The sequence below is a fragment of the Oncorhynchus mykiss genome, chromosome 13, assembly GCF_057628025.1.
Source record: "Oncorhynchus mykiss isolate SJ-2025 chromosome 13, ASM5762802v1, whole genome shotgun sequence".
Classification (NCBI taxonomy): Eukaryota; Metazoa; Chordata; class Actinopteri; order Salmoniformes; family Salmonidae; genus Oncorhynchus; species Oncorhynchus mykiss.
The window spans coordinates 51,246,861-51,355,286 of NC_143034.1; the positions used below are offsets into that span (position 1 = coordinate 51,246,861).

A 108,426-nucleotide genomic window follows, 5' to 3' on the forward strand; every position below is an offset into this window, starting at 1 on the left:
GGTATAGAGCAGACCTAACCCACTCCATTAAATTAATCAAAACATAATTTTACATCTGGTTAGCAATACTAATTAAGGAAATTATCTCTAAAGAGAAAAACATCCTCATGTGTGCTACCTACATTTCCCAATAGAATCCACATACTATTTATTTTCCCTTTCTTACTTCAACTATTTGCCCATTGCTACAACACTATACATAGCCAGTAATATAAATTGAAATGGCTCTATTCTTTTAAAGCTTTTACTGTTAATTTCTGTTTATTTCACTTTTGTTTATGATCTATTCCACATGCTTTGGCAATGTAAACATGTTTCCCATGCTCTAGTCTAGCATACTCTGTAACTTTCTGTTCTGAGTTACTGTATATCTAATAGTGGCGCCCAAGATTCACATTGATAGCCTTCCCAAAAAGATGCGCTGCACATTCTGCGCAACCAATATTTTGGTAGGAAACTTGCAGTCCTTTCCTACTCACTCCGACCGTGGTAGGAGTGTCTACCACTGCGACTGTGTTGGGTATCTGTCCTGCTGTACTGAGTTACTCATTGGGTGTATAATCTATTTTTAGCGCCAACAGATGGGGTCACGTGACAGGGGACAAACGTCATTAATGTTGTTGGTGGAGGAGCTCAAAATATGGAGGAAAGAGAGTTGTAACAGGGAAAATTAGACATTTCATCCCCCAAAAATATTATTAAACCGATCAAGAAGTGTAACGGTCGAAGAGGCAATCTCCGAGCAGCGAAAAGGAGAACGACAATCAGGTACGTTATGTTTGCTGGGAGATAATGTATATTTCGTCTACTGCTGGTAAGAAATGTTTTTATACAGCGATATTTTCATCTGATGCGTTTGGTTAGTCCTGGCTAGCTAACAAGCTGAGAGAACGCTATGAAGTTTTGATAGCTAGTTAACGTTAGCTAGCAATGAAGTTGCTTTAGCTAATGTACATGAATGGATTGTTCTAATTTGGAAAATGCCAAGTTAACAAACTGACACACAGTATTGGCATCTGATTTAAAGCGTCAGTTAGCCAGGTTGTAATGTTCCCAGACGTCTAGTTAGCTTGCTAGCTAACGTTAGCTTATCAGCAGCCTACTTCCAGATAGCCTGCATTAGCTAGTAACGTTAGCTAACTTCGCTATCACATTTGATTTTTTTTTTTAGGGTGGGTGCTAAAAGCAGTACCGCAGCCGTCGGTGCCCTCCATGGCAATTTGTGTCCTCCATGTTTAGCAAATTTTGTTCGAGTTGAAATGACTAGTTAGTTTGCCACTTCTGCAATCTCCACTTCTTCTGGTAACCCCCATTGCAGTCGTCAGCAAGTTTGCGACGCCGCATTTTTTTTAAGGTGATGGTGCCACTTGAGTTGGGGTCCCACTCCCTGCTAGTTGTTTCTATTGGTGAATACAGTTAATATGCCAAACGTGTGTATGAGAGAGCGAGGACCCCGCACAGTCAGAAGCCTGTGTTTTTGCATATTCAATATATATGCTAATTAAAATGATGAGCTGCAACAAACACTCAAACTGGACAGTCTCTTCATTCACTTCACTCAATTATTGACACTTACTGACAGTTGTGGCTGCTTTGCGTGATGTATTGTTCTCTCTACCTTCTTGCCCTTTTGTGATGTTGTTTGTACCATGTTGTTGCTACCATGCTGTGTAGTCATGTTTCTGCCGTGCTATGTTGTCTTAGGTCTCTCTTTATGTCGTGATGTGTGTTTTGTCCTATATTTTATTTTTCATCCCAGCCCCAGTCCCCCCAGGAAGCCTTTTGGTAGGCTGTCATTGTAAATAAGAATTTGTTCTTAACTGTCTTGCCTAGTTAAATGACATTGATGCCACTAGTTTTACTGCGTAAAAGGAAAAATGTAATGGCTTAGGCCAATTAATGCAATATCAGTGCCGTCCTTGCCCCCCAAAATACTAATTTGCATTACTGGAAGCACCTTTTTAGGCATAGATGGTGAAGTACAGACCGGTAGGTTTCCTCCTCATGTAGAGATGTCTGAATAGTTTCTCCATTTATGGTCAATGTCAGTTATCACAATGGATTGTCTGCTAGCAAAGTGGTGTTTTTACAGTTACTTTCATGATAGTCATAACGGTTATGAAAGGAACATGACATTTATCAAAGGTAGGCCTAGATACTCGGTGTACAAAACATTACAACACCTCCCTAATATTGTGTTGCACACCCCTTTTGCCCTCAATTTGTTTGGGCATGGCCTACAAGGTGTCAAGTGTTCCACAGGGATGCTGGCCCATGTTGACTCCAATGCTTCCCACAGTTGTGTCAAGTTGGCTGCATGTCCCTTGGGTGGTGGACCATTCTCGATACACACAGGAAACCGTTGAGTGTGAAAAACACAGCAGCGATGCAGTTGACACGCAAACCAGTCCCCCCCGCACCTACTACCATACCCTGTTCAAAGGCACTTAAATATTTTATCTTGTCCATCCACCCTCTGAATGACACATGCACATTCCATGCCTCAATGCTTAAAAATCCTTCTTGAACCTGCAAGTGTCCTTTTTCATTGAAAATGGTTAATTCCTTGTGCATGGAGTTGTACGGGTTGTTTAACTTTAATCATTGGATTTTGTTTTGCATACATTTTTAAATGAAAAATCTCAGCATCACTGTTGCTGTGGAATTGCCCTCCTTTTAAGTCACTCCAAGTAAATGAAGAACCACTGGCTAAACCATCTCTAGCATCAGCTTTTTTTGCTCAAGGGTTGTCTTGTCACACACTCCTGATTTCTGCCCTCTTGGCTATCAGATAACCCTAACCAGATCTTATCTGCAAACATCTGGATACTTTTTGGAACACATCTGCATGTGCCCAGTTGAATTACATTTAACCAAGAAGGCTAGTTGAGAACAAGTTCTCATTTACAACTGCGACCTGGCCAAGATAAAGCACAGCAGTTCGACACATACAACAACACAGTTACACATGGTATAAACAAACATAATAGAGTAGAGGGAAATATATATATATATATATATATATATATATTACACACACACAATGAGTGCAAATGAGGTAAGGCAATAAATAGGCCATGGTGGTGAAGTAATTACAATAAAGCAATTAGACACTGGAATGGTAAATGTGCAAGTAGATACTGGGGTGCAAAGGAGCTAAATAAATACAGTGTTGGGATGAGATAGTTGGATGGGCTATGTACAGGTGCAGTGAGCTGCTCTGACAGCTGGTGTCCCACTTCGACAACAGCCAGTGAAATTGCAGGGCGCCAAATTCAAAACAACAGAAATTGCATAATTAAAATTCCTCAAACATACAAGCATTATCCACCATTTTAAAGAAACTTATTTTAAATCCAACCACAGTGTCCAATTTCAAAAAGGCTTTACTGCGAAAGCACACCATGCGATTGTTAGGTCAGCACCTAGTCACAGAAAACCATACAGCCATTTTTCCAGCCAAAGAGAGGAGTCACAAAAAGCAGAAATAGAGAAAATTAGGCACTAACCTTTGATCTTCATCAGATGGCACTCATAGGACGTGTTTTGTTCGATAAAGTTCATATTTATATCCAAAAATCTCAGTTTACATTGGTGCGTTATGGTCAGAAATGCATTGTCTCAAACAAACATCCGGTGAAAGTGCAGAGAGCCACATCAAATTACAGAAATACTCATCATAAACATTGATAAACGATACAAGTGTTATGCATGGAAATATAGATAAACCTCTCCTTAATGCAACCGCTATGTCAGATTTCAAAAAGGCTTTACGGAGAAAGCACACTTTGCGATTATGTTAGGTCTGCACCTAGCCACAGAAACCCATACAGTCATTTTCCAGCCAATGAGAGTGTCACAAAAGTCAGAAATAGCATTAAAATTAATCACTTACCTTTGATCTTCATCTGGTGGCACTCCCAAGTCTCCATGTTAGACAATAAATGTTTGTTTTGTTCGATAATGTCCCTCTTTATGACCAAATACCTCCTTTTTGTTTGCATTTTGTCCAGTAATCTGAATGCTTAACTTCTTGAGTGTAGGGGCAGGATTTTCGTTTTTGGCTAAAAAACGTACTCATTTGAAACCGCCTATTTCTCAGGCCCAGAAACTAGAATATGCATATAATTGTCAGATTAGGATAGAAAACACTAAAGTTTCCAAAACTGTCAAAACATTGTCTGAGTATAACAGAACTGATATTGCAGGTGAAAACCTGAGGAAAATCAAACCAGGAAGTGGCTTCTATTTTTAAAGCTCCATGTTCCATAGCCTGCCTTCGCTCCATTTAAAGGGATATCAACCAGATTCCTTTTCCTATCGCTTCCTCATGGTGTCAAGTCTATAGACATAGTTTCAGGCTTTTATTTTGAAGAGTGAGCAAGATAACATCGCATAAGTGGATAGCTGGGTGTTCGCATGAGTTTTGCTTGCGCAACAGAGTGGGGCAGCCATTGTCTCTCCCTCTCCTATTGAAAAAGCGACAGTCCCGGTTGATATATTATCGATTTATATATTTTAAAAACAACCTGAGGATTGATTATAAAAAAAACTTATGTTTCTGTGGACATTACGGATACTATTTGGAATTTTTGTCTGCGATGTCGTGACCGCTCGAGCCTGTGGATTTCTGAACATAACGCGCCAAACAAATGGAGGTATTTTGGATATAAAAATAATCCTTATGGAACAAAAGGAACAATTATTGTGTAACTGGGAGTCTCGTGAGTGAAAATATCCGAAGATCATCAAAGGTAAGCGATTTAATCTATTGCTTTTCTGACTTTCGTGACAGTCTACTTGGCTGCTAGGTGTTTGTAATATTTTGTCTACTGAGAGAGATGTTCTTACATAAACGCTTGTTATGCTTTTGCCAAAAAGCTGTATTGAAATCTGAAACGCCAGGTGGATTAACAACAAGCTAAGCTGTGTTTTGCTATATTGCACTTATGATTTCATGAAAATTAAATATGTTTAGTAATTAGAATTTGGTGCACTGCAATTCAGCTGGTGTTGATGAAAATGATCCCGCTAACGGGATGGGTGCTTTAAGAAGTTAAGGCGCGGGCACTAAGTCCAGACGAAAAGTAAAAAGAAAGTACAATAAAAGTTAGTAAACATGCCAAACAATGTTTAAAATCAATCCTCCGGTTGTTTTTGTCATAAATAATCAATAATATTTCAACCGGACCAAAGCTTCATCCATAGGAAAGGAGAAACAAGAAAGGCGCGTTCCCGATCAGGAGAGACTAGCAAAGTCTTCATCCCTCTAAACGGAAACTCTCAGCCAGTTTGGGCTAGTCTGTGCCATCCCACAGGCTGTCGACAGATGCTGCTGCTGCTACTACCATTTGTATGTTACGTGCATCTGTCCATGAGAGATTAGGCCTACTCCTTCACAAAGTAGGTTCAGCACATAGAGGTTGTAAGATTGCAACTCTTATTTACATTTTTTTTACGACAGTTCATCAATGATTTGAAGCAGTCATTTGTCCAAATGAATCACACAAGGTGTTAAATGCTATTGAACAGCCCTGCCCATGCGCTGCCCTGAAGATACAGGGCCTTGATGTTCGCCTATTCTGTTTGCAATGCAAAAATGAATGGACACTTGGATTCGTACACTGTAGAAAACTTTAGGCTATAGTGTGAAGCAAAAATAACCTCTGCTGAAATATATATTAAAAAAATAATATCCTGGAAATCTGGTTACCGGTGTTGATCGGATAAAACCCACAGTTGACAGCCTCCATCCCAATATTCCATGCACGTTTACAATACTAGCCCCCAGAAAAGCCTATTCTTGGAGAAATGGGCATGTGACTTAGGCTGTGTTGCTCATTCAAATTCCAGAAGGAATAGGTGCCATCCTCCTACCCTTGAGCAATGTGCTGACCTGAAATGGTTTTGATTGTATCATTTCTGAGGCACTTCAGTGTTGGGGAAAATCATTTGACTGAAGTGAGTAGTTTGGTGTCTGGATCCTAATGAAACATCCTTGGACCAGTTATAAGGCCATTGCCTAGACATGCTTCATTGGACTACATTTTTAATCAACTAACTAGGCCTATCTCTCTCTGCTATTTAAGTGAACAATTTAGCTTCAAGGTAAGTTAAAGGTGCCACACTGCCATTGAGAGCCTGCATGTTCTCTGTTTTGTATGTAAGGTATGGCGTCAAGGGGAGATGGGGCCATTTCGTCCCTGCTAGTGGGAAAGGCGCTGTTGAGTGCAGTGTCCCGTCTTTCTCCTTGAGAATCTGCTGGTCGCTCTCTCGCCTTGACTTTGAGGGCTGGCTGAGGGGGATGTGCAGCAGCAGCACACATTTTTGCTGGGTTAGTGAGTGTCAGACGCCATCTTTGGTTCTGTTTATAAGAGCACAAAGGATCCTCCTTATGTGGTTCTGATTTTGGACCAGACCTGACTCAGTGCCACAGGCCTTTCTGTTGCATTGCCGGAAGGCCATTGCATTCAGAAATGCTATGCAATAAAGTTGACCGCAGCCAATTTAAACATGAAGCACATTTGCTTGTTGAAAATTGATTTGCTCTTGCTTAAAGCTCCCCCTGCAATTCTAAGAATTTCTTGGTGTACAATTTCTGTGCTTCATATTTTGAACCATTTTAAGTCATGGCTTCAAGCATAAGCTGATGCCAAGGTCTGAGGACATGCTCTGGCATGTCACTTAGCAGCACTTCCTGGCTGTTGGAGGGACAGGTGTTTTCAGTGATAATGCGAGGAGGCGGAGACTCCCACTTCGGATATTCTCCAGATGAGTCTCCTTGCACCATCACGCAGTCGTACTGCAAAGGGTAAAAAAAAGATGAGCTGATATTTTTATCCCTAGTCGCACGTCCTTAGGATAATGCAGCCTGTGAAAGTGGCTAGACCAGCAGTCAGAGGTGGTTAAAGGTTCTAAAAAAACCCTGCGACAAGGCATCCCATTATCCCTGTGACACGGTTTCTATAACCAAGCTTCCTGTGTATGCCGTGATGAAGCCAGGCCCTTGCCGGAGCATGTCATCTGACCGAGTGCCTTGGGATCCTGCAGGGAGAGAGTTGCTTACCAACTTCTGGAATATCACAGAGAGCTATTTGCTTAGCCCCATAACACACTCCAGACACGTTTTCAGATTTAGCTGACATATTGTATGCAATTAGAGGAAATGTCATCCTCCGTGGGTGTACAGGAGAAAGGTTAATGGCACTTTGTCCCTAACTTTAGAAAGGCTGCATAAAATGAACAATGTCAAAGTATAATTTCAATTTGAGATGTTTCTTGCAATTGGTGCAACAATGCCATCCTGTCACAAATTGGCCTTGGTGATTTTGGTATCTAAATGTGTGAGTGACTAAATTGACATGTTCTTGTCATTAGTCTAATCCTCATGACTGTTCCCAGATAACCTTGCAAAACAAAACCCTAGAGAAAGATGAATATATTTAGCCGATGGGCTGACAAGAGGCCAGTGTTAAACCGGAGGGGACAGCTGAGGAGAGTAGTTTTAAGCGCATTAAACGATCAGCGACGTGTTTGGGCACGACGCCTGAGAGCCTTGCTTCAGTGCGGAAGGCACAGGGACGGCGGTACTGCATGGGCTTTCAGCGCTAACTCCATTCCATTAAATCATACGGCTTAGAGGCGAGACTTCCGCGACTGATGAGTGGGACTTAGATCCGCTTTCCAGGAATTACACTGCAGTAGTAAATAGGGCTGGGTGATATGGCCTAAAAATAATCTTGATTTGATCACGTTTATGGCTGACTAACTTTTATTTCAAGCCCCATGAGCTATGGCAGTGGCTAACCCCATGGACATTGATCATTGATTATGTTTTAAATATGTACAGTACCAGTCAAAGGTTTGGAAACACCTACTCATTCAAAGGTTTTTCTTTATTTTGACAATTTTCTACATTGTAGAATAATAGTGAAGACATCAAAACTTTGAAATAACACATGGAATCATGTAGTAACCAAAAAAGTGTTAAACAAATCAAAATATAGTTTATTTGAGATTATTCAAATAGACACCCTTTGCAATGATGACAGCTTGGCACACTTGGCATTTTCTCAACCAGCTTCACCTGGAATGCTTTTCCAACAGTCTTGAAGGAGTTCCCACACATGCTGAGCACTTGTTGGCTACTTTTTCTTTTACTCTGTGGTCCGACTCATCCACACCATCTCAATTTGGTTGAGGTCGGGTGATTGTGGAGGCCAGGTTATCTGATGCAGCCCTCCATCCCTCTCCTTGGTCAAATAGCCCTTACACAGCCTGGAGGTGTGTTGGGTCATTGCGCTGTTGAAAAAAAAAATGATAGTCCCAAAAAGCGCAAACCAGCTGGGATGGAGTATCGCTGCAAAATTTTGTGGTAGCCATGCTGGGTAAGTATGCCTTAAATTCTAAATGAATCACAGATGGTGTCACCAGCAAAGCACCATCCCACCTCCATTCTTCACGGTGGGAACTATACATGCGGAGCTCATCTGTTCACCTACCCTGCGTCTCACAAAGACACAGCGGTTGGAACCAACAATCTCATGTGGACTCATCAGACCAAAGGACAGATTTACACCAGTCTGTCCTTTTCTTCGTGTTTCTTGGCCCAAGCAAGTCTCTCCTTGTTATTGGTGTGGTTTAGTAGTGGTTCCTTTGCAGCAATTTGACCGTGAAGGTCTGCTTTCTCAGTCTCCTCTGAACAGTTGATGTTGCGATGTCTGTTACTCTGTAGCATTTATTTTGGCTGCAATCTGAGGTGCAGTTAACCATAATGAACGTATCCTCTGCAGCAGAGGTAAAACAAAGGAGATGGTCGAAGACTACTGTTCCACTACGGGGTTGTAGTGGAGAAGGTTTAGAGCTTCAATTTCCTTGATGTCCATCCCCAACAAACTATCATGGTCCAAACACAACAAGACAGTGGTTAAGAGGGCATGACGATGCCTATTCCCCCTCAACCGACTGAAATTATTTGGCATGGGTCCCCACATCCTCAAAGTTCTACAGCTGCACCATCGAGAGCATCACCGCCTGGTATGACAACTGCTCGACCTCAGACTGCTAGGCACTACAGAGGGTCGTGCGTATGGCCTAGTACATCACTGGCCACTCTTCCTGTCATCCGGGACCTCTATACAAGGCGGTGTCAGAGGAAGGCCCTAAAAATGGCTTAAGAATCCAGCCACCCTAGTCATACTGCCCCCCCCCACCATTAGCTCGACTAACCTGGCGCCCCGCACATTGACATTGTACCGGTACCTCCTGTATATAGCCTTGCTACTGTGATTTTATTGTTGCCCTTTAACTATGTTTCTTATTACATTTTATTTTACTTCAGTTTATTTTAGAAAATCAGATCTTAACACTTTATTGTTGGTTAAGGGCTTATTAGTAAGCATTTCACTAAGGTCTACACCTGTTGTATTCGGTGCATGTGACAAATACAGTTTGATTTGAACTGATTTGAGTCTTCCTTTTCTGTGGCGATCCTCATGAGCCAGTTTCATCATAGCGCCTGATGGTTTTTGTGACTGCACTTGAAGAAACGTATCAAAGTTCTTGACATTTTCCGCATTGACTGACCTTCATGTCTTAAAGTAATGGTGGACTGTTTCTCTTTGCTTATTTGAGCTGTTCTTGCCATAATATGGACTTGGTCTTTTAGCAAATATATTGGCTCAAATGCATTACGAAGGAAAGAAATTCCACAAATGAGCTTTTTGAGAAGGCACACCTGTTAATTGAAATGCATTCCAGGACTACCTCATGAAGCTGGTTGAGAGAATGCCAAGAGTGTGCAAAGCTGTCATCCAGGCAAAGGGTGACTACTTAGAAGAATCTCATATATTTATAACACTTCTTTGGTTACTACATGATTCCATATGTGTTATTTCAAAGTTTTGATGTCTTTACTACTATTCTACAATGTAGAAAATAGTAAAAATAAAGGAACCCTTGAATGAGTAGGTGTCAACTTTTGACTGGTACTGTAAGTGCTGAAAACAATGTCTCCCTATTTAAAGAAAAAAAGATGGGAGAACAAGATATGAATGAAAATTATTGGAGTTTTGGTACAGACAACTAGCGCACCCTTGGTTTTCCTGTATAGGTTACTGTTTGCCATCTGTGTGCATTTTAAAAAAAAACAGTAAACAGATGTACAATTTCAGTATGGAATTATCATTTAAAGGCACGCTCTGATATAGACTTCCAACATTAAACTAATATTTGCAGAATATCTTTACATCATTATCAGGCCACGTCTGTGTCTGGCCACGTCCTGCCCATGCAGTTGCTCCCTCTGCCCAGTAGGTGAGGCCGCAGGTCCAGGGAGGGACACTGTCCAAAATGCAGGGTGCCCCAGTGGGCTGTTGAACTGCCAGGACTCCTGTAGGATGTAGACCCAACAGCAGCTGCAGAGCAAACTGAGATGAATGGGGATTAAGCATAAAGCAGGCACTTTGTTGGACCTTTTACAGTGTGGCGTAATGGAGACATTGCATGTTCAGGATTTAACCAGGAGGTTGCATGTTCAAATACCCAAAATTCATCGCTGTCAATGAATGGGAAAAGACATTGGCACTGCGCCAGTGTTCACCCAGCTGTGTGAATACAAAATATGTAAATTTGTATAATGTAATTTGCTCAGGATAAGGTCTGCAAAGTGCATGAATAACCTCTTTTGTAAAATCAACTCTAACATAATGCACATAGCAATTTGCGCCCATTTTATTGCTTGTGATTAGGCTACCTTGACAGGAGTTTATTGAAATGATTTAGAATATTTGCTGCTTTGTGTTAAGGTGAAACGGAGCCACTGCTCGCCCCAGAGCATTTATCGTTTTTGATTTGTTGATGAAACTGAGAGGAGCATCTGGCAACAAAAATGTGCAGTTCCTCTGCTGTTATATCGTGCATGCAATGTCTGAGGGAAATGAACTGTCAGTAGTTTGAAGTAACTTCTGTTGTAATATTGCAAACGGACGTGGCATATTCACCAAGTATGGAATCCAGCATTTTTTTAAAGGCTAATTGGAATAAAGAGAATAAGATTTTCATTTATGTTGGGCAGAACCCTAGATGGATGAAATCAGACCTCCCATGGTGAAATCCCCTTGTAAAAATGTATGTAATGGATATAATAGCTATACTAGAGATCAAGGAAGCAACGACTAAGGTTTTATTTATTTTGCGACCTAAGAAATAGACCATCATACATAAGCAGGGAGAAATTTACACAAGTAATTTAGAATGTGTTTTCACATTCACACGGTGATGAAATGACTAAGTAACCTATTGATTTAGAAAGACGGCACATATTGACACTGTCCATTTGTCCACTCACCAGCTCAATGACCCCAGGTGAGACTGGGGGCCAGAATGGCTATTGCAGCGCTATGCCTCTCCTCCGCCATCCCCAGGGGAGTGTGGGTATTGTAGTGTGTCTCTCGTCTCTGCAGACCCCAGGCTGCATGACTCATTCCATTAACAGCTCTGCGAGTGCTTTTCGGTGGAGGCAAACTGACTCCCTCACCTTCCCCCCTCAAAGCAAAACAATTTTCCACATTTCAGACACTGTCTTTAGCAACTCGATTTTTTTTTGCGATTAAAAAGAGTTTTAATGGTAGTCAGGAGTGGAATAATGTAGAATCATTGGTCATCTCTGTTTATCATGGTGGTAGTCGGGGAGGGAGAGTTGCAAATGGAGGTAGCCCAAATGCTTATTTGGCCTGTGCGTAACAACTAATCTTGACTGGCAGATCACCTACTCTGTCATTGCCTGACTAAGCAAAATTGGAGTCAAACTAACATTACTGAATTACTTATGACTGAATGAATGCTGGCCATGCTATCGGCAGTGGCCAGGAGTGTGAGGAGTTATGGATACCAGGATCCTTGAACTGCAGCTGACTAACTCCTGTTAATTTGTGACTATTGCAGTGGGATTGATTTGGAGAAGGGGAGGAGCCTACCGATCCACCATACCTCTGGACTAAAGTCATGGCCGACTCCGAAGACCCACTTTAGAACCTTCAGCCCATTCCCAAACACAAGCAAATACACCCTCGCCTAAGGCTTTATCATCCTAATTCTTATTACCTTCAACTTGACTGAGTTTTGGAACAACAAAGATCACTAACACAATCATCTCTGGCTTCTCCGTTCATCATTTCTGCTAACACCACAGGTAAGTCTGGTTCTTTCCTCCAGCTTTTTTTCCCTTCATAAAATGCCAAAGAAGCCCACCCCCCGTGACCTCTTACCCCTCTGATCCTGTCCATGAACTCCCCTCAGGGCATTACTCATGTGTTGTGATTTCCTTGAGTAATTTACAAGTTTGTTTGACGACAGGAAACCAGCATCTCAAAGTCCGGTGCTTCGTGGTGGCTGTATGGTTCACCATTAAACTTTTATTACTTTTATCTTAAAGAAGTCGGCAAACTGGAGTGATAATTCTGAATTATCTCCAGTAGTAGGATGTGTTTATGGGTCTCTTAAACAATATACTTTTTTTTAAGGCTTGCTCTCATGATTCCAGTTGAAGTTCCTCTACACATGGGCTATCCTATATCAGAATAAATCCTAACAACAACAACATCAACTACCTGTGGATTCTCTTACTGGCTGCTCTCTTCTCCAATCTCTTTCTGTCTATATTTAGAACCGCTGACGACTGACCAGACCTTTATTAACCTCCCATCCCCCTAATGACGTCTTTGAATGTCACTGGGTGCCGTGGCAACCCTGACTGCTCTGTGAAAGGCCTGGAGGGTTGTCTGCTCATTGGACAGTGTACTAGAGCGAACATGACTTTTTTTTTTTTTTTTTTGTGCAATGAGTATGAGTCGTAAGTAGCTTGTGTGTAGCTCGTATCTTTGGAGATATATAATGTGTGTTGTCTTTCTTTTTAATAGCATTTGAAGCAGTAGGGCAGGAAAGTCTTCCGATCTGTATTTTTGTCGTTCATTACAAAAAATATGAAGTTTGAAATGAAATACCTTTTTCCAATGCAGTGCCTTCAAAGTATTCATATCCCTTGACTTATTCCACATTTTGTTGTTGGACTGAAATCAAAATATATATTTCATCCATTTATTTTTTGTCATCCATCTACACACAATACCCCATAAGTGTTCGCATTTGAACCATTTCATTTCGGTCTACCCGGTGGACCTGGAGATCTGTTGCTAAATTGAGCTGGCCAATCTGATAGCTCAAATCAGTGCCTACAAGTTTGATACGAGTCTACATGATATTTCATAACTTCTAAACATGACCAGAGAGAGACGGTCAAATAATACAGCAAAGAGCTGCTGTTTTTATAAGGGACTTCATGTTGAATTCTTTTTTTTATTCAGTACTGTCACATTTTTATTCCAAACTCCTACTCGCGCTGCAATGAGTGAGTAGCCGAGTGTATCGATAGCCTTGAGTTTTTGTTATTAGCAGTTTGTCGTGTCTATTTGAATATTTCACTTTCTCTGGTCATAGGAACAGCATTAATTTGTGCTTGAGGCAGATGGGGAAACTCCAGACGCACCACATCAGGTGGAAGACTGTCCCATCTCCTCTGGTGAGACTGACCAGAGAAAGGAAGGAGAGAGCAGGGACCACGAGAGGCTGACCCTCTGCTGCTCTTTCCCTCCCTCTGCTGAGACTAATGCTGTGTTCAAAACTGCTAGGAACTTGGGCATCTACGACTTCAATGCACTCAAGCCCACTGGGAACTCGGAATAAAACGAGATCTGACTGAAAAATATTATGGGGAATAAAATTGGTCATCCAAGGTGGAAACTCGGGCATCTTTCTTGAGCCCTGACTTTCCCACCTGAACATCACTGATGTTGTGATTTTACGTTCACAGTTGTCTTAATCACCATCAGATGCAGGTAGCTTACCATCTGTCCAGTAAAATAAATATTCTAATTCAATTTATTCTCCGCTGTGGCTCGCAAGTGCTACACCAAATTATTTATTTTGTTATCAAAGCTCGAGTTTTTAAATATGTGGTCTGAGAAGAACAATATTGGCAGGCATATGCTGTGATAATGTATTAGGCCTGCCTAACTGCACAAACCTGATTCCTACAGAACAGTTTTTATTAGGTTAATGTTTTAAAAAATATATAAGTAGATCTCAGCATACTTTATTTTTTAATGCAAACGTGATCTTTACTCAAGGTTGGTGACCATGGCCTCAACTACAACAATTTGATACCACGAAATTGGGGAGAAAAAGGGGTAAAAAAAAAAAAAATATTGCACAATCCAGGTGTGAAAAGTTCTTAGAGATTTGTGGAAGCACTTTTGGCAGACGCACAGCTGTGGCTGTGGTAATCTTTTTTTTTTTACCCCTTTTTCTCCCCAATTTTTGGTGTCCTTTAGTAGCTACTATCTTGTCTCTTCGCTACAACTCCCGTACGGGCTCGGGAGAGACGAAGGTTGAATGTCATGCGTCCTCCGATACACAACCCAACCAAGCCGCACTGCTTCTTAACACAGCGCGCATCCAACCCGGAAGCCAGCCGCACCAATGCGTCGGAGGAAACACCGTGCACCTGGCAACCTTGGTTAGCGCGCACTGCGCCCGGCCCGCCACAGGAGTAGCTGGTGCGCGATGAGACAAGGATATCCCTACCGGCCAAACCCTCCCTAACCCGGACGACGCTAGGCCTATTGTGCGTCGCCCCACGGACCTCCCGGTCGCAGCCGGTTACGACAGAGCCTGGGCGTGAACCCAGAGTCTCTGCTGGCGCTGCAGTACAGCACCCTTAACCACTGCGCCACCCGGGAGGCCCGAATTGTGCAATATTTGCCCATCATTCATTCATTTTCAAAATTTTCAAGCTCTGTCAAATTGGTTGTTGATCATTGCTAGACGACCATTTTCAGGTCTTCCCGTAGATTTAAGTCAAAACTGTAACTCGGCACCTCTGGAACATTCATTGTGTTCTTGGTAAGCAACACCAGTGTAGATTTAGCCTTGTTTATTGTCCTGCTGAAAGGTGAATTCATCTCCCAGTGTCTGGTGGAAAGCAGACTAAACCAGGTTTACCTTTTTTGTCTGTTCTTGGCTCCATTCTGTTTGTTTTTAAATCCTGAAACTTCCTAGTCCTTAATGATTGCAAGCATACCCATGACATGATGCAGCCGCCACTATGCTTGATAATATGGAGACTGGTACTCTGTGTATATAGCCTTGTTATTGTGCTTTTTTAAAATTTAATTTAATAAATATTTTCTTAACCAACAATGCAGTTCAAGAAAGAGTTAATGGTTTGTAAGTAAGCATTTTACGGTAATTGTATTTGGCGCACGTGACAGTTTATTTTATTTATTGTATAGGATTTGGCCCAAACATAACACTTTGTATTCAGGACAAAACTTTTTGCCACATTTTTTACAGTATTACTTTAGTGCCTTTTTGCAAACAGCATTCATGTTATGAGATTTGAAATTCTGTACAGCCTTCTCTTCACTCTGTCATTTAGGTTAGTAACTACAATGTTGATCCAATCTCCATTTTCTCCTATTACATCCGTTAAACTCTAACTGTTTTAAAGTCACCATTGACCTCATGGTGGAAATCCCTGAGCAGTTTCTTTCGTCTCTGGCAACTGAGTTAGGAAGGACACCTGTATCTTTGTAGTGACTGGGTGTATTGACACTATCCAAAGTGTAATTAATAACTTCACCATGCTCAAAGGGATATTCATTGTCTGCTTTTAAAAAAATAATAATAATTTACACATCTACTAATATGTGCCCTTAGCGAGGCATTTGAAACCTCTCTGGTTGAATCTGTGTTTTGAAATTCACTGCTTGACTGAGGGACCTTTTACAATTATCTGTATGTGTGGGATACAAAGATGAGGTAGTGATTCAAAATGATGTTAAAGATGCACTATGCAGAGATCACTCCACCTTTTCCTGGTTGCTAAAATGTGATTAGTTTGCATAATTTCTGTTTGTGACTGAACAAGTTTAGTGTAGAGAATCATTGTACCATTTTTTTTTTAAATCACTGAAATATATTTTCCATAACAGTATTGTATTTTTCTGCTGTTTGAAGATAGTTTTTGCATATTAACTTAAAAACAGGAAACATTGAACTAACATGAATTTGTTCAGTTCTCCCAAAAAGTTACATATTGCAGCTTTAAACACGTATTGCACACAGAGCGAGTCCATGCAACTTATGTGACTTGTTAAGCACATTTTTACCCTAGAACTTAGGCTTTCCATAACAAAGGGGTTGAATAATTAGACTTAAGACATAAAAAAATAAAATAATTGAAGTTGGAAAAACACCTCCATTTCAAAAAGGCTTTACGGCAAAAGCATACCATGCGATTTATCTGAGGACAGGTCCCAGCTTACAAAAGCATACAAACATTTTTCAACCATGTAAAGGAATTACAAAAGTCAGATTTAGCGATTTAAAATTTATCACTTACCTTTTTGAAGATCTTCATATGGTTGCGGTCACGAGTCCCAATAAATGTTTGTTTTGTTCAATAAAGTCCCTCTTTATATCCCAAAAACTCACTTTTGAGTTTTGTCTTTTTGTTCAGTAATCCACTGGCTCAAAGGCGGTCAAAACATGCAGACGAATACGTCCTAATATTCCGGGGAAAGTTTGTTGAAACATGTCAAACGATGTTTAATTAATCCTCAGATTGTCAATTGTCTAAATAATCGATAATATTTCAACCGGACAATAGCGTATTCAATAGAAAGGAAATAAATGAAGGGCGCGCAATCGGTCACGTGCGAAAACCAGCCACGTGCGAAAACAAGCTCTGCATTCTTCCTCAGTCCACTGAGAGAAAGGTCAAATTTTTCTTCATTTTTCAGAAAACAAGCCTGAAACAATGTCTAAAGACTGACATCTAGTGAAAGCCATAGGAACTGCAACCTGGGTCCTAACCCAATAGATACTCTATAGGCATTCAATTGAAAATGCCCACAGCAAAAAAATCCCACTTCCTGGAGGGATTTTCCTCAGACATTATTTTAACAGTTTTGGAAACTTTTTAGTGTTTTCTATCCAAATCTACCAATTATATGCATAATTGGAAATACTGCCCCCAAGCCATAAAAAGTTAATTGAGTCTGTAAAACAACAAAGTGGAGAAAGTCAAGAGGTGTTTAATATGAATACCCTCTGAAGGTACTGTATGTGGGATTTGTTAATGGGACAATTGATGGCTACAACCATCAAACAAGTAGTAGTTTTAAAGGATAACAGGTACACATTAGCTAAACTTAGCATTCTATTTATCATTATTCAGGTAATTTATCGCAATATGGATTTTTGTCCATATCCCCCAGCTTTAGTGCGTTGTATGTCTATGACAACCAATCTTTAATAGATGAGCCCTCCGTCACTGGGCAAAGACACAATCACAGCCATATTTACAATCTTAGTTTCTCTGTATAATGAGCTAAAACTAAGGGCCTCTTTATGTTCCTTTTCAACATGCTTGTTTCCAGAAAGGTTTTGACTCTGTTCCAATGTGAGTGGCAAGTTCCTATCTTGACTGCAGGAACATATTGATTTGCATCAATCAACACAAGCTAAACCAGCCGCTTACAGACATTCTCTTTTCTTTCATTCGTTGTCCTTCTTTCTCACATTGTTTTCCCCCCCAATTTTTATAGGCTAGCCTATCAAGGTATTCTTAATTCCCATTTGTTATGATCAGTAGACCTTCCCACTTGCACAGTCCCTGTCATCCTGTATACGGGTGGAAAATGGCAGTTTGTCGTTGATAAGCGGATTGGAACGCAGTGGCTGTCGAGTAACATGCTATACGTGACGTCAGAGCTCAGATTCTACGCTTCACAGCACCGTATCGGTTTTGACTGACGGCTATTCTAAACCTGAGCACAGTGCGTGACAAGTTTCCCTCATCCCGCCCGCTAAATGGGCTACATTTTGAAATTGTCTGGGAGAGGAGTTGATGTGTTCTGAAAGATGAGACATTGAGTGTTTTTATAATGCCGCTTTGTCATACAAGCAAACCAAACACCTGTGAGTCCAAATGTGCACTTCACATTTCCATATTTGAAAACATGTCATTTACAGTATAAACATTTATGATCGCTATGTTTGATCCAAAGGATTACATGCGTTACATGCTTACTGAACCAGCCGTGTTGCGAGCGCTGCAGAGTAACTTGAGTAGAGAACACGCAACTTTTGTATGAGTTCAAACCCTTCTTGCACCTACTGCAATGAATATTCTTATTATGTAACTGAATGTATACAGAGTATTTTCAGATTTCGTTATTGACAAATGCTGTGAAAAGTACAGTAAATGGACATAAAATCAACAGCGTAATGTTTGGATTCAGACTTGTACAAGGTGAACTGTTTCCCGTCATTTTCAGCTTTCTACCATGGTCATGAATATTTCAATGACTGGATTTTTTTGAATGACTTCTGTATCAATTAATATTCCAAATCATCACTTATTTGTAACTCCTCCACATTTCTCTGGGAATGTTTACAACATGACTCACATCTTAATTGGAATCTCATTCAAGGAAGTAAATAGGGATGTCAATAATGCAGTGTGAAATATTGACAGTTCCGCCTCTTAGAACTCCAAGTGCGGTAAATAATTTTTGTTTTTAGGATAAAGCTATTCTCTGAACATTTTATTTTAATACACACACACACAGTGCCTTGCGAAAGTATTCGGCCCCCTTGAACTTTGACCTTTTGCCACATTTCAGGCTTCAAACATAAAGATATAAAACTATTTTTTTTGTGAATCAACAAGTGGGACACAATCATGAAGTGGAACGACATTTATTGGATATTTCAAACTTTCTTAACAAATCAAAAACTGAAAAATTGGGCGTGCAAAATGATTCAGCCCCTTTACTTTCAGTGCAGCAAACTCTCTCCAGAAGTTCAGTGAGGATCTCTGAATGATCCAATGTTGACCTAAATGACTAATGATGATAAATACAATCCACCTGTGTGTAATCAAGTCTCCGTATAAATGCACCTGCACTGTGATAGTCTCAGAGGTCCGTTAAAAGCGCAGAGAGCATCATGAAGAACAAGGAACACACCAGGCAGGTCCGAGATACTGTTGTGAAGAAGTTTAAAGCCGGATTTGGATACAAAAAGATTTCCCAAGCTTTAAACATCCCAAGGAGCACTGTGCAAGCGATAATATTGAAATGGAAGGAGTATCAGACCACTGCAAATCTACCAAGACCTGGCCGTCCCTCTAAACTTTCAGCTCATACAAGGAGAAGACTGATCAGAGATGCAGCCAAGAGGCCCATGATCACTCTGGATGAACTGCAGAGATCTACAGCTGAGGTGGGAGACTCTGTCCATAGGACAACAATCAGTCGTATATTGCACAAATCTGGCCTTTATGGAAGAGTGGCAAGAAGAAAGCCATTTCTTAAAGATATCCATAAAAAGTGTTGTTTAAAGTTTGCCACAAGCCACCTGGGAGACACACCAAACATGTGGAAGAAGGTGCTCTGGTCAGATGAAACCAAAATTGAACTTTTTGGCAACAATGCAAAACGTTATGTTTGGCGTAAAAGCAACACAGCTGAACACACCATCCCCACTGTCAAACATGGTGGTGGCAGCATCATGGTTTGGGCCTGCTTTTCTTCAGCAGGGACAGGGAAGATGGTTAAAATTGATGGGAAGATGGATGGAGCCAAATACAGGACCATTCTGGAAGAGAACCTGATGGAGTCTGCAAAAGACCTGAGACTGGGACGGAGATTTGTCTTCCAACAAGACAATGATCCAAAACATAAAGCAAAATCTACAATGGAATGGTTCAAAAATAAACATATCCAGGTGTTAGAATGGCCAAGTCAAAGTCCAGACCTGAATCCAATTGAGAATCTGTGGAAAGAACTGAAAACTGCTGTTCACAAATGCTCTCCATCCAACCTCACTGAGCTCGAGCTGTTTTGCAAGGAGGAATGGGAAAAAGTTTCAGTCTCTCGATGTGCAAAACTGATAGACATACCCCAAGCGACTTACAGCTGTAATCGCAGCAAAAGGTGGTGCCACAAAGTATTAACTTAAGTGGGCTGAATAATTTTGCACGCCCAATTTTTCAGTTTTTGATTTGTTAAAAAAGTTTGAAATATCCAATAAATGTCGTTCCACTTCATGATTGTGTCCCACTTGTTGTTGAGTCTTCACAAAACAATACAGTTTTATATCTTTGTTTGAAGCCTGAAATGTGGCAAAAGGTCGCAAAGTTCAAGGGGGCAAAATACTTTCGCAAGGCACTGTGTGTGTGTCAAAATTAGTTAAGATCTATAATTTATTATCTACAGTGCATTTTGAAATTATTCAGACCCCTTGACTTTTTCCACATTTTGTTACGTTACAGCCTTATTCTAAAATTGATTGAGGGGGGGAAACTATCTACACACAATACCTGATAATGACAAAGCAAATAAAGGTTTAGAATTTTATATATATTACACACACACACACACACACACACACACACACACACACACACACACACACACACACACACACACACACACACACGGGGGTAAAAACTTATTTAGTCAGTCACCAATTGTGCAAGTTCTCCCACTTAAAAAGATGAGAGGCCTGTAATTTTCATCATAGGTACACTTCAACTATAACAGACAAAATGAGAAAAAAAATCCCAGAAAACCACATTGTAGGATTTTTTTTTAATGCATTTCTTTGCAAATTTATGGTGGAAAATAAGTATTTGGTCACCTACAAACAAGCAAGATTTCTGGCTCTCACTCGTTACCTGTATTAATGGCACCTGTTTGAACTTGTTATCTGACAGACACAGGAAACATTCTTGCCACAGCTCGCATTGATGTGCCATCCTGGATGAGCTGCACTACCTGAGCCACTTGTATGAGTTGTAGACTCCGTCTCATGCTACCACTAGAGTGAAAGCACCGCCAGCATTCAAAAGTGACCAAAACATCAGCCAGGAAGCATAGGAACTGAGAAGTGGTCTGTGGTCCCCACCTGCAGAGCCACTCCTTTATTGGGGGTGTCTTGCTAATTGCCTATAATTTCCACCTGTTGTCTATTCCATTTGCACAACAGCATGTGGAATTTATTGTCAATCAGTGTTGCTTCCTAAGTGGACAGTCTGATTTCACAGAAGTGTGATTGACTTGGAGTTACATTGTGGTGTTTAAGTGTTCCCTATATTTTTTTGAGCAGTGTATATATTTACATAAGTATTCAGACCCTTTACTCAGTACTTTGTTGAAGCACCTTTAGGAGTGATTCCTGCCTCGAGTCTTCTTGGGTATGACGCTACAAGCTTGGCACTCCTGTATTTGGGGAGTTTCTCCTATTCTTCTCTGCAGATCCTTAAGCGCTTTCAGGTGGGATGGGGAGCGTCGCTGCATAACTATTTTCAGGTTTCTCCAGAGATGTTTAAGTCCGGGCTCTGGCTGGGCTATTCAAGGACTTTCAGAGACTTGTCCCGAAGCCACTCCTGCGTTGTCATGGCTGTGTGTATAGGGTCATCGTCCTTTTGGAAGGTGTTCTTTCGCCCCAGTCTGAGGTCCTGAGCTCTCTGCAGGTTTTAATCAAGGATATCTCTGTACTTTGCACTGTTCATCTTTCCCTTGATCCTGGCTTGTCTCCTAGTCCCTGCTGCTGAAAAACATCCCCACAGCATGATGCTGCCACCACCATGTTTCACCATAGGGATGGTGCCAATTTTCCTTCAGACGTGACGCTTGATATTCAGGCCAAAGAGTTCAATCTTGGTTTCATCAGACCAGAGAACCTTGTTTTTCATGGTCAGAGTCTTTAGGTGCCTTTTGGGAAACTCCAAACGGGCTGTCATGTGCCTTTTTACTGAGGAGTGGCTTCCGTTTGGCCACTCTACCATAAAGGCCTGATTGGTGGAGTGCTGCAGAGATGGTTGTCCTTCTGGAAGGTTCTCCCATAGCCATAGAGGAACTCTGGAACTCTGTCAGAGTGACCATCGGGTTCTTGGTCACCTCCCTGACCAAGGCCCTTCTCCACTGATTACTCAGGTTGGCCAGCTCTAGGAAGAGTCTCGGTGGTTCCAAACTTCTTCCATTTAAGAATGATGGATGCCACTATGTTCTTGGGGATCTTCAATGCTGACACTTTATTTTGTGTGTGTACCCTTCCCCAGGTCTGTGAATCAACACAATCTTGTCTTGGTGCTCTACGGACAATTCCTTCGACCTCATGGCTTGGTTTTTGCTCAGCCATGTGGGACATTTTTTTTGTGCGTGTGTGTGCCTTTCTAAATCATGTTCAATCAATTTAATTTGCCACAGGTGGACTCCAATCAAGTTGTAGAAACATCTCAAGGATGAACAATGGAAACAGGATGCACCTGAACTGGATTTTGTGTCACATAGCAAAAGATCTGACTGTATGTAAATACGTTTTTTTATTTTTTTTATTGTCTTTGCTTTTTCATTTTTTGGGGGGGTTGGTGTAGTTATAAAATACAATTTAATTGGTTACATGCTTTGTAGACAGTCGGTGTAGACTAACAGTGAACTGCTTACTTACGGGTCCTTTTCCAACAATGCGGAGTTAAAGAAAAATGTGTGTGAAATGGTGACGTGGATAAAAAGAACAAGTACAAATAACATAAAATGGCTATATATTAGAGGTCGACCGATTTTATGATTATTGGAGGACCAAAAAAGCCGATACTGATTAATCAGCCTTTTTTTATATTTTTATTTTATTTATTTGTTATAATGACTATTACAACAATACTGAATGAACACTTTTATTTGAACTTAATATAATAAATCAATAAAATCAATTTAGCCTCAAATAAATAATGAAACATGTTCAATTTGGTTTAAATAACGCAAAAACAAAGTGTTGGAGAAGAAAGTAAAAGTGCAATATGTGCCGTGTAAGAAAGCTAACGTTTAAGTTCCTTGCTCAGAACATGAGAACATATGAAAGCTGGTGGTTCCTTTTAACATGAGTCTTCAATATTCCAAGGTAAGAAGTTTTAGGTTGTAGTTATTATAGGAATATTTCCCTCTATACCATTTGTATTTCATTAACCTTTGACTATTGGATGTACTTATAGGCACTTTAGTATTGCCAGTCTAACAGTAAAGCTTCCGCTCCTCCCTGGGCTCGAACCAGGAACACAACGACAACAGCCACCCTCGAAGCAGCGTTACCCATGCAGAGCAAGGGAAACAACCACTCCAAGGCTCAGAGCGAGTGACGTTAGCGCGCGTTAATAGCGTTTCAAACTAGCTAGCCATTTCACATCGGTTACACCAGCCTCATCTCGGGAGTTGATAGGCTTGAAGTCATAAACGGCGCAATGCTTGACGCACAACGAAGAGCTGCTGGGAGAACGCACGAAAGTGCTATTTGAATGAATGTCTACGCACCTGCTTCTGCCTACCACCGCTCAGTCAGATACTTAGATGCTTGTATGCTCAGTCAGATTATATACAACGCAGGACACGCTAGATAATATCTAGTAATATCATCAACCATGTGTAGTTAACTAGTGATTATGATTGTTTTTATAAGATAAGTTTAATGCTAGCTAGCAACTTACCTTGGCTTACTGCATTCGCGTAACAGCAGTGTCCTTGTGGAGTGCAACGAGAGAGGCAGGTCGTTATTGCGTTGGACTAGTTAACTGTAAGGTTGCAAGATTGGATCCCTCGAGCTGACAAGGTGAACATCTGTCGTTCTGCCCCTGAACGAGGCAGTTAACCCACCATTCTTAGGCCGTCATTGAAAATAAGAATGTGTTCTTAACTGACTTGCCAAGTTAAATAAAGGTGTTAAACAAAAAAACTAAAAAAACAATTGGGCCAAATCGGTGTACAAAAATACCGATTGTTATGAATAATTAATCGGCCATTCCGATTAATCGGTCGACCTCTGCTGTATATAGAATAACATGGCTAAATACAGGGGGTAACAGAACCGAGTTGATATGTAGAGGTATGAGGTAATTGAGGTAGCGATGTACTGTACGTATAGGTAGGGGTCAATTGACTAGCAGCGGCTTTTGTGGCCTAAAGTTTTAGTAATGGGGGGATCAATCATTACAAATTACAATATTTTTGGTATTATTAATTTTTTAGCTAGTCGTCTGTACCTGCGCCAAAACTCCTGTATTTTCATCCTATAGCTTGATCTCAAGATTATTTTTAAATACTGAGCCAATGTTTTTAGCACGTTTATTTCCCTGACAAACTATTTTTTTCCCATTCTCTCTCCTCTCTCTGTAGCATACATATAGTGAGCAATATGTTTGGAACATCAAATCGCAATACATATAGAATCATGAGAATTTCAATACATTGTCACGCCCTGGTCTTAGTATTTTGTGTTTTCTTATTTTGGTCAGGCCAGGGTGTGACATGGGTTATTTATGTGGTGTGTTTTGTCTTGGGGTTTTTGTAGGTTATGTGATTGTGGTATAGTAGTCTAGGAAAGTCTATGGTTGCCTGGAGTGGTTCTCAGAGGCAGGTGTTTATCGTTGTCTCTGATTGGGAACCATATTTAGGCAGCCATATTCTTTGAGTGTTTTGTGGGTGATTGTTCCTGTCTCTGTTTGTTTGCACCAGATAAGGCTGTTTAGGTTTTTCACGTTACGTTTAGTGTTTTTGTATTGTCATTATCTTTATTAACCTTTCTGATCTCCCCATCCCGGATCCGGGTTCGTGAATACAGACTCAAGCTCATTACCATAACGCAACGTTAACTATTCATGAAAATCGCAAATGAAATGAAATAAATATGCTAGCTCTCAAGCTTAGCCTTTTGTTAACAACACTGTCATCTCAGATTTTCAAAATATGCTTCTCAACCATTGCAAAACAAGCATTTGTGTAACAGTATTGATGGCTAACGTAGCATTTAGCATTAGCATTCAGCTGGCAACATTTACACAAAAAAACAGAAAAGCATTCAAAAAAATAATTTACCTTTGAAGAACTTCAGATGTTTTCAATGAGGAGACTCTCAGATAGCAAATGTTCAGTTTTTCCTGAAAGATTATTTGTTTAGGACAAATCGCTCCGTTTTCTGCGTCACGTTTAGCTATGAAAAAAACCCTGTATCCAGGATTGTGTAAATCTATCAGCAAGCTCATTAGCATAACACAACGTTAACTATTTATGAAAATCGCAAATGAAATGAAATAAATATGCCATCTCTCAAGCTTAGCCTTTTGTAAACAACACTGTCATCTCAGATTTTCAAAATATGCTTCTCAACCATAGGAAAACAATAATTTGTGTAAAAGTAGCTAGCTAGAGTTAGCATTTCGCGTTAGCATTTAGCGTTAGCATTAGCGTTAGCATCCAGCACGCAACATTAACAAAAACATAAAAGCCTTCAAATAAAATAATTTACCTTTGAAGAACTTCTGATGTTTTCAATGAGGATACTCTCAGTTAGATAGCAGATGCTCAGTTTTTCCAAAAAGATTCCTTGTGTATTAGAAATAGCTCCGTTTTATACATCACATTTGGCTACCAAAAAAAACCATAAATTCAGTCCTCAAAACGCAAACTTTTTTTCCAAATTAACTCCATAATATCGACTGAAAACATGGCAAACGTTGCTTAGAATCAATCATCAAGGTGTTTTTCACATATCTCTTCATTGATACATCGTTCTTGGACACATGCTTTCTCCCCTGAATCAAATGGTAAAGTAGAAGCAGCTGGCAATTGCGCACCGAATTCGACGCAGGACACCAGGCGGACACTTGGAAAATGTAGTCTCTTATGGTCAATCTTCCAATGATATGCCTACAAATACGTCACAATGCTGCTAAGACCTTGGGCGAACGACAGAAAGTGTAGGCTCATTCGTTGCGCAATCACAGCCATATAAGGAGAGAATGGAAAACAGAGCTTCAGAAATTCTGCTAATTCCTGGGTGATGCATCATCTTGGTTTCGCCTGTAGAATGAGTTCTGGGGCACTTACAGACAAAATCTTTGCAGATTCTGAAACTTCAGAGTGTTTTCTTTCCAAAACTGTCAAGAATATGCATAGTCGAGCATCTTTTCGTGACAAAATATCGCGCTTAAAACGGGAACGTTTTTTATCCAAAAATGAAATAGCGCCAGATAGCTCTAACAGGTTAAAGATGTATGAAGATAACCACGCTGCATTTTGGTCCGATCCCTGCTACACCTACTCTTCAGAGGAAGAAAACCTTAACATACATATGCTACTGGCATCTAAGTATCGTGATAATATCTTATCGAAAGCTCCCTGGCAATTCCGAGCCCTATTGGTTATGTGGGCAAAGAAGCATTTTTGATCAAATTGGGAAATTACAAAATCATCCTCTGTTTCTTGCAATTATCTGTTAAACGAAATATATTCTCTAACCGTTAGTTTCATAATTACCATTATATTGTTAGGGGAGTTCCGCTCAGTCATATATAGATCACATTTGACGTTAACCTCAGTTCTCTGACACTGTTGGTGTCAGTTCTGCATTTGCGTGCCCTGACGTCAGGGCCGGTCCTCAGCGGGGCAGTTATCTGCACCTCTCTCACAGTAAACTCACCCACTGAGGAAGTGTGAATGGGAACGTCTCAAAAGGATTTTCATGGCGCTGACTCATGGGAAGCCTTTCCTGCAATTGCTTGCAGTCCATCTTGGGTGTTATTATTTTTTAGCTTCTCTTTTTCTTGTTTTTGTTACGGCTTGCATTACTACATTTCAGTGTCTGACTATCTCTGCTGCTGTGCTTTAATTTTGGTATTGACGTTCAGGAGGTTTTCACTGGTCTTAAGCTTTGGGATTCCTTCCTCAAGTGTGTGTGTGTGTGTGTGAGAGAGATAGATATATCAATCTGAATTCAAGACCAGACGTTGTTCTTCACAGTCTTGAGAAATCCCTAGAACCTTCCCAGATTCAGGTTTAATAAGCTCCAGAATATGACCATTTGTCTTTCACACTGTTGAGGAGTTGTTGATACAGCCTAGCCCAGGGCTATTTAACTATATTCTTACAGATGTGTGTTTTTAAAAAAAAAGTGAATTGCAGGCAGGCCAGACATTTTCCACATGCAGTTATTCTTCGAAGAAATGTATTAAAAAAGAAGTGCGTGCCCACACACCAATAAAGCACTTTTCTCAAAATTAAAGTGGAGGGCGCTCAAACAACGTAAGTTGCGGTGCATCCAAAACATTTTTCTCATTGTAAAGAACAAGGCGCAGTGCTCGCTTACTATTTTAGCTATTAAAAGATAAGGATCCGCCCCTTTTTTTTACTTCCAATTCTCCTCTAAAATGACACCCAAATCTAACTGCCTGTAACTTGGGCCTTGTTGCAAGGATATGCATTTTCTTGGTACCATTTGAAAGGAAACATATATTTTTTTTTAGATTGTGAAAGCAATGTAGGAGAATATAACACAATAGATCTGGTAAAATCTTACAGAAAGAAAAAAACAATCTTTATACAAAAAAATACAAGTCTTTGAAATGCAAGAGAAAGGCCATAATGTATTATTCCAGCCCAGCTGCAATTTAGAATTTGGCCACTAGATGGCAGCAGTGTGTGCATAGTTTGACTGATCAAATGAGCCATTGCATTTGTTCAAAATGGTGTCAAGACTGCCCAAATATGCCTAATTTGTTAATTAATAACTTCATGTTCAAAACTGTGCACTCTCCTCAAACAATAGCATGATATTATTTCACTAGTAGCTACTGTAAATTGGACTGCAGTTAGATTAACAAGAATTTAAGCTTTCTGCCAATATTGGATATGTTAATGTCCTGGGAAATTTTCTTGTTACTTACAGCCTCAGGCTAATGTTATGTCAGCTCAAACGTCCTGTGGGAGGGACACCGATCCCGAAGAAGTTTAAAGATAATTTTAAAATGACCATCTGAAAACCTAAGCATCTCAATAAATAACACAAACATATGTCAAATCAGGAAGTATTCTTTGAATTAATTTCCCTCAGTCATTAGGTGTGTCTTACATATTTTCTTTCTCACACTCCCTTCTAACGAGTATTTGTGAGTCTGAGGGAAACAGAAGGCAAATATGTGTTCCTGAGTCAGAGTTCAGGAATGGGGTCATAATATTTTATAGTTTAAACTGTTCAAATGTTAGCGACAAATTCATATGAACAAAAATAGACGGTAGAAACTACACTATAGACGACCACCAAAGTACTTGTCATTTTGGCACTGAATGTCCGTATTTTGGCAGGGATGTCTTTTTTATTCATTTTCAAAATTGATCACAGGGCTAAATTAATAAATGGGCTGTATCTGGGCTGCCAGTAGAATAGCCTTGGCCTTAAGACTGCAGAGGAATGCAGTCTTGAGACGAATCTCCTCAGTTAGAGCCCAGCTTGATCCACAGCCCAAGATTTACAAAACCTCAGTTTGTTCAGCGTGTTTTGCCTCCAGTTTCTTGCAGGTGAGGGTTGTCTATTTGGATTGGTTAGCTCTTAATTGGGTCAAGCCCAGCTTACGCCAAACAGAGGTCCTCTGTCAAACAAAGTTAGCCACCAAAGTCCTTGACATTAACTGCGCAAGTTCATCCTATGCCCAAAAAAGGTACAGAAAAAACAACTTTGCGGCCTCTCCCCACTCCTCCTACATTTGCCTCAAGCTAATATAAGCCCAATGTACGTCAGGAAGCCAGAAAGATACATTCACCTATAAATAATGGGTGTGAGTGGAGAGTAATGGCAGGGGTTGGATTAGATTTTTGGCAATGCACAGACTGCTGCTCTACTCTTTTCTCAAACTGAGATACCTAGCTGATTCCCACTCTCCTTTTGTCAGGTTGGAATTCTCACAAACTGCCTTTTAGCCAATTGTAGTCATGTTTGTTTTGGAGTGGCAGGTGGTGCATCCAGTCTATTCGCAGCTTAGAGAGCCACAGCTGGTCGGAGCTGGTCCGAGCTGGTTGCCCAATGGGGCAGCCCAGTGGCAGAAGTTCAAAAAAGCACTTGGCTCTTGTCAATATGCCAAGCAGCAACTGTCCTTTAAATTGGACTGTGGATTCTCTGTCTTTAAGAGAAAGTTAACTTCTAATTAAGGCTGTCTTTTTCATTTTGAATCTGTGTTTGCTATGTATTTCAACGAGGCTAGAGCTACTGGTTAAGGAGAAGGAGGATGCTTCTTAATATGCATATATCACTATAGTGAAGGAGATTTACCACACACACAGAGTTTGGCTACACATTTAATAGGGCGCATTTTAGTTGGCACGGATGGAAGGTCCTATCACATCTGCTGTGGTCCAATGGGGACTGGAGAAAGCCCCCTCTTTGATTGGTCCCAGGGGCCAAGTCCCTCATAACCGTTTGAGTTTAAAATGGCGCTGTGACCATCTGAGAATAAAGTGGCTAACATAGCCAGGAATGGCTGATTTTTGGGATTCCTGGTGCAATGTCATCCATTGTTTCACTCTCCAATCTGAACACATCAGGCCATTAACAGTTGTTTATTAGCCCAGCTGCTGCCCTTGGTGGAGTCACAGACAATATTATGATCGAAGTGTTTATCATTTGCGGCATTTTATTCTGAATAATTTAGCATTATTGTGTGTGTATATATAGATGTGTGTAGGTTGCTTTGATTCTATACAGTGATGGTACAATATGAAAATGTTGCGTTGCAAATGTATTTTCATGCGCATTTTGTCCTGCTGGTTAGTACTTAGCCTGTAAATGCTTAATGGCTACTCATCCAGAAGCAGCTAACTCATGAAATAACTTTTTAACATATCTGGTGCAACAAATTGTGCTACACTTGACATCTGTGGAGTCTAACCCACTTTGTGTTGGTGGAATGGTGACCCGAGTGAGCTGCTGATGCAGTTAGCCTCGATAATAATTACTTACCCCTAATGTGCAGAAGCGTTTGGTGCTAGCAAAGCTTTTCTGATCATTTGCAGGATGTGAGTGTTTAACTGACTTTGTGTCTGCCTGCATTAGCCATTGTTGCTTGTCTGTCCTCGCACTTCAAGGTTCCAATGGGGTCGCTGTACCCCCCCCCCCCCCCCCCTTTCCATCAGCAATCCTCCACCCCCCTCGGCACTGGGAACAGCACTCGATTGGCTCAGTGCTATTTGAATGAACAAGGCCCCCTCCATTCCCTCTCCTCTCCCTCCCTGCCTTCTCAAACACCCTCAGCTCTCGTCTCTATTTATAGCCCTAGCCCCGCCCCTCCCCTGCCACTCGGCAGCTATTTCCAGCCACCCTGAGCAGCCCAGTCTGTTTGTAAACTCAGTACCGCTCCTCTTCTACCTCTGTGATCTGCAACACAGCGGGGGGGGGGGGGGAATAAATGAACAAATTAAAAAAAACAAAAGGAGATCTAGGCTAGGGGACAACCCCTTTTTTGGAAAGACGCTGCAGGTTTTCATTCGTCTACCACTGGTTGAGGTGATGGGTGGTTCTGGCACGTTCTGACTGCTTTCTCCTCTGTGGCAGATGCAGAGTGCAGCAGCGCTGCCTTTGCGACGAGAACGAGGAGGACACGCTGCAGTAGGAGGAGAGACTAGGAGGTTAACATTCAATGCTGTCAACAAAAGTCTACCTCCCGAACACCGTCTACACAACCTCCTAGTGATCTATTTTCAGCTTCACTCTCTCTCCCCCTCTTCTCTATCTCGCTCCTCCTTCTCACTCTCCTCTCGCCATTCGCTGATCTCTCCCGTGGCGCTCTCAGATCTTCGCCGACACAGTGACAGCCAGACTATTGAGCTGACTGTGTCCACGTCTACTCTGCTTGCGACACAGACGACTGGTGCTTTTTGGACGAGATTCGCAGATAAAAAAATTTTGTGTGCTGCCTGCTATTTATTTTCCCCAGCTTGACAGTTTTTCATGCGTGGTGTTTTGAGAAGCCTACGTAACTCTAAGAGGGCGGTGTGTATTTTAACTTTGCTCCTCTGAGTGGTTCAGTGCTGGTCTTCTCGCCTCTGGCCAAACTACTTGTTTTGTTTCTTCTGTAGCCTTTGCTGTGAACAACTCTCACTGTTCACCTGAAGACACTACAGTTCTGTTTTGAGCCATGGAACTTCAAGGATCTCTCTCCATCAGTAGTTTCATCTCTAGAAGAGGAATTCTGGAGTTTTCTTTAAAGATCTAAGAGGGATTTTGCAGTGTTCACCTTCTCATCTAGTCCAATGTTTTCTCTCATTTTCTGCAACTGAAACTTGCCTGGATAGTGTTTTTTTTGTTTTCCCATATGTGTTGGAAGGACACCCTTGCACTGGCATGCTTTTAAGGCCCACCGTGCCGGGGCTGTGCGCAATGTTGCAGACCATCTATGAGACCGAGTCCTGCTTCTCCTCAGACGCCGTGTCCAGCAGGGAGCAACCTCTGGAACTGCTGCCCCAGTCCCAGGTGTCTGCCATGCCCAGTGCTGGTGAGTCATGCAGGGGGTTGAGGGCAGAGGGTGGGTGGGTGCATGTCTGAGCACCTGAGAGGATGCCATTTTTTTGTAGTGTTTTGTAGGTGTAGTGTTTTTGTCTGTTACCCCATGTTATTGTTGAGGCTGCTTTTGAGGGAAGGACTTTTAAAAGGAATGCATAGAAACTGACTACGGCCACTCAAGTTTTGGACTCTTGTCATCTACAGCTTCTACGTCCTAGTGTGCGCTGAGAGGATGGGGGGGATGGATTTACTGCTCACCCGTGCTTAAATCAACAGAGCAGAACGGCTATAGAGCAGCATGTGGGTGGTTCTCTTGCATATGCTTGTTTACCCGACACCTGTTCAAATAAGTGGATGTGCGCATTTTCTTTGGTTTTCTAACCTTCATGAATTGTCCCGCTGGCACTGACCTTGGTACGGTTAATTTGTGAAAAACATGACTGGATCGTGCTGACATTTGGTAATGGTGATTTAGTCATGTTTTAAAGAGCTTTTAGAATCTGGGGCAGGACCTTTTTGGGGACTTTACCTGGTTTGTGTGTTCCTGTAAAATAGGTCCTAGATGGATGGGTAGATAATAGGCTAGGCAAAGGCTGTTTCTTTAAATAAGGTGTTTCCTATTACAATGAGCATACGTGTTCTATCGTGTCAAGGACTATGCTCAAGATAAAGTTGGCGCTAGTAAAGGGGGGAAAAAGTAGTGAGTTTACAAAATGCACCAAAGTTTTTCTGCTCTGACTGTCTTGACACCTTGTACTTTAATCCTGTGAAAAGTTTTTGTAACTTTAGTAGAATTTCCCTCGAAGTGTGAGGTGCTACTGAAGGTGTTTTTGCTCAGGTTTGTAAATGCCAGCCTGTTACAAAAACTGGACCCTGTGAAGGGAGGTCTTTGTTGTCCACAGACGCAGTAGACAAGTCCTTAACACTTAACATGTTTATTAAAAAGCTCCACCATCAAGACCACAGGAAATAAAGGAATGCCAGGTCCTTTTGATCGGCTCAACCAGGATCATAAAGTGACGGGGACCTGACCTGCGGCAACAATGGTTACCCTCCACCGGAAGCTTCCTGGCTGCACCTGTTTTAGCAGTGTTACCGTTGCTCAGTCCAGACATATAGGTTTTATGATGATCCAACCTCACACGATATCAGTGGTTTCCTCATATGATAAATCTGATTTGTTACTGTTTCTCCAGACATACACTACCGTTCAAAAGTTTGGTGTCGCTTAGAAATGTCCTTGTTTTTGAAGAAAAGCAAAGAAAATTGTCTATTAAAATAACATGAAATAGATCAGAAATACAGTGTAGACATTGTTAATGTTGTACATTTCTATTGTAGCTGGAAACGGTGGAATTAATTTTCATGGAATATCTACATAGGCGTACAGAGGCCCATTATCAGCAATCACTCCTGTTTTCCAATGACACGTAAACTAATCCTAGTTTATAATTTTAAAAGGCTAATTGATCATTAGAAAACTATTTTTGCAATTATGTTATGACAGCTGAAAACTGTTCTGATTAAAGAAGCAATAAAACTGTCCTTCTTTAGACTAGTTGAGTATCTGCAGCATCAGCATTTGTGGGTTCGATTTACAGGCTCAAAATGGCCTGAAACAAATAACTTTCTTCTGAAACTCGTCAGTCTATTCTTGTTCTGAGAAATGAAGGCTCTTCCATGTGAGAAATTGCCAAGAAACTGAAGATCTCGTACACCGCTGTGTACTACTCCCTTCACAGAACAGAGCAAACGGGCTCTAAGTACATTAGTGTCTAGTTTGACAAACCGATGCCTCAAGTCCTCAACTGGCAGCTTCATGAAATAGTACCCGCAAAACACCAGTCTCAACGTCAACAGCGAAGAGGCAACTCTGGGATGCTGGCCTTCTAGGCAGAGTTGCAAAGAAAAAGCCATATCTGACTGGCCAATGAAAAGATTAAGATGGGCAAAATAATCAAAGTTTTGAGGTGCTCGGATCACAAAGAACATTCGTGAGATGTAGAAAAAAATGAAAAGATGCTGAGGAGTACTTGACGCCATCTATCAAGCATGGTGGAGGCAATGTGATGGTCTGGGGGTGCGTTGGTGGTAGTAAAGTGGGAGATTTGTACAGGGTGAAAGGGATCTTGAAGTAAGGCTATCACTCCATTTTGCAACACCATGGTATACCCTGAGGACGGTGCTTAATTGGAGCTAATTTCCTCCTACGACATGACAATGACCCAAAGCACAGCTCCAAACTATGCAATAACTATTTAGGGAAGAAGTCGTCAGCTGGTATTCTAGCTGTGCTGGCCATTCCATTATAGTCAACGGATCTCAACCCTATTTGAGCTGTTGTGGGAGCAGCTTGACCGTATGGTACATAAGTGCCCATCAAGTCAATCCAACTTGTGGGAGGTGCTTCAGGAAGCATGGGGTGAAATCTCTTCAGATTACTTCAACAAATTGACAACCTGAATGCCAAAGGTCTGCAAGGCTGTAATTGCTGCAACTGGAGGATTCTTTGACGAAAGCAAAGTTTGAACACAATTATTATTAATTGTTATTTCAATTTAAAATCCTTATTTATAACCCTGTCAACTTCTTGACTATTTCCTATTAATTTTACAACTCATTTCATGTATGTTTTCATGGAAAACAAAGGACATTTCTAAGTGACCAAAAACTTGGAACGGTTGTGTATGATAATCCAACCTCCATGACATCAGTGACTTGAAGGGCTCCATAACTGGTGCTGACCATTCTAATCGGCTAGAGGTGAATCTATGCCCTTGCTCCTTCCATATGCCCTGATGTATTGAGACTCATCTGCCATTTACTCCATGATGTGAACTGTGGTTAAATAAGTAGCAGGCATACGACTGTCTACCCTATACCTTTTAATGGTTTGCCTTTGTTTCTGTGCCTGGTGTATTTGTTTGTGTGTAAGCTGCATGCTGCTGTTTTGTCACTGGAGAAAAAGTGTCATCAGGTGGCGTGTGTGTTGGTTTGACTATCACTGTGGACAACAGATGGCTCTGTCTGATTTTTAAGCGGGCATTCTAGTTTACAGGGAAAGGCTTTGTGTGCGACTGACACAACCAGTGCAGTAGACTCTTGCTGCATATGGTAATTGATTTGTTTTTTTGTGTCATTTTTACCCCTTTTTTCTACCCAATCTCGTGATCACCATCTTCTCCCTGCAACTCCCCAATGGGCTCGGGAGAGGCGAAGGTCGGGTCATGCGTCCTCCAAAACATGACCCGCCAAGCCGTGCTTCTTAACACCTGCTCGCTTAACCCGGAAGCCAGCTTGCAAGCGCCCGGCCCGCTACAAGGAGTCGCTTGAGCGAGAGGAGTCAAGTTAAGCCACCCCCCCCCCGGCCAAACTGTCCCCTAACCCGGATGATGCTTGGCCAATTGTGCGCCGCCCTACGGGACTCTCGGTCATGGCCGGTTGTGACACAGCCTGAGAACGAACCCCAGGCCTTAATGACGCCGCAACACTGCGATGCAGTGCCGAAGACCGCTGCGACACTTTAGAGGCTTGGCAATATTTTGTATTAATCAAACCTTGATTTAGATCATGGAAAAGCAGCACTTACTGCTGCAGATCAGAGGGAATAATTTGGGATTAGATGGATTACAGATTTGCAACTGAATGGGTGACTGAATGAATTTGCAGCAACCAGATACCTGACCCTGTCAAACCTGCCATTCTGTTTCAGACAAATCACACTGACATTCTTCAAAGAAAAAAATCAATGATGAGTGAACTCCTTAGTCGGGTGGCAATTACAGCTAGGTGATAGGTGAGCTAAATAAACTAGATTGACTTGTCACTGGCTTGGTCTCCTGAAAATCCTCCTGTATTTATATAACTTACTGAGTTGTCGACATGTTTATGCACACAAACTTGGCTACATGTCCTGTATTTTAAGAATCAGCATCAGAAATTTCATTGCGTGTTAAAGTACATTTAAGAGATGTTCAGACTTATTCAATGTTTACTGTATTTCAAGTGATTTAACAGTAAACGGCACATTCTTCAGCACAACAATAACTCTTCAAATGTTTGTCACAAGCTCTTAACCAACAATGCCGTTAAAATAAATAGTTAAAATATTTACTAAATAAAAAAATCTAAAAGTAACACGAACATTACATAACAATAACGAGGCTATATACAGTATCTTGTACTGTGTAGAGGGGTACAGGTTAGTCGAGGTAATTTGTACATGTAGATAGGGGTAAAGTGACTATGCATAGATAATAAGCAGCGAGTAGCAGCAGTGTAAAAACAAAGGGAGGTCAATGTAAATAGTCCGGGTGGCCATTTTGATTAGATGTTCATCAGTCTTATGGCTTTGGGGTAGAAGCTGTTAATGTGGGCCTGTTCGGCCCTCCTTTTCCTGTAGTCCATGATCAGCTCCTTCATCTTGCTAGACTTAGTGGCTAGACTTGGGAGCAGCATACACTTGGAGATCTGATATAGCTGATATTGGCTTGGAGGTCTATATCATCATTAGGCTATATCATTGTAACACACCATGTGAAATCACTGGCATGCAAACATGGATCTGTATCTCCCTCCTGGTCATTTCACTTCAACATGATGACTTTCAGTGATCAGCCTGTGACTTCATTATGTTATCGCCCTCTTCCTGCAGCTGGCTGTCACCACCCTCCACTTTGCTTTGTACATCTGTACAGTGGTCAGAGGTCTATTCTCACTGGATGAGGTAGAACATTGATTTGTTCCAGTTTCTTTGAAAGATGCTGTGGTGATGTCAACAAGGGATTGTTGGGGCTTATATGGGGCCAAGAACAAGGTCACTAGGCCACAAAACACTTTCACAGTCATGCATTTTAACCAATTGGTTTAGTGGCACAAGGTGCTTTGTCACAGTTATGCCTCAGTCACTAGTCACTACCTTGTAATTGTTCACTGCCTTGGTCCTCCTTTTGGCCCATTGGTCACAAAGGGATCACAGTAATCACATGATGCAAATTGTACAAATTTGAAAAACGTTCTTCTCAAAAAGACTCATAAGGGCTCGTATTGAAACTCGAGTTCAGTTATTGCCAACTCTGTCATGACTGTTGCAATCCAGCTATACAGTTGGAGCCCTTTTTTAAAGCCCTGCATGTTCTGAGCCTCTTGGCCGGTTGCTACGTCAAAACGGTTTTGGAGTTTGCAGATGTTTTTTTTAGAGCAGGTAATATGCTAGCACGAGGCTACGCACTACAGCCAGCTGCTGGAGGCTGCCCACAACCCTCACTGCAACAGGGACCTGTAATTATGAGCAGGCAAGTGCAGACGTATGCGTCGGAACTGTGAGCCAACCAGGAATCACTAGGGCCTTTCATGTGGTCCAGATCCTTATTGAGATGGAATGTTTGATAGTCCCGTTTACACCGACAACCCCTTTCTGAAACAACCCATGATTCCACCATTAGCCCTCATTCTACCACTCTATGCAGGGAAGGTACTAGGCTTGGCTGGTTCCTTGCATATGCATTTGGTAGTTTGAATTGTAGCTAATTTAGTAGTCCTAATCTTTTTTAGAAATCCCTGATTTTAGTTTCAATATGCCATGCTCAAATTAGATGTGCCTTGTGATAGGCCTAATTAAAGGGTTGTCTTAAAAGCTTCTTGTCGTTTAGTCATACTCTGCTTGATTTGTTGTGGTCCTTTTTCTGACGGATCCAAAATGCCTTATTTAGTCCATTCAAACCGCATTATGAATCATATGGGGCCTTGGGTAACAGTTTTATGAATTTTGAATGTTCTGTGTATGTTTTCAGTTTCAAGATGGATGCAAGAGTTATGTGAGGGGTGAAAATGTATGGAGGGACTGACTGCAGAGCAGGCCTGCTGTGTTCTCGCTGTCCTGTACATGAGTCTGTTATAGTCTGCTCTCCACGAGTAGAGGACCTCCACAAGTAGAGGACATTTGCTACCCACCAACAGTGATGTGTGGGGGAATATTCAGAGTATTATTTGAGTACTAAGCTTGTTTTCTTCCTAGAGGTTGCTAAATTAAGACAAATTTAAATATAGCAATGCCCCCCCCCCCCCCCCCGTCACCACCAGGGCTTGTCAACCCGCAGCACTCTCCCCCCTCTTATGTTCCAGTGCTATAATGGGCGCCCAGGCATGTCACGCCTGTTTACCAGCCCTGTGCTGTGCTCTCTTCCATGTCTGGGATGGTGGAGTTGGGTGGGTGTGTGTGTCTGTACATGCGTGGTGTATTCCCAGACAATCATCTCTTACCTTACCTACATTGCTACCTGCCCTGCACTCCACGATCAATGGGATGTGTCAGAGGCACTGTCCTGGAACTGTCTTCACCTCAGCTGGCTGTCATGAAGCATTACCTACTGACCAACAGTCTCTGACAACCTTCACTCTAGATATGCTATGTTGTTGAACTGACTAGATTATAATTAGGTTTATTGTGTAATTTGTGTAATCTGTCTTGGTCAAATAGAAGTCATATCTGCTGAATCCTTTCTCTTAATCAACTCTTATCTAAAATAATTTCTGACTTTTAGATTGTGATAGGCTCATTACTGATCAGAAATTCTTAAACATCAATAATAATGAATGTACAAACATTTTATCCCATACTAATGCTAAAAATATCGTAATGGGAGTCGACTCTTACCTGATATTGTTAGTGGTAGTAATTAGAGTAGTCCTATTATGGTTGGGGGGGGGGTATATTTAGAGGCAGGATATTATTGCAGAAAAGCAGTTATGTGAGTGCGCCCACTCAAAGTTTGGGGTCACTTAGATATGTCCTTTTGTTTTCCATGAAAACAGACATGAAATTAGTTGTAAAACGAATGGGAAATATTGTCAAGACGTTGACAAGGTTATAAATAATGATTACATTTTTTGTTTTAAGTCTCCTTCAAACTTTGCTTTTGTCAAAGAATCCTCCAGTTGCAGCAATTGTAGCCTTGCAGACCTTTTGGCATTCTAGTTGTCAATTTGTTGAGGTAATCTGAAAAGACTTCACCCCATGCTTCTTGAAGCACCTCCCACAAGTTGGATTGGCTTGATGGGCACTTATGTACCATACGGTCAAGCTGCTCCCACAACAGCTCAATAGGGTTGAGATCCGGTGACTGTGCTGGCCACTCCATTATAGACCGAATAACAGCTGACTGCTTCTTCCCCAAATAGTTATTGCATAGTTTGGAGCTGTGCTTTGGGTCATTGTCCTGTTGTAGGAGGAAATTGGCTCCAATTAAGCGCCGTCCACAAGGTACAGCATGGCGTTGCAAAAGGAGTGATAGCCTTCGTCAAGATCCCTTTTACCCTGTACAAATCTCCCACTTTACCACCACTAAAGCACCCCCAGACCATCACATTGCCTCAACCATGCTTGACAGATGGTGTCAAGTACTCCTCAGCATCTTTTCATTTTTTCTGCGTCTCACGGATATTCTTTGTGATCCGATTTGGTTCTTTTGCCGATCTTAATATTTTCATTGGCCAGTCTGTGATATGTCTTTTTCTTTGGGATGCTGGCCTTCTAGGCAGAGTTGCAGTCTCGCCTCTTCGCTGTTGACTTGTGGGTACTATTTCATGAAGCTGCCAGTTGAGGACTTGTGAGGCGTCGGTTTGTCAAACTAGACACTAATGTACTTGTCCTCTTGCTCAGTTGTGCACCGGGTTCTCCCGCTGCTCTTTCTATTCTGGTTAGAGCCCGTTTTGCTCTGTTCTGTGAAGGGAGTAGTACACAGCGTTGTACGAGATCTTCAGTTTCTTGGCAATTTCTCACATAGAATAGCCTTCATTTCTCAGAACAAGAATAGACTGACGAGTTTCAGAAGAAAGTTATTTCCATTTTGAGCCTGTAAATCGAACCCACAAATGATAAAATTTTTAATTGTACCTTTTTATTTAAACAGGTAGGCTAGTTGAGAACAAGTTCTCATTTACAACTGCGACCTGGCCAAGATAAAAGCAAAGCAGTTCGACACACAATAATACAGCTGCACATGGAATAAACAAAACACAGTCAATATTACAGTAGAAAGTCTATATACAGTGTGCAAATAAGCGAGTTAAGGCAATAAATAGGCCATAGTGGTGAAATAATTACAATATAGCAATTAAACATGTGTGCAAGTAGAGATGTGCAAGTAGAGATACTGTACAAGTAGAGATACTGGGGTGCAAAGGAGCTAGATAAATACAGTATGGGGATGAGGTAGTTTGATGGGCTATTTACAGAAGGGCCATGTACAGGTGCAGTGATTTGTGAGCTGCTCTGATAGCTGGTCTTTAAAGTTAGTGAGGGAGATATGTCTCCAGCTTCAGTGATTATTATAAAAAAAAATTGGCAGTTTGTCCCAGTCATTGGCAGAAGAGAACTGGAAGGAAAGGCAGCCAATGGAGGAATTGGCTTTGGGGGTGACCAGTGAAATATACCTGCTGGAGTGATACGTGCTACAGGTGGGTGCTGCTATGGTAACCAGTGAGTTGAGACAAGGCGGGGCTTTACCTAGCAAAGTCTTGTAGATGACCTGGAGCCAGTAGGTTTGGCGACGAATATGAAGCGAGGGCCAGCCAACAAGCGCATACAGGTCACAGTGGGGGGTAGTATATGGGACTTTGACAAAACAAATGGCACTGTGATAGACTGCATCAAATGTGTTGAGTAGAGTGGCGTAGGCTATTTTGTAAATGACATTGCTGAAGTCGAGGATCGGTAGGATGGTCAGTTTTATGAGGGTATGTTTGGCAGCATGAGTGAAGGATGCTTTGTTGCGAAATAGGAAGCCAATTCTAGATTTACAATATGTGGACAGCTACAAATACCGTCCAGGTAAGTCAGAACAAATAAGTCCAGAATAGTGATGCTGGGTGGGCGGGCAGGTGCAGGCAGGGATCGGTTGAAGAGCATGCATTTAGTTTACTTGCATTTAAGAGCAGTTGGAGGCTGGTGGTTTGTTAAGTGTCCAAAGAAGGGCCAGAAGTACACAGAATGGTGTCGTCTGCGTAGAGGTGGATCAAAGAATCACCAGCAGCAAGAGCGGCGACAATGACGTATACAGAGAAGAGAGTCGGCCTGAGAATTGAACCCTGTGGCACCCCCATAGAGACTGCCAGACGTCCGGACAACAGGCTCTCCGATTTGACACACTGAACTCTGTCTGAGAAGTAGTTGGTGAACCAGGCGAGGTAGTCATTTGAGAAACCAAGGCTGTTGAGCCTGGCAATAATAATGTGGTGATTGACAGAGTCGAAAGCTTTGGCCTGGTCGATGAAGACGGCTGCACAGTAATGTCTCTTATCGATGGCGGTTATGATATCGTTTGGGACCTTGAGCGTGGCGGAGGACCTTATAACGGCAGGGTAGGATAGATATAGGTCTGTAGCAGTTTGGGTCTAGTGTCGCCCCCTTTGAAGAGGGGGATGAATGTGGCAGCTTTCCAATCTTTGGAGATTTCAGACGATACAAAAGAGTTTGAGGCCAATTGTGCGTCGCCCCACGGACCTCCCGGTCGCGGCCGGCTGCGATAGAGCCTGGGTGCGAACCCAGAGTCTCTGCTAGCGCTGTGATGCAGTGCCCTAGACCACTGCGCCACCCGGGAGGCCCCGAATTAACACTTATTTTAACTTAATATAATACATCAATAAAATCAATTTAGCCGCAAATAAATAATGAAACATGTTCAATTTGGTTTAAATAATGCACAAACAAAGTGTTGGAGAAGAAAGTAAAAGTGCAATATGTGCCATGTATGAAAGCTAACGTTTAAGTTCCTTGCTCAGAACATGAGAACATATGAAAGCTGGTGGTTTCTTTTAACATGAGTCTTCAATATTCCCAGGTAAGAAGTTTTAGGTTGTCGTTATTATAGGACTATTTCTCGCTACCATTTGTATTTCATTAACCTTTGACTATTGGATGTTCTTATAGGCACTTTATTGCCAGTGTAACACTATAGCTTCCGTCCCTCTCCTCGCTCGAACCAGGAACACAACGACAACAGCCACCCTCGAAGCAGCGTTACCCATGCAGAGCAAGGGGAATAACTACTCCAAGTCTCAGTGACGTCACCATTTGAAACGCTATTAGCGCGCACCCTGCTAACTAGCTAGCCATTTCACATCGGTTACACCAGCCTAATCTCGGGAGTTGATAGGCTTGAAGTCATAAACAGCAGAGCTGCTGGCAAAACGCACGTAAGTGCTGTTTGAATGAATGCTTATGAGCCTGCTGCTGCCTACCACTGCTCAGTCAGACTACTCTATCAAATCATAGACTTAGTTCTAACATAACACAGAAATATGAGCCTTAGTTTCCAGATTCGAGCATATTAATGACCTATCATCTCGAAAACAAGACGTTTATTCTTTCAGTGAAATACGGAACCGTTCCTTATTTTATCTAACGGGTGGCATGCATAAGTCTAAATATTCCTGTTACATTGCACAACCTTCAATGTTATGTCATAATTACGTAAAATTCTGGCAAGGAGGCCCAAACTGCATTTTCCCTGACTCTGCGAGCAATGAACGCAAGAGAAGTGACAATTTCACCTGGTTAATATTGCCTGCTAACCTGGATTTAAAAAAAAAAACGCTAAATATGCAGGTTTAAAAAGATATACTTCTGTGTATTGATTTTAAGGCGTTGATGTTTATGGTTAGGTACACATTGGAGCAACGATACGCACCGCATCGATTATATGCAATGCAGGACACGCTAGATAAACTAGTAATATCATCAACCATGTGTAGTGATTGTGATTGGTTTTTTTACAATAAGTTTTTTTTATTTTTTATTTCACCTCTTTTTCTCCCCAATTTCGTGGTATCCAATTGTTGTAGTAGCTACTATCTTGTCTCATTGCTACAACTCCCGTACGGGCTCGGGAGAGATGAAGGCTGAATGTCATGCGTCCTCCGATACCCAACCAGCCGTACTGCTTCTTAACACAGCGCGCATCCAACCCGGAAGCCAGCCGCACCAATGTGTCGGAGGCTACACCGTGCACCTCCTAACCTTGGCTAGCGCGCACTGCGCCCGGCCCGCCACAGGAGTCGCTGGTGCGCGTTGAGACAAGGAGATCCCTACCGACCAATCCCTCCCTAACCCGGACGACGCTAGGCCAATTGTGCGTCGCCCCACGGACCTCCCGGTCGCGGCCGGTTACGACAGAGCCTGGGCGAACCCAGGGACTCTGATGGCACAGCTGGCGCTGCAGTACAGCGCCCTTAACCACTGCGCCACCCGGGAGGCCTACAATAAGTTTAATGCTAGCTAGCAACTTACCTTGGCTTACTGCATTCGCGTAACAGGCAGGCTCCTCAGAGTGCAATGTAAGGCAGGTGGTTAGAGCGTTGGACTAGTTAACTGCAAGATTGACAGATTTTTACCTTGTCAGCTCAGGGATTCATTCTTCCCCTGAACGAGGCAGTTAACCCACCGTTCCTAGGCTGTCATTGAAAATAAGAATGTGTTCTTAATTGACTCGACTAGTTAAATAAAGGTGAAAAGACCTGGATACAACTATTGATGCTCCCCTCCTAGCATTCAAAAGCCCTAGACAGGTCGGATACAAGTATGTGCAATTTTGCCCGACACACCCGGGACGGGGATGCAGGACTACCTCAATAGGAAGTGTCCCATTGGTGGCGTGGCGAGGTTGTGGGTGGGTGGCTGGTGCACTGATGCATTCATCCTGGCTGACACCAGAGACGCCCTGGCGGACCAGCTGTCCCCAGACTCTCGTTACCCACACAGAGTCCTCCGCTGCGGGCCAGGGAACTCCAGTTGGGACTCGATCTGCTCTCCAAATATTGATTCATGCATTTGTGCTGAAACTGTCACTGAGCGGAGCTCCCTCTGGGAGGGACCAGGGTCCTCTCAGCGCCTTTTTGCCTCCTGCATGTGATCCCAAGGGCTGTCTTTTAATATCTGTTTTGAAGGGCAACTGTTATAAAATGTGCAGCAATTGACTACATTACAAATCACTGTGGTGACAAACGCAAATGGATTGGCATTTATATGGGTACGTTCCATGGACACCCCAGATGCCAAGGAGGGCAAAATGCTTTGCTGTTGAATCCAGCAGGAGGTGGCACACACTTCAACCTCTCTTGGTTCTTGTCTCCAGTACACTGGTATCACGTGTTTCTGTGTGTGAACATGTAACTTGATCCTGCTGCAGACTCCACTGTTGTGGCTGAGAAGCAGCGAGGCCACAGGGGTTCTATTTTAGCTCCGAGAAAGTCAGACTTCATTAAAGGCTGGCGCTATTTATATCGCTGACAAATAAAGTTGTGTGAATCCTGAAGGGGTCCATGATCACTGCTTTTAGCCCAGGGGGATGGTACCCTCTTTTGAGCAGATGGGCAGCTGAAGGACTTTCTCTGGACTAGGCCACAATACACACCCATTAATATCAAGAGGCCTTTACTGGCGATCTTGGCTATGCCCAAGATCATTTGTTTTTAAAGTTGCGGTCTATGATTTATGAATAGAATGTTTCTATACAAAGGTTTTCCTTGGAAGCTTCCAAGGTTCCCTTAAGAGTGTGACACTATATTTTTAAAGAAAAGGATGCGCTTCAAAACAAAAACTCACTTATGTTTCAGGGATTTTCTTTGTAAAATAAGCCACTGCCAATATGCAGCTGCAGCTTCTGAGGGATCATATTATTACAAAATAATTACGTGCGTCACTATAAAATGCTGGTCTGTTTTTTTATCTTTTATTTGGATATGAGGAGCTCTATTTCAACTGGGATATATTCAAACCGAGCCAAACCCTCCCCTACCGCTAAAAAGCGGTATGAAATGAATTCCGCACCACACATAGAAGTTTACCAAGAAAACAACATTCCTCCCATGCAAGCGTTTGACGTCAATGCCGGAACATTTATAGAACATGTAAACAGTGGCAGACTCTCAGGTCAGTGCTTAGCGATGACATTTCATCGTCTCAATGTTTATGCTTTCCATAATTTCCCCCCCTCTTTTCAAAAGGAAGGCTATCCCATGTGTCTAACAAATCAACCCTTCAGGGATTGTGTGCACCAGAGTGTGTTTGTGTAGGCTACTTCATTTGAATGGGACAGTGTTTGGAGTGTGCTGGAGTAGAGTGCCTTATGTTCAAGGCTCAACATTCTTTATGGTTCAGGTAAAACGGAGACGACAACAGGGAGCTGTTTGCTGTAGGAAAACTCAGAATGCTCCCAGAATTTTCCTTTCAAATTCTTTAGTCTGGGTGAAGGCCTGAATTTCAGCTAGCCATGTCCCCATCGCGTGACTCTATCCGGGCAGCAGCAATCTGTAATCCGCTCCAGGCCCATTATGTTCTAACATCCATGCATTGCTACATGGCGATCAACAGTTGCATACCAAAGGGAGAATCAAAGGAACAGGCAAGCTACTGGGTAAATGTTAGCTTACAAGCAAGCCATAGCAATAAGTGTCTTTTTTGGGCTTCCTCAGAAGAAACTACTAGTTTCTTGTTTTCCCAGAGCAAGGAGCTACCCCTGCAGAAGGCCTGCCAAGGCTTTGGGGGTTCCTGAGGCACATAAATCACACAGGCTATTTACAACCTCCTCTCCTATTAGCATCAGGATGAGGCTCCGACCGCTATAAGACTGTTCCAAAGGACGTAAATATAGGCTATCACCCTGCCTGTGCTCTCTCTCTCCCTCGTCTTTCCCATTTTTAATCTGGGCACCATTTTTGTCAAAACTGAACAGATCAGGCCAGCTTCTGTTTCGAGCCTCCTTCTCTTTCTCCGCTCTTTCTCTTTGCTGTGTGTGGCTAACAAGGAGAGGGTGCAGAGCAGATTTGACAGGGCAACCTACCTCATGTTGCTTTGTGCTATTTCTGGAAAGCAATATTCATGCTGTTTTGCTTACTCTCTTGTCTTTCCAAAGTGTAGTTGGTGTAGCGTTGCTAAAGAAAAGAACCATGACGTAAGCTGCACCCTCTGTTTTGCAGACCTAAAAAAAGAGACTGTAAAGAAAGCTTGTAACAACTTGAATAATATATGGCTGCACTTCAGACTGTACGTTCCTAGCTGAGTGGAATGATCGATCAGTCGTCACGAGGAGGTGGCACATGCTTGACTATTGAGACAGCCATGTGTTTGACTCATGGACAGAGGACGCAACAGTGATAAATATCGTGCTTAGCTATACTTATGCTAATAAAACTCTTAACAAGACCTGTACTTTTTGCAGAATTTTGGATTGTGCAGAGGTTGACCATTTTTGTCAAAAAAGCAGACTGTACTTCTATTCCAGCACACTGTGGGCCTAGCCATTGTCACCCCCGTTTTTATGGTGCGATAAGATTCACAAATGTTTCCGTGCTGTCTGAGAGCCTAATGAATGCACAGTTCGCAGTCCGCAGGGTAAGCATGGTGTTTAAAATGTTTTACCTTCAGGTCCCTCCCAGGGTCTCCCACCTTGCTAGGGCCACTGCTGGCCACTGAGTCCTGTCTGATAGAATAAAAACCAGTGTACCGGCATGCACTGAGCTCTGGTTGGTGACTTTGGTGGCGATGGTTCTGCACCTCAGTTTCTGGATTAAAGAGTGAGTCTCTTGAGACAGCCACTGACTAGAATGAGGGCAGCCAAGGAGAGTTCCTCAGTCCTCTCCCCGACATGCTCTCCGTTCACCCATGATTCTCAATGTAGTGTACCATCTGGACCTCCTTTACCTTGGAAGCATGGGAAGATTAAGGGACGGGCTAATCATAGTTGAAGGGGTGATGTTTAGTATCTTGGGCAGCTGGTCATTGCAGTACTAGCTTAATGAGTCCACAAAGGCAAGATCCCTCACAAGCTTATTACTCTGGTCCTGGCTGGCCTGTTAAATCCATTCTGTGATTAGACAGGGGACTAAGTTTCTGATGTTTATGTTTAGTCACCATATAATCCCCAGTCCACACACCTTGGAAACCAACAAACTGTTCTAATATCTGTTGGGATGTAACGATTGGTCCCAATTCAAATGTTTTAAGATACGACTGGATCGGTTTGCGGACCTGAAATCAAACCAAATGTAGCATGCATCGGTCAGAAAATGTCTTCCAACGTTACAAATAGCTGATTAAATCTGCTTGACAATCTATGGCAAGACTTGAAATGGTTGTTTCGCATTGATCAACAACTAATTTGACAGCGCTTAAAGAATAGTAATGGACAGACTTACCCAGAAAGACTCACAGCTGTAATCGCTGCTAAAGGGGATTCTAACGTGAATTGACTTAGGGGTGTGAATAGTTATTTAAATTTGCAAACATTTCTAAAAACATGTTTTCCCTTTGTCATTATGGGGTATTGTGTGTAGATGGAATACTTTTTTCCTCACCCATTTTGAATTCAGGCTGTAACAATTTATTTTTGGGGAATATGTCGAGGGGTATGAATACTTTCTAAAACCACTATCCAGTATCTCTGGTTATACTCACGACCACCGGTCGTTGCACATCAACCTAGCGTTACTGGTGCAGACTTGGGGACTGAAGCCCTCCACACACTAGCTAGGTCTATTCCACATACTAGCTAGGTTCCTTCGGCAGGGCATGCAAACCATAGATCTTTGGCTGTGGAGGCTTGATCTAGTCGTATAGGGCACGTGATCATTGGAACGTGTTTGGGGTGATTAAATATTGGAGCCACGTTCAATGAAGGGAAGAGGGCGGGCGTTTTGCACGTGGAGCTTGGCAAAAGTGGGCATGATCTGTTGACAATTGTAATCCAAACCCAACCTTAATTTACTCGTTGTGACGCACTGAGGATCCATACTCCGTTTTAGATGACTGCCTTTTATGTCAAATTATCCTATTTACACGTTGTAGTCAATTTTCACACTATAAATGTTTCTGACTCTGTTTTCAAAGGGATTAGTTGATTTTTAGGGGCAGTTGCTCTTTGTGTTTTCCACATAAACAGATATAGCTAGATCAAAGCCTGTACTCTGCAAGGGAATGCCATATTCCCTTTTGTAGCTGCCTCTGCAGCATCCGCATCCAAGACGGAGATAGCAGGGATGAGCTGGAAGCTACTGAGCGAGCAGCAATCAAAAATTTGGAAAAACCCAAAATAGAAGCGTGCGCTTTTAAAAGCGCAGTGTGCTACCCCTTCTCCCCCCCCCCCGTGCATTATTAATCCAGGGTTATTTATAACAGACATTTTTCGCAGGCAGACTTTGTTCTGTCGCTGCTTGTGTCTAATCTCTGCTGGGAGCGAGAGAGAAAGGGAAGAGCGAGAGATGAGTGTCGGGGGCGCTCTGAAAATGGAGGAGCAGAAGGAAAGGATTGCAGGTGTAGGGAGAGTGCCGTTGGCTCCAGCTATAGATAGAAGCAGATCTAGGCTATACTATGGTGCAGCCATTTTGAGAGTAAACAAAGGGGTTCCTCGGAGAAGTAAATGTACAGTTTCAATTGAAAACGTACATATTGCATGACAAGCCGCAACTTGAAACTAATTGAAGCCTTTTACAAGAAGACCAAAAGACACTTCTTACTTACTGACATGTTTATTGGGGCTCCCAAGGGGCACAGCGGTCTAAGGCACTGCTTCCCAGTGCTAGAAGCGTCACTACAGACCCTGGTTCGATTCCAGACTATCACAATCGGCCGTGATGGGTGGTGCACAATTGGCCCAGCGTTGTTAGGGTTTGGCCGGGGTAGGTCATTATTGTAAATAAGAATTTGGTCTTAACTGACTTGCCTAGTTAAATAAAAATAAAATTGCCAATGTCAAACACAGCAGGGGTTCCCATTAGATCCCCTGGAGTCTAAAATGCTTGTGCATCCAGTTAGCAGCAGTGTGCTCGTCTATTGGCTGAATTTAATGGCTTGCTTAATTCATGGCGGCAACAAAATTGATCTCATTGATACTTTTCTTTCATCTATCCAATCAACGACCAGTCCGACAATCAGAACAGGGGATGGGGGTACCCTGGATGTCAAACTTTTTTTGTACCCTTATTGTACTCCTGCTATGCTCACCTGGCTTGTAGCTCTCCTCTCCTCCGTCCTTGTCTGGCTAGGGCCTAATTAATGTGATAATTTGATTAGAAATAATTATTTCCTCTGGCCCTCTCTCTAGAAGACTCACATCCTCCATGTTATTGGAGGAAGAAGGGGCAGAGGAGGCATAATCCATGCCTTTGTGTGACAGCGTCTCGTATAACTAACGGCTTTGAGTGGAGGTTTAAAATGACGCCCAGCTCTGGAAGAGAGGGAGTGGTTGGCATAATTAGGCGACACAAAGCTGGCAGTGGAGTGTGTAAGCTAGAATACTCCCTTGGGAGATGGATCTTTCTGTCTTAATTGGGGGAACTTTGGTTGTCGTACATAAAGGCTGTGGCAAACTAGCTGGTCTCCATCTACTGGTCTTCCTCTCCCCAATGATGGCACACACAATAAAGCATTTAAATAGACCCTTTTATTCAGTCAATTGCACTGCACTGTAAGGCCTCTCATCAGTCATAAGAGTGTTGAGCAGTTTCAATATTAGGTCTACTCGTGTTGCCTGTTGGCAAAGGCAGGGGCACTGAGTGAATACAGTATGTTTTGATTTTATCACAGACTAGATACACGGCTTTAGCCAAGTTAACATTGAGCTAACCCTAAAATCCTGCATACACTCTCCATCTCCCTTTAACGTGTGTGTACTTACACACACACACACACCCTTTATGCAGACAGCCATCATCATGGGGGGAGAGGCAGGGGGAGTGCTATTTTTAGACTCATTTACAGGCGATTACAGTAATCCATGGAGTAAAATATAATCTGAGTAAATTTGAGTGTTCTGCTTCCTGGCCCTCCCCCAGGGTATCTACCCTTTCATTGATTAGGCCTAGTTGGCTTCCTTATCCAGAAATCTCCCTCCCACCTCTTCCTCTGTTTCTGCCTTGAAACACCACACAATGCAATATCTTTGTTTATTTTTAACGAGGAGGTACCCCCTCACCCCTTGCCTCTATTTTCACCTTGTCAGGTTGCGAACACACTGTAATATGTTTTTTTTTTTGTAAACTTTAAATTCTGAGGTAGCTGTTTCTTCAAGAGCATTCTCCTTGCTTTCTTTAATTATTGTTTTAAGGACTCGCGTGGTAAAGAATAGAGCTTAGTTACAGCAAACTTAGAAATTACAATACTTCTCTGGTTATATCATTAGAATTCTTAGAGGAAAATTGTGGTTTCAATTATTTTTTTTGAATAAGGTGAGCACAAGCATAACTTAAACAATTCCTGGTGGATACTGTTGCAGGATAGTTGGTAGCCTAGTGGTTAGAGCATCAGGCTTGTAACCGAAAGGTTGCAAGGTCGAATCCCTAATCCGAATCCCTAATGTTGTCCTGCCCCTGAACAAGGCAGTTTAACCCACTGTTCCTTGGCCGTCATTGAAAATAAGAATTTGTGTTTTTAACTGACTTACCTAGTTAAATAAAGGCCAAGGATTTTACAAGCAACTTTTTGCCTCATTTAAAAAGAAAGATCCATATTACTTTTCTTTTTCTTGGCTGTTCAAACTGTGACTTTTAACATCCCATTTCTGACCAAAAATAGTCTGATTCCTCTTATCTTTTTCTTCCCTCCCTTTTTTTTTTGCTTTTTTGTTTCGTCTGGTTTGTTTCTTTTGAAGTAGACTTCTGAACCAAAGTTGAACCAGAAGTTTAGCAACTGTCTGTCTAGGACAAGGTGGTGGAGTTCTTGGATTAAAAATTAACGCCTCAAGCATGTTATCGCCTCGATAATCAATTGGGCTAGGAAGAAATGTATTATTCATCTATAGTTAACCATGCAGCACCTCATAGAAAGTGTTGCTGTATTGTTTTGCTGCAGAGTTAAAGCCACACCTGTTTGGCACAGCTGATTTGCTATATGGGACTGACGGTAGTTCCTTCCGCCTCAGATGCAACTCCCCTGTGAGTTCTCCTGGCGGCTGTTCCCTCGTTTGATCATTTGGGCCGATCATCAAAAAGTATCTTTCCTCAGACTCCCTCTGCTCACTGTCTCGAAACAGAGTGGAGCAGGCAACACCAAATTATTCCTTTTGAATGCACAGTCAGACAGTGTCATTGAAGTATTTTGTGTGCCTACAAATTCATTGAGGATTTAAACACTGCAAAGGAGCCCAATACTACTTTGCACATTGCACCACTCTGACAACAACCAATCATGTCACACCAAAGTTGGTGTAATTGAGCACCATTGATGGCTTTTACAAGTCATTATTGATGTACAGATTTCAGATTTGTACATTTGTTTCTCGAATGGAAGGCCTCGACGATCATTTGGCATACCTGGTACATCGCAATAGGTACTCTCCCTTTGGCTCATTCATTCAATGCTTTCTCCCCTATTTTCGCTCTGACTGAGGTGTTTTGGGTGATCGATGTTAAGCTCATTTGGTTGGCTGGCACCCAACAACCAAAGTTTTCCTGGCGACTTAAGAAAGGGATGCAATGATGTCAAATGGCTGACACACACACACACACACACACACACACAATTGTCTGGAAGGTTAAATTTAGAAGCCGACTGATAAAGGATAGTAATCTTATTTGGAATAAGCCGAAAGCTTCCGCCAGACCACCAACAGAGCTATTGGATCATTACCCTGTTGGTTAACTCTGCATGCTCCAATCAGCAAGCTCTAAGGTGAAAATCCTTCTTAATGCTGTGACATACAATGTGAATGTACACCGAGTATACAAAACATTAGGAACACCTTCCAAATATTAAATTGTAAGTATGCTATTCTCTGGTCTACCTCAGAGGCCTAATCCCAAAGTCCTCCAAACCCTAAGCCTCTGGCCTAAAGTACTTGAGGCAAGCTGCTATTGTGGTTAACAACTGTTATTCCACTTTACCGTCGTCGATATCCATTTTATTTTCCCTGTATTAGCATTTTTGCAATCTTTATGGGTAGTTGTTGACTTTGGACTCTTAATAACTTGCAGGACAAAAACACTGATTTAAGTAATTGTTTCACACCCGAAATCATTTTTTTTTGCATTTTGATAAAGGGCTACCTCTGAAGCACAGTTGTACCTACTCATTTATCATCCAGTCTGGCATAGTTACCCTACTCAGCATTCACCTGGGAGGGAGAGCAAGAGGAAAGTGGTGGGGGGGGGAAGAGTGTTAGTTACATATTGCAAAATTATTTTTGGACAATATATCGATATTTGTACCTGCGCCAAAACTCAGGTATTTTTCATCCTATAGCTTGTTTTCCACCTTTTTAAAAATATTGATCTAACATGTTTTCAGCACTGCCTGATCAAAATGTTTTTTTTTTTTTTTGTGCTCTCTTCTATCTGCAGCCGACATATAGGGTGGGCTGCACCAACATGGATTAACTCTTATCTTGTTGCACCAAGTTTTTCAACCTAGTTTTAAACTAATCATAGTTACATTTTAATCCTTCTAAACTAAGTTTAATTTGGACTTTAAAATGAGATCTAATATAATATTGTTGTGCCATAAATTTAAAATAACTGTTAAACTTAGTTTAGGGATTAAATCATAACTACCAAAGGAGGAGGTTTTAAGTTAATCAAATGTCATTGTATGATCTTTATTTTCAGTTGATAAACAACTCAACTAGCAGGCTCACTCTTTGACTGTGGCAGGTAGCCTAGTGGTTATGAACATTGGGCCAGTAACCCGAGTCGACTAGATGAAAAATCTGTCTGCACCCTTGAGCAAGGACCTTAAAACACATTGCTTCTAAGTCGCTCTGGATAAGAACGTCAGCTAAATGACTGAAGTGTCAAATGTAAAAAATGTATTTAATCATTAGCCCGAAGTGAAAACTCACTTTGCTTGCTAGCTAACAAACTAACAATGACCCGTGCTAGTTTGTTTCTGTAGAAATATGTTCTATTTCTATGGTAAATCCATTATGACATGTTTCACTAGTCATAGGATACATTTGTAAATTCACTCTGGCGATCTGGTATTTTATTAGGATCCCTATTAGCTGTTGCAAAAGCAGCAGCTACTCTTCCTGGGGTCCACACAAAACATGAAACAATACAGAATGACATCATTAGACAAGGACAGAACTACATACATTTTTAAAAAGGCACACGTAGCCTACATATCAATGCCGACACACACTATCTAGGTCAAATAGGGGAGAGGCATTGCTTTATCAGTTAAAAAAAAAAAAACAGGTTTTTTATTTTAGCAACATGAGATGGAAGTTCCATGCAATAAGGGCTCTATATAATTGTTCTGGATTTTGGGACTATGAAAAGACCCCTAGTGGCATGTCTGGTGGGATAAGTGTGTGTGTGTGTGTGTGTCAGAGCTGTATGTAAAATTGATTATGCAAACAATTTGGGATTTTAAACACATTGTTTTGTTATGAAAAGTAATGCAGTCAGTCTCTCCTCAACTCTTAGCCAAGAGAGACTGGCATGCATAGTATTTATATCAGACCTCTGATTACCATTAGGAGCAAAACGTGCCACTCTGTTCTGGGCCAGCTGCAGCTTAACTAGATCTTTCCTTGCAGCACTGGACCACACGACTGGACAATAATCAAGATTAGACTAAACTAGAGCTTGCAGGACTTTCTTTTTGGAGTGTGGCGTCAAAGCAGACCATCTCTTTATTACAGCAAGATCTCTCCCCATCTTTACAACCATTAAATCTATATATTTTGACTATGACAGTTTACAATCTAAGGTAACGCCAAGTAATTTAGTATTCTCAACTTGTTCAACAGCCACACCATTCATTACCAGATTTAGCTGAGGTCTAGCACATAAGGAATTATTTGTACCAAATACAATGCTCTTAGGTTTTGAGATGTTCAGGACCAGTTTATTACTGGCTACCCATTCCAAAACAGACTGCAACTCTTTGTTAAGGGTTTCAGTGACTTCATTAGCTGTGGTTGCGTATATGGTTGAATCATAATCAGTATACATGGACACACATGTTTTGTTTAATGCCAGTGGCAGCTCATTGATAAAAATATCAAAGAGTAGAGGGCCTAGAGAGCTGCCTTGCAGTAGCAGAGCACTCTCGTCTGAGTGTGCCAGAGCGCAGAATAACTGATGAATTGACAGACTCAACACTCGTTGAATATAGCCAGTGTCAGTAAACATGGGTAAAAAGCATAATTAAATTGTTGCCAGCAGCACAGAGTCACCAACGCTCTGGATAACATGAAAACAGCCTAACCAGCTCTGCTAGGGTGAGTAAAATGGTCAGTGAGGTGTTCTCATTTGTGTCTGGAAGTAGCTAGCAAGCTAGCCAACATTAGCCAGTTAGCTTGCGTGCTTGAGTGCCAGAACGCTCGGATCAACCCTACTCCTCAGCCAGAGCGAAACGCTCTGAATTTACGATTGCCCAGAGCACACTCTGGCACTCCAGATTGAATTTATAAATACACCTGTACTTTAGTGTTTTACTAATCTAGTCTTTAAAAAGTAAATGGTGCAAAACATCTGCTTAATTATATAAACCTAGTTACAAACTTTAGATTAGGTCTAATCTAAGATTAATTTAAACCATGAGTGAGCAATATGTTTGGAACTTCAAATCACAATAAAATCACAGAATCGAGCAATTCCCAGCCTTATCTGACCCTAGATTACTTTTTATTTTATTTATAATTGTCTTTAACTGCATGCAACTTCGATGAAAAATAACTGGTTTAGTTCTCCAGGCTTTGAGGTCCACTCATAGATGCCGTTGCATTCAGAATCAAACTCACAAAGCAGTGCTTTTCAGCTAGTGCTAGCTGCTCCCTCAGTCTTCCATGTATTTTTTCCACAGGAGTTAGCCTATCTCTTCTCTCTCATTATCTGGTCACTGAGTGACTTAACCATCTGTGACACAGAATCGGTGCCTTCTCATTAGGTCCTAGCCTACAGCTGGGATCCAATACTCTACATCCACCAATGCACGGTCGGCAGTCAACCTCTTTACCCTTGACCATTGTTGTAGACTGAGTGCTTTTCTGCCTGCCCACTAATCTCTTCCATTGTTTTTTTTCTGCATTTGTTTGAAATGTTAAACCTTAGTGTCTTGTCCTACTCAGTTCCGACCCTGCACCAATGTCAAGCCTTGTGGCCATTGAGGGTTAATGAAAGGTGAAACAAATGGATAATGGAAACGGTTGGGTGCATTGGAAGCCACCTTGGGGCACACAATAGCCCAATAGCCCAATCCCTGATTTCTCTGTCGACTTAAGGAAAGGTCTAAAACAGTAGCGTTGCCCTTGCCAGGTGGCTGTGCTTGTCTGTTTGGCAGCAGCACTTGCCAGTGGCTTTGCGGCTTTGGGATGCTGTGCGTTGTTGCCAACTCTGTGCTTAATGTATCAGAGACAAAGCTCCTGGAGTGTCGTAGAGTGCCCTGGCTCTGCCCTCGTCCTGTTCTTGGCTCTGCCCTCGTCCTGGTCTTGGCTCTGCCCTCGTCCTGGTTTTGGCTCTGCCCTGGTCTTGGCTCTGCCCTCGTCCCGGTCTTGGCTCTGTCCCGGTCTTGGCTCTGTCCCGGTCTTGGCTTTGCCCTCGTCCCGGTCTTGGCTCTGCCCTGGCTTCTACCCTCGTCCCGGCCCTGCCTACTGTGGTCCTCCCAGGTTATGTAATGATGTGCCCTCTATGTATCGATAGTCGCCCTGGCTATTTTTAGCAAGGTCCGCTCCCATCCCTACTGTTCAATACTGTCTCCTATTGAGCAAAATGCATACATCGACACACTAGTATAGAGTTACCTAGCGTGATACGGATGGATTCCTTGTAATTCATGGCGATAACATGTGCCATACAAAATGAATAACTAGTAAACCATGAATGGTGTTACTCTTCATCAGCTGATGAAGTGATGACTCTTTGCGTAACACTAAGTCGCACGGAAACACTCCAAGAACGCTCCTTCAGTCATTTGAAGTATGTACTGTATAAATGTACATACTGTGATTTAATTATTCAGGAACCACATAAGCACTCGCACACTTCTGTGGAATCATACTTTTAAAATAGTACACTTAAACACTCTCCTAAGTGTTCTAAATACAACTTGCACCCTTCATACTTTTGCCAGCAGAGAGAACAGGCCCCAAACGTTATTCCTCCTGATGTGTGTACTGTACGACAGTAGTGTGTCCAACTCTACTGAACGCCGTCATCATGGTGGAGTTATGCAACACCTCCAGAGAGAGCTAGCATGCCAAACATTATTGAACTCCTGGTCTGATTTCTGAAAGCAGTAATACACTGAAAGATGGACCCGGTCGGTTTCCAGGGTCACTCTATTAGATGGGACATGTTTGTCCTTATAGAAACTGGTTGTCACTGCAATGAATGTCTCTACAACCTACTCGGTGTGCCCTTGTTGACTTCACTCGGTGAGATACAGTAGATCTGTGCCAAGCCTCATGGCTATAAGACATATGTATTATGGTAGTCAAACTAAGTTAAATGTAATTTATATCAAAGGGAATTACTTCAGTCCTTGAACTTCAACCTCAACATTTCCGCAGTATCAGAATATTTTTTGTTTCTGATTCGGGGGAAAAAAACTATTTTGAACTGCTGTACTTCATGTTTATTTGATCACCATTTAACAAACAATGTTTTTGTTCTTTGTCTGCTCCCCTCCTTTACCTTGCGTCTCCCTGTGTTCTTTCCCTCCTTTACTCTAATTTCCTTCTGTCTCCTTCCCACTCTCTCCGCTCTCCACCCCTTCCTCCATCTAGCTGTGGAGGTGAAGACAACTCTCCCCTCGGGGATGCAGAGCCCTGTGGGCGGCAGTGAGCAGGGTGTTGGTGGTGGCGGCGGTCCCGTGGACCTGAGGACAGATCCCAGGCTGGGACCCCTGGGCGGAGGAGGTGGAGGGGTGGACCCAGCCATGAGGGAGCAGCAACTGCAGCATGAACTGCTCCTCCTCAAGCAGCAACAGGAGCTTCAGAAACAGCTCCTCTTTGCTGAGTTCCAGAAGCAGCATGAGGTTCTGACACGCCAGCATGAGGTTCAGCTGCAGGAGCACCTGAAGGTAATGGGGATACGCTTTAGGAAGGCTGGTGGGTGGGGGGGCAAGGGGTGGGGTGAGAAACGTCTTTAGCCACACGCCACTGGACCGATCAGTTAGTTTCTGGCAGTCAGTTTGAGCTTCATTTGACATCCCCTCTCTCTGGCTTTCCTTCCCCCTGGCGTCCCTGCAGCAGCAGCAGGAGATCCTGGCGGCCAAGCGGCAGCAGGAGCTGGAGCAGAAGAGGAAGCTGGAGCAGCAGAGGCATGAAGAGCTGGAGAAACAGAGGCTGGAGCAGCAGCTCCTCATGCTACGCAACAAGGAGAAGGGCAAAGAGAGTGAGTAGTATACATAGAGGACACACACTCACACACTGAGCAGTAGATATCTGGTGTATGTATGAAGAGAAGCTTTCAGAAAGTAAACACGGTAGCTACGGTAGCTATGTCTTATCAGACACTTTTACTTAATAGAGTTATACAGTGCTACTGTTATTGCTCTAGTTTAGATCCTCATACTCCATAGCTGTTGGTCTTTGTTAGAGTTATAATAGCTTTGTGTTGATGGTTTGTTCCGGAAGGTGCCATTGCCAGTACGGAGGTGAAGCTGAAGCTCCAGGAGTTCCTCCTGAGCAAAAAAGAGCCTGGTACACCTGGCGGACTAAACCATTCCTTCCCCCAGAAATGCTGGTGAGCCTAACCATCGACATCTAATTTGAGTTCTGAGGCTGGCTAACGTTAGCGGGCAGACTGGCCAAGAGCCATGGACTTTAATGGTTAATGAATATGGAGGAAGGGCTACACCTTAGCTAGGACTCTTAGAGCTCCTACACATGCATTGACCCGGAGTGAACTGTTAAAAAATACTTGGAGCTCCAGAGAGTGGTATGTCTTGTTTACCTTCCTCAGTGGGTGTCATGCCAAATGGATAAAGAGGTTTTAATCTAGTCAGAAAATGTCTTGTCTACATCACAAGTAGTATCAACTGATTCTGCTATCTTACCTGTTATGGCTTCATCAGGGGGGCCCACCACACCTCTCTGGACCCCAACTCCCCCCCTCAGAGTAACACTCCGGGAACGCCGCCCTCCTACAAACTGCCCCCGCTACTGGGGTCCTACGAGGTCAGGGATGATTTCCCTCTCCGGAAGACTGGTGAGTGTGTGTGGTTGCAGCTCTGCATTACTTTGAGGCACCTACCCATGTCTGACAGTAGGTATGTGTGTACATTTTAGTGTTTCTCCTTTGCTGGTATGAGTCAGAATGAGTCATCGCAGCAGTGTTGGTGAAGACTGGTGGGCAATAGCTACACACTCACTCACGTAAATAATTAAGCCCACCCACAGACAAGCCAATGGAGCGGGGTGGTTCACTAAATGGAGGTTGGAGACTTTCCAATGAACGTGTTTTAGTCCAGCAGTAAGCTTAATCTGGGTCTGAGAAGCTGACCCATGACACATGCTTAAATATATGCTTGCTGTGGATCTAGATGTAATTGTATTGCGTGTTGTTGTTTGGTATTGTTTCCATAGACTTGTTAGCTTGTGCTTACTGGGACTTGTGACTGAAAGGTATAGCTCTGAGTGTGTGCGTGTGCATTCTCCTTACTTCAGTCTCTCTGATCGTCCTCACCCCAAACATTTTGATTTCTAATAAAATGAAAGCCATACTAAAGCCCATGATGTTATCAGGGCTAAAGGTCTTGGCTGGTCTACATAGGTGGGTGGAGTGTGTGACGTCCAGTGGAAAGCACCGCTATTGGAGGCTAATTAAATTAAACCTGGGGCTTTTGCCTAATTGCCCCAATTCCTATTTTTTCCCATCCCTCCTTATTGGTTTATTTTGATCCCCATTAGCTTTTGCCAAAGCAGCAGGTATTCTTCCTGGGGTCCAATCTCTGTTTTATTTACTTCCATTTGTCTAATTTGGTCTGTCGTTCATTGCATCAACAATGGGCTGAAAAAGCAGTTGTGTGAAGGAGGGGTTAGTTGCAAATGGATGTTTATTTCAGTCTTAGTGTCCCCAGTCAATAAGCTGTATAAATAGCCACATTTGTAGCCGTCCATAGTAGTTTTGAATAGACTGTATGAGCTGTTGCTCATTTATGGTTTTTGTTGTATATCTTTTTCTTTTAAACTCACCTCTCTTTCTCTCGCGCCCTCTCTCTCCGACAGCCTCCGAGCCCAATCTGAAGGTGCGTTCGCGGTTAAAACAGAAGGTAGCTGAGAGGCGGAGCAGTCCTCTGCTGAGGAGGAAGGACGGGACAGTGATAAGCACCTTCAAAAAGAGAGCCATCGAGATCTCTGGTGAGAGCGTACACACACACACCATGCATTTACGCTCTCATCCATCATGCATTTACATACTCGCATACAAATACATTGTACACTCTTTAACTGGAATTCCACACCCTGTGCCATTTCATAGTTGTAAACCAACCCCAGTGAGAAGCATCCGGTTGGGTGAACCATAAACCATCTAAAATACCACCCTACTTAACATAAAACGGTCATTTCAACTCTGGCCTGATGGTAAAAGTAGACATCCGGCGGGGCCGCGGCACTCTACACCTCAAGCTCATTTCCCAGAAGGAACTAGTTACATAACCCACTTAGCCAGGTTGGCTATATACACATGCCATACAGTGCCTTTCCAGACCAAGTACTGGAGCTAGCTACCATATGCTAGGTTTAAGGGTTTGCCCTATTAGCCAGTTTCCATGTCATGGGCAACTAGTATGTAAACATAGGAGATCGTATAAATGCTGGTTGTTCTCGAGACCACAACAGAAGCTATGCTTATAGAGGCTTTTGATTTAACTCGCCCGTTTCATCTGCTAATGAAAGCAGAAGCTTTTCTGGGACTAAATATAAGGACTTATTGGAGGCAAACAAAAATAGGGTAGGATGTAGATTAATACATAAGGCTTGAATAGGACAAAAGGGGATGGGTTTGGGGGGGCGGGGGTTAGCTGGCAGTGGAGCAGGGAAAAGGGGAACAGGGTTTTTGGGAAAGTTCGGATTAGGACTTAGAATGTTGGCCTCTTGAAACAGTCAAAGAAATGTCGGGAAGTCCTTTTTCCTAGTTCTCTGATTCCATGTATATGTCACCAATGATGGTCTATTCTGTTTTTACCTTTCTGTATACTCATAGAAAACAGTCTGATAAAACCTAGACATTAATCTTCACATTTGTACAGTTTGATGCAAGCTTGGAGAAAGGCTGTACCACACAGGGGTTTTGGCGGTGGTGTCTGTCTGCCCGGGATGCTGGGTTGGTTCTGTCTCTGAGTGGCCTGTTCCATTGTCATTGCAGTGTCCTCCATGTGCAGCAGTGCCCCTGGCTCCGGGCCCAGCTCGCCCAACAGCTCCAACAGCGCCATCGCAGAGAACGGCTCCAGCGGCTCTGTCCCCAACATTCACGCAGAGGTAAGAGAGGGGAAGGCTGTGGGAGGATGCTAGGGGGGCCTCGCCTCTGCAAAATATAATTCTACAGGCCTCCCGGGTGGCGCAGTGGTTAAGGGCGCTGTACTGCAGCGCCAGCTGTGCCACCAGAGACTCTGGGTTCGCGCCCAGGCTCTGTCGTAACCGGCCGCGACCGGGAGGTCCGTGGGGCGACGCACAATTGGCCTAGCGTCGTCCGGGTTAGGGAGGGTTTGGCCGGTAGGGATATCCTTGTCTCATCGCGCACCAGCTACTCCTGTGGCGGGCCGGGCGCAGTGCGCGCTAACCAGGTGCACGGTGTTTCCTCTGACACATTTGTGCGGCTGGCACAAATTTGGATGCGCGCTGTGTTAAGTAGTGCGGCTTGGTCCGAGGACGCATGACTTTCAACCTTCGTCTCTCCCGAGCCCGTACGGGAGTTGTAGCAATGAGACGAGATAGTAGCTACTAAAACAATTGAATACCACGAAATTGGGGAGAAAAAAAGTGTCAAATTCAACAAAAAAAAAATAAATATATATATATAATTCTACCTTCTATGGAATTTTATAGCCCCTGAAATGTGTGTTGCTGTTTGTCTGTGATGCATTTTTATAACACACCATGCAAAATCCATGACCTACTGCTGTGGTACCAGGGACCAACAGAGTGCATGCTTTATAAAATGTCTCATCACATTAGAAGCATTAGTATAAAAAGTGTTGAAAGACCGATGCAAATGGAACCCATTCTGATTGGGAAAGGGGGATACCTAGTCAGTTGTACAACTGAATGCCTTCAACTGAAATGTGACTCCCGCATTTAATCCAACCTCTCTGAATCAGAGAGGTGCGGGGGGCTGCCATAATTGACATCCACGTTGTCAGTGCCCGGGGAACAGTGGGTTAACTGCCTTGCTCGTGCACAGAACGACAGATTAAAACCTTGTCAGCTTGGGGATTCAATAGGCTACCTGGTGACTTGGTTTAGTTTTTATCAACCCTGCTGTTAGTTATAGATCAAATGCAATGGGGACTTATGAGTGTTACATGACTAGGTAGACTGTTCTTTAGGGCTAATAGTAGCTTATTCTTTACGCTTGTATGGTCATTGTGCTTGGCTGAATTGTAAACTAGGGCTAGAGGATAGCAGCTGAGTGCAGTGAATAAGGCCTGAAAATAAGCTTTGGTAGACTAGGGGGGGGGGGGCGGAAGGTTGGTCTGATGCACACTGATGCACACTGAGCATCAAGTGGCCCCAGGAACATCTTAACCTTGGGAGCGAGAGAGATGACGAGGGGATGTAGGCGGGAGAGAGAGCTAGCCATAGCGTTCTGAATGACTGCTATCCTCCATTTTGATAATAAAACCTGATCCATTGTTCATTTTGTAAGACAAGATAAATATAGGCCTAGCTGCCTTAGCTATTTCATTGCAGAACTACCAGTTCTTGTCCCTGGGACTTGAGTTTTTCCTGGTAGTCAGGCTATTTACAGAATAGCTGTAGCTGGAACACTATAGCTCTCAGGTACTCTCCATATCTACCTCTTCAAATATCTGTTTTAGAAGACCTGTGTTTTAATGGATAAATGTGTTTTCTATTTGGTAGAACAGGATTGAGGATTTGAATTCAAATGAGCATTTGTCCTCTCATTCAGACAGCTCTCTCAACACTCAATTTATAGCCATCTTCCCCCTGCCATTTTATAACACCCAAAAATACTTCCTCTCTCTTCTCTCCAAAAGTAGGGCAACAAAAATAAAAAGCATTAGTCAATCTCCGAGACCATTTATTTTCCCTACCCTCCCTCCTGAAAAGACTTGATTACTGCCATTCTCTCGAAGCGGAGAAACAGTCGACCACTGATGACATAAGAGCCTTGTTAGCCTGTTGTGTGCAACTTTCCGAAATAGCCACCCCCATCAAGAACGTTATTGCGTCATCGCCGCCCCAGCATATCCGGGCCGATAAATGGTCAGACGCACACAAAAAGGAGAGCGTGACATTGTTTTAACAACAAATAGGGCAGTTTGCCATGGATCAACACCTTGTTTGGGATGCATGGTGACTTTTTGTCCCCTTATTTTCCCTGTTTCATGATTCTGTTGAGTCAGTCTTCCCCTAATAACGTCATTGTGAAGAAGGCTGACACCCGCTGGGGGGGGGTTCTTAAAAAGAGAAGGGCCCTTGAAGGCAGGGAGAAATATGGTTGTGTCCAAATACCCAAAAAGCATTCTATTTGGAACACAATATGGTTATGTGAAAATAAAGTAAAATGTGTGATTTTCAAACATTTAAAAAAATCACGTGTGTTTGACAACAGCTGATAATTAAATTCTAGGATGTAATACTCATTTCATCTTTTCGCTGCACACTATTGAGGAAGAGTATCGTCTTTTCCGTTCACGTGTGTTTGACAACAGCTGATAATCAGAATATGGCCTAAAATGAACAACTGGCAGGGAACAAGTGCGATTGCACATTAGATGATGCCTTCTCATAATGGATGATTAGTATGTTGATATTTGTTGCTTATGGCACACGTTTTTACTAAAGCATACGTTCTAAATTGTGTGTAGTGCTATTAGTACACAGTGTGTATTTTTAGTAAGTAGTAGGCAAGACAGATTTCGGACACAGCCTACAGTATGTGGGGTTTCTGTACAGTGTTAGCCAGGTGAAGTCTAAATGGCAAGTAAGAAAAGCTCCTGAAATGGTACTAGCTAGCACACCTGCACAAACATCAAATAACAGCCGTTTGTTCAAAGTGAACTGGAAGCCTTGGCGGCCTCTGGAGAGAAACATGTTGTGCAAGCTGAAAGAATGAGTCACACTACGGTTAGAGCTCCTGTCCTATCTGTTTATACTGCAGAGGGTCAGATAGGAATCCATCTTGTGCTCTTTCTTCCCCTCTCGTTGTTGCTAGGGTAGATTAAATATACATGCAGTGATGGGATGTTTTAGTGAGCTGGAAGACTTCACTCTCTCTCTCCCTCTCTCTGGAAAACACCCCTGCCGGTTGTCTCCCTTGCTCCTCTTCTGTTCGCGCTCTCGCCCTTTTCCCTTTCACACGCTCTCTCTCACTCAATCACTTTTTCCTCCCTCTTTTCTGTGCAGCAGCTGCGGTCCCTCCACCAGACCCTTAACGCCGATGGGACAGTCAGTCCGCTGAGCCTCTACACATCCCCCTCGCTGCCCAACATCTCCCTGGGCCTACCAGCCAACTCGCACCTCACCGTGAGTACTGGACTGAAATTCTGAACAACACAAACTAGGGATAGGCATGAGTACTCAAATGGATGTAAAAACTCCATCTTTAACCAGAGATCAAAATGTTGTCTAGAAGACCATGTTAATTTGCTTTGACTCTAGTTCCATTTGTACATGTGCATTTGCGTGGCACAACAAAAAGAAAACCAAGCCAAGAATCACAGTTCTTCTCCCTAAATTCCCTTTCCCCTCCGTGTCTCACTCACTCAATTGCGTTCCGACCGCTCCCTCTATACACACACACACACACACACAAGCTCCCGTTAGGCCTATTAAAAACGTATCTAACTGATGGGATACACAAGTTTCATTCCTTGCCAAATGACGACAGTTTTATAACAAATTCTTAATGGACTGCTTGGCTGAAGTAGGGAAATATGTTCCAACAACGAGCGCTGCAGTTTTAGAAAGATTGTGTCCTGTCTATTTTCCACTTATGCTACTTTGAGCTACAAGTGCCATTTAGAATTGGTTAGCCTAGGCTATAGCCGCCCTAAACAATTTTATCAGAATCATTAAGCCTAAGCCTACTCACCAAACAGATGTCATGGCTGTAATTCATCCCCATGCAGAGTTCAATGTGGAATTGTTAATCCATTTGGAAAATACCAAAGAACAGGCTGAATAAACAAATTTGAATGTCTGTATATCGAAAAGAAGACAGATTTTGGTTTGTAACCCTGAAATGATTTCACCTTGCCAAATTGAGCCCCGTTCTAAATTATCACTCTGTAAGAAGAACTTCCAGACGTGAGGTGCGTTTCACTTTTTTTCATTTGGAACAATATTCTGTTATGTATTATTGAGTTATTTTACATGTTTTTTTTTTCTTTTACAATAAAATAGGTCTCTTGATTTGTTTGGGAAATAAGAGCATTTTGCCTGCTAAATGAACGAAACAATGCTTTGTCATTGCACAGACATAGGCTTCTACAAGCAAGCGCCACTGCTGAGGGTGCTGCCTTTTTGAAGATTGTGTTCCACGATATAATATAACCAATATTACGGTTAATAATATTAATATTACGGTTTCAATAAATTAACTTTAAATAGCACTTTTTTTATTGTCTGAAAAAAAAATACACACACAGTACCTTAGCCAAATACATTTAAACTCAGTTTTTCACAATTCCTGACATTTAATCCTAGGACAAATTCCCAATCTTAGGTCAGTAAGGATCACCACTTCAATTTTAAGAATATGAAATGTCAGAATAATAGTTGAGAATGATTTAATTCAGCTTGTATTTCTTTCATCACATTCCCAGTGGGTCTGAAGTTTACATACACTCAATTAGTATTTGGTAGCATTGCCTTTAAATTGTTTAACTTGGGTCAAACGTTCTGGGTAGCCTTCCACAAGCTTCCCACAATACGTTGGGTGAATTTTGGCCCATTCCTCCTGACAGAGCTGGTGTAACTGAGTCAGGTTTGTAGGCCTCCTTGCTCCCACACACTTTTTTCAGTTCTGCCCACAAATTTTCTATAGGATTGAGGTTAGGGCTTTGTGATGGCCACTCCAATACCTTGACTTTGTTGTCCTTAAGCCATTTTGCCACAACTTTGGAAGTATGTGTGGGGTCATTGTCCATTTGGAAGACCCATTTGCGACCAAGCTCTAACTTCCTGACTGATGTTGCTTCAATATTTCCACATAATTGTCCTCCCTCATGATGCCATCTCTTTTGTGAAGTGCACCAGTCCCTCCTGCAGAAAAGCACCCCCACAACATGATGCTGCCACCCCTGTGCTTCACGGTTGAGATGGTGTTCTTCGGCTTGCAAGCCCCATTTCTCCAAAAAGTACAATCTTTGTCCCCATGTGCAGTTGCAAACCGTAGTCTGGCTTTTTTATGGCGGTTTTGGAGCAGTGGCTTCTTTCTTGCTGAGCAGCCTTTCAGGTTATGTCGATTATAGGACTTTTTTAACTGTGGATATAGATATTTTTTTGCCGGTTTCCTCCAGCATCTTCACAAGGTCCTTTGCTGTTGTTCTGGGATTGATTTGCACCTTTCGCACCAAAGTACGTTCATCTCTAGGCGACAGAACGCGTCTCCTTCCTGAGAGGTATGACGGCTGTGTGGTCCCATGGTGTTTATACTTGCGTACTATTGTTTGTACAGATGAATGTGGTACCTTCAGGCATTTGGAAATTGCTCCAAAGGATGAAGCAGACTTGTGGAGGACCACAATTTTGTTTCTGAGATCTTGGCGGATTTCTTTTGATTTTCCCATGATGTCAAACAGAGGCACTGAGTTTGAAGTTAGGCCTTGAAATACATCCACAGGTACACCTCCAATTGATGTCAATTAGCCTATCAGAAGCTTCTAAAGCCATGGTGTTGTTTTCCAAGCTGTTTAAAGGCACAGTCAACTTAGTGTATGAAACTTCTGACCCACTGGAATTGTGATACAGTGAAATAATCTGTCTGTAAACAATTGCTAGAAAAATTACTTGTCATGCACAAAGTAGATGTCGTAACCGACTTACCAAAACTATAGTTTGTGCTCAAAAAATGTGTGGAGTGGTTGAAAAACAAGTTTTAATTACTCCAACCTAAGTGTATGTAAACTTCAACTGTATATGTATGTATGTATGTATGTGTGAGACAATCTTGCAATTTAGGATTTATCTGTAATGGTTATAATACATTAGCCAAAGCTGCTGTTAGGTTCTAATTAAACAGAGTAAAAAAAACTCACGGACAACTATGATAAGCTCAAACCAAGTTTATTCACCCAATAAGTCAGACAGCTGAATACATGCATACATGCATGCATACATGCATGCATGCATACATGCATGCATGCATGCATGCATGCATACATACATACATACATACATACATACATACATACATACATACATACATACATACATACATACATACATACATACATACATACATACATACATACATACATACATACATACATACATACAGTGGGGCAAAAAAGTATTTAGTCAGCCACCAATTGTGCAAGTTCTACCACTTAAAGATGAGAGAGGCTTGTAATTTTCATCATAGGTACACTTCAACTATGACAGACAAAATGAGAAAAAAAAATCCAGAAAATCACATTGTAGGATTTTTAATGAATTTATTTGCAAATTATGGTGGAAAATAAGTATTTGGTCACCTACAAACAAGCAAGATTTCTGGCTCTCACAGACCTTCTTTAAGAGGCTCCTCTCTCCTCTACTCGTTACCTGTATTAATGGCACCTGTTTGAACTTGTTATCAGTATAAAAGACACCTGTCCACAACCTCAAATAGTCACACTCCAAACTCCACTATGGCCAAGACCAAAGAGCTGTCAAAGGACACCAGAAACAAAATTGTAGACCTGCACCAGGCTGGGAAGACTGAATCTGCAATAGGTAAGCAGCTTGGTTTGAAGAAATCAACTGTGGGAGCAATTATTAGGAAATGGAAGACATACAAGACCACTGATAATCTCCCTCGATCTGGGGCTCCACGCAAGACCTCACCCCGTGGGGTCAAAATTATCACAAGAACGGTGAGCAAAAATCCCAGAACCACACGGGGGGACCTAGTGAATGACCTGCAGACAGCTGGGACCAAAGTAACAAAGCCTACCATCAGTAACACACTACGCCGCCAGGGACTCAAATCCTGCAGTGCCAGACGTGTCCCCCTGCTTAAGCCAGTACATGTCCAGGCCCGTCTGAAGTTTGCTAGAGAGCATTTGGATGATCCAGAAGAAGATTGGGAGAATGTCGTATGGTCAGATGAAACCAAAATATAACTTTTTGGTAAAAACTCAACTTGTTGTCTTTGGAGGATAAAGAATGCTGTTGCATCCCAAGAACACCATACCTACTGTGAAGCATGGGGGTGGAAACATCATGCTTTGGGGCTGTTTTTCTGCAAAGGGACCAGGACGACTGATCCGTGTAAAGGAAAGAATGAATGGGGCCATGTATCGTGAGATTTTGAGTGAAAACCTCCTTCCATCAGCAAGGGCATTGAAGATGAAACGTGGCTGGGTCTTTCAGCATGACAATGATCCCAAACACACAGCCCGAGCAACGAAGGAGTGGCTTCGTAAGAAGCATTTCAAGGTCCTGGAGTGGCCTAGCCAGTCTCCAGATCTCAGCCCCATAGAAAATCTTTGGAGGGAGTTGAAAGTCGGTGTTGCCCAGCAACAGCCCCAAAACATCACTGCTCTAGAGGAGATCTGCATGGAGGAATGGGCCAAAATACCAGCAACAGTGTGTGAAAACCTCGTGAAGACTTACAGAAAACGTTTGACCTCTGTCATTGCCAACAAAGGGTATATAACAAAGTATTGAGATAAGAATTGAGTATTGACCAAATACTTATTTTCCACCATAATTTGCAAATAAATTCATAAAAAAGCCTACAATGTGATTTTCTGGATTTTTTTCCCCCCCATTTTGTCTGTCATAGTTGAAGTGTACCTATGATGAAAATTACAGGCCTCATCTTTTTAAGTAGGAGAACTTGCACAACTGGTGACTGACTAAATACTTTTTTGCCCCACTGTACGTACACACACACACACACACACACACACACACACACACACACACACACACACACACACACACACACACACACACACACTCCAATATAGGTGACGTCTGCTCCTTCCCTCTAAACATTACATATTTATTGCTAGGCAGGAAGTTAGGTGATGTGGGTAATAAACTGTACCTTCTCCCTGACCTCGACCCCCATTCCTCACTAATCTACAGCTCTCCACCCTTACCAATGACCACAACTACGTGATTGCCTTTTCTTAACTCAGTACATTCCAAGCCCCTAGCTCATATCCAACCTTACATTCCTCCTACAGATGACCATTAACTTCTGCTGTAACAACCAAACTGTGGCCCTTCTCCTTTCCATGGCATACTTGATGATTTAACAATATTTTAAGTTTAAAGTCAGATCCCGTCACTGTTGGCATAAAGATAAATGTGCACATTTTTTTCCAGTGCTGGCCTTGTTCTAAAAATAGCTTCTTAAATGTTTTTTTCAAATACTTGTAAAAAAAAAACTCTCAACCTGCTCTATTCCACTGAGTTGAGGGAAAATGGAAACCAGCACACACTCCCCTGAACCAGAGTTGTCCTCTAATGTAGACAGTCTGACTTAGTTAACCCCCCCTTCCATCCTCAGGCCAATCAGAAGCTGTTGCAGGAGGCGGAGAGGCAGGCCATCCAGACCATGCGTCAGGGTGGGGCTCTGACGGGCAAGTTTGTCAGCACCTCGTCCCTGCCGGCATCATGCCTGCCACCTGGGATGCAACACGACTTAGACTCCACCCAGGCCCCCAACAGCCACAGCAGTCACTCCTCCCTACTGCAACACGTCCTCCTGCTGGAGCAGGCCCGCCAGCAGAGTGCCCTCCTCTCAGGTACATCTACCAACATATATTTATACTCTTACATCCCTGCCAGCAGAGTGTTCTACTTGCAGGTAAATATAGATAAATACATACTGCCTCTTCTGAAACACATCTCTTTGACTCTTCCTCCCTCTAGTCCCCATATACGGTCAGTCTCCGTTGGTGACGGGGGACCGGGTGTCCAACAGTATGCGCACGGTGAACAAGCTACCACGCCACCGGCCCCTGAGCCGCACACAGTCTGCACCCCTCCCCCAGAGCCCCCAGGCCCTGCAGCAGCTCGTCATGCAGCAGCAGCACCAGCACTTCCTGGAGAAGCAGAAGCAGTACCAGCTCAACAAGGTAGGGGGCACCACAAGAAACACTACAGTATTAGAGGTTATGGTTGTGTTTGTAGGTAAAAAAAAAGTGTTGTATGCCATTTGCTGGACTGGGGGGTGTAGTATACTCTACATGTGGCAGCAGTGATTAACTCTATCTGTCAACCACACCAGATTCTGTCAAAAGGGGTGGAGCTTCCTCGCCAACCGCCCACCCACCCCGAGGAGACTGAGGAGGAGCTCACAGAGACGCAGGAGATGCAGGAGGAGGGGGCAGGGTCTGAGCGTCTGGGGGAGGGGCATCCTCAAGAGCAGAGGCTCCAGAAGGAAGAGTCGGGGGAGACGTCGCCCCCTTCAGAACGCCTGCTGACCCCCTTGAAGGGCGAGAGCACAGAGAGCGACCTGGAGGAAGAGGATGATGAAGACGAGGCAATCGAGCTGAGGGAGTGTGATGAGGAGGGCGTACCTTACGGCCAAGTAAATACTGCATTTTTTTAAATAGACATTTTGCATTTAAATTTGACTTTGTTAGGGAAAAACAAAATGTATTGCCTTGCAAGTTTAACACTAATTAAGATGACTTTCTGTAAGAAAATCAGAGAGCCAATAAGAGGTGCAAATTGTTTATTTATAAACCATGAGTTTTATTGTCTTTCCCTGTAATATGATTAATTCTGCTGAAATCAAATCAAAGTTTATTGGTGTTATAGCGGGTGCAACAAAATGTTTGTTACTTGCTCCAAACAGTGCAGTAAAAATATTCAGACCCCTTTCGTTGTTGAACTTCCCAAATCTGTTCCGGGGACGTCTGTCTGTGATTACTAACCTTGTGACTTGATTCGTCATTGTACCTCTTATAACGGGCCATTTATGACTTGAAACTGTCTAGAATGACCAATCACTCCAGGGAGGGTTGTAGATTGCAGAAATTACCTACCAAAAGATCAGTAGCAAAGGCTATGCATTTGAAAAGGTAGCAATGTCATCATTAGCGATGTGGCTACATAGATTGGCGTTCACACCCAGTTCGAGTGATGGGTTGAGTTTTACGGGGGCCTGGTGATTTAGAAAAGGGTATCCCCTCTCGGAGGGCAGAGTGGCTGTGCTGTGCGAGGCATCGTCGTCATAGCTTCCTACAGAAGAGCGAGAGCCTTAATTCCCACCCACCTGTGAGTCATCCATTGCACTTAGCAGGAAATAAAGGAACAAGCTCTCGAGAATGAATCGCCTGCAGTTCTTTCACAAATGACCAAGAGGATAAGCAGCTCCAGTTAAAAGTTCTGAAACAAAAGTTGCAAAAGGGCAAGTGGCCTATTTTAAAAAAAAATATACATCTATCTATCACCAAGATGGATTGAATTTGGGTTTAGCTGTCATTGCCCGAGATAGAGCTACTCTACTCAGTAGTTGATGACATGCATTTGGATCCTCATCATCACCTCATACTCTTTTGAGGACCTAAACATTATAATATAATACAGTAAATGGCCACAGTTGGCTATGTTGCTGTTGGTTACCATATTTGGCTCTAAATTATGGTCATTGACAGCAATTAATACGTAATGTTAAAAAGAGGGGGGAAAAGAATGGACATGTGTTGTGGTCACGTTCCTCTAAGAAATGCTGCTTGTGCGTTGGAGGGAGGAAGATCCAATGCAGCGAGGGAGATTATAAAATAAACCTCTCTCTCTTACTCCCACACACCATTGAGAAAAAATATCAGAGGAGAGAAAAGCATCAGAATTCAGGCTGCGTCTTCTCCCCAACAACGCGCGCGCTCACACACCCTCCCTCCCTCCCTCCCCTGCCCTTGCTGCTTTTTTTTTCATCTCAGTGAATGGACTCATCTGTGACTCATCTCTCCTTGGTGAATCATTCCCCTCTCCCTCCCACCCTCACCCTTCTCTTTCTCTCTCCCCCCCTCTCTTCACCATACCAGCCCTTTTCTCCCCCCTTTTCCCCCCTGCACTTTACACCAATTCACCTCCCATCAGGGAGCTATGCTGCTGCAGTACTATTTCTGTTGTGACGGACTAGGGGGATAGAGGAGTTTTTAGGGTATGGGGTGCATAGGGAGGGAGGGAGCAGGGGTGTATGCAGTCATTCTGTAGAGACAACAACCTCAAACCTATTTTGGCATTCGAGTCAGCGACACGGAAGGGCCCCCCCCCCCTCCCTGCACACACACACACACCGCCTCCCCGCTGAACTTTTTTCCCTCTGACTCTGCTCTACTTGTCTGCTGTGGTGCCTTGAATACAAATGGATCTGAGCCGCCCTGTGCAATGGAAAGAGAAAATACGGTGAGAGAGACGCATAAGAGTCTTGCCTTAGGATCTCTCGTTTAAAAGGGGGTTAGCAAGGTGTGGGCCTGCCGGACCTGTGTGTGTCCGAGAGCGTAAACTGAGCTCCTATCTCAAGGTTTTGAAACAAACCGTCCGCAGTTTAAAAAAAAGATGCATAAGAACCGTGAACCTTGTCATTTGATCTCTGTTAGGAGCATCTGTCGCATTAGTTTTTTCTTAGAGCTCACACAGCTCCTGTCTGGATGTGTAGTGCTTCTCCCATTGACAGAAAGCAGAGCCCCGTTAGCTCAGCCACTGTTTACAGCTGGGGAATTGTCAGAGTAGTCTTTTGGCTGTTGGGAAGGCTCGGTCCTTGTCCTGCCCTGCCTTTTGAGGGTCGTATGGGGATATGTGTTTGCCTTTTGGGTTTCTACCCAGGGCCCATATTTAGTCTATAACCGGCTTAATTTAGCTCCACCTCCCTCCCATTTTCCCCTCGTTCCATTGGCCTGAGGTGGCAGATTCCGTTTGCAGCTATTGTGAAATGTCACTTCTCAAGGTTGCAGTATTTCTATCTGATGTAAATGATGAAAGCCACAGAGCTGATTTTATTTACTAAGTCCATCCCCTCACACTGAAGTCCAGGCAGTGTCTCATGATGAAAGACATTATTCAAAGCTTTAGTTGGTATTAAAAATGTATGTTATTTTGTCCCCGATTTTCCGACCAGCATCACCTGCAACAGCTCAATGTGTTCCAGGCGTCCCTGTCCATTTCGGGCATGCCCCACAGACCTCTGGGAAGGGCCCAGTCCTCCCCTGCCACTGCCAGCATCAAGGGGGCTCCCATGGGTGAGGTCCCCATCAAGCATCTCTTCACTACAGGTATGCTTCTTTGGTCTTTGGAACAGATGACATACAAAGTGAGATGATCAGGACCCATTAAACAATATGAAAGAAACTGCCTCAACTCAGTTATCTATCTGAATCTCTACTTTTTTGTCATAGTGGTAGATACTCTAACGAAAGCCATTGGCCTTAGAAAAGACACTTTCAGAAAACAAACACTCCCCTAGCCAGTCCATGATCAAATGGCCTTGCAGGATAGGATGTGTTGACCAATTCAGTGGTTCCCAAACTGTGGGGCGTGGCGAGGGGTCGGCAGGTACTCAGTCCGGCTTTCAACTTACTCTTGTGCATTGTACTATTACAACTTTCAAGGTTCAATTTGGAAATTGGGTGGTGTATCATTAGTTCCTCTTGTCATGTCAGTCAATGCATACCTTAGAGCTATTTATAACTTGTCAGAAATGTCCAGATCAACTAGCCCATGTCGGCTAATGTTTTTTCAGGCCATATTATTTTAATTGTTTTAGTCACTCAAATATCACGAATACTCATTAGACATGGAAAATTGAATACAATTGCCCAAAAAATAGCTTTAAAACTGAAATTGTCTTTGCATCCAATAGCAGAATGTGTAGAATTGCAGGAAATAAGCTTTAAATAGACATGGTTGTGTGCACATGCAGGGGGGGGGGCACGGTATGTTCCCCAATGCAGGAAGGGGGGACCCCCCTGAGTGAAAAAGTTTAGGAACCCGTGTACTAAGTGAGTTCAATAAGGGCTGAGGCAAGCAGCCTGCCTGGGTGTAATTATTTCAGCAGAGAAAATAATAATAATACCGAGAGCCTGCAGGGTTGGATCTGATGAAACCAGGATGGCAGGATGACATTGAGCCATCCTCCACCATGGAATCATTAACATCTCCAACAGTCCTAACATGAAAAAAGCCATTAGATGATGGTCTTATTATGCTCTGACCTGCTGGGTAATGGGGTTATGAACGGTGTGGTCACCATTTGTTCTGAGAGAGAAGTTGAAGAGAGGTTGCCCTGTGGTTGGTCTTCTTCCTGCCTTGAAAAGCTACATTTTCTCCTTTCCATCTCTCTTTTTCTTTCCCTTATCTTTCTCTCTCTCCATCTCACTCACGCCATCCCTTTCTTTCCATCTTTCTCTTGTACTCTCTCTTTCTCTCCCTCTCATCTCAGGGTTGGTGTACGACACCTTTATGCTGAAGCACCAGTGTATGTGTGGGAACACCCACATCCACCCAGAGCACGCCGGCCGCATCCAGAGTGTGTGGTCCCGGCTGCAGGAGACTGGGCTCCTGGGCCGCTGTGAGGTGAGGGCTCCCTGCACACTACAGCTAGAATGGCGACCAGCTCCGTTCCATATTTCCAAAGAGAATTTCTTCTCAGTAACTTAAACAAGAGTGGTAGCTACAGTGGGGAGAACAAGTATTTGATACACTGCCGATTTTGCAGGTTTTCCTACTTACAAAGCATGTAGAGGTCTGTAATTTTTTAGCATAGGTAGTACACTTCAACTGTGAGAGACGGAATCTAAAACAAAAATCCAGAAAATCACATTGTATGATTTTTAAGTAATTAATTAGCATTTTATTGCATGACTTATTGCATAAGTATTTGATCACCTACCAACCAGTAAGAATTCCAGCTATCACAGCCCTCCTGTTCTCCACTCATTACCTGTATTAACTGCACCTGTTTGAACTTGTTACCTGTATAAAAGACACCTGTCCACACACTCAATCAAACAGACTCCAACCTTTCCACAATGGCCAATACCAGAAGGCTGTGTTAGGACATCAGGGATAAAATTGTAGACCTGCACAAGGCTGGGATGGGCTACAGGACAATAGGCAAGCAGCTTGGTGAGAAGGCAACAACTGTTGGAGCAATTATTAGAAAATGGAAGAAGTTCAAGATGACGGTCAATCACCCTTGGTCTGGGGCGCCATGCAAGATCTCATCTCGGGGGGCATCAATGATCATGAGGAAGGTGAGGGATCAGCCCAGAACTACACGGCAGGACCTGGTCAATGACCTGAAGAGAGCTGGGACCACAGTCTCAAAGAAAACCATTAGTAACACACTACGCCGTCATGGATTAAAATCCTGCAGCGCACGCAAGGTCCCCCTGCTCAAGCCAGCGCATGTTCAGGCCCGTCTGACGTTTGCCAATGACCATCTGGATGATCCAGAGGAGGAATGGGAGAAGGTCATGTGGTCTGATGAGACAAAAATAGAGACTTTTGGTCTTAACTCCACTCGCTGTGTTTGGAGGAAGTAGAAGGATGAGTACAACCCCAAGAACACCATCCCAACCGTGAAGCATGGAGGTGGAAACATCATTCTTTAGGGATGCTTTTCTGCAAAGGGGACAGGACGACTGCACCGGATTGAGGGGAGGATGGATGGGGCCATGTTTCGCGAGATCTTGGCCAACAACCTCCTTCCCTCAGTAAGAGCATTGAAGATGGGTCTTGGCTGGTTCTTCCAGCATAACAACCACCCGAAACACACAGCCAGGGCAACTAAGGAGTGGCTCCGTAAGAAGCATCGCAAGGTCCTGGAGTGGCCTAGCCAGTCCAAAATCCTTGGAGGGAGCTGAAAGTCCCTATTGCCCAGCAACAGCCCCGAAACCTGAAGGATCTGAAGAAGGTCTATATGGAGGAGTGGGCCAAAATCAATCCCTGCTGCAGTGTGTGCAAACCTGGTCAAGAACTACAGGAAACGTATGATCTTTGTAATTGCAAACAAAGGTTTCTGTACCAAATATTAAGTTCTGCTTTTCTGATGTATCAAATACTTATGTCACGCAATAAAATTAATTTCTAAAAATCATACAATGTGGTTTTCTGGAGTTTTGTTTTAGATTCTGTCTCTCACAGTTGAAGTGAACCTATGATAAAAATTACAGACCTCTACATGCTTTAAGTAGGATACACTGCCGATTTTGCAGGTTATCAAATACTTGTTCTCAAATACTGTTTTTGTGGAAATGAGAATGAGCTTTATCCATTATTAGTTCAAGTAAATTTTAAAAATCACTTCCCAATTAGCAATACAACATAACCCTGAATGAAATTGATGTATTGTGTGCTACGTGCGTTTTCCTTTACCGTGTACAGAGGATTCGGGGGAGGAAGGCCACGTTGGATGAGATTCAGACTGTGCATTCAGAATACCACACCCTGCTGTACGGCACCAGTCCCCTCAACAGACAGAAACTAGACAGCAAGAAGCTCTTAGGTGCCTAACCTCATCTCTTCATGTCTTTACTCCTCAGATATATTTGTGTGTCTGTGTGTGTGTTTCCCTAGCCATTTTGCTCGAATGGTGGAAACAAGATTTGCCCCAAGCATCCTTGAAAGTAGTGACTGCCCCTCCCCTCCATCCACCCACACACTCACACGCAGTCAGGTGGATTGTTTGAAGGCTTAGCTCCCCTGACAGGCGCAGGGGGGGGGATATTTTTAGACCTGCTGGTCGAGGGGAAAGGGCCCCAGATGCCCGTCCACCCCCGTCTGGGTGACTCATAGCTAGGCTGGGTCTCATAGAAGAGGAGGGAGGGGGGATGACTGGATCAGCTGCAAAACAGCACTGCAGTGACTGAGCTGTCGACTACACACACACTTCAAAGTGAGTTCACTCTGTGTGGTGCTGAGCAGAACAGGACTTGCAGACATTGATGGTAAAAAAAAACAATTATACAGTGCATTCGGAAAGTATTCAGACCTCTTGACTTATTCCACAATATGCTATGTTACAGCTGTATTCTAAAATGGATTTTAAAAGCTTTTCATCAATCTACACACAATACTCCATAAGGAAATGTTTGCAAATGTCTAAAAAAAAAGATACCTTGTTTACATAAGTATTCAGAGCCTTTGCTATGAGACTCAATTGAGCTCTGGTGCATCCTGTTTCCATTGATCATCCTTGATGTTTCTACAACTTGAACAGAGTCCACCTGTGGTAAATTCAATTGATTGGACATAATTTGGAAAGGCACACACCTGTCTATATAAGGTCCCATATTTGACCGTGCATGTCAGCAAAAGCCAAGCCATGAGGTCGAAGGAAGCTCCAAGAGAGGATTGTGTCAAGGCACACATCTGGGGAAGGGTACCAAAAAATTTCTGCAGCATTGAAGGTCCCCAAGAACACAGTGGCCTGCATCATTCTTAAATGGAAGAAGTTTGGAACCACCAAGACTCTTCTAGAGCTGGCCACCTGGCCAAACTGAGCAATCGGTGAAGAAGGGCCTTGGTCAGGGAGGTGACCAAGAACCCGATGGTCACTCTGACAGCTCCAGAGTTCTACTGTGGAGATGGGAGAAACTTCCAGAAGGACAACCATCTCTGCAGCACGCCACATGTCCAATCAGCACTCTACCAATCAGACCTTTATGGTAGCGAGGCCAGACTGAAGCCACTCCTCAGTAAAAGGCACATGATGAAGGATGAATGGAGTGAAGTACAGAGAGATCATTTGATGAAAACCTGCTCAGGATCTCAGACTGGGGTGATGGTTCACCTTCCAACAGGACAACGACCCTAAGCACACCACCAAGATAACGCCGCAGTGACTTTGGGACAAGTCTCTGAATGTCCTTGAGTGGCCCAGCCAGAGCCCGAACTTGAACCCGATCGAACATCTCTGGAGAGACTTGACAATAGCTGTGCAGCGACGCTCCCCATCCAACCTGACAGAGCTTGTGAGGATCTGAAGAGAAGAATGGGAGAAACTCTCCAAATACAGGTGTGCCAAGCTTGTAGCGTCATACTCAAGGCTGTAATCGTTGACAAATGTGCTTCAACTAAGTACTAAGTAAAGGGTTTGAATACTTATGTAAACGTGATGTTTAAAAAATAAAAATAAACATTTTAAAAAATGTCATTATGGGGGTATTGTGTGTAGCTTGATAAAGGAAAAAAAAGATGTTAATACATTTTAGAATTGGGCTTTAACAAAATGTTAAAGTCGGTGTCTGAATACTTTCCGAATGCACTGTATCCCGAGCATCTTGGGAAAAGAACTCCCTGCTTGGAAGGCTAAAAGGTGTGTGATAAAATGTTGAAATATAGCTAAATAGTGTTTAACTTGTTTAAACTACAACCTAATCTGTGTTCCCTGATTGGCTCCTTAAGGTCCAATCAGTCAGAAGATGTATGCTGTGTTGCCCTGTGGAGGCATTGGGGTGAGTGTTCCATCCATCCATTTATAATGGAGTTACATTTGCATTTTATTTAGAGGTAGAGATTCGATAATACAGTATCAGAAAGTCATGCAGTTTAATTGTAGGATATTCATTCAACATAAGCAGCACAAAGCTGAGCATTACATCACCTACAGCAGTGTCATCATGTTAGAAGAACAGTAGCAGGGTGGGGATGAGTGTGTTCTCTATTGCCCTCTGCAGGTGGACAGTGACACTGTGTGGAACGAGATGCACTCCTCGGGCGCTGTCAGAATGGCTGTTGGCTGCGTCATCGAGCTGGCTTTCAAAGTGGCCGCCGGGGAACTGAAGGTAACATTACCAGCCTCTCCGTTCCACTACTGTTTGATTGAAAGTTGTCAGGGGCAACCTTTCACCTTAATTTAAAACAAACAATATGTAATAATCATGTACTATATATACCCTGTGGGTTTGTTCATGGGTGGACACTGTACTACCCTGATCAATAAGCACTTAATCACTTGATTTTGATGATGGATAGGCCTACTCAACATTCTCACAAACTGTTTCTCTCTCTCCTCTCCGTTTCAGAACGGTTTTGCCGTGGTGCGTCCACCAGGCCATCACGCTGAGGAATCCACTGCCATGTGAGTACACCCAGGGAATCATGGGTAGAGCCAGGGCAGGGGAGTGGCTAGGGAGCTTCAAGGGAGTTGGTTTCAGTTCCATAGAGACGTGTCCTGTGCGATGGTTGATACAATAATTGGTACAAGCGTCTCTTTTGAGTAGCTACTGGGCAGTGCCCTTCAACAATCTCCCTGTTTCTGCTGATAAAAGAAAAAATGACATCTTTTGTGTCTGTCTTTGTCTGCAGGGGCTTCTGCTTCTTCAACTCAGTGGCCATCACAGCCAAGCTGCTACAGCAGAAACTAGGAGTGAGCAAGATCCTCATCGTGGACTGGGTGAGTGGGGTCGTATGTTGTTAGCGATGCCCTTTCTGTGCTAGTGTTGTCATGATACCAAAATATATACCATACGTTATGTGATCAATGCAGGTCATGTATTATTATTCACATATCCATTCTCTGTGTCCAGGACATTCACCATGGTAACGGGACACAGCAGGCTTTTTACAACGACCCCAATGTACTTTACATTTCCATGCATCGCTACGACGATGGAAACTTCTTCCCCGGCAGTGGGGCTCCTGAAGAGGTGGGGGTTGGACCTGGTGTTGGCTTCAACACAAACATCGCTTGGACAGGGGGCGTAGAACCGCCCATGGGTGACGTGGAGTACCTGACTGCCTTCAGGTGAACAGACGGTTGTTGGTCATTAGCTGAACGAGCAGCAACATTGGCACTGATCTTTCATTCATATGTACAGGCTCTGCTTATTTAGCACGCTGCTTAGTTCTTGCAGATGGTCTGGAAACGTAAGAAAATAAAATGTCGTTCTCCATCTTGTCTGTTAAACAGGACGGTGGTGATGCCCATAGCCAACGAGTTCTCCCCTGACGTGGTCCTAGTGTCCGCTGGGTTTGATGCCGTGGAGGGCCACCAGTCCCCTCTGGGAGGATACAACGTCACTGCTAAATGTAAGTTGAACATTACTCCGTCTTTACGTGTCAGTTTTTCTGCCAAGCCTTTTCCATAGTTTGTGCTTTTATAGGAGGGTCCTCCAGCTAATTGTATATACACTACTACCCCCTGCTGGTAGAATAGTATTTAACCACTAGAAGAAAAGCCAGAGACTCCATAGGAATATTGAAGTACGTCAATTATTTCCTATCATAAGGGGTGTTTACTTCATAAACCTGCACAAAACTAAAATTCCCGTGCAGACCTCTCCTATTTACATCAATTCATGATTTACTCAGATTATACTCAGTACAGGGTCAGTACAGTGTTGAACCATCCTCAGGTTTCAGCCACCTCACCAAGCAGCTGATGAAGCTGGCAGGGGGACGTGTGGTCCTGGCGCTAGAAGGAGGTCACGACCTCACGGCCATCTGTGACGCCTCCGAGTCCTGCGTGGCGGCCCTGCTCGGCGATGAGGTATGACATCATCTGCTATAGGAGGGGAGAGTGGCGTGATGTCAATTACACTACATGTCATTTGGTAGAGATGGATGTAATTGTTCAGAGGAAATTCTTTGTCCCTCTACACTCTCTCTCGCACACTCTGTCTCACCCTCTCTGTCAGTTGGACCCCCTGCCACAGGTTGTCCTGCAACAGAAGCCCTGTCCAAAAGCTGCTGCCTCTCTGGAGAGGGTCATCGAGATACAGAGTGAGTTAGTTCGCTAAAATCAAAATTATCATTGTGTTTTTCCTGCACATATGCACTTAGTTGTGTTTGCGTCATGTGTATCACGTCACCCTTAACTGACACGACTCGCTCGCTCCCTTATCTTTCTCTCCCTGCAGGTAAACACTGGAGCTCTCTCCAAAGGTTGGCTCCCACGGTGGGCCAGTCCTTAATGGATGCCCAGCGGAGAGAGAAGGACGAGGCCGACACGGTCACCGCCATGGCATCGCTTACCGTGGATACTGAGCAGGCCGCCGCTTCCACCGTCTCCACGGAGACCAGCAGGTAAACACCTGCACCATTCACTCTTTTGGTGATTTTATGTGGTTTTGGAATTGCTGTTTTTAAGATATCAGATTAATTCACAAGGCCGTGGGCCTGAAGTTCCACTGAGACTCATCATATACGTTTTGCACAACCTTCTTTGGTAAGGGCTTTTATTTTGGCTTGACTAAGAGGCTAATGTCTGTCATGCCGTTTCCTATTTGGTGTACCTGCAGGTCTACAGAAGAGCCAATGGAAGAGGAGCCTGTCTTGTAGGAGGAAACGGGGAGTTGTCACGACAGCGCAACACCTTTATCTCCATGTCCTTCAGCACTAGCCTTCTCCTGTCATCCTCTCCTCTTTCCAGCTCTCGCCTCACCTCTTTCCATTTCCTGAGGAATGATGGACTTGTGCTAGCCTCCCTTTCCAACTCACTGAGGTGAGTTTGTTAAAGTGTGTGTGTGTGTGGGAGAGGAGAGGCGGGAACACACAGACCTAAAGAGGGCAGCGGCAGATATCCGTGATTGGTGGAAAAGCAGGAAGAAGCGGGACCTTTTGAGGAGCCTGTGTGTCTTGCTTTTTTCTTTGAATCTTTTTTTGTAAGCAGAAGGCAGTGGATCCAGGAGGGTACCTCGGCTATGAGGCCCGAGAAGCTTTGTACATTTCTTGTCATACTTTATACTTTTCAGGAACATTAGAACTGAAAAAGCCAACAAGCAGCAAAAATATTTCAACAGTCACAAATACACTCAAACACACCCGCATTATATTCTACACACTAAGTTCCCAACAGCGGAACAACAATGGGGTTGTATCAATGAATAATGCTCTTCCTTTCAGAGCATGCGTACCTCTGTTCCTATTTTGTCTGTCGTTTGGTATTCTCGTGCGTCTATTCAATAATCTGTTCAAAGAAGCACACAAACATATGATATGTATATTTGTGTGTGTGTGTGTATATATATATATATATATATATTACACACTGTATATTCCTTTCACTGTATCCGATATCAGCTGTGGTTATGGAGGTCGAGCTGTGGATCCTGCCAAGGGGGACTTACTGGCTGAAGGAGACAACATATCTCTCCAATACAGCCTTTTCTTTTTTTTCTTCAGGAAGCCTCAGCTCCCTCCACTTTGTATGGGACAGAATGCATTTTGAGGTGGTTTTTACCATTCTACTTTGTTTGGACTATCAAAAAAGGACACATGCATACCCAGAATCAAATTTACCGTTTGGTGCAATGGAAGCCCATGGATTGGACGAGGAAGGATTTTGTGGAATAATGCTTAATTATAAACTTTTGTCTCACGCTTGCTGCTGCGACTGGGAGACTTGTGGTGGTCATGAGACTGGAGAAAGACGTTTTTAGAAGAACTTGGTGCCTTTATATTAAATATCCCTGTTAACACCAACTACACCACCACTTAGCAGAACACAGGACAGAAAGACAAATCCACACACTTGTTACACTCATGTCTGTTTTGTATATTTGTTTGCTTGTTTGTTTCTTTCAAAATGCCTTAATTTCCTCCAGAGAATGCACCATTTTAGCTATCTCCGCAGAGATAGGAGTAGAATCCTATGTCCTCTCTCTTTCTGGGTTTGTGTAGTACTCTAGGTCAAAGGTCAGTGTGGCCTTAACAACTGAGTTTTTTTTGCGTCCTTTATCAATCCCGACCCGTACATATGCGGCTGACGGTATGATTGTGAGGAAATTTGAATGCTACAACGACCAACTTTCTTTGCTATGTCACTTCCTGTCACTTGTAAATACTGCATCCTGTTCTGCTCTGGCAAACCCCTCAACTTGAGACGGTTCAATAACGAACTCATTGTTTTTCCAATTATTTAGAGGAAGGACTGAACTTGGTCACTTTTTTTTTTGTAAACAAATGTTTTATTTTGTAAAAAATCAAATCTAAGATGTATACGAATAATGACAATAAGTGTTAATCAAATTTGGATATGAATATTACATTTGAAAAGAGTAAAAAAAAACAACAACAAAAAACATTTAATGTTAAAGCCACCTAAGCACACATCGCGTTAGATTTGCTATTAATGTTTTGTCCTTTTTTTCTAAGTGCCATTTGTTTTTTCCACACAAAAAAAAAAAGACAACAGAAATTGTGATGTGGATTGATCTCATTTGGCAAATAACCATGAGCAAGCACCACTTTAGATGTTTACACTGCAATACCCCAATCCCTCAACTGTTGCCCACTTGTCAGCTGTCATAAACCCTTTGTTTGACTTAGTGTCCAGGTGCTGTGTTATCTGGTCTCCGGTGTTGTCATCAATATTTATATTTCTCAATCAATGAAAAGTGTTTGCACTTGACACACATGATCAAACAAATTAAATACTAAGATGTCTTTGTCCCGCTGAAAAATATATTTTCCAATCTATCATTATGCTTGAGGAATTCATACAAATCAAGTATATCTACTAGAGAATGGTAACCGACACCTCAAAGACATGCTCCGGAACTTTGGCGACTACTAAGTCTTTTTTTAAACCTGCGGCTTTGGGCTGGATGTGTCAATGTGTAGTTCATGCATGCATAATCTATGAGCAGAATTACTGTCTTACCTCAATTAGCTACGCAATCCCTAGTTTAAAAGCCACTTTTTGGGGGGGTGCTGTGCTGCGGGAAATGTCTTTATTTTCCCCCACTTGGGCCAGCTCCCTAGCAATTTGAGTAAAACCAATGAGCTTCTGCCCCTCGTCAGCTAGCGAAATGTACATGGTACACCTACAGCAGAGAAAGAGAGATCAATGACATGGTGCACATATCTGCACATATGTGACGTAATACACAATTGTTGGGGGACACTTTTTGCTCGTTGGCACAACTTTCAGAACTACCGGTTAAAAAGTATCCAAAAGTACCGGAGAATCTCTTTTTAACCAGCATACTCTCAGGAGATAATGTGTGGTGCAGAGCTTGTCTACATTGATCATTTTGTTTTATTTCAAACAATGTAACATAACACTGACCAAGTCTTCTGCATCTGTCCTCTTTATTGAGGTAAACTATCATTAAGGAATAGGTTATTTTTAGTTTTTCCCTGTAATGATATATTTAATTCTCTACCTGTCCACTCACCATCGTAAGGTACTTTTGTCCCTTTGTCACAACTGTATATTGAACTTATCTAAATACTGTAATAACTATACAGTGGCGACGTTTTCATGAACGTTAAATGGGTGTCAACGCCTAACTCTCTCACTAGTTACCCTTTTTCATATGAAACACAAAGGGCTAGCCTAGTTCAATACAAAATGTACGTTTTCTTAGAGGTTTTCAGCCCTGTCATTTGAAGTCTATGACTCCATGTCCATCTCAAGTAGATCAAGCGTTATGCTCCAATCCCAAATGAATGGGAAAGTTGGACACTGGCACTGTCTAAAATGTTGAAATCAGATAATCTTTCCCATTTTTATTTGGGATTCAAGCATACAGTGCTATCGGGAAGTATTCAGGCCCCTTGATTTTTTTTTTGTTATGTTACAGCCTTCTAAAAATGTATTTTAAAAAACAAATTCCCACCAATCTACACACAATACCACGTAATGACCAAGCAAAAACTTGTCTTTTTAGAATTTTTGCAAATGTATCTCAAATAAAAAAACAGCAGCACCTTATTTACACAAGTATTCAGACCTTTTGCTATTTGACTTGAAATTGAGCCTGTTTCCATTGATCATCCTTGATGTTTCTACAACTTGATTGGAGTCCAGCTGTGGTAAATTCAATTGATTGGACATGATTTGGAAAGGCACACTTCTGTCTATATAAGGTCCCACAGTGGACAGTGTAAGTCGGAGCAAACACCAAGCCATGAGGTCGAAGGAATTGTCCATAGAGCTCTGAGACCGGATTGTGTCGATGCACAGATCTGGGGAAGGGTACCAAAAACATTCAGCATTGAAGGTCCCCAAGAACACAGTGGCCTGCATCATTCTTAAGTGGAATAAGTTTGGAACCACCAAGACTCTTTCTAGAGCTTGCCGCACAGCCAGACTGAGCAATTGGGGGAGAGGGGCCGTGGTCAGGGAGGTGACCAAGAAACCGATGGTTCCTCTGTGGAGATGGGAGAACCTTCCAGAAGGACAACCATATCTGCAGCACTCCACCAATCAGGCCTGGTAGTGGTCAGATGGAAGCCACTCCTCAGTAAAAGGCAAATGACAGCCCGCTTGGAGTTTGCCAAAAGGCACCTAAAGACTCTCAGACCATGAGAAACAAGATTCTCTGGTCTGATGAAACCAAGATTGAACTATTTGGCCTGAATGCCAAGCATCATGTCTGGAGGAAACCTGGCAACATCCCTACGGTGAAGCGTGGTGGTGGCAGCATCATGCTATGGGGATGTTTTTTTAGTGGCAGGGACTGGGAGACTAGTCGGGATCGAGGGAAAGATGAACAGAACAAAGTACAGAGATCCTTGATGAAAACCTGCTCCAGAGTGCACTGGACGTCAGGCTGGGGTGAAGGTTCACCTTCCAAGCACACAGCCAAGACAATGCAGGAGGGGCTTCGGGACAAGTCCATGAATGTCCTTGAGTGGCCCAGCCAGAGCCTGGATTTGAACCCGATCGAACATCTGGAGAGACCTTAAAATAGCTGTGCAGCGACGCTCCCCATCCAACCTGTCAGAGCTTGAGGCTCTGCCGAGAAGAATGGGAGAAACTCCCCAAATACAGGTGTGCCAAGCTTGTACCGTCATACCCAATAATACTCAAGACTGTAATTGCTGCCAAAGTTGCTTCAATAAAGTACTGAGTAAAGGGACTGAATACTTATGTAAATGTGATTTACGTTTTTTTTATTTTTTTTATGTATAATCTAAGAATCTGTTTTTGCTTTGTCATTATGGGGTATTGTGTGTAGATTGAGGGGGGGGACTCTATTTAATCAATTTTATAATAAGGCTGTAACGTAACAAAATATGGAAAAGGTGACGCCGTCTAATTACTTTCCAAATGCACGTTACAGCTGGAGCTACTTAACCAATGGAGTGGGACTTGGAATCATGTTGACATTGGCGCACCTTCGAGGTCTGAAACTTTGAATGGTGAGTGAACTACCCCTTTAACGTCATAGCTCCTGTTGTCATACCGACCATGGTTTGCTCTTTGTGTTGTTCTCCAGTGGTACTACTTCCCAGACGGAGCACATGTGACCTGATGTCACAGAAAAAACAGGCATTCGCCATTTGAACGAACTCCAATCACGGTGTTGTCACAATCATGTCACCAGGGTAGGAATTGAAAGACTCTACACTTGCAAAATTGTTGGTGGATGCCACTGTACTCACATATGTAATGTACACAGTAGTTCCTACTTCCTTTTACATGTGGCTATGTTGTGGGGGGTGCTTGCAGTACATGTGACTACTGTGACCTTGTTTTATGTTTTGATGTAGATCATTGACCATTTGAGATTTGGTGCATAGTTTTGTACCTCCACCTTGTATGGCATATAGAAGGGTTATTGGGCTGTCCTGTGGGTGAGATGGCATGACAGAATTACCCTTTTTCTTTAATTGAACTGATGTGTGTTTTGGAGGTCAGAGCTTTTTTCCTGTGGGTATATTGGAGGGGCAGCAAAAAAAACAACACTCAAATCAAGAAAGTCTACTCTGAATAAAGGAATGTTTTTGTGTGTTGCCTTAGACAAAACAACTACTACAAGTGGCAACCATGCAAATATGTTCTGTCTAAACAGATACTGGAAGACATCCAAGTTTGTAAATTATATCGACTTATCCACCATTGAAGATAGCTTTATTGTTGCTGCCACACTATTTTGCTATTCAGTAAATAATGTATATTTATTGATATTTCATACGTTGTGTATATGTAGTGACCTATGATCGTCAAGGTTCAAAGAGTAATTGTATATTTTTTTGACTTTGGAAAGAGAAGTGTGTCTCTTACATTGTCCTTCCACTGCGCTGGTGTTTCAATCTCCACTTTCTGTGGTTGGATGTTTGAATATGTGACCGTCTTTTACCTTATATTTTAAATATATTCTTTCTCTCTTCTGGTCATAACTAATGCAGACGTTTTGAATTGATCAAAGCACATTCCTTAATTTCATGTGTTCTTTCAAATGCTTTCCTGTTGCGACAATACAAATGTGTTTATACTAATTGCTACTCACGTGTATAAGTGCATATATGTGTACACATGTGCAATACACGCTATTTGAACAATCTATTACTGTGACTATTATGGATGAAAATCGCTGTCCCCAAGAATTTTTTTCATGAGTTGCATTGTGCACAACGCCACCTTGTGGGTTAGCAAGGATCTTAAAGGGAATGTTGAGTCTGATTACTGTTTTATTTCAGGTTTTGTGTAAATTTTAAAGCCCTTTTTTATTACTCATTGTAATGTTGTGACATCCTATTTGAGTAAATATTTTTTAAAGTGGGCCTGTTAATTGTCTGAAACTCAATAAAGCGATTCACTGCTCCAATACAAAGAGGAGTAAAAATATTTAATTTACAGTGTCGGTTGTGGGATGGTGGGGGGCTGCAGGGAAAGTGCCCAGTCGGTAATCGGGCTTGTAACAGGCAAGTCAAAAGCATATCTTTAGGATTGTCCACTCCACATACCCATTTATGGTGGAAATTAAGATGAATGTGAAATGCCAACTGCTTGGATGTTTTACTCTTGTGCTAGTGATGAGGGATGTGTATGGTCAAAGCAACACTCAAATTCAGTCTCCAAAAAGTGTGAGTGAATTAACGAAATGTTTTTATGCAATATTGCAACATCTTACAATTGCCGCCGTTCATGAGTCGGACTTGTTAACTGGTTGCAGTTATACACGTGCCGGGTTCAACCAGTTAGCAAGTCTGACATTAATTTATTTGACAAGGATAAAATGTATGACATTAATTGTGGCGAGAAGGACTTCTAATAAAATATTACGAGATCTGGACAATTAAAAGTCCAGATCAGTTCAACTCTGATCACACTTCCATGGGCGGTCCAATTCTTCACCTCATGACTGATTAATGATCTATGACACGTCCATCAACATTCCCTATCGATAGTCAGTGACGCCACGGCGTATAGTTACGTAAATCTGGCGCTCCAGTTTCCTGGCGGAGAAGATGGCGGCTCCTGGACCGGGGGAGTATTTCAGTGTCGGCAGCCATGTCTCCTGCCTCACCTGCTTGGGGCAGCAATTGCAAGGAGAGGTCGTTGCCTTTGACTATCAGTCCAAGATGTTGACTTTGAGTATCCTTTTTACAATTTTCCGTTGTCACTAAATCGGTGGTCTTCCAGGCTGCAAGGGGCCTGGGGGTAACGGGTCGCTCTTGCCAAATTGAGATCCGCGCAAGCGTAGTCAAGAGACTAGCTAGGGTGCTTACTAGCTTACTCCTGATCAAAACGTAGCTAACCACACGATTTAATACTGTTCCGTTCAGTTACTTTAAACCTTGTTACTCTCTATTTCATGTCAGGTATGGTAAGTTTAGAATCTGTATGATCTTGAGTTAATGTTTGTTGTTAGCCAGCTAGCTATCGAAGTTGGCATGGTATTGTGCCATAATGCTAGCTAACTTGCTAACACAAGCTATTGTGGTCAGCGATAGCACAGTCAGTCCTTGTATGGATCACTATCTGGCAGCTCCAAGGGGCGTTATGCCTGGCAAATTCTTAGTAACAGTTAGCATGCAGCTAGAAAAAGAGCTAACTAGCAGATCACGCTTAGAATTGTCTTATGCTCTAAAACAATGGTTATTTAAAGAACATTATTGATGGCTAGTCATGTAATGATGTAGCTAGCTACCCACCCCAAGTTAGCTTACATTGTCGAAACTGACACGCAAGGATTCACCGGTGACAGTTTAGAGAGGAGTGACTGTCCAGTTATTGGGTTAACTACTCAAGCTAACGTTAGCTAGTAGTGAGGTAGTAACTGCCTACCCAAGTACCTTGACCCATGTAAAGTGTTTTGTAGCGGACTTGGGGAAATACATTAACGTTAGCTATATGCATGTTCATAGCTGTAGCTATATTGGAAGATGTGAAATATGTTATGTGAATGTGCAGACTTGTATTTTATAACCTTTAAAATATATGTATGTATATATATAGGTGTATGTGTATATGTATGTATGTATGTATATATGTGTATATATATTTATGTCACCTTTTATTTCATTTAAGTTCTCATTTACAACTGCGACCTGGCCAAGATAAAGCAAAGCAGTATGACAGAGTTACACATGGAATAAACAAATGTACAGTCAGTAACACAATAGAAAAAAAAGTATATATACAGTGGGCAAATTGCGTGAGGTAAGGCAATAAATAGGTCATAGTGGCGAAGTAATTACAATTTAGCAAATTAACACTGGAGTGATAGATGTGTAGATGATGTAGAAGTACTGGTGTGTAAAAGAGCAGAAAAGTAAATAAAAACATGGGGATGAGGTAGGTAGATTGGCTGGGCTATTTACAGATGGGCTGTGTACAGCTGCAGCGATTGGTTAGCTGCTCAGAAAGCTGATGTTTAAAGTTAGTGAGGGAGAGAAGTCTCAAACTTCAGCTATTTTTGCAATTTGTTCCAGTCATTGGCAGCAGAGAACTGGATGGAAAGGCGGCCAAACAGGTGTTGGCTTTGGGGATGACCAGTGAGATATACCTGCTGGAGCGTGTGCTACGGGTGGGTGCTGCTATGGTGACCATTGAGCTGAGATAAGGCTGGGCTTTACCTAGCAAAGACTTATCGATGACCTGGAGCCAGTGGGTCTGGTGACGAATATGTAGCAAGGGCCAGCCGACGAGAGCATACAGGTCGCAGTGTTGTGGGTGGTATATGGGGCTTTGCTGACAAAATGGATGGCACTGTGATCGACTGCATCCAATTTTTTGAGTAGAGTGTTGGAGGCTATTTTATAAATTACATCGCCGAAGTCAAGGATCGGTAGGATGGTCAGTTTTACGAGGGTATGTTTGGCAGCATGAGTGAAGGATGCTTTGTTGCAAAATAGGAAGCCACTTTTAGATTTAATATTGGATTGGAGATTCTTAATGTGAGTCTGGAAAGAGAGTTTACAGTCTAGCCAGACACCTAGGTATTTGTAGTTGTCGACATATTCTAAGTCGGAACCATCCAGAGTAGTGATGCTGGACAGGCGGGCAGTGATTGGTTGAAGAGCATGCATTTAGTTTTACTTCCTTACGGAAGAAGAGTTGTATGGCATTGAAGGTCGTCTGGAGGTTTGTTAACCTCTCTGGGATGTGGGAAAGTAGCATCCCACTTGGCCAAAAGCCAGAGAAAATGCAGAGTGCCAAATTCAAATAAATTCTTTATAAAAATCAAACTTTCATGAAATCACACGTAAGATACATGGGTTGTGAATCCAGCCAACATGGCAAATTTCAAAAAGGCTTTTCGACGATAGCACCTCCATAAACAAAAGGGAGAAAACATATTTCAACCCTGCAGGCGCGACACAACACGCAGAAATAAAAATATAAATCATGCCTTTGACGAGCTTTTTCTGTTGGCACTCAAACATCACAAATGGTCCTTTTTGTTCGATTAATTCCGTCCATATATATCCAAAATGTCAATTTATTTGGTGCGTTTGAGCCAGAAAAACACCGGTTCCAACTTGCCCAAAAGTTACCTGTAAACTTTGCCAAAACATTTCATACAACTATAGGTATTTTTTTAAAGTAAATAATTGATCAAATTGAAGACGGGATGATCTGTGTTCAATACAGGAAGAAAACAAACTGAAGCATGCTTTCTGGTCATGCGCCTCTATCAAACAGTACACAAGAAGTGACCCCTGTTCAAGATGGCCGTACTTCATTACACAAAGGAATAACCTCAACCAATTTAACTGCAAGCAAGTCCCTTAGAAATCTGGATTCCCAATGAACCCATTGAAAAGAGTGACCTAAAACAACAAAAAAATCTGAATGGTTTGTCCTCTGGGTTTCGCCTGCTACATAAGTTCTGTTATGCTCAGACATGATTCAAACAGTTTTAGAGACTTCAGTGTTTTCTATCCAAATCTACTAATAATATTCATATCTTATCTTCTGGGGATGAGTAGCAGGCAGTTGAATTTGGGCATGCTTTTCATCCAAAATTCCAAATGCTGCCCCCTATCCTAGAGAAGTTAAGTGTCCAAAGAAGGGCCAGAAGTACACAGAATGGTGTCGTCTGCGTAGAGGTGGATCAAAGAATCACCAGCAGCAAGAGCGACGACATTGATGTATACAGAGAAGAGAGTCGGCCTGAGAATTGAACCCTGTGGCACCCCCATAGACTGCCAGAGGTCCGGACAACAGGCCCTCCGATTTTACACACTGAACTCTATATGAGAAGTAGTTGGTGAACCTGGCGAGGCAGTCATTTGAGAAACCAAGGCTGTTGAGTCTGCCGATAATAATTTGGTGATTGACAGAGTTGAAAGCCTTGGCCAGGTCGATGAAGACGGCTGCACAGTACTGTCTTTTATCAATGGCGGTTATATCGTTTAATACCTTGAGCGTGGCTGAGGTGCACCTGTGACCAGCTAAATTCCTTTTCAGGCCTGCACGGAGCACTGCTTAGAGAAATAGACAGTCATGAAAAGTGCTGCAGAAGCCATTTGATTTGGACTATTTGCTCACACAGACATACATTGCAGAGCACTAAAATTCTGTTTGCCTGGTTGTGCGGGCCAATCTTTCACCTCTGCCTGGTATAGGACAGAAAGGCCCAGAGTCAGACAACTCTGTGGTAGTGGAACAACTGCAGCCACAGCCAGGGGAAAGAATGTGATGTATGTGTCTGTCAGTCAGCTGTTATCACACTGCATCAGCATTGTGGATTTCAACAGTGTGCATTCCATACCTTCACGTTCCAGTGGATGTCAAACAGGTCTCCATTACCTGGCTGGAAGGTAGTACTGCCTCATAATCCTCAGACTTTCCTCATTTGATCTTATTAAATTAGAGGTATTTTATCAGTGTCAGTTGATGACTAGCCTGGTGTACTGATCTACAATGTTACGGTTGTTAAATCTAGTCTACTTTTGTTGTGGATGTTGAGGTGCATAGAGGGTGTTTTGCCAAGGCCCAGGTCAAAGGGGACAAGTCACTCTTCAAGATGTGTATCATGTAGGCCTATTCACTTGATATATTTTGCTTATGGAAGCACAGGTTTGAGGGTGTTTTCGGGATATCAGTTGAAGGGAAAGTTCTGTGCTTCCTTCTGTTGCATGAGGTCACAGACTGATTGTGTGAATTGTCTGACACCAGACGATAAACCGTGTCTCAAGGGCAGTGAGCAGGCTGCTACTAGATAGTATCCTTTGAGCTTTCTTAACACAGTTGGGTGTTCGTGAAGGCTACTCTTGGCAGTTGTGCTTTGTATGCCAATTTTGTATCCGTCTAGTAGGCTATTTGCCATCTTTCACTCCACAGTATTTCTGATATCCACATGATGAATTGTGGCTCATTTGTACCCAACCTCCTCCCTTACAAACAATGCATTGGACTCTTTGTCCCCTAACTTAAGTTAGTGGAGTTGAAAGGGGACCTGCTGGTGGAGTGCATACACCTCATGCTGTCTTCAAATCAAATGTTGTATTTGTCACATGCTTCGTAAACTGGTGTAGACTAACTGTGAAATGCTTGCTTCTTAACATCTCCTTTGAGAAGTTCTGAGTGGGCTATTCATTTTGTTTAGTTGCTGGTGGTTTGTTTGACTGCTAAGTCCTAAGCTTAGCCTATGTTTAGGACCTCTGTTCTGGGTTGTAACCGTCTGCATGGTTTCTTGGGCAAGAGGCTGTTCCTGGAGTGCCGTGGTGAACCCTGGACATGTTTCGTAGGTTATGGGGAAGCATGATCCCAGGATGTTCTGTTGTGAGGAGGCTGTTGAACTTGAATGGCAGAATAGAGGGGGTGGGAGGGGGGTGAAAAAGAGGAAGATGTTCCATCAGGGGATCTCCAGCACCTGGCGAAGTTGGATTGGTGCTGTGCTTTGATTTTGTGTTCTACTAGAGCAGCATATGTTGTGCTCACTTATTAGGCCTATTTGGTCAGCGGTTCACTATTGAGCGACTAAATTGCACTATTGTGACTAGCTGCAGTATTCCATTTAGAATGTGTGTTCTGACTTCTCCCTAAGCTCAATAACATAATGTTGGTGATTTACCTCAGGTCTGGCATAGCCTAATGTTTTGTGGAAGAAGTGATTCCAGCTGATCCATTGTTTCCCTCACATACATACAAGTCCTGCATGTATATTTAGTCTAATGCTAACTGCTGCTAATTTGACCTCCATTCTGAATGTGTGGTACAGCCTATTTGCCTTGACCCACTGACCTTTCAGAATGCGCCCCCTCCAGTGGAAAGGCAAACGTCAGCGACGTGGTTCTGATTAACTTAGCCTACGTGTCTGAGGTGGACATCATTAATGACCGCACTGAAACTCCTCCTCCACTAGCATCTCTGAATGTCAGCAAGGTAAGACCAGCCAATCACCACTCCTCACACCCTCCTTGACACCTTCTCATACCAAGAAGTGACGAATCATCAGACATCTGGTAATTTTGTCATTAGCTTTAGCAATACGTCCTGCACTAAGTCCTGCACTAACTCACTTGATTCAGCTAATTGTGGTTCAGTCAGACTAAAGACTCATTTGTTTTGTCCCAACACAGAGTCAACGAATTGTATAATTTTGGGTGCTTTCACATGTTGATTGGAACCATATGGTTAACCTGAATGAATTGTTTGCATATTTAAAGAATGAATGGCAATTGTCTTGCCCCAAAAAATCCTGAAATGTTCCATCACCATATCATTCAACGTTGGTCGGCATCAAACAAAACCCACCTGTTCCACATTTGACTAAAATTATCAGTGAGCAGTTTCTAATTATTTGTATTGCTAACGGACGGAAATTCCTTAGTTCCTTTCCATGCCAAACACATCTTTTTCCTTTTACATACCTTAACTTCCAAGGGCTTTTGGGGTTCTCCGTTGTAAACAGCTCTAACGTTTTGGTTCTCCTTTTCCAACACGCCTGCAGCTTGCCAACAGAGCACGGTCGGAAAAGGAAGACAAGTTATCCCAAGCATATGCAATTAGTGCTGGAGTCTCTGTGGAGGGCCAACAGCTATTCCAGACTATACATAAAACGTGAGTATCGTCTCCTGTCTCTAATACTGTGGCTCTGCTGCCTCCATCTATAGAAACATCCCGTTATTTACTTACTATGACTGTCCCCAGTGGCCAGGAAAGGCTGTTTTAAAGAAAATGTGCTACCTAATGCATTTAAATAGTCTCGTTGGATGTATAAATTACCTTCACTGATTAATTGACCAGTTTGAATGCCAGTCTTTGATTCAGTAATGTTTTGTTTTAAACCATATCAAATCGTATGCATTCCATTATACCACTTGGTTGTAATGCGATTGTAGTGTTGATCCCTGATTTGGCCTAGACTACAGTGAGTGACCTATGACCGTAAGTCTTACAGTACCAACACTGATTGACCAATTTCTGATATAAGCTGTTAATTCTGTAATGTTCTTTTGTTTAATTTATTTGTAAATTTTCTTGTGTTGTTGCTGTTCGATATGCACCTGTCCACCATCCGATACCTGCTGCATGGAGTCATCTGTCTAAATGTGTGACCTGAATCCTTTAACCTCAGTACCCTGACTGAAGGAAGCTACTGGGTGCTTTTTTTTCTAAAACATTCTCAATCTCTCTGTAGCATCAAAGACTGCAAATGGCAGGAGAAGAACATCATGGTGATGGACGACGTGGTCATATCCCCACCTTACCAGGTGGAGAACTGTAAAGGCAAAGAGGGTAGTGCTTTAAGTCACGTACGCAAAATAGTGAGTATGCCTTCCCACCATTCATTCACTATTGAAGGGAATACAGAAATGGCAGTACCAGAAAGTTGATTGAGGATAAAACTTTACTGGTCTTGTCCCCTGCAGGTGGAGAAACATTTTAGAGATGTGGAGAGCCAGAAGTCAGTGCAACGGCCACAAGCACAGCAAACACAGAAAGACTCCACTTTATCATCTTGAGCCGGAGGGTGTGTGGGAGGGGGAATTGGTTGAGGGAGGTCACAACGACAAAGGAAGTTTTGGTTTGTTCTTTTCTCTTCCCCTCTCTTCAACATCAGACCAAGGCCAGTGTTCCCCCGCCCCCCACACACACCTCCATCATAGGTGTCCAACATTTTGAACAGAACAAAAGGGGGTCCCAACCGAGAGGGAAATATCCAGTTCATTTTTAAAGATAATCTAACAAAAGTAATCTCAATTTGCCACCATTCCCCACCCACACTCCTCTTCTTGACCTCTTACCTTCCCTTCTGTTTCTTCTCTCCTCCTGCCATCAAGCCTGCGCCTCACTTCCATTTCACAGAGAAAAGTTACTTGATTTCTGTTCATTGGTTGATCCATTTTCTAGTCATTTTTCGTAAATTTCAAGAGTAGAAATTTATGGTAAGAGATAAAGGACCTTTTCTAATATTGAAATACTGTTTTGACAAGAACACAAATTTTAATAGCTTTCTTGAAAGCACATGGTTATTTTTTTAACAGCTGACTGAAAGGATGCCAATCGTGACGCCGTGTGAATGGGATGAATGGGAACTCTCTCAATCTTACAAACATGCACCCAGTAGGTTATTGAAATTGCTGTTTTCCCTCAACTGGGGAAACACTCAAATTGTGTTAACATTATTAATCTGACATAAAAATAGAGTTGAAATTCCTCCCCCAAATTGTCCTTTCATAAAAAAAATACAAGTTGTGAACACCCATTTGGTTCTAGTAGCTTGAAATATTTTCATGAAATGCTTACCTTTTTTCCAAAGACATTACTGTCTGCTTTTACCCATAAGCTCTTGCTGCATGGTCCCACCTAAACTAAATTTGCTCTGTTTTTCTGTCTATAGTTTTAAGTCTGGAAGCTAAAGATGTGTTATTTTAGAGTAGAGGCTGGGCTGTTTTCCTCTTCCCTTTCATCCTTGTCCCTCATGGTCTTTGATTCTACAATACAGTACCTCTTCCACGATGGGACCACATTGAAATCCAGCTCTTTTCTTACTGTCCATCTCCCACTCCTATTGTCTACCGACCATTGACACACTTTGGCAGGTGAAATCTGCTCTTCCGCCCGACTCAATGCATTCCTCCCATGTTTCGAACAAGAAAAAACAAATTAATTAACCACGTTGGCCAATATCATATGGCGTGCCACTGAACCGTGTGCGATGAGATCGATCTCAGTTCTGTATGGGATGCTTTGTATTCACTTTTGGAAAAAATGTACTTAAAGATACCTTGCCATGTTTGAGACTGGGATGGGGAGCAGGGTTCCCAAATGGACCAAAGGCCCCTATCCCAGCCTCGTGTTTATAACAATGTAGCCTGATTGGAGGCTCGGCCAGTGGGGTAAAGTTGTGACAGGCATCCGCGTTGTTTACCCGTCCACCGTGTGCCAACGAGGCTGCCGTTGCCAAGGTTTCCTTTCCAGTATTTTATTTTTAATTTTTAAATAACTAGTAACATGGAAATAAAAAAGAGAAAAAAACTAATTTTGCAGTTTGTCAAGTTTCTTTTTTGGTGTTTTTTGGTATTTGGTGTTCATGGTTTTCTAGTAGATGTAGCAATCAGTCTTTCGTTCACACTCGTATCAAAATATTCCTTTCTCATGGAAAAGGAATTCATCTTCAACTCATTATTGTTTTGTTAAATGCATTATTTCAACATTTTATAGCTAGTTTTTATTGAGCAGGATCATCTGTGATGGATTAATTGCAGGTTTTATCCAAACTATTTTTGTTCTTTGCTATGCCTTCAAATTGTCAGCAGAGGGCATCATAGAAATGTAGATGAAAATGAAGGTGGGACATGAGATGTATGGGTAAGATGTAAATGAAGGTGGGACATGAGATGTATGGGTAAGATGTAAATGAAGGTGGGACATGAGATGTATAGGTAAGATGTAAATGAAGGTGGGACATGAGATGTATGGGTAAGATGTAAATGAAGGTGGGACATGAGATGAGATGAATGTGGTAAACATGCCATGACCATGTCCATTCAATAGGTCATATCAGACAGTATCCAAGCTCTGAGGTCTTGCCTTCAATAAACATTGTATGCACATAACAAAGAACCATGGCACATTGTTAGAATTGTACATAATGACATTTAATCTAAAATCAATTTGGTAAATGCCACAAAGGGTGTTGAAATACTGTATGTTCCCTATTCACTCACGTAATGAATTAGAGTAGGCCTGCCTACCTGTCATGAGAAATTGAGTGCTTCTAGGGGCATTTGTGGGCTACTCCACATAATCAAAAATACAAGGGCGATTCACTCAACCAATTAAAGGAGCCTATTCTTCCCTATAGAATGGCATGCTTAGCCACTCATATTGACTTTTTAAAAAAAAATGTTATACCTCAATTAAATCATTAATTCAGGCTGAGAATAGTTTTCCTTTTTCCAGAACTCCATGGAAAGAGGCGAAACAGATCTGAAACCGTACCCTACACATGCGTTGGTCAGCTGGACAGTGTATAAATCTATTATTCACAGCAAGTTTCCCATTTACCATCACCTAGAAACCCTCCAGGAGCAAATAATTGTCCATCTATTCATTTTTGTTGTAGCAACTGGTGAAATGATGTTAATCTTGTTAAGAATATCATTTCAATGGATGCCTTTTAGATAAAGAAAATGCTGTGGTGTGCCAAGTTTGGAATATTGGTATGTTTGCAAAATGTGTGTGTGTATGTGTGTATGTGTGTATATATATATATACCTTTTGCCACATTTCAGGCTTCAAACATAAAGATATAAAACTGTATTTTTTTGTGAAGAATCAACAAGTGGGACACAATCATGAAGTGGAACGACATTTATTGGATATTTCAAACTTTTAACAAATCAAAAACTGAAAAATTGGGCGTGCAAAATTTACTTTCAGTGCAGCAAACTCTCTCCAGAAGTTCAGTGAGGATCTCTGAATGATCCAATGTTGACCTAAATGACTAATGATGATAAATACAATCCACCTGTGTGTAATCAAGTCTCCGTATAAATGCACCTGCACTGTGATAGTCTCAGAGGTCCGTTAAAAGCGCAGAGAGCATCATGAAGAACAAGGAACACACCAGGCAGGTCCGAGATACTGTTGTGAAGAAGTTTAAAGCCGGATTTGGATACAAAAAGATTTCCCAAGCTTTAAACATCCCAAGGAGCACTGTGCAAGCGATAATATTGAAATGGAAGGAGTATCAGACCACTGCAAATCTACCAAGACCTGGCCGTCCCTCTAAACTTTCAGCTCATACAAGGAGAAGACTGATCAGAGATGCAGCCAAGAGGCCCATGATCACTCTGGATGAACTGCAGAGATCTACAGCTGAGGTGGGAGACTCTGTCCATAGGACAACAATCAGTCGTATATTGCACAAATCTGGCCTTTATGGAAGAGTGGCAAGAAGAAAGCCGTTTCTTAAAGATATCCATAAAAAGTGTTGTTTAAAGTTTGCCACAAGCCACCTGGGAGACACACCAAACATGTGGAAGAAGGTGCTCTGGTCAGATGAAACCAAAATTGAACTTTTTGGCAACAATGCAAAACGTTATGTTTGGCATAAAAGCAACACAGCTCATCACACTGAACACACCATCCCCACTGTCAAACATGGTGGTGGCAGCATCATGGTTTGGGCCTGCTTTTCTTCAGCAGGGACAGGGAAGATTGTTAAAATTGATGGGAAAATGGATGGAGCCAAATACAGGACCATTCTGGAAGAAAACCTGATGGAGTCTGCAAAAGACCTGAGACTGGGACGGAGATTTGTCTTCCAACAAGACAATGATCCAAAACATAAAGCAAAATCTACAATGGAATGGTTCAAAAATAAACATATCCAGGTGTTAGAATGGCCAAGTCAAAGTCCAGACCTGAATCCAATCGAGAATCTGTGGAAAGAACTGAACTGCTGTTCACAAATGCTCCCCATCCAACCTCACTGAGTTCGAGCTGTTTTGCAAGGAGGAATGGGGAAAAAATGTCAGTCTCTCGATGTGCAAAACTGATAGAGACATACCCCAAGAGACTTACAGCTGTAATCGCAGCAAAAGGTGGCGCTACAAAGTATTAACTTAAGGGGGCTGAATAATTTTGCACGCCCAATTTTTCAGTTTTTGATTTGTTGAAAAAGTTTGAAATATCCAATAAATGTTGTTCCACTTCATGATTGTGTCCCACTTGTTGATTCTTCACAAAAAAATACAGTTTTATATCTTTATGTTTGAAGCCTGAAATGTGGCAAAAGGTCACAAAGTTCAAGGGGGCCGAATACTTTCGCAAGGCACTGTATGTATGTATGTGTGTATATATATATATATATATTACTGCTCAAAAAAGGGAAAAGGGAAGGAAACACTCAAATAACACATCCTAGATCTGAATGAATGAAATATTCTTAATAAATACTTTTTTCTTTACATAGTTGAATGTGCTGACAACAAAATCACACACATTATCAATGGAAATTAAATTTATCAACCCATGGAGGTCTGAAGTTGGAGTCACACTCAAAATTAAAGTGGAAAACCACACTACAGGCTGATCCAACTTTGATGTAATGTCCTTAAAACAAGTCAAAATGAGGCTCAGTAGTGTGTGTGGCCTCCACGTGCCTGTATGACCTCCCTACAACGCCTGGGCATGCTCCTGATGAGGTGGCGGATGGTCTCCTGAGGGATCTCCTCCCAGACCTGGACTAAAGCATCCGCCAACTCCTGGACAGTCTGTGGTGCAACGTGGCGTTGGTGGATGGAGCGAGACATGATGTCCCAGATGTGCTCAATTGGATTCAGGTCTGGGGAACGGGTGGGCCAGTCCATAGCATCAATACCTTCCTCTTGCAGGAACTGCTGACACACTCCAGCCACATGAGGTCTAGCATTGTCTTGCATTAGGAGGAACCCAGGGCCAACCGCACCAGCATATGGTCTCACAAGGGGTCTGAGGATCTCATCTCGGTACCTAATGGCAGTCAGGCTACCTCTGGCGAGCACATGGAGGGCTGTGCGGCCCCCCAAAGAAATGCCACCCCACACCATGACTGACCCACCGCCAAACCGGTCATGCTGGAGGATGTTGCAGGCAGCAGAACGTCCTCACGGCGTCTCCAGACTCTGTCACGTCTGTCACATGCTCAGTGTGAACCTGCTTTCAGGGCGCCAGTGGCGAATTTGCCAATCTTGGTCTTCTCTGGCAAATGCCAAACGTCCTGCACGGTGTTGGGCTGTAAGCACAACCCCCACCTGTGGACGTCGGGCCCTCATACCACCCTCATGGAGTCTGTTTCTGACCGTTTGAGCAGACACATGCACATTTGTGGCCTGCTGGAGGTCATTTTGTAGGGCTCTGGCAGTGCTCCTCCTGCACAAAGGCGGAGGTAGCAGTCCTGCTGCTGGGTTGTTGCCCTCCTACGGCCTCCTCCACGTCTCCTGATGTACTGGCCTGTCTCCTGGTAGCGCCTCCATGCTCTGGACACTACGCTGACACACAGCAAACCTTCTTGCCACAGCTCGCATTGATGTGCCATCCTGGATGAGCTGCACTACCTGAGCCACTTGTGTGGGTTGTAGACTCATGCTACCACTAGAGTGAAAGCACCGCCAGCATTCAAAAGTGACCAAAACAGCCAGGAAGCATAGGAACTGAGAAGTGGTCTGTGGTACCACCTGCAGAACCACTCCTTTATTGGGGGTGTCTTGCTAATTGCTTATAATTTCCACCTGTTGTCTATTCCATTTGCACAACAGCATGTGAAATTTATTGTCAATCAGTGTTGCTTCCTAAGTGGACAGTCTGATTTCACAGAAGTGTGATTGACTTGGAGTTAAATTGTGTTGTTTAAGTGTTCACTTGATTTTTTTTGAGCAGTGTGTATATATATTTTAATTTTAAATACGTATACATAAGTATTCAGATCCTTTACTCAGTACTTTTTTAAGCACCTTTTTTCAGCAATTCCTGCCTCGAGTCTTCTTGGGTATGATGCTACAAGCTTTACACCTGTATTTGGCATGTTTCTCCCATTCTTCTCTGCAGATCCTCTCAAGCTCTGTCAGGTTGGATGTGGAGTGTCGCTGCACAGCTACTTTCAGGTCTCCAGAGATGTTCGATTGGGTTGAAGTCCGGGCTCTTAGGATTGTTGTCCTGTTGGTGAACCTTCGCCCCAGTCTGAGGTCCTGAGCGCTCTGGAACAGGTTTTCATCAAGGATCTCTGTGCTTTGCGCTGTTCATCTTTCCTTTGATCCTGACAAGTCTCCCAGTCCCTGCCGCTGAAAAACATCCCCACCGCATGATGCTGCCACCACCATGCTTCACCGTAGGGATGGTGCCAGGATTCCTCCAGAAGTGAAGCTTGGAATTCAGGCCAGAGTTCAATCTTAGTTTAATCAGACCAGAGAATCTTTAGGTGCCTTTTGGCAAACTCCAAGCGGGCTGTCATGTGCCTTTTACTGAGGCCGCTCCACCATAAAGGCCTGCTTTTGTTGGAGTTCTGCAGAGATTGTTGTCCTTCTGGAAGTTTCTCCCATCTCCACAGAGGAACTCTGGAGCTCTGTCAGAGTGCCCATCGGGTATTTGGTTACCTCCCTGACCAAGGCCCTAATCCCCTGATTGCTCAGCCCGATTGCTCAGTTTGGCCGGGCGGCCATCTAGGAAGAGTCTTCGTGGTTCCAAACTTCTTCTATTTAAGAATGATTGAGGCCACTGATTGAGGCCAGCTCTACAGACAATTTCTTTGACCTCATGGCTAGGTTTTTGATCTGACATGCACTATCAACTGTGGGGACATTATATAGACTGGTATGTGCCTTTCCAAATCATGTCCAATCAATTGAATTTACCACAGGTAGATTTCAATCAAGTTGTAGAAACATCATCTCAAGGATGATCAATGGAAACAGGATGCACCTGAGTTCAATTTCGAGTCTCATAGCAAAGGGTCTTAACTTTATGTAATACATTTGCAAAAATGTATTTTATTTTGTCATTGGAGTATTGTGTGTAGATTGAAGACGTATTAAATCAATTTTAGAATAAGACTAACGTAACAATGTGGAGTGGTCCGAATACTTTCCTCAATTCACTGTATATAACTTTTGGACAGTTTGATGGATGCACCATGTAACCTCTGCGTAAATGTGATTTTATACGACGCAATGACATTTGTTCAGAAGAAATTCACGAAAACTACATTGTGTAATATTACAATTGGGGGATTGCAGGGCAGATGTTCCATCGTCAGTTTTTCATATTCGATAAACGAGGGGTCTTCAATTGGTAACTGGGATGTTTATTCTACTCTGGCTAATAAGGGGACGCTGGATACATTTTGGTGAAATGAAAGGGGGGGACTAAGGAGTACTAAAAAAACCTCCATTATTAGATGGGAACATCTGTAGGGCAGATGATTTGTGGATTTAATCTCTACGGAAAAAGCGAGAGGGAGCGTGATGAGGACACAGGAGTTAGTTTACTGATGCGGCACCAGCGCTTTTCATCGTTGATTTGATATAAATATTGTAGGTAAAGTATTGTTTAATTTAATTACTTACGAGTTATTTGCCGTTGCTGTTACCGTTCATTGAATAGGCTTGCTGTTTTGTCGGTTTAAAAAAGTAACCTTTATTTACATTGTAACGTATTTAAAAAGGTAATTGTGTATTTCTGCAATTACCAACAATACCCACAGCTCGTATAATTTAATACCGCTAAAGTAGGCTATGCGTAAAACATTACGTGCAACCGTCTCACTGCTGGTATTGTGTACAGTAAAGGATTCTGAGTGTTTTCCATCTTGTCTTTTAGAGATGTCGACTAGTTCAAGCTATTAAAAGCCTACAGTTTACAGAGCTATTAAATGTACATGTTCCTCTATCGTACCGAATACTCACTACTCAGCGACAGCGTTTGATACTGTATCTCCAAACCATAAATCTAATGGTTGTGTGCCTTATTTTGCAGATATTCCTCAGATATTCCTATCTGGATTCTGATACTCCACTCCAAACGTCCTCAATCCTTGTCGTGATAAAGCACTTTAGGTGCACATTTTTGCAAGTAATATGTTATTTCCTGCTCTGCTGCTGCTGGCGCTGTCTTCGGTGTTAAGTTCAAAAGAGTGCCCTCACCACTGCCTCTGCTACGAACACTCGGATTTGGTGGACTGCCGAGCGCGCGGGTTCCTCCAAGTGCCCCATGGCCTGTCCCATGGCACCTGGCTGCTGGACCTGGGTGGCAACTTGCTGATGGAAGTGCGGAGCCGTGCCTTTGCCGGACTTTGGTCACTGCGGGTCCTGGTGCTGTCTGACAGTGGAATCCAGCTGCTGCAGCCCGAGGTAACACATGCGAAACCCATATAATGTCATATACCCATGGAGGACCTACTGTGTATATGTTTGGTCCAGCCCAGCACTAGTAATGGATTGAGAAACACTGCAATAGCCTATGCATTAGATAACATTAGTGGCATAGTTTAGCATAAGGATTTGATGGTGGATATGAGGGTTTGATACCGATTTTACTTTTTCATGTTCATAATTTAGTGTACCTTCCTCCTCTCCCAGGCCTTCTACTCCCTCTCCTTTCTGGAGAAGCTGGACATGAGCCGTAACAAACTGCGCCGGCTGCCGTTGGACTTCTCCCACAGTCTGTCCTCGGTCCGGGAGCTCCGGCTGGACCACAACACCCTTGAGTGGCTAGAAGTCTCCAGCCTGGAGCACCTGGAGAGCCTGGAGAAGCTGGACCTCAGCCACAACCACATCACCTTCCTGCAGCCAGGAGCCTTCCGGGGCCTGTCTCGCCTACGCCACCTCTACCTCCATGCCAACCAGCTGCGAGCTGTGCGCCATGGTTCCCTGTCCATGCTGCCCGTCCTGGAGGCCCTGCAGCTGGGCCAGAACAACATCACTCACATCGACACGGAGGCTCTGGCTCCCCTGCACAGTCTCACCCTTCTGGGCCTGGAGGGAAACCAGCTGCAGCACCTTAAGTTCAAGACCTTCCTGAGCCTCCACACGGCCGGCACCCACCTGCAGCTAGCTGGCAACCCGTGGAACTGCGACTGCGACCTGCACCGGGTCTTCAGCAAGCTGCTGAGTGTGCGCCACCTTCACGTTGACGACTACCACAACGTGACGTGCCACGAGCCTCTGCAGCTGGCGGGCGCCTCGCTGGCGTGGGTGGACAATCAGTTGTGCATGGCAGAGACGGCCACCGTGCTGGTCATCACCGTAACGGTGCTGGTGACCGTGTTGGCAGCTGTGGTCATGGCCGAGCACACCCGCAAGAAGAACCAACATGGCGGCAAGAGCTGGGATGCTGAGTCGCAGACCCAGGAGAGGTGACTGTCATGAGGAAGGGACACTGAGTGAGTAATAAATTCCATAGATGCATTTTCCCTCACCGATCTAGGATCACATTTTACACCATGCTCCCTGGTCATTTTATGTTTGAAGAAGAAGAAAAAAAGAACAGGGCCATTTCCCATCTGCAGCAAACTGACTGTGAGAGTTCATAACACACCTCAGGCTCAGACTGCTCCTTAACATTCAGTTGAACTTGTGGCACTCCTTCTCTCTTCTACTTCATCATGGTCATAACGTATGGCCTATTCTGGTTCCAAGCCTGAGAAACAATATTTTAGAGTATGAGCAGTTTTGTATGATATATCTAGAAGTCTGTGACTTGTGGAACTTGAGGAAGGGACATCATTATTTTTCGATGTATCATTTAACTACCCGAAGTGTATGACTGCCTACAATTTATCCTGTTAATTTCTTTCTTAAAAGTACAGTACAGTGTTTATTTTTCTGTTCAACATTTTCTCTTCAATGTCTATTCCATTTCTGCACACTGTTGAGAACATGGGTGTCATGTTTCAAATGTAGGCCTATACTCAAAGTACAGTAGTTATTTTTGTCTCATGAATGATTATCTTCTAACACATGCATAGGTTTGATAGAGAATGTATTGTATACAGATGGTAATAAAGTATGACTCTTTTTTTTGACTCTACCTTGTGATGTACCTGGATTAAATCTTTGCCAGATTTGAGTATAGGGGTCTCCACTTTCCCTGTTCCATGCACTGCACTAGAGTTAAACACTCCCTTAGATGATCAACATCTCAGATTATTCACCAATGAATCACCTCTATTCCAGTTCACACACAGATTAAAGACGGTTTCAATCTATCTTGGTCTGCCATGATGTGACAAAATGTTCTCCCCTTTTAGATGACAATGTGCGTTTGGTAACATACGTTTTGCTTTTGGGTTTGGCCTCCAGCCTGGAGAAGCCGGACCTCGGCCCCAACCACATCGTATTCCTGTGGGTTTGGTGATATTGAAATAGAGCACAGATGAAACACTTTGAAGTACTTCATTTTAGGAAGTGCACGGTTTTGCATTAGACTCCAATAAAGGACATAAAGGATTTCATATTCTGACACCGGTCTTTGCCCAGAAACAAATTGCTGCAGGGTTTAAAAGGCTTGAATCCAGGTCACAGGGAGAATGTGGCATATGGGCCTGGCCTCCAGAGTAACAGCAGCAGATTACGGCTATGATTAAAAACTAGAGGAGGAAACCGACTGCCACGGGTAGAAAACAGACAGCCACTCAGCTCAAATCCCCTGGGCAGACCTTATCTAAGAGGAGGATAATGTCCAGAAATTGAACCTGTATCAGTACTGATGCTGTTTCTGCTCAGGAGCCTTATAAATGGATCTGGATAAGGAGAAGCGACTCAGCAATGGCGATATGGGCCAGCCACCCATGTGACCAAAGCTATTATCAGATAACAATGATATGATATAACAGTGGCATAATAACCGTCTACTACCACCAGTATTACAATGTTTTAGTTGTCAGAACCCAGTGCAGACAGATGAGATTGACGTAGGGCGTGTTAATACAAACTAGCTCATCTTAAACACAGGACAGAAGAAGGTATTATAAATTACATGAATAAATTCCATTCGCTCATATTGCACAACAGAAACTAGATGCCATTGTCTCCAAAGAAACCTCTCTAATTTAGCCAAGAGAAAATAGTATGGGATTTTATGATAAAGTATTCATAATCAACCCAGAGGATTTCCTTAGCTTCATACCTTCAACACCCCAGTTCAAACTTAACCTAGCCTCAACCACAACCCTAACCCTAGATTCATGTCCACATCCCAGTTCAACCCTAACCCACAACTCTAAACAGAATCATAACTGTAGCTTCATGTCCACATCCTGGTCCACAACCCAAATAATCTGTAAGTAACTTGAGTTACACAATACATTTTCAGATACTATAGGATGATTTGGACATAAAGTGTGGAAATGCTAATAGAGGAACCATTGACTTGCATTGGATTTGTGCCACAAATACTATAGAATTAGCATTTGAATCAGTGGCCAGTAAAACCAAAGCATCGTACCTTGTCCATAGACTGCTTAAAGGGTAAGGAAACCAATTTTGGTGAACTATTCCTTTAAGCTTCCTAATGCATTTTCCTATTATTAAAAATGTATTAGTAATGTTGTCTTTGTCATTCTTGGTAATGGATCTAATGTGCTGTTGAAGATTAGCCAGGAGGGCATTTCTGGTTTCCCCAATTCTGGCACACGTTGCATGGAACTATTTAAATTACATTTTGTGGAAACTGTTGACAGATAGGGGCGCCAAATCCACCATTTGAGATGATTTTGTCGGTCCCAAATGTATTAGGTAGAGCATACACAGTGGTGGAAAAAGTACAGAATTGTCATACTTGAGTAAAAGTATAGATACCTTTTAATAGAAAGCTACTAAAGTGAAAGTCACCCAGGAAAATAGTACTTGAGTAAAAGTCTAAAAGTATTTGGTTTTAAATATACTTAATTATTAAAAGTAAATGTAATTGCTAAAATATACTTAAGTATCAAGTAGAAGTAAAAGTATATATCATTTCAAATTCCTTATATTAAGCAAAGCAGACGGCACCATTTTCTGGTTTTAAAAATGTATGGATAGTCAGGGGCACAGCAAGTGAGTCCGCCAGACCATAGGCAGTAGGGATGACCATGTGTTCTTTTCATAAGTGTTTAAATTTCATGATTTCCCTGTCCTGCTAAGCATTCAAAACGTAATGAGTACTTTGGGATGTCAGGGGAAATGTATGGAGTAAAAAGTACAATATCTTATTTAGAAATGTAGTGAAGTAAAAGTTGTCAAAAATATGAATAGTAAAGTACAGATACCCCCAAAAACTACTTAAGTAGTACTTTAAAGTATTTTGACTTAAGTACTTTACACCACTGAGCATACATAAAGGCTTCATAAGGACTACATAAATGCTTCACAAATAATCTGTAACTATGTCATACTCTATAAATGGTGTATTAAGGGTGACATAGCCATTTCCTCTGTAGGGTTAATTTACAATTGTTACATAATGCACTATGTATGTTTATACACCCTTTATAGAGTATGACAAATGTGTACAGATTTGTTAAGGCTTTATGTAGTGCTTATGAAGCCTTTATAAGTTGTATTTAGTTTAGTGGGACCATTTTGTCCTAGAGAAATATGAATCTGTCACAGGAACTGCAAATGGACCAGACTGAATTTGGTTCTAAGTCTAACCAATGATATGTCTTTTTTTCTTTGTATTATCTTTTACCAGATCTATTGTGTTTTATTCTACTACATTCCTTTCACATTTCCATAAACTTCAAAATGTTTCCTTTCAAATGGTACCAAGAATATGCATATATTTGCTTCAGGGCCTGAGCTACAGGCAGTTAGATTTGGGTAAGTCATTTAGGGCGAAAATTGAAAAAAAGGGGCTAATACTTAAGAGGATTTATTAACATTCAGGGGATAAGCTACAGTAGATGGCTATATCCAAATATTGTTTGATTTGCTTGCCTATAAGTAAGTGATGACAGTAGTCCGACTGATAACTTTGGCAGGTCCTCGTCCTGGTAATGTCAAGCTCTTTTCAAAAGCCTAATCTCTGATGATGCAAGTTAAATGACATGTTTGCTTATTTTTTTATTATTTTTATTTCACCTTTTATTTAACCAGGTAAGCTAGTTGAGAATGATTATCTCATTTACAACTGCGACCTGGCCAAGATAAAGCAAAGCAGTGCGACACAAACAACAACACAGTTACACATGGAATAAACAAGCGTACAGTCAATAACACAATAGAAAAAGTCTATATACATTGTGTGCAAATGGCATGAGGAGTTAAGGCAATAAATAGGCCATAGTAGCAAAGTAATTACAATTTAGCAGATTAACACAGGAGTGATTAATGAGCAGATGATGGTGTGTAAGTAGTGATACTGGTGTGCAAAACAGAAGCAAAGTAAATAAACAATATGGGGATGAGGTAGGTGATTGGGTGCACTATTTACAATTGGACTATGTACAGCTGCAGCGATCGGTTAGCTGCTCAGATAGCTGATGTTTAGCTAGCTAACTACATACCAAATGGTTATTTAACATTTATTTAACAATCCCTTGAAAACGGCACATAGTTATCAATGGTTTTAGCGGAGCTGGGGTTCTCCTTGCCCCCCAGTAGTTAACCCATGCCTCAATCTAGGTAACATAATAAAAAATCTGCATAAAAATCTGTCCGTTTTTAAACTACAGATATCACTGCATCCGCCTATGTCAGCCTTCCATATCTGCATTGGAAGGTGGCTGAGCTACAGCAGTGTTTGTCAGACCCTGAGACATCCTACACTATGGAAAGGGGAGAGACTCACAAACATCGGTGTTCTCTGTTTTGCTCTACCACCCACACAAGTGTCACGGGACTTGTTTGATGGTTACACATAAAAACAAATGGAAGTATGGAGGTAGTTTTGTGGCAACAAAAATAAGGGGTTAAATGTCTCCAAAAAAACATATCTCCTGAGCTTTCTTATACAGTATCTCCTAGATGTAGGACAGACACTTCAAAGCCTTGTTCCTTATGATACATTTTATGACTCTTTTTTTTTGTTGTTGCCATTTATGAACGTGTTATGTTGTGTTTCTATAGGCTATAGTAGTAGTCCAAATTATTTTTTTTGTCATTTTTTATAATTTGTTTTATACCTCAGGGGTCCTAAAATTCCAAATCAAATAGCTAAATGATCCGTGGAATGACCATCTTAAAACAATTCCATATGTTAGTTTAGTACTTAGTAGGACAACTCCACACAGGCATCTGGGTTAGCTCCCAATTACATCCGATTCCTTGAAGAGCTTTCCTTGTCCCCGAATCGCCCAGAATGCGCTTCCCATTGACGACACGGGGACTACGCAAACAATGGGCGTTAAATCCGATTCCAATGGAGTTTCCCATCTCCTCAAAAGTATCTCTGGAAGAGTCGAGGAGAGGGCATACTTCTCCAAGTGTGTATCTGTTGATTTAAGGTTACGTCTCCATCTAGTGGGAAAAAAGAGAACGTAATGTCCAGAAAATCAATAGAATCAGTGTATGGTGTATTTATGTGGGGATGGTTTGTGTTAAAAATGTGAATAAACGTAGTATTTTTACTGTGGTGCCAAACACCAAA

At 42.7% G+C, this 108,426-nt stretch overlaps 3 protein-coding genes across 13 annotated transcripts; all 3 read left to right on the forward strand.

The window, feature by feature from the left end:
* Positions 1 to 477: 477 nt before the first annotated feature.
* Positions 478 to 86,265, forward strand: hdac5 (histone deacetylase 5). Of its 11 annotated transcripts, none has more exons than XM_090196512.1 (25): positions 478 to 768; positions 11,944 to 12,190; positions 56,163 to 56,458; positions 56,628 to 56,772; positions 57,015 to 57,123; positions 57,455 to 57,588; positions 58,608 to 58,739; positions 59,749 to 59,861; positions 62,973 to 63,092; positions 68,296 to 68,533; positions 68,661 to 68,866; positions 69,019 to 69,321; positions 71,860 to 72,013; positions 73,180 to 73,313; positions 75,126 to 75,246; positions 77,148 to 77,197; positions 77,420 to 77,527; positions 77,768 to 77,823; positions 78,051 to 78,138; positions 78,272 to 78,489; positions 78,655 to 78,773; positions 79,100 to 79,233; positions 79,382 to 79,466; positions 79,604 to 79,769; positions 79,985 to 86,265. In XM_090196512.1, the coding sequence occupies exons 3-25, from the start codon at positions 56,195 to 56,197 to the stop codon at positions 80,022 to 80,024; spliced, it is 3,237 nt and encodes a 1,078-aa protein (XP_090052638.1). In that variant the 5' UTR covers positions 478 to 768; positions 11,944 to 12,190; positions 56,163 to 56,194; the 3' UTR covers positions 80,025 to 86,265. The 11 variants fall into 11 exon arrangements, with proteins under 11 accessions (XP_090052638.1, XP_090052642.1, XP_090052639.1 ...); XM_090196516.1 differs by having other exon boundaries at positions 71,890 to 72,013; XM_090196514.1 differs by having other exon boundaries at positions 574 to 768; positions 62,976 to 63,092.
* Positions 86,266 to 86,825: 560 nt separating this feature from the next.
* LOC110486402 (protein LSM12 homolog A) lies at positions 86,826 to 95,359 on the forward strand. Its single transcript, XM_021557973.3, has 5 exons — positions 86,826 to 87,015; positions 92,123 to 92,256; positions 92,825 to 92,934; positions 93,515 to 93,641; positions 93,747 to 95,359. Exons 1-5 carry the CDS (start codon positions 86,889 to 86,891, stop codon positions 93,837 to 93,839), a joined length of 591 nt encoding a protein of 196 aa, XP_021413648.1. The 5' UTR covers positions 86,826 to 86,888; the 3' UTR covers positions 93,840 to 95,359.
* Positions 95,360 to 99,935: 4,576 nt separating this feature from the next.
* LOC110486404 (uncharacterized) lies at positions 99,936 to 103,887 on the forward strand. Its single transcript, XM_090196519.1, has 2 exons — positions 99,936 to 102,209; positions 102,438 to 103,887. The coding sequence occupies exons 1-2, from the start codon at positions 101,937 to 101,939 to the stop codon at positions 103,215 to 103,217; spliced, it is 1,053 nt and encodes a 350-aa protein (XP_090052645.1). The 5' UTR covers positions 99,936 to 101,936; the 3' UTR covers positions 103,218 to 103,887.
* The last annotated feature ends 4,539 nt before the right edge of the window (positions 103,888 to 108,426 follow it).

Bases quoted from the DNA above. Each gene is read 5' to 3' on its own strand.
- LOC110486402 (XM_021557973.3), top strand. From the start codon at position 86,889: ATGGCGGCTCCTGGACCGGGGGAGTATTTCAGTGTCGGCAGCCATGTC. The intron at 92,257-92,824 runs GTAAGACCAGCC...ACACGCCTGCAG, and splicing joins CATCTCTGAATGTCAGCAAG to CTTGCCAACAGAGCACGGTC. The intron at 93,642-93,746 runs GTGAGTATGCCT...TGTCCCCTGCAG, and splicing joins TAAGTCACGTACGCAAAATA to GTGGAGAAACATTTTAGAGA.
- LOC110486404 (XM_090196519.1), top strand. From the start codon at position 101,937: ATGTTATTTCCTGCTCTGCTGCTGCTGGCGCTGTCTTCGGTGTTAAGT. The intron at 102,210-102,437 runs GTAACACATGCG...CTCCTCTCCCAG, and splicing joins TCCAGCTGCTGCAGCCCGAG to GCCTTCTACTCCCTCTCCTT.
- hdac5 (XM_090196508.1), top strand. From the start codon at position 31,285: ATGCTTTTAAGGCCCACCGTGCCGGGGCTGTGCGCAATGTTGCAGACC. The intron at 59,862-62,972 runs GTAAGAGAGGGG...TTTTCTGTGCAG, and splicing joins TCCCCAACATTCACGCAGAG to CAGCTGCGGTCCCTCCACCA. The intron at 79,234-79,381 runs GTATGACATCAT...CCTCTCTGTCAG, and splicing joins CGGCCCTGCTCGGCGATGAG to TTGGACCCCCTGCCACAGGT.